The 144,179-nt window shown below is 39.3% G+C and overlaps 4 protein-coding genes and 2 long non-coding RNA genes across 18 annotated transcripts; 4 read left to right on the top strand and 2 right to left on the bottom strand.

Moving 5' to 3' along the window:
• The first annotated feature begins 24,984 nt into the window (after nucleotides 1-24,984).
• Nucleotides 24,985-28,353, top strand: LOC148715103 (uncharacterized). Its single transcript, XR_015984430.2, has 2 exons — nucleotides 24,985-27,980; nucleotides 28,085-28,353. It is a non-coding gene; the product is annotated as an uncharacterized LOC148715103 (long non-coding RNA).
• Nucleotides 28,354-38,971: 10,618 nt separating this feature from the next.
• LOC148715102 (uncharacterized) lies at nucleotides 38,972-53,610 on the bottom strand. Its single transcript, XR_015984441.2, has 2 exons — nucleotides 51,995-53,610; nucleotides 38,972-51,324 (listed from the first exon to the last, which is right to left on the bottom strand). It is a non-coding gene; the product is annotated as an uncharacterized LOC148715102 (long non-coding RNA).
• Nucleotides 53,611-53,691: 81 nt separating this feature from the next.
• On the top strand, nucleotides 53,692-58,327 carry LOC149768538 (uncharacterized). 3 transcript variants are annotated; one of them, XR_016407638.1, is made up of 4 exons: nucleotides 53,692-54,260; nucleotides 54,333-55,060; nucleotides 55,302-55,775; nucleotides 55,878-58,327. XR_016407638.1 is itself a non-coding variant. In XM_089930488.1 (3 exons), the coding sequence occupies exons 1-3, from the start codon at nucleotides 54,824-54,826 to the stop codon at nucleotides 56,043-56,045; spliced, it is 879 nt and encodes a 292-aa protein (XP_089786614.1). In that variant the 5' UTR covers nucleotides 53,704-54,823; the 3' UTR covers nucleotides 56,046-58,327. The 3 variants fall into 3 exon arrangements, 1 of the variants encoding a protein (XP_089786614.1); XR_016407632.1 differs by having other exon boundaries at nucleotides 54,333-55,775; XM_089930488.1 differs by having other exon boundaries at nucleotides 53,704-55,060.
• An 813-nt stretch (nucleotides 58,328-59,140) lies between these two features.
• LOC103697451 (thylakoid lumenal P17.1 protein) lies at nucleotides 59,141-79,739 on the top strand. 11 transcript variants are annotated; one of them, XR_015984374.2, is made up of 6 exons: nucleotides 59,141-60,366; nucleotides 60,437-60,473; nucleotides 64,166-64,238; nucleotides 64,483-64,566; nucleotides 66,687-68,076; nucleotides 79,393-79,739. XR_015984374.2 is itself a non-coding variant. In XM_039126028.3 (5 exons), exons 1-4 carry the CDS (start codon nucleotides 60,064-60,066, stop codon nucleotides 64,514-64,516), a joined length of 447 nt encoding a protein of 148 aa, XP_038981956.1. In that variant the 5' UTR covers nucleotides 59,141-60,063; the 3' UTR covers nucleotides 64,517-64,560; nucleotides 79,393-79,739. The 11 variants fall into 11 exon arrangements, 4 of the variants coding, with proteins under 4 accessions (XP_038981956.1, XP_089786613.1, XP_038981955.1 ...); XR_016407594.1 differs by having other exon boundaries at nucleotides 59,142-60,366; nucleotides 64,166-64,182; XR_015984368.2 differs by having other exon boundaries at nucleotides 64,483-68,076.
• On the bottom strand, nucleotides 73,883-74,312 carry LOC120110592 (uncharacterized). Its single transcript, XM_088721077.2, is given in 3 exon segments — nucleotides 73,883-73,992; nucleotides 73,995-74,108; nucleotides 74,111-74,312. Coding segments are annotated over 3 exon segments (426 nt in total).
• On the top strand, nucleotides 74,645-79,370 carry LOC148715101 (Cytochrome C assembly protein). Its single transcript, XM_088721078.2, is given in 4 exon segments — nucleotides 74,645-74,705; nucleotides 74,811-74,845; nucleotides 74,847-75,030; nucleotides 75,033-79,370. Coding segments are annotated over 4 exon segments (510 nt in total). The 5' UTR covers nucleotides 74,645-74,647; the 3' UTR covers nucleotides 75,266-79,370.
• Nucleotides 79,740-144,179: the final 64,440 nt, after the last annotated feature.

The raw sequence follows: 144,179 nt of genomic DNA, 5'->3' as shown, positions 1-144,179 counted from the left end.
CAGAGTTGATAGAACTCTGAAGTCATCCTGGCATTTAGGAGTCATATGGATAAATTATACGGTAACCATAGTCCAAGGGTTCTTGAATGTTGCTTTGTAATCATTCAGCCTATCCGGACGTGGGTACCATTGCTAGATGGCCATTTCGATTAGTACAAGAAGTTGTTCTTGTGCTACTGGCTTAGGTTCGAACCTATGGGGTCACATGCATAGAAGTTTCTAGGTTGATCAAATGATTGATTGATGATTAAGAATCATTCAGGGATAATTTGGTCAATTCGATTGACAAAGTATCCTAAGCAAAAGTTGCATTAAAATAATTATTGAATTATTGGAGGGTTAATTAGTAATTGGATTAATTTGATTGAATTATTGAACTTTAATTAAGCCAAATTGAATTAGATTCAATTTGGGCTAAATTAGGGTTTGACCTAATTCGATCGGATTCGACCCGAGCCGATTGGGCATAACCTAATTGATCGGACTTGATCCAATTAGATTGGGATTGACTCAAGTCAATTAAGAGTCCTTATTTGATGAGGATTAAGAGTCCAAATAATCAGAATTTATTATGTAGAATAATTTCTAAAATTTAGGACCCTAGCTTTGTTTCTTGGAGAAGAAAGATACCTCATCCTTATCCCTAAAAGCAGTGGTGGCTATCCTCTTTATTTTTGGCCAGTTTTTGGCGTGAGGAAAGAGAAGGTGTGGGGCTATTTTTCAGAAAAAAAATGTTACCTCATATCTTCCTAAAAAGATAGGAATCAAATCCCTAATTTGTAGGGACTGCATGACGCATCAAGCAGGGTGGCGTGCAGCTGAAGTTTGGGGTGCAATAACCTCCTAATTTTTAGGGATTCTTGGCACAAGATTAAAAGAGAATTTGTTCATCTCTTAGTTGCCGATTCATGAGAATTTTTTGGGAATTTTATCAGCCAAATTCGTTGGCCAAAAGAGGTGTGAGGCGTGGGGGGTCTTTTGGCTATAAAAGGACCCCCACACCTAGGGTTTGTAGAGATGGTCTTTAAAAAGGGTTCTAAATTCTGAAAAATTCTGAGAGCCAGCCACCTTCTCTCCTCCTTCTTCTTCTTCATCTCCATCCTTCATCCTCTCGAAGAAGAATCAAAAGTTGAGTGCTTCGAGGGAGAAAAGTTCAGCCACTACAGCACCTCTGCACGAGCTAGCACTCCTGCAGTTATGGATCTTTCTAGAGCTTTGCGTGGACTATCCGTAGAGGCCGGACACATGTGCGGCTATACAAGGTGATCAAGGCATCATCAAAGTTCTCAAAGCAAAAAGGTATGAGATCTAATCTCATTAAAAATTAAAATTAGAAATCAACTGGGTTGCTGAAATTCTGCATGACTACATGTTAGACATAGAATCATGCCTACTTGTTTAGAATAAATGTTTAAAGTTCTAGATCTATTTTTGTTATAGAGATATGATCTCTAGCATGCATAGGAATTAAATAGTTTAATTCATGCTTCCGCTGTAAATTTTTTAAAAATATATGCATGCGACCACCAGGGTTTCCAACAGACCCACACAGCTAAGTCGTCGCCGAAGAGGATATGGATCTGATCAGCATCCCATCTGCTCTCTTTCGGAGCAAAAAGATCGCCCATCCGGCTCCAAAAGAAATCTGACCACATGCCTCGATGCCAAAGCCTCTCACCTAGTAAGGAGAGAGTGAATGCCCAAACCCCGGATGCTCATCGGCTGACAAAGAACCTCCCACGCAAGCAGATGGATACCGCCTCTGTTGCCCAGTAGATACAACCCAAGAGGGGGGGTGAATTGGGTCTTTTAAAACTTTTATGCTACTTCTAAAACTTTTTGATTAACTATGCTAAGTTGTATAGATACACAGTGAAAGTTAAACTTAGCAAGGTTTTGATGTATAGACTTCGACTTGATTAAATATGCTTGCAACTAAAAGATGTGCGGATAAGAATTAAGCAAGCAATTTATCTAAGTAAGTAAGTGTGTTAGTTAGACAATAATTAGAGGCATTACAAACACAAAGGACATATAGTGGTTCGGTGCACCCCAGCACCTACATCCACTCCCCAAGACCTCTTGAGAATTTCACTATAATCCTACCGATTACAGCCGGTTGTTTTACAAGCTCACAACCCAACTTGTTGTTTTACGAGCGCACAACGAACTCGGTCGGTTTTCCCAGGCTCACCGACTAGAACCACTCCGATTGTTTTCCCGGGCTCACAATCAAACCCTTACACGTTGGTTTTACCCTCGGCTCACCAACAAACCTAAACCCCGTTGGTTTTTCCTTTGGCTCACCAACAAACCTTAATCCCGTTGGTTTTCCCTTTGGCTCACCAACAAACCTTACACCGTTGGTTTTCCCTTTGGCTCACCAACAAACCTTTAACCCCTTGATTCAATCCCTTGATTGAATCAAGTTACAAGATATTAAAACGAAAAATAAAAACAAATCAAAGCTTCTTAAACAAGCAGATATGACAATATAAACAAATAGAGTAAAGAGAAGCCCTCAAACGAGTTTTGAAGATGGAGGAGCTCGGCTTCTTCTTTACTTGATCCTCCTCTGATTTGGCATGAAGTAGAGGATCCCCGAGGCAGCACACGGATGGAGAGGAAGCTTTCGGATTCACTTGGATGCTCTTCTTCTCTCTATTTCGTTTTGGATGGCCCTTTTGTGCTTATGGGAGATTTCCTTTGTAATCTCTTTGAGATCTCTTTCCTAGATGATCTCTCCCACTTCCATGCATTCTCCCCTAGCTCTCTTCTTGTTTTTATAGTTTTAGATGGAGTGGAAACAAGAATATAGCCGTTAGAGACAAAAATAGAGCCGTTGGAACCAGTCTGCAGCTCCTGACAATATGACCGTTAGGTTTGGAGTCGACTCACGCGATCAGGAGTCGGCTCGGCTGTAGCAGGAGTCGACTCGAGCTTTTCCGGAGTCGACTCGGCAACTGTTCCAAGTTTGAATTAAAGTTGCCGTCTTGACTGGGAGTCGACTCGACTTAACCCGGAGTCGACTCGCCAACTTCTGGCGCTGACCTGGCAATTTTGGAGTCGGCTCATCCTCTGTAGTCCGTGGATCCAAATTTGAATTTTGTCCACTCGAGTCGACTCGACTGTCCTGGGAGTCGACTCGAATCTCAGAGCCCGAACTCCCGATTCTCTGTCTTTTGGCTCATCCAGTCTTGGAGTCGACTCGGCTCTCAGTTTCCGAAAGTTGGTCTTCTGCCATCTTAGTGTAGCGCTGCCTTGGAGTCGACTCGAGCTGTCTGGGAGTCGACTCGAATCTCAGAGTCGGAAAACTGATCCTCTGTATTTTGGAGCCGCGCTGCCTTGGAGTCGACTCGACTTGTCTTGGAGTCGACTCGACTCTCAGAGACGAAAATACCGTCTTCTGTCTTGGGGTTGTTCTGTCTTTGGAGTCGACTCGGACTTTGTGGGAGTCGACTCGAATCTCAGTGTCCAAAAACTGCTTCTCTGAGTTTTCCCTTGTGTACCACTGAGAGTCGACTCTCGCTTTCTTTGGAGTCGACTCGGCAACCATTGGAGTCGACTCGAATTCCTCAGGAGTCGACTCGAAGACTATTCTTTTGAATTTTCCTTTGAGTTTGCTCCTCCAATTTGAATCTTTTGAACTTTAAAGTTGGGCCAATGAATTGTAGCTTTCTTCTAACTTTTTTTGAGTGCTTTTGGAGGCCTTCTTGTGTTCTTCCAACTTGCTATGTTCCTTGCAAAATAAATATCTTTCTCCTTGCAACATAAACATTAGTATCTATACTTCAAGGTGTTGTGATCATCAAAATCAATCTATGAATCAATCTTTGGGTCATCAATCTCCCCCTTTTTGATGATGACAAAACTTGGAGTATATGCAATATAAAAGATATTGTTTTCTAGAAGTAATACATAGCAAAGTTGCATGAAGTAGACAACATGTATATTTAAAACAAAACATACTTCATGATAATGCTTTAGATTTAATCAGCTTAACACAATCAATATATTTCAGTTCAAGCTGATTATCACAAAGCATTATAAGCATATACTTAGATATTTCTCCCCCTTTTTGACAACATCAAAAAGATAGTGAAACATTAAGTACAAAGATCAGAGCAGAACACATCGAGTGTGAATTCAAGAGATTTTCTAATTTGATACCACAGATAGTTTTCTAATCAAGTGTAGGTGGAATCTTCCTTAGGTTATGAGTGGAAATCTAACCTCTCTTTAATAATAAGTGTGAAAGCTTGTTCATTTAAGATCTTGTGCCCAATCTATTAAGTATTTTATCAACATGAGAGCAATTTAATTAATTTTCAGAGTAAAAGATCAAAACTTATATATTTGGAAAAACATATCATCATGTTGGATCATTAATTCTTAATGACTTCAAAGTTCTTTTATGATAATAAGAGCATTGGGGCACAAATACCAAAATATGAGTTTATGCAATTTTTGATACATCTTTGAGCTCTTTTAAAGACTTTCTTTTATTCCTTTAGAAAATAAGCACAATTTGATACATAAAATTAAAACTCATTAGTGAGGTTCAAAATAGATTTTCTAAGAGATACTCAAGAAAATTTAATACATTGTTCTCCCCCTGTTTTATTAAATTAGAGGCTCTTAAGATTTGTAATTTGGTTCATGAGTGATGCATAAGATATACTAACCAAATAACACGCCTCAAGGTGTATCATAAAGATTTTCAGATTTAAATTTCAGATGATACATATTGGAGAGTATTAGGATCATTTTTCATTTTGTATTCTTCCTCTCTCCTTTAGTTATAGATATACGCGATTAAGTTCCGTGAGACCTCTCCTTCTGAAATTTTCTTTCTCCCCCTCTATTGATAATTCCATTTAAGAGTTTAGAATTTGAAGATAATGTTCAATAAAATTGTCAATCTCAAAAATATATTTTCTATAAGTTTCAGCTCATTCAAGGTTTGAGATAAGACAGCCTTTATAGAACTCATCTCAAGGTATAAACTCATTATATAATTAAAGCAAGTCGTGCAATATAAGGAGGTTCATTAAAAACAATCCATAAAAAAGATACTGAATATCTGAAGCTCCCCCTCAAAAGATGCATTCTTCTTTAATCATTCTTTTCTATTGTTGAATTTCAGATTTTAATGATAAACGTGAATAAGACTGAAATTCTATGATATCGAGAATGTAGAGTAATCTAGTATTATTCAAAATTTGTGGCAATTACTCTTTCTAATCCTTCAAGAACAAGTTATGCTTTCTCTTAATCTTAGAGAAAATGTATAGAAATATTAAACAGAAAATGATTCATTTTAAGCTCAGTTTCTTTCAAAAGCATTTACATTTTCTTTCTCTTAGAATCATTTGAGTGAGCTGAAATATTTCTAGCTTTAAGATCATTCACTCTATATATATTCTGATGGAAGTCTTGAAGAATGTAGGAGAGAAAAATATATAGATGATCATTGAGGTATATAGATTTATAGAACTCAATTACTTAATCACAGTTTTTTAGCAATGTATACATGAAACACAATAAATTCCTTTTTAATATCAAAATAAAATTATATATTTAGAAATTTTTGTTTGCAATCAAGATCATCGAAAGACACATCATTTGGACCAATATTGGTACACTGTAAGGATAAGAAATGATATGTTTCAGATGCGTATCGGGTCAAACAATCAAGGCATCAGAATTAATTCTGTTTTTCTTAAATTAAGATTTTATTTAGAAATCATATTGAGTTTAAGCTTTTATACAAAATCAGATTCTGAATTTCATAAAGATTTTCAATAGAGGCTTTTAAAGTCATAATTTGAGATATGGATCTTCCACATTGTAGCTCATCTTAAATCATTATGATTGAAGACACATATTTCACACATATAAGAGGATATTCAGAATATTTGTATTTATGTTTAGCACATTATATACCAAAGTTAAGAAAGTTGAAGGATAGAACAAACTCAGTTCATTTTGCCTAAATAGAAATATCCTTCTCTTCTCCTTTTTACAAATTTATTCACCTTTCAGATTTTAACGATGATTGTGAATGACAAATCTGAAATTTCTTTTTAATAATAAAAAAAATTTATATAGTATTCTAAATATTCAATCAAATTATCCAAGCATGAAGCATTGTAAAACATTGAGAACCCATAATTTAAAACATCATGTCACATGCAAAATATATATTATGTGTTAAGTCATGCATTAAAATATTAAGAACAAGCATGTCAAGGATCAAAATCAATTCTTTTCAAATAAACTCCCCTTATTTAAACATTATCTTGCACTGATTTCATCCTTATGGTGTGTTTCCAAGTGACTAATAATTAGACTTGATTCTTCTTATATATTTTCATTTACTTTGTCTTTTATTTTTATTTTCTTATGCTCTATACTCTATTTGCTCCCTATCCGGTGGAGTTGGGAAGGGGCACGAGGTACTACCACTAGCCTCCCTCTTGTGCCGTCCCTAATATGCCCTACACCGAATAGTTGGGTCAAATAGTGCCGGGTACTACCACTAGCCTCCCCATTGGCACCATCCCTATGATGAGCAATATAGAAAGGTTAAAATGTTCACTTCTAACTTTCCCTGTTTGAGTGTAATTAGTTACAGATTTTATCTCTTCCAAACGTCTCACAAATGTTCCGAGTATACTATGTTTGTTTTGCTTTTCCTTAAGATTGGAGTATTTGCCTTTACTCAGATTTTTCATCTCTTGAACAATGTCCATTTTCTTTTCTTTATCTCTCTCCCTTTTTGTCATTCTCAAGTAATTTACATGAAAGAGTAGAATAAAGAGATAATCTTATGTATCATATAGATGTATATTATGCAAACAACATTTTCATTGTGCTCAAGGATTCATAACTTCTCACAAGTTATTTTACATCAAAATTTTAAGCATATACTTGTGTATTTCATGGTTATGACATAGGCAAAGATATATTTTAGTTTGGGCAAACCATGAAATAATTTCTAAAAGTATAAGTCAGTCAATACACATATAGACATGATATCAAAAATTAATAATTAAAGACCTTAATCATGCCATAATAAGATTTAAGTTATTGACTTTGCTCAATTAATTTGTGAGAAAGGTATCTAAAATTACCTATTCATTATATGTTCTTCAAGCCAAACTAGATTTCTTATGTGTGAACTTTTGGCTGAAGAAGATCCTCTTGTTTGCATGTGAATGTTTAGTGTATCTTACATGAAGATATCCTTCAAGTTGAAATTTCTCATTTTTCTTTCTTGAAGGAAGGTCATTAGTTTCTTTAAGATACAAAGCATTCATCCAACATATATATATTTTTTTTAACTAGATGACTCAATATAAGATATGACAATAGTTGCATGTTGAGTCACTTTTCTCAAGAGTTTGCTAAATATAAGCAAGCACATATCATTTGAACTAAAGAGATAGATTCATTAACCAAGATAGTTTAAGTCAATTTAGTTTAGATTCTATTTGCTTAAGATAATTATCAATAAGATATGTTAACTATGTTTTAATCAATTTATCTTTAACATTTGTTTCTATCAAAATTCAGATTATGATTTATTTGTTATCAATAAAATATGATTAATTAAGGTTAGATTGAAGTCTTGCACAAGGTCACATAATGAGCATACAATCTGGTCTACTAGCTGTATGATAAAATAATTATTCTATCATGCTTCAATACAGCTTTAACACAATAGATCTACTTTGCTCATCCTTTTCAAATTCTACAAGATGGGGTCATAGATATACCTTCTTCATGCCAATCTTCTATAAGAGTTTTCTTGTGGACTAACGTTGGTCAATGAAGATCCCCTTTCCTGTTTGTCTTAATTTGGAGTTTGAGAGAAGATGTTAATTCATTCATCATATTTCAAACTCACTTTGCAATATAACTCTTCATTAGTAGAACCAAAAATGATGTCATCAATGCATACTTTGAGCAAATAAGATATCACAAATTCATCTTTTTGATGCATAGATTTATCACTATTACTTTCTATCAAAAAGGTTGCTTAAGCTTTTATATATCATGCTTTTGATGCTTGTTCTAAATCACATATTGCTTTATCATATATGTAATGTGTATTTTTAAATATGGTGGTTATTTTTCATAGATCTCCTTTTTAATGAAGTAACCACATAGGAGTGACTTCTACACATTCATTTGACAGAATATAAAGCTCATGAAGCAAGCACATGATAATGATGATCTTTACTTCTAATCATGCAAGAATCTTTATCAAGATCTATTTCCTCTTTTCTTGATTTAGTCTTTTAGTAGTCATCAATTTTCTTCATTAAGTGCATATGTAAAAGATTAACCATATAATTTGATTTTAGTATTTTGATAATAAATCATTAGTCTCATAAAGAATAAAATGAATTGATACTTCTACAACTAGAATTTTTCATTGAATACTCTATATGCATTGCTTGATGAATGATATCCAAGGATAGACATATCTCTATCAGATTTGGCATTATTTTCATAAGAGCATATCAAGCATAATATGTACGACTGAAAAATATGAAAGATATGCAATGGTTCATTTTTCATTTTTTCAGAAGATCAAAATTTTCATCAGAAATAGATCTAATAGAAATCATATGTATGACAAGCAGTGATGATAGTCTTTTAAAAATTATTTAAGTAGATGACTATCATACATAATTGTCTTTTTCATTTCTTCAAGAATTCTATTAACCCCTTTTTACTTATGATGTCCATGGAGCTGAAATAATTGAATTTAATACTATTTTCTGTATAACCTTAATCTGGATTTTGGTTTTCAACACTGTGCCATGATCTTTACAGTTTGGAAACCTTTTTCATTGGAAACGCTTCTACAAGATTTAGTAAATACAGAAAAATACTTCAGTTTTATTCTCCAAGAACAAGTCCAATGTAAGCTTTTGAAGACTTAGAGATGGAAACAACATCTTTAGATTTAGAAATGATTTTTGTTTGTTTCCTTAGTTAGCATGCATAGCAAAACTTTGACCTTTAAGAAAATAATTTAAGTAAGCCAATGGCAAGGTCTTTTGAGATTAAGTATATACTAGCATGAGTTGATTTTGTATGCTAAGGATGGTTTCTTGGTATTCATAGTGCATATATTCAAAAGCATACCAAGTACACATTATCATATCTATGATCAATAAACAATAATGCCATGGATAATAACTCTCAATCAAGCATATAGAGAATTCATAGAGTTATTCTTAATAAATTGATTAATCATTTAGCAACTTATCCAATAGTGAGTAAAGTATACTAACAAATGAAGAGATTTGATTATATTTCCAAAAGTATTTTCTATATCACAAAATTGATCACTACTAGCAAATCATATCAAATACTAAAGCACAAATAATGAGGAGATGCAAGAATTACTGATTTCATTATTATTTTTTTTTTGTTAATAACTTTTTAAGTTTCTTTATGTTCCATAGGTACCTTGGTACACCTATGTGTACATCCTCATTTTCTCATTTTGGGTACCCAAGCTTGCTTGAGTCCTTGAGAGTTAGGACATATGGTTCCTTTTGGAACCCATATCTGTTTAATAGTAATAACTTTACCATTTGATTTAATTATACTAGAACGATAGGTAAAGTTGTTATTCCCATCCTTTTTATTTTTGAAATAAGTTATCTTATTTAATGGTTTGCTTGGTAAATTGATAACCTTTTTCTCTAGAGATTTATGGCTAAGTGAAGGAGTCAAGCTAAATTTTGATTTATCAAAATCAGCATGTTGGCTTTCAAACATCATTTTTAATCTTTCTGAACTCACAGTGAATTTGTTAATAAAACATCTTAATTGGTTAATTTCTTTACTTAAGTTTTGATTTTCTTTAATTAAGCTATGATTTTTCTGAATCAATTCTTCTGAAAATGACCTTAAGCTTTCATTTTCAGAATTTAGTTTCTTAAGATTTTTATTCTTTACAGATAATTTTCTACAATCACTATACAACTCATGAAAAGCATTTAATAATTCATCATAAGAGAATTCTTCTTGAAAATCATTTGAGGTAAGAGTAGATTCAGATTTTACCTTGTCTTCTTGTGCCATAAAGCACAAGTCAGTTACCTCTTGTAGTTTCTTGGAGCTAATATCATCATTGTTGCTCCTAACCTTTATTTTTTGGCTTGACTCTTTCTTGGTCAAGGCTTTCTTCCTTTTTATCTCTTTCTTCCTTTCTTCTTGCTTCCTCTTTTTCTTTGTCTTTAGGAAGCTGATTTGCCTCGGAGTCGACTTGGACCTTATTGGAGTCGACTCGGTTATCTTGAGGGTCGACTCTGAAATACTTGGAGTCGACTCGACTGAGGTGGGAGATTCAACACCTTTTTCTGCAGTCTCATTGTTAGAATGTAATTGAAACACATGAGAGCTAATCTGAGATTTATCATAAATATTTTCTAAAGTATCCCAGATCTCCTTAGCAGATAAGCATGCAGAAATTTCATTAAACTTTGTTTCTTGAATAGCACAATATAATATGTTCATAGCATTAGCATTTAATTGTGCTAAGTCCTTCTCATTAATGTGAGAGAGTGTGTGAAGGTCATTTATTATGATTTTCCATAGATAATAGTTTTGTGATTGAATGAAGATGCGCATGCGTATTTTCCAATGTGGGTAGTTTATACCATTAAACAGTGGAGGTGTATCAATTGATTGTCCTTCTCCTAGAAAACTATCTATTTGAGTTGTCATGATCTTTGGCTCTAGTCGGTTAAGACTACAAATAATATTTGAGCACCTGCTCTGATACCACTTGTTGCCCAGTAGATACAACCCAAGAGGGGGGGTGAATTGGGTCTTTTAAAACTTTTATGCTACTTCTAAAACTTTTTAATTAACTATGCTAAGTTGTATAGATACACAGTGAAAGTTAAACTTAGCAAGGTTTTGATGTATAGACTTCGACTTGATTAAATATGCTTGCAACTAAAAGATGTGCGGATAAGAATTAAGCAAGCAATTTATCTAAGTAAGTAAGTGTGTTAGTTAGACAATAACTAGAGGCATTACAAACACAAAGGACATATAGTGGTTCGGTGCACCCCAGCACCTACATCCACTCCCCAAGACCTCTTGGGAATTTCACTATAATCCTACCGATTACAGCCGGTTGTTTTACAAGCTCACAACCCAACTTGTTGTTTTACGAGCGCACAACGAACTCGGTCGGTTTTCCCAGGCTCACCGACTAGAACCACTCCGATTGTTTTCCCGGGCTCACAATCAAACCCTTACACGTTGGTTTTACCCTCGGCTCACCAACAAACCTAAACCCCGTTGGTTTTTCCTTTGGCTCACCAACAAACCTTAATCCCGTTGGTTTTCCCTTTGGCTCACCAACAAACCTTACACCGTTGGTTTTCCCTTTGGCTCACCAACAAACCTTTAACCCCTTGATTCAATCCCTTGATTGAATCAAGTTACAAGATATTAAAACGAAAAATAAAAACAAATCAAAGCTTCTTAAACAAGCAGATATGACAATATAAACAAATAGAGTAAAGAGAAGCCCTCAAACGAGTTTGAAGATGGAGGAGCTCGGCTTCTTCTTTACTTGATCCTCCTCTAATTTGGCATGAAGTAGAGGATCCCCGAGGCAGCACACGGATGGAGAGGAAGCTTTCGGATTCACTTGGATGCTCTTCTTCTCTCTATTTCGTTTTGGATGGCCCTTTTGTGCTTATGGGAGATTTTCTTTGTAATCTCTTTGAGATCTCTTTTCTAGATGATCTCTCCCACTTCCATGCATTCTCCCCTAGCTCTCTTCTTGTTTTTATAGCTTTAGATGGAGTGGAAACAAGAATATAGCCGTTAGAGACAAAAATAGAGCCGTTGGAACCAGTCTGCAGCTCCTGACAATATGACCGTTGGGTTTGGAGTCGACTCGCGCGATCAGGAGTCGGCTCGGCTGTAGCAGGAGTCGACTTGAGCTTTTCCGGAGTCGACTCGGCAACTGTTCCAAGTTTGAATTAAAGTTGCCGTCTTGACTGGGAGTCGACTCGACTTAATCCGGAGTCGACTCGCCAACTTCTGGCGCTGACCTGGCAATTTTGGAGTCGGCTCATCCTCTGTAGTCCGTGGATCCAAATTTGAATTTTGTCCACTCGAGTCGACTCGACTGTCCTGGGAGTCGACTCGAATCTCAGAGCCCGAACTCCCGATTCTCTGTCTTTTGGCTCATCCAGTCTTGGAGTCGACTCGGCTCTCAGTTTCCGAAAGTTGGTCTTCTGCCATCTTAGTGTAGCGCTGCCTTGGAGTCGACTCGAGCTGTCTGGGAGTCGACTCGAATCTCAGAGTCGGAAAACTGATCCTCTGTATTTTGGAGCCGCTGCCTTGGAGTCGACTCGACTTGTCTTGGAGTCGACTCGACTCTCAGAGACGAAAATACCGTCTTCTGTCTTGGGGTTGTTCTGTCTTTGGAGTCGACTCGGACTTTGTGGGAGTCGACTCGAATCTCAGTGTCCAAAAACTGCTTCTCTGAGTTTTCCCTTGTGTACCACTGAGAGTCGACTCTCGCTTTCTTTGGAGTCGACTCGGCAACCATTGGAGTCGACTCGAATTCCTCAGGAGTCGACTCGAAGACTATTCTTTTGAATTTTTCTTTGAGTTTGCTCCTCCAATTTGAATCTTTTGAACTTTAAAGTTGGGCCAATGAATTGTAGCTTTCTTCTAACTTTTCTTGAGTGCTTTTGGAGGCCTTCTTGTGTTCTTCCAACTTGCTATGTTCCTTGCAAAATAAATATCTTTCTCCTTGCAATATAAACATTAGTATCTATACTTCAAGGTGTTGTGATCATCAAAATCAATCTATGAATCAATCTTTGGGTCATCAGCCTCCATGCGCTCGCCCCCTCCCCCCTAGACAAAGCTTCGAAGCAATTGCTCCAATTGCCTTAGAAAAGCAATTGAGACAATGGTGTTTGAAAGCATGTACAAGGGGATAGAGCTCAGCACTGACCTGACCAAAATAATCCTACCCATCATGAAAAGAGAGCTCGCCTGCCACCCCTCCAAGCGCTGTCGAAAAGTCAGTTCCAACTCGGAGTAGTCTGCCCTGCGCAATCACCGACCGATAATGGAAACCCCCAAGTGTCGCATGGTACCGTACTGCTCATCAATACCTAAAATCTTCGAGATGGCACCTTTCACCTGAGCTTCAATCTTCGGACTGTAAGATATGGTCAATTTGGCCAAGTTGACCTGCTGCTCGGATGCACTACAATACTCCATAAGTATCCTCCAGAGTGTCCGTGCCGACCTCCTACTCGTGCGAGGTATCAAGAAGCAGTCGTCAGCAAACAATAAATGAGAAATCTGGAATGTACCTATCCTTGGTGTGTAAGGCTCTAGCTCATGGGTCTTGGCGGTGCTATGAAGGGCTCGTGATAGAGCATCCGAGCACAGGATGAATAGCAATGGTGACAACAGGTAGCCCTTCCACAGACCCACTGAGGACTCGAAGAAACTCATAGGCGTGCCATTCACTAGAATGGCAAAGGAGGGTGCCCAGATATAGCTCAAAACCCATCTAATCCACTGATGATGAAAACCAAAAATCTCCAGGAAGTATGTTACAAAGTGTCAGTCCATTCTGTCATATGCTCTCTCTATGTCCAACTTGATACCCATCAATCCCCTCTTACGTGAGGCCTGCCTGAGATCACACATAAAATCCTGGGCGATCAATACATTATCAGAGATACACTGGGGCTCAAGGCTAACCAACTCAACTAGTACCCCCCTAACTCTCCTTACTAGAATTTTGGCTATAATCTTGTAGAGGGTGGTACATAGGCTAATGGGGCGATAGTGGCTGGGCTCTGTGGCATCCCTGATAATGAGACCTTTTAAGTTAGTATAAATCTAACCTATTTTGGTAAGCTGAGTGGAATTGCATATAACCTGACCCAAATTGTAGGCCTATAGAAAATATGTTGTTCCCAAGCTAGCAACCCTGGAAGGGGATGAATAGGGTTTCTTTAAAAAAATTAACTTAAACTTAGATTATCTTGGGTACCATGAGCGTAGTATAGTGAAGGTAATAAGCAATAAACTATTAAACAATCAACAAACCAATAGAACAATAGAAGGAAGAGAAAAGAAAAGGACACACATAAAGAATATATGTTTTTATAGTGGTTTGAAGCAATCCACTCCGACATCCATTTCCTAATCCTCTCCCTGAGAAGTTCACTATATAATATCCATGATTACACAGCTAGCCAACTTTTGGATATGGCTAATCTTTTTGCAGTAGAGTTTCCTCCCTGAAACTCTTCATTACACGAGCTAACTTATGGATATTAGCCTAGCCTATCCCTCGAGTTCGTTCCCGGATCTTACAAAATATAATCCAGTAACAATACTTTTTGCGACATAGAAAAACCTCTCTAGAGGTTAGTTGCACTATTGTAGTTTTCAATGAATACTTTTTCTATCAAAGAGGAGTTGAGATCTACAACAAATACTTATCCTTTTTCTTGGCTTTTAGTGCTCTTGCAAGTATTTTTGTGCTCTTAGACTTTTTTTATTGTTCTCACTTATTTATGACATTCTTTCATGTTGTCATTAAGTTGAGCAAGCTTGACATTTAAATTGGAGAGCTTGGAATTGCCGCTTGTAGTCGTTCGAAGCTTCTAACCACTCATTAATGTAGCTAATATGGAGTGCAGGTGGTTGTATCTAGCCGTTACACCATTCAGTTTGCTGGTGAAGAGATGACTCCTTCATAGAGGGGTCGACTCATGGTTGTCGGAAGGTATTTAAAGTTAAATATTGAATGGCTAGAAATGACTTTTGAGAGCAGTGATATCGACCCTTCACGTTAGTCACTTTGCTCAATTCCAAGAGACGATTTCTAGTGACCTAGAGGTGATACTTGATCCTTTAGTTGAACGGCTCCACTGTGTAACAACCTAGGACCTCACCCAAAATGGCTAGCCGGAAGGTATTGTTTGGGTTCTTTGATCCTGTATAAGTACCCAAGATCTACCCAGCAAATAACCGATGTGAGACTAAACACACGCCTGCACGGGCCCTCACATACTTTCCCCATTCAAGCCCTGACGTCCTCGTCAGGCTAAGGGTTTAAATCCATTCAAATCTAATCACAAGTACCACGATCAGTCCGTGGTCAGCCCCAATAGATCCGTGCTGCAGTACTCCCTAGTCCACATAGGTTATAGGCCGGGTCCGCTCTGATACCATTTGTAACAACCTAGGACCTCACCCAAAATGGCTAGCCGGAAGGTATTGTTTGGGTTCTTTGATCCTGTATAAGTACCCAAGATCTACCCAGCAAATAACCGATGTGGGACTAAACACACGCCTGCACGGGCCCTCACACACTGTGCTCCTGATCTTTTGGAGATGACTCAACCTTTGTTCAATTTGCTCAATTTTGGGGATCATCTCCTTACTTTTTGAGGATGACTCCTCAAATAAAGTTGGACGGCTACTAAGATTGGAGATGATTTTTGATCTTTTGGAGGTGACTCCTTCCTTTGTTAGCCAACTCTTCAAGAGAAACTTTTAAAATGACTAAAGAAAAAGAATTCATCATTCCTCAAAAAGTGAAAGAAGAACAAATAAAGATTGCAAAGTCTTTGAGGGAAAAAATATGATTAAAGTTATTCCCACCCTCAAATCTTGGATTTTGGAAGAAGAAAATCCTATGGAAAGTTTGCTAATTAAGGTACACATCATTTCACAAGTCATTTAAGAGATCATTCTTCTAAAAAGTCTAAAGAATGGGGGGTTTAAAAATTAGACTAGTGCCCTATTATAGGCAATGTTAAAAATTAAACCTTTGTGTTGCTTGACCTAGATTTTGAATTTTTCTATGAATTTATGCAAGTATTAGATCAAACGGTGAATTTTTTAAATCTGGAATTTTATCAAGATTTAGTTCTATGTTATCTTTTATTTATTGGAATAGCTATTAAATAAGGTAGCATGCATAAAGGCTAAGTTAGAAACTTTTAGCCAAGCTAGACAAAGAATTTTGAATCCAAATTTTTATCGCTAAAGTCATATAATTAGTTCTAGCAAAAAAAATTCTACTTCTAAATTTTTGAAGCAAATTTTTTTCTTCACAGCAATAGCACAGTAGTAGAAATGATAGATTTAATCATTTTTAATTTATGCATTGAATGAGGGGAAGCATAAAGATTGTATGGGTTCTAATAAAATTACTATTGGACCATGGAAAGCCTTCATTAAAGGTTGTCATGAAGAGGAACTTTGCTATAAAATGGTAAAGCTAGTTAGTTTAAGTTAGATACAGTAGAAAATTTTGGATGCTATTTATTAAATATTGTTTTGAAGGGTTCTCTTTCAGGATTTAATTGAGAGCTATTTGAGCTTATTTGGTGGCTATTAGTGGCTCCTCTACTAGTGGAGTAAGAGAATCATCCAAACATCTCAAATTATTCAAAAGAGCTTTTCGTCCTCCAACTACAATACCAAATGGAGCCTTAAGCTTTTTAATTGATTAGTTAATATAGTATATATTAGAGCTTTGTTTTGCTGGAGGTCATTAGTTCATATATCCTCTAGTTAAGTGGAGTTGATGATCAATTATCTTTAGTTCGATTGGTTAGCACTCTCTTCGATTGAGAATAGTTTTTGATTTGAATAAGGTGGTAGTGTCCTTGCAATACTTCTTAACAATAAAGATATAGAAAATAAGTTATCTTCATATAATACATACTAATAGTATTTAATATTTTTTATGTAAAAACTAGAAAATTGGGGAATAAAATGAAAGTTCTAAGACTCACCTTGTGTTTTTTTTAAAAAAAAGAAAAATCATAGCAATGTTGTACTATTCAATAGTAGACAAAGGCAGATGCAATAAACATGAATGTAGGAATCTTGTCTGGGTCTTTTTGTTGTCGAGGAATCTCATGTGTTGCTGGTAAAATTTATCCATCATTGATCTTTTCAAACTCTCAATTTTTTTTTCAATTTTAAAACTTGGTTATTCACATTAAGTCTCACTTGAGAGTTTGTTTAACATCTAAAGATCTTATAATGTTCTGCTTAGTATGGTTGCATGTTATCCAACTTTATATGTTGTGATTTGGCATGATCGGTATCTTTTCTCCTTGAGTGCATGTTGCACCCAGTGGGTTATTATCTTCTTTAAACAGAAGTTCTAAAAATGCTTTAAGGTAGTAGTGCTAAGACGTTGAATCCGGATACTTTTCATGTCGAATTTAAGCCATCATTAGAGAGCTTGGGTCTAAACTTTGACAAAACTTACACATTCAAGAATCAAACAGTAGGAAGGATTTATAAAGTCCACCGGACCTAGGATCAATATGAATATGGTATGCCCATTATCCTGTTCTATAAATTAGGATTGAATTGCGTAAGGATCCAATTGAAATCCATGTTCAAGTCCTAAGTGGGCACCAATATTTGGTTAGTTTGGTTTCTTTTTTAAAAAACACACAATCACCACCAAACCTCCACACCTGCCCACCCTAGAAAAAAGAGTAAATTAGAAAAACTATCCTGATATTAGGGATAATTACACTTACACCCAACAGTATGAAAAACCTACATTTATCCTTCTAAGGTTTACTTTTATCCAATACTTCAATCCATAACTAAATAGAATGTTAGTCAAACCGCTAACTTTTAATAAGACACAAATGCTACATCAATTTTTTTTTGTTGAAAATGACCAAAATAACCTTACAAAAATCTTTCTAAGGTATATGTTTATTACACTTACATCCAATATTTTATAAAAATCTACACTTCGCCCATTTAAATCGACCGTGTTAGTAAAACCGTTAATTTGTTGTAAAAAATTAAAATTACCTCTACAAGAAAATAAGGCTCCTCTTTCACTTTTTTGACTCTCGAAACTCTTCGAAGTATTATATCTTCAAGTGTCTTCTTCTTTTGAGATTAAGTGGCTAGAGGTTCTTTTTTGCTTTGCCACCCTACCACGAGCATCCCTTTCCGACGAGCGACCAACAACAAGCTTCTTTCCAACCAACATCTGTTGACAAGCATCCTTTTTGATTAGCCTCCATCTTTCTGATCAGATTTTATTTTCGCTACCCCATCCACCACATCATAGAGATTGAAAATGTTAGTATATTATTTGCTAATTTTGAGTTCTACTTATTCAATATTGTAGACATGATTTCTTAATATTGTCGTTGTGAATGAGAATTCATATATCTGCATATGGAGCTATAATAGCTCTAGCAGCCTATCATCAAAAAGATCCAAATTAATACATGCGTGAAAACTCTTATTTTTAGAGGGTGCATCAATTATGGTTCCATAGCTTGGCTTGGACCATGGATAGGTTGGTTCAAGCGACAAAATTATTGACGTTAATTTTCGGCAGCAGAAAATTTTAGAGGCATCCATTTGTTTGAGAGATCTAGATTGTTTTTTTCTTAGCACATGGCTCGTCTGATAATTCATCAAGATCAAGCTCAGACCCATGGTGCTTCGCGGCTGTTCTTCTCCTTAGATGAATGTTATATCATTTAAAGCTAGTTTGGTCATTTTTTTATTTTTTTCTAATATAACATTTAGTCCCATTTAAGTTAACAATTTAGCTAACTCTCTATTAAGTTATGGGTTTAAGTGTTGGATAAAAACCTCAGAAGGATAAGCGTATTTAAGTTATTGGATATAAGTATTGTTAGGAACCTGCCCATGCCGCAGAAAAATTTAAAAATTTCAGATGCAGCGGAAGAGGCATGCGCGGGATCAACCGTTCATCGCATGAACGTTGTTTAAAATCGTTCGTAGATAGATAAGGATTAAAAACTTTTAAAAACATTAGAAGATCAGATCTTCACCTTGTGCGGATAGATGATCACCGCAAACTGATTATCGTGGTTTTGGATGAAGGTTCGCTTGAAGCTGTTCAAGTGCCCGGCCTCTACACCATCCACACGAAGTAGGAACCGATCCAAGCTCTCTATCTCCTTGGGGTACTAGCTCCCTTGCAGAGATAACTTTTGATAGCTGATGTCCTCCCTCTTAATCAACCCTTGATTGTGCTTGGGTGGAGGAAGAAGAAGGATGAAGAATAGTAAAGGAACAAAACCCCTGCAGCCTTCTTTCTTTTCCTTGCGTTGGAAGGAGGAAGGGAGGATGAAGAGGCCACCTTTCTTTTTCTTCCTTTGTTTGCGGCTGAACCAAGGAAAGGGGAGGAGAGGGGGCCACGAATTGGAGAGGGAGAGGGCTTCAATGATGCCCTAGGTCAGCCCCCACGCCTCCTCTTAAATAGCATGTGGAGCTCCTACTTTGTAGGAGCTCCTTGATAAACTTCCAAGAGGGGCGCCGACCCCTCTTCTTTGCCGCACCAAGCAAGGAAAAGGAGGAGGGGCGTGTGCCCCTCCTTCATGGTTAACCTAATCCTCCTTTAAGGAGGATTAGGAAGGTCACTCATGGTTAGATCCTAATCTAATTAGGCTTGGACCAAGGGTGAACCAATTTGGGTTTAATCTGGGTAAGTCCTAATCCAATTAGAACTTAATGAACCATGACTCAATTGAACCCTTCAATCCTAATCCAATTAGGAGTCTTATTGATTCATTAGATTAATAATTAATTAGGACTTAAGAAATCCTAATCTAATTAGGACTTATTTAATTTTGGTCCTAATCTAATTAGGACTCTGATAGGATTTCCAGTCCTAATCCAATTAGGACTCTAGGAATCCTACTCTAAGTAGGAATCCTAGTCCTACTCCAAATAGGATTTTCAGTCCTAATCCAATTAGAACTCTAGGAATCCTATTCCAAGTAAGAATCCTATTCCAAGTAAGAATCCCAGTCCTACTCCAAATAGGATTTCTAGTCCTAATCCAATTAGGACTCTAGGAATCCTATTCCAAGTAGGAATCGTATTTAAGTCTAATTAATTAATTTCCTTTGTTCCTTCTTCAACTGTTTATCAATCGAGTTGATTACTTGTGATTCCTAATCACGATTCAATCATCGGATCGGTCAGTGCTTTTAATGTGTGTGACTCCATAGGTTGTATTCTGACTGGTAGTGAGATATAATATGATCTCTATCACAATACCATTGAAAACTCCTTTCAATGGGTTGGAACGATTCCAACTCTACTCATCAGGGTTTATCGATCATCGAGATAATCCCTATGAGTCTCACCATCCGCCAGTGACACCTAGCAGCATGTAGTGGCTACCCAGCAGAATAGAATGATGAACCTCTAGGTACAGTTATCATGTGATATAGTCCTTCAATTGTGGATCCGAACAAGACGGAGGTCATGGATAACTCATCAAACTCCTTCGTCTGTCATATGTCAAGATTTATTCAACTTAAGTTCGAGAGTGGAGAACTCTTTCTCCACTGTGCAATCTGCCCCGGCCGAGGTCTTACGAACTCAGTCTTATAAATCACATAAGATCTCTCCTTATCTATCAAGGTCGATAGGTTCCTTGTAGATGCATACCCTACTCCTACAGTGAACTTACTGCAGCTAATCTACACTGCATGGACCCATATGGCTAGAGACCATATATTTGTGCAGTCAAACTACAATAACCTCACTGTGAGTAGCCGAAGCATCGCAGGTCAAAGGACAAGTCACACTACTGCAACATCAAGCAAGTCACTGACGAGTGGATAGACATTCAAGTGACTTCTTGTCTTGGTCACGCTCAGTACCCTTGTTCTCTAACAAGCACCTGCACTATTACCTCAGTGTCTCCACACCGTGGACTCGAGTCTCGTCCATCCATAGAGAAAGTAATGTGTGCACTGATTTCATCGGATCGATCACCGTCCTCGTGATGATCCATCGATCAGGAGCATTTAGAAATTAATCACTAATAATACATGGCTCAAATTCTCAACTCTTGAGAATATGCATCATCATTTTATTAATTCCTTGGACGATTCATAGACACAATAACAATATGAATGAAAAAGATGCCTTTCATTTATTCAATAATAAATAGTCAAGTACAAAATTATGTCCCTAGAATTTACAATGTGTCAGCCAGATTGGCTTCTAGGGCATACATCTAACAATCTCCCACTTGCACTAAAGCCAATTGGTCATATATCTTAGGCCCATCTTCTCAAGGTGGGCTTCAGTCTTTTGCTGACTCAGCTGCTTAGTGAATGGGTCTGCTACGTTGTCCGCGGAGTCTACTCTCTGCACCTCGACATACTTCTTCTCAACATAGTCGCGTATGAGGTGGAAGCGCCGCTCTATGTGCTTGGACTTCTGATGAGACCTTGGCTCCTTAGCAAGAGCTATGGCGCCATTATTATCGCAGTAGAGTGTTATGGCATCTGATGTCATCACGTCCAACTCTGCAATGAATTTCTTGAACCAGAAGCCTTCTTTAGCAGCTTCAGAGACGGCGATGTATTCAGCTTCCATAGTAGAATCAGCAATGATCGGTTGTTTATAACTTTTCCAATTCACCGTACCACCATTGCACAAGAACACATATCCAGATGTTGACTTCCTATCATCGACATCAGTCATGAAGTCTGAATCTGTGTACCCTTCTACCTTTAACTCTGATGATCCTCCAAAGACCAAGAATAAATTTTTAGTTCTTTTCAAGTACTTAAGAATATTCTTCACAGCTGTCCAGTATTCTTCACCTGGATTCGACTGATATCTGCTTGTGACACTCACAGCAAGGGCTATATCAGGTCGTGTACATAGCATGGCATACATGAGGCTCCCTATTGCTGATGCATAGGGGATCTTGCTCATGCGTTGAATCTCTTCAGATGTGTTGGGGCACATCTTCTTGGAGAGATGAATTCCATGCCTTAGGGGTAAGAGACCCCTTTTAGAGTTTTACATGCTGAACCTTTTCAGCACTTCCTCTATGTACATCTTCTGTGATAGGCCAAGCATCCTTTTAGATCTATCTCTATAGACCTTTATTCCCAAAATATAGGATGCTTCCCCAAGGTCTTTCATGGAGAACTCTTTTGACAACCAGACCTTGACCGAGGTTAGCATGGAAATATCATTCCCTATCAGGAGGATGTCGTTCACATACAGTACGAGAAATACGACAGCACTCCCACTAACCTTTTTGTAAACACACGATTTCTCTTCGTTTTTGATGAAATCAAACGTTTTGATTGCGTCATCGAAACGAGTGTTCCAACTCCGAGATGCTTGCTTTAGTCCATAGATGGATCTTTGCAGCTTGCAGACCTTGTGATCTCCATTACTGGAAGTAAAACCCAAAGGCTGTTCCATATAGATATCTTCATCAAGATATCCATTCAGGAAAACAGTTTTCACATCCATCTGCCAGATTTCATAATCATGAAATGCTGCAATAGCAAGCAATGTTCGGATGGATTTTAGCACGACTACAGGTGAAAAGTTCTCCTGATAGTCAATGCCTTCGCATTGACTATATCCTTTCGCCACTAGTCTTGCTTTATAGGTCTCTACCTTTCCATCCGTACCTATCTTCCTTTTGTAGATCCATTTGTATCCAATAGGTACAATACCTTCTGGTGGATCTACTAAGGTCCAGACTTAGTTGGAATGCATGGAGTCTAACTCTGATTTCATAGCTTCCAACCATTTTTCGGAATCGATATCATATATCGCCTCGTTGTAGGTTTTGGGATCCTGTATGTGATCCCTATCTCCCACTAGGAACATTTCCTCGGTATCCTCTTCTAGTATACCTAAGTATCTATCGGAAGGATGGGAGATCCTACTAGATCTGCGAGGTGGTTGAGGGACATCGTGTACTGGCTCTGTATGAATGGGTTCGATAGGATCCATGACTCGTTGCTTTTTAGAGACTTTCTCTTCAAGCTCAATTTTGCTCCCACTGCCTCTATCAAGGATAAACTGGTTTTTTCAAGAAGATGGCGTGTCGGCTCACAAACACATTGTGATCCTCTGAGACGTAAAAATTGTATCCTAATGACTCTTTAGGATATCCTATAAAATGAGCACTTATGGTCCTAGCCTCTAGCTTGTCCGCCTGTAGTCTTTTGACGTGGGCCGGACATCCCCAAATCTTGAGATGACCAAGACTTGGTTTCTTACCATGCCATATCTCATACGGTGTGGTAGGAACAGATTTAGAGGAAACTCTATTCAGTAGATATACTGCGGTAAGTAAGGCATCTTCCCAAAGAAACATAGGTAAATCAGTGAAGCTCATCATGGACCGGTGTTAGATGTATGCCCTAGAAGCCAATCTGGCAGACACATTATTTATTCTGGGACATAAATTTGTACTTGACTTTATTATTATTGAATAATAAATGGGCATCTTTTCATTCATATTGTTTATGTGTCTATGAATCGTCCAAGAAATTAATAAGATGATGATACATATTCTTAAGAGTTGAGAATTTGAGCCATGTATCATTGGTGATTAATTTCTAAATGCTCCTGATCAATGGATCATCACGAGGACGGTGATCGATCCAATCAGTGCACAGATCGCTTTCCTTATGGATGGACGAGACTTGAGTCCACAGTGTAGGGACACTGAAGTGAGAGTGCAGGTGCTTGTTAGAGAATAAGGATACTGAGCGTGACCAAGACAAGAAGTCACTTGGATGTCTATCCACTCGTCAGTGACTTACTTGATGTTGCAGTAGTGTGACTGGTCCTTTGACCTGCGGTGCTTCGGCTACTCACAGTGAGGTTATTGTAGTTTGACTGCACATATACATGGTCTCTAGTCATATGGGTCCTTGTTGTGTAGATTGGCTGCAGTAGGTTCACTGTAAGAGTAGGGTATGCACTTACATGGAATCTATCGACCTTGATAGAAGAGGAGTGATCCTATGTGATTTATTAGACAGAGTTTTAAGACCTTGGCCAGGGCAATAATATATAGTGGAGAAAGAGTTTTCCACTATCGAACTCAAGTCGAATAAATCTAGATATATGACAGACGACGGGGTTTGACGGGTTATCCATGACCTCCGGTCTGTAGGGATCCACGATAGAAGGACTGTATCATACGATAACTGCACCTAGAGGTTCATCATTCTATTCTGCTGGGTAGCTACTACATACTGCTAGGTGTCACTAGTGGATGGTGAGACTCACAGGGATCATCTTATGGTCGATGAACCCTGATGAGTTGAGTTGGAATTGTTTCAACCCATTGAAAGGAGTTTTCAATGATATTGTGATAGAGATCGCAATATGTCTCACTACCAGTCAGAATAGAACCTATGGGGTCACACACATTAAAGGTATTGACCGATCCGATGGTTGAATGTGATTAGAAATCACAAATAATCAATTAGATTGATAAATGGATAACCCGCTAAGAGTTAGTGGTTAGAAGAAGAAATAATTGCAGTCGAATTGCAATTTAATTTAATTAATTAGATTTAATTAATCGGACTTGATCATGAGTCCTACTTGGAGTGGAATTCATGAAGTCCTAATTGGATTAGGATTTCAAATTAAATTAGAGTCCTACTTGGAATAGGATTTCTAAAGTCCTAATTGTCTTAGGGCTGAAATTTGAACAAGTCCTGATTAGATTAGGATTTTCTTAAGTCCTAATTAATTTTAAATTTAATCTAATTAATTTCATGACTCCTAATTGGATTAGAATTGAAGAGTTCAATAGAGTCATGGTTCAATTAAATCCTAATTGGATTAGGATTTGGAATAAAAGGAAATGCATGCACCTAATTCTATTTGGAATAGAATTGAACCCAAGTATTGAACCCAATCCTCCCCACTTAATTTGATTAAGTGGGGGCTGATTTAAATGGACTAGAGGGAGGGGCCCACGCCCCTCCCTTTGGGAAGAGCGTGGAAGAAAAAGGAGGGGCGTAAGCCCCTCCTTGCTGCCGTATTTAGATGATAAGGATGAGCTCCTTAAAAATAGGAGCTCATCCTTATCTCATGTAAAGCTAAAAGGAGGAGGGGTTCGGCCCCTCCTCTTATCCTTTCTTCTTGTGCATCACGGCAGCAACATCCCCCTCTCATTTCCTCCATCAGCCGCAAGAGAGAAGGATAGAAAAGAAGCTTGGCGTGGCCCTCTTCCTCCTCCTCTTGGTTCTAGTGCAAGGAAAAAGAAAAGGTTGTGAAAGGCCTTGTTTTCTTCTTCCTAGATTCTTCCTTCTTCTTCTTCCTCTCAAGCCAATCAAAGGTTGATTCAAAGGAGAGGATATCAGCCATCTAAAGCCATCTCTGCAAGAGAGCTAGCACCCCGGAGAGATCCAAAGGCTTCGATCGAATCATTACCTCGCGTGGATACCCGTAGAGGCCGGATGCGTGTGCGGCTTCCACTGAGCCTTGATCAAATACCACGTAAATCAGATTTGCGGAGATCATCTACCCACACAAGGTGAAGATCTGATCTTCTTAATAATTTTAAAATGGTTTAAAATAATTTAATTCTAATCTATCTACAAACGAAAGATTTTAAAATACGTTCATGCGATTAACGGATCCCGCATATGTTTTTCCGCTGCAATCTGAAAATTATTTCGAAATTTTCATGGTATATGAGGGATTCTAACAGTGGTATCAGAGCCATGTTTATGTAGATTAAGATTAGAATTAAATTTTTAAAGGCATTTTAGATCTGAAAATTAAATGATTATGCTTGCTGAAAATTTCTGCATGCAGAATTTTCAGCTTGCTGATTTTTCTGCATGCTGATTTTTGGATGCTTAATTTAATGATTCTAATGCTTTGATAATGTGATTACAATTATTTAGAATCATATCTTGCATAATCAGCAAGTCATGAGATGAAATAATCAGTTAAATATCAGATCTGAAAATAATTTTTATGCATGTGATGCGTATAGTGATGATCATGGATGAACCCTTTTGAATGTGCTGAAATGTTCTGCGATGTTCTGTGATGCATGTAATTTTAATTTTTAGATGCCTGCATGCATATTAAATTCATATATTAGAGACCTGCGTGTCTCATAAAAAAGGGTTGTAATTTATTCTTTTATTTTATTTTAATTTTTAAAGCAATCTGGGATGTAATCTGTGATGTGTGTTGCACGTCGATGGTTGATCGATATGTACATCAACAAGCTCAACATGCACGGATCGAGATCAAGGGTTGATTGAAGATGGATCAAGGAGTTGATCACAATTGGACCTAGAGGATCAAGATCGAGTCAAGAGTTGAAGACGATCAAACCAATTGACGTGCATGTGCTTGTAAAATGACCCCATCCTGGATCCATGATCATCACCATTTAATTTTATTTTTGATAAATGCCTGGATGTTTAATGCTTATGTTTATGCGGGTAGATTTATATTTGCATGAGATGTGAATACGCGATCGAGTGAGACCTAAATCGAAACCTCCCTAATCAGTCGAGGGTGAACCAACATGAGTTAGTCATATTTGATTAATTGATCTAATTGGTGTCTAGGCAAGCCTATAAGGTGGTTACTTAATTAGGACCTTACTCTCTGAGTAAGGGGAGCCTCCCACCTGCTTACCTGGCCAATTGTTCGATTACCTCTTATGAAGAACTCAAGTTGCAAACACTAAGACTTGATTATGCAATATTAAATCCATAGGTCTTCCACCGTAGTAGAGCTGCTAAGGTCTTTTCAGTGTTGATTTGTCTCGGCTGGACACAGTGGGCAAGTTGCATCGGGGGACTGAACCTCTCTATTAGACATGAGATTTGTGGGGTAAAGGTGGGGTTGGGCACCGATAACTGTTAGGTGAGGACCCAATGACGACTTTATTTCTGCGGTTATACGGTGGGTCCGACTTAACTAAGTAATGGGGCCAATAACTGTTAGGTGAGGTCTTCATCACTTAGAGACCAAGTGCCACTGCAATATGCTTGAGAAGCATTGTACAAGAGTTGTACACACATCCATTTATATGTCACCAATAACTGTTAGGTGAGGCGGCATGTAAATCGGTGAGACCACAGTACCCACTAGAAATTCTAGTCGCGTAGGATTTTCGTTTCTCCATCAGGAGAGTATGAGGGATTCGAAAAAATAGTGAGAGCACATTTATTCTAAAAGTCCCTAGAATAAATTAAGTTCAAGTATAAAGTCTAACTAGAATCTTTACTCTCTACAGATCACAATGTCAGCTTCAAACCCTTTGACCCGAATCCTTGAGACCAACAGACTGACCGGAACCAACTATAAAGACTGGCTTAGAAACCTGAAAATTATTTTGAGTTGTGAGAAAATAGGGTATGTGCTCGAGAATGATATTCCTAGGCTACCAGCACGTCCTACTGATGATCAGCGTGAGATGCATCAGAAGTGGACTGATGACGACATTACGGTCAAGTGCTATATCATGGCATCCATGACTAACGAACTTCAATGCCAGCATGAGAACATAAAGACTGCTAGGAAAATACTGGCTCACCTGTAAGAGTTGTATGGTGAGCAGAGCCGCACTGCACGCTTTGAAGTGTCCAAGAGGCTCTTCAAGGCAAAGATGCGCGAGGGGCAGTCTGTCCACGATCACTGTTTTACTATGATCAAGGACCTCGAGGAGCTTGAGAAGCTCGGTATGTCCATGCATAAGGAACTGCAGATAGATCTAATTCTGCAATCCCTTCCTGATTCATTTGGTCAGTTTATAGTAAACTACCATATGAATAAAATTGAATGCACTAAGACCGAATTGTTGAATATGTTGGTAACTACTGAAGGGGCCTTGAAAGGTTCAAGGGGCTCTGTTCTGGCTGCTGAGCTGACTTCTGGTTCCAAGAGAAAGTCTACTTGGAAGAAAAAGAAGCCTGCAAAGAAGCACAAGAAAGACAAAAAGCCTAAGAAGGAAGTTCATAAGAAAAAGGCTGATGAAAAAGGAAAATGTTTCCACTGCAACGTCAACGGCCACTAAAAAAGGAACTGCCCTTCATACCTCGAGAGCCTGAAGAACAAAAAGGACACACCTTCTGAAGGTATGTTAGACTTGCTCGTAATTGAAACTAACCTTACGATTTCTTCTACTTCTAGTTGGATTATAGATTCTGGTTCTAGTGCTCATTTGTGCGCTACTATGCAGGGTCTAAAGGAAAGTAGGAGGCTGGCGGAAGGTGCAGTGACCCTTCGGATTGGCAACGGGGCAAGAGTTGCTGCTGTAGCTGTGGGCACCTATCCTTTGCGATTACCGTCTGGATTTAGTTTATTACTTAGAGACTATTATTATGTCCCTGCTGCTAGCAGAAATTTGATTTTTGTTTCATGTTTAGCACAGGATGGTCATGTTATGACATTTGATAAAGACTGCTGTTCTATTTATTTCAAAAATAAATTAGTTGCACGTGGTTTCATGATTGACAGTCTCTATCACTTGCATATTGATGTGTCTGTAAATATGTCTGAGCAAGTGGTGAATGCCATAGGATCTAAAAGATCCAGAGATGAGATAAATCAGAAGTATTTGTGGCACCTCAGGCTTGGCCATATTGGAGAGGACAGAATGAACAAAATGGAGAAAGATGGGCTTCTCGGCCCATTGACTTCTGAGTCATATCCATTTTGTGAATCCTGTCTTCAAGGAAAAATGGCTAGATTATCTTTTGTAGGACATGGGGAGAGGACCACTAAAATACTTACCCTATTACACACTGATGTGTGTGGCCCATTTGATGTGTCAGCCAGGGGTCATTATTCATACTTCATTACCTTTATCGATGACTATTCACGATATGGGTATGCGTATCTTATGAGATACAAATCTGAGTCTTTTGAAAAGTTCAAAGAGTTCAGAAATGAAGTAGAAAAACAGACTGGAAAAACCCTTAAGGTTCTTCAATCAGATCGAGGAGGAGAATACCTTAGTGGAGAATTCCGGGATTATCTCAAGAAAAATAGCATAGTCTCACAATGGACGCCTCCAGGTACACCTCAACTCAACGGGGTGTCAGAAAGGAGGAATCGGACTCTATTGGATATGGTCCGATCCATGATGAGCTTCACTGATCTACCTATGTTTCTTTGGGGAGATGCCTTATTATCCGCAATTTATTTATTGAATAGAGTTTCCTCTAAATCCGTTCCTACCACACCGTATGAGATATGGCATGGTAACAAGCCGAGTCTTGGTCATCTCAAGATTTGGGGATGTCCGGCCTACGTCAAGCGACTACAGGCGGACAAGTTAGAGTCTAGGACCATAAGTACTCGTTTTATTGGATATCCTAAAGAGTCATTAGGATACAATTTTTACGTCTCAGATGATCACAATGTATTTGTGAGCCGACATACCGTCTTCTTGGAAAAACAGTTTATCCTTGATAGAGGTAGTGGGAGAAAAATTGAGCTTGAAGAGAGAGTCTCTGAAAAGCAACGAGTCATGGATCCTATAGAACCTATTCATACCGAGCCAGTACACGTAGTACCTCCTCCACCTCGTAGATCTAGTAGGGTCTCCCATCCTCCCGATAGATACTTAGGTATACTAGTAGAGGACACCGAGGAAATGTTCCTCATGGGAGATAGGGAACATGTAAAGGATCCCAATACCTACAATGAGGCGATATCAGATATCGATTCCGAGAAATGGCTGGAAGCCATGAAGTCAGAGATAGACTCCATATATTCCAACCAAGTCTGGACCTTAGTAGATCCACCAAAAGGTATAGTACCTATTGGATGCAAATGGATCTATAAAAGGAAGATAGGTTCGGATGGAAAGGTAGAGACCTATAAGGCAAGGCTAGTGGCGAAAGGGTATAGTCAGCGCGAAGGCATTGACTATCAGGAGACTTTTTCATCTGTAGCCATGCTAAAATCCATTCGAACATTGCTTGCCATTGCAGCGTTTCATGATTATGAAATATGGCAGATGGATATGAAAACTGCTTTTCTGAATGGATATCTTGATGAAGATATCTATATGGAGCAGCCTTTGGGTTTCACTTTCAGTGATGGAGATCACAAGGTCTACAAGTTGCAAAGGTCCATCTATGGACTAAAGCAAGCATCTTGGAGCTGGAATACTCGTTTCAATGATGCAATCAAATCGTTTGATTTCATCAAGAACGAAGAGGAACCGTGTGTTTACAAGAAGGTTAGTGGGAGTGCTGTCGTGTTCTTCGTACTGTACATGGATGACATCCTCTTGATTGGGAATGATGTTCCCATGCTAACCTTGGTCAAGGTCTGGTTGTTAAAAGAGTTCTCCATGAAAAACCTTGGAGAAGCATCCTACATTTTGGGGATTAAGATCTATAGAGATAGATCTAAGAGGTTGCTTGGCCTATCACAGAAGATGTACATAGAGGAGGTACTGAAGAGGTTCAGTATGGAAAACTCCAAGAGGGGTCTATTACCCCTAAGGCATGGGATTCATCTCTCCAAGAAGATGTGCCCCAACACATCTGAAGAGATTCAACGTATGAGCAGGATCCCTTATGCTTCTGCAATAGGGAGCCTCATGTATGCCATGCTGTATACACGACCTGATATAGCCCTTGCTGTGAGTGTCACTAGCAGATATCAGTCGAATCCAAGCGAAGAGCACTGGACAGCTGTGAAGAACATTCTTAAGTACTTAAGAAGAACTAAAGATTTGTTCTTGGTTTTTGGAGGAGCATCGGAGTTAAAGGTAGAAGGATACACAGATTCAGACTTTATGACTGATATTGATGATAGAAAGTCTACATCTGGATATGTGTTCTTGTGCAATGGTGGTACGGTAAATTGGAAGAGTTTCAAACAACCGATCATTGCTGATTCTACCATGGAAGCTGAGTATATCGCCGCCTCTGAAGCTGCAAAGGAAGCCTTCTGGTTCAAGAAATTCATTGCAGAGCTAGATGTAATGCCATCAGATGCCATCACACTCTACTGCGATAATAATGGCGCCATAGCTCTCGCTAAGGAGCCAAGGTCTCATCAGAAGTCCAAGCACATAGAGCGGCGTTTCCACCTTATACGCGACTATCTCGAGAAGAAATATGTCGAGGTCCAGAGAGTAGACTCCGCGGACAACATGGCAGACCCGCTCACTAAACAGCTAAGTCAGCAGAAGACTGAAGCCCACCTTAAGAAGATGGGACTTAGATATATGGCTGATTGGCTTTAGTGCAAGTGGGAGATTGTTAGATGTATGCCGTAGAAGCCAATCTGGCAGACACATTATTTATTCTGGGACATAAATTTGTACTTGACTTTATTATTATTGAATAATAAATGGGCATCTTTTCATTCATATTGTTTATGTGTCTATGAATCGTCCAAGAAATTAATAAGATGATGATACATATTCTCAAGAGTTGAGAATTTGAGCCATGTATCATTGGTGATTAATTTCTAAATGCTCCTGATCAATGGATCATTACGAGGACGGTGATCGATCCGATCAGTGCACAGATCGCTTTTCTTATGGATGGACGAGACTCAAGTCCACAGTGTAGGGACACTGAAGTGAGAGTGCAGGTGCTTGTTAGAGAACAAGGGTACTGAGCAGGACCAAGACAAGAAGTCACTTGGATGTCTATCCACTCGTCAGTGACTTACTTGATGTTGCAGTAGTGTGACTGGTCCTTTGACCTGCGGTGCTTCGGCTACTCACAGTGAGGTTATTGTAGTTTGACTGCACATATACATGGTCTCTAGTCATATGGGTCCTTGTTGTGTAGATTGGCTGCAGTAGGTTCACTGTAGGAGTAGGGTATGCACTTACATGGAATCTATCGACCTTGATAGAAGAGGAGAGATCCTATGTGATTTATTAGACAGAGTTCTAAGACCTTGGCCAGGGCAATAATATATAGTGGAGAAAGAGTTTTCCACTATCGAACTCAAGTCGAATAAATCTAGACATATGACAGACGACGGGGTTTGACGAGTTATCCATGACCTCCGGTCTATAGGGATCCGCGATAGAAGGACTGTATCATACGATAACTGCACCTAGAGGTTCATCATTCTATTCTGCTGGGTAGCCACTACATACTGCTAGGTGTCACTGGTGGATGGTGAGACTCACAAGGATCATCTTGATGGTCGATGAACCCTGATGAGTTGAGTTGGAATTGTTTCAACCCATTGAAAGGAGTTTTCAATGATATTGTGATAAAGATCGCAATATGTCTCACTACCAGTCAGAATAGAACCTATGGGGTCACACACATTAGAGGTATTGACCGATCCGATGGTTGAATGTGATTAGAAATCACAAATAATCAATTAGATTGATAAATGGATAACCCGCTAAGAGTTAGTAGTTAGAAGAAGGAATAATTGCAGCCGGATTGCAATTTAATTTAATTAATTGGATTTAATTAATCGGACTTGATCATGAGTCATACTTGGAGTGGGATTCATAAAGTCCTAATTGGATTAGGATTTCAAATTAAATTAGAGTCCTACTTGGAATAGGATTTCTAAAGTCCTAATTGTCTTAGGGTTGAAATTTGAATAAGTCCTGATTAGATTAGAATTTTCTTAAGTCCTAATTAATTTTAAATTTAATCTAATTAATTTCATGACTCCTAATTGGATTAGAATTGAAGAGTTCAATAGAGTCATGGTTCAATTAAATCCTAATTGGATTAGGATTTGGAATAAAAGGAAATGCATGCACCTAATTCTATTTGGAATAGAATTGAACCCAAGTATTGAACCCAATCCTCCCCACTTAATTTGATTAAGTGGGGGCTGATTTAAATGGACTAGAGGGAGGGGCGTGAGGATTTGGAATAAAAGGAAATGCATGCACCTAATTCTATTTGGAATAGAATTGAACCCAAGTATTGAACCCAATCCTCCCCACTTAATTTGATTAAGTGGGGGCTGATTTAAATGGACTAGAGGGAGGGGCCCACGCCCCTCCCTTTGGGAAGAGCGTGGAGGAAAAAGGAGGGGCGTAAGCCCCTCCTTGCTGCCGTATTTAGATGATAAGGATGAGTTAAGGAGCTCATCCTTATCTCATGTAAAGCTAAAAGGAGGAGGGGTTCGGCCCCTCCTCTTATCCTTTCTTCTTATGCATCACGGCAGCAACATCCCCCTCTCATTTCCACCTATCAGCCACAAGAGAGAAGGAAAGAAAAGAAGCTTGGCATGGCCCTCTTCCTCCTCCTCTTGGTTCTAGTGCAAGGAAAAAGAAAAGGTTGTGAAAGGCCTTGTTTTCTTCTTCCTAGATTTTTCCTTCTTCTTCCTCTCAAGCCAATCAAAGGTTGATTCAAAGGAGAGGATATCAGCCATCTAAAGCCATCTCTGCAAGGGAGCTAGCACCCCGGGGAGATCCAAAGGCTTCGATCGAATCATTACCTCGCGTGGATACCCGTAGAGGCCGGACGCGTGTGCGGCTTCCACTGAGCCTTGATCAAATACCACGTAAATCAGATTTGCGGAGACCATCTACCCGCACAAGGTGAAGATCTGATCTTCTTAATAATTTTAAAATGGTTTAAAATAATTTAATTCTAATCTATCTACAAACGAAAGGTTTTAAAATATGTTCATGCGATGAACGGATCCCGCATATATTTTTCTGCTGCAATCTGAAAATTATTTCGAAATTTTCATGGCATATGAGGGATTCTAACAACCGGACCATATCCAATAGAGTCCGATTTCTTCTCTCTGACACTCCGTTGAGTTGAGGTGTACCCGGAGGAGTCCATTGTGAGACTATGCCATTGTCCTTGAGATAGTCCCGGAATTCTCCACTAAGGTATTCTCCTCCTTGATCTGATCGAAGAGCCTTAAGAGGTTTTCCAGTTTGTTTTTCTACTTCATTTCTGAACTCTTTGAACTTTTCAAAAGATTCAGATTTGTGTCTCATAAGATACACATACCCATACCGTGAATAATCATCGGTAAAGATAATGAAGTACGAATAACATCCCCTGGCTTGCACATCGAATGGGCCACACACATCTGTGTGTATCAGGGTAAGTATTTCAGCGGTCCTCTCCCCATGTCCTATAAAGGGTAATCTAGCCCTTTTTTCTTGAAGACAGGACTCGCAAACTGGATATGACTCGGAAGTCAATGAGCCGAGAAGCTCATCTTTATCCATTTTGTTCATTCTGTCCTCTCCAATATGGCCAAGCCTGAGGTGCTATAAATATTTTTGGTTTATCTCATCCCTGGATCTCTTGGATCCTTTGGCACTCACTTCTTGCTCAGACACTTTTACAGATACATCCATATGCAAATGATAGAGACTGTCAATCATAAAACCACGTGCGACTATTTTATTTCTGAAATAAATAGAACAGTAGTCTTTGTCAAATGTAAAAACATGACCTTTCTATGCTAGACATGAAACAGAAATCAAATTTCTGTTAGCAGCAGGTACATAATAGCAGTCTCTAAGTAATAAACTAAAACCAGATGGTAGTTGCAGATGGTAGGTGCCCACAGCCACAGCAGCAACTTTTGCCCCGTTGCCAACCCGAAGGGTTACCGCACCTTCCGCCAGCCTTCTACTTTTCTTTAGATCCTGCATGGTAGTGCACAAATGAGCACTAGAACCAGAATCTATAACCCAACTAGAAGTAGAAGAAACCGTTAGATTAGTTTCAATTATGAGCAAGTCTATACCTTCTGAAGGTGTGTCACCTTTCTTGTTCTTCAGGCTCTCGAGGTATGAAGGACAGTTTCTCTTCCAGTGGCCGTTGACATTGCAGTGGAAACAATTGGTCTTCAACTCTTGAATTGGTTCTAAGCCTCCTTGATTCGATCCTTGATAAACTCTTGATCCCATCGCCATCAACCGCTTTGATCGCCGTTCATCTCATGCCTTGTCTTCAATTTGATCGTTGACGTACATCACATCACAGAAATACAACCAGATGTAAAATAAAAATAATAATAAATTACATCCTCTTTTAGGACGCACGCAGGCCTCTCAAAACATCAAATAAGATGCATGCACGCATCTGAAAAATTACATAACATTACAGATCACATCGCAGGTCATTACATTTGATACCAAAAGGGTTTGAATCCTATGATCATCACCACATGCAGCAATTACAATTTTCAGATCTGAAATCTAATTGATTATCTCATGACATAGGTTGCTGATCATGCTAATCATGATTCTAAACTTTGAAATCCCATTAACAATGCAATTAGAATCATCCTTTTATCACATAAAAATCAGCATGCAAAAATCAGCACCCTAGAAAAAATCCGCATGCAGAAAATTTTCAGCATGCATAATTATTTAAATTTCAGATCTAATAAGCCTATTAATAATTAATCCTTACCTTAATCTACGATGCCTAGGCTCTGATACCACTGTTAGGAACCCGCCCATGCCGCAGAAAAATTTAAAAATTTCAGATGCAGCAGAAGGGGCATGCGCGGGATCAACCGTTCATCGCATGAACGTTGTTTAAAACCGTTCGTAGATAGATAAGGATTAAAAACTTTTAAAAATATTAGAAGATCAGATCTTCACCTTGTGCGGGTAGATTATCACCGCAAACTGATGATCGTGGTTTTGGATGAAGGTTCGCTTGGGAGGAGGAAGAAGAAGGATGAAGAATAGTAAAGGAACAAAACCTCTGCAGCCTTCTTTCTTTTTCTTGCGTTGGAAGGAGGAAGGGAGGATGAAGAGGCCACCTTTCTTTTTCTTCCTTTGCTTGCGGCTGAACCAAGGAAAGGGGAGGAGAGGGGGCCACGAATTGGAGAGGGAGAGGGCTTCAATGATGCCCTAGGTCAGCCCCCACGCCTCCTCTTAAATAGCATGTAGAGCTCCTACTTTGTAGGAGCTCCTTGATAAACTTCCAAGAGGGGCGCCGGCCCCTCTTCTTTGCCGCACCAAGCAAGGAAAAGGAGGAGGGGCGTGTGCCCCTCCTTCATGGTTAACCTAATCCTCCTTTAAGGAGGATTAGGAAGGTCACTCATGGTTAGGTCCTAATCTAATTAGGCTTGGACCAAGGGTGAACCAATTTGGGTTTAATCTGGATAAGTCCTAATCCAATTAGAACTTAATGAACCATGACTCAATTGAACCCTTCAATCCTAATCCAATTAGGAGTCTTGTTGATTCATTAGATTAATAATTAATTAGGACTTAAGAAATCCTAATCCAATTAGGACTTATTTAGTTTTGGTCCTAAGCCAATTAGGACTCTGATAGGATTCCCAGTCCTAATCCAATTAGGACTCTAGGAATCCTACTCTAAGTAGAAATCCTAGTCCTACTCCAAATAGGATTTCCAGTCCTAATCCAATTAGAACTCTAGGAATCCTATTCTAAGTAAGAATCCCAGTCCTACTCCAAATAGGATTCCCAGTCTTAATCCAATTAGGACTCTAGGAATCCTATTCCAAGTAGGAATCGTATTTAAGTCCAATTAATTAATTTTCTTTGTTCCTTCTTCAACTATTTATCAATCGAATTGATTACTTGTGATTCCTAATCATAATTCAACCATCGGATCGGTCAGTGCTTCTAATGTGTGTGACCCCATAGGTTCTATTTTGACTGGTAGTAAGATATAATGTGATCTCTATCACAATACCATTGAAAACTCCTTTCAATGGGTTGGAACGATTCCAACTCTACTCATTAGGGTTTATCGACCATCAAGATAATCCCTATGAGTCCCACCATCCACCAGTGACACCTAGCAGCATGTAGTGGCTACCCAGCAGAATAGAATGATGAACCTCTAGGTGCAGTTATCATGTGATACAGTCCTTCTATCGTGGATCCCTACAAGACGGAGGTCATGGATAACTCGTCAAACCCCTTCGTCTGTCATATGTCAAGATTTATTCGACTTAAGTTCGAGAGTGGAGAACTCTTTCTCCACTGTGCAATTTGCCCCGGCCGAGGTCTTATGAACTCAGTCTTATAAATCACATAGGATCTCTCCTTATCTATCAAGGTCGATAGGTTCCTTGTAGATGCATACCCTACTCCTACAGTGAACCTACTATAGCCAATCTACACTGCATGGACCCATATGGCTAGAGACCATGTATTTGTGCAGTCAAACTACAATAACCTCTCTGTGAGTAGCCGAAGCATCGCAGGTCAAAGGACCAGTCACACTACTGCAATATCAAGCAAGTCACTGACGAGTGGATAGACATCCAAGTGACTTCTTGTCTTGGTCACGCTCAGTACCCTTGTTCTCTAACAAGCACCTGCACTATTACTTTAGTGTCTCCACACCGTGGACTCGAGTCTCGTCCATCCATAGGAAAAGTAATGTATGCACTGATCTCATCGGATCGATCACCGTCCTCGTGATGATTCATCGATCAGGAGCGTTTAGAAATTAATCACTAATAATACATGGCTCAAATTCTCAACTCTTGAGAATATGCATCATCATCTTATTAATTTCTTGGACGATTCATAGACACAATAACAATATGAATGAAAAAGATGCCTTTCATTTATTCAATAATAAATAGTCAAGTACAAAATTATGTCCCTAGAATTAACAATGTGTCAGCCAGATTGACTTCTAGGGCATACATCTAACAAGTATAATATACCCCTAATCTTAGGAGCTTTTTGTAATTTATCATGCTGGGGCAATTTTGACTTCTTATATTAAGTAAATGGATTCACTAATGCCGTTAATTTAACTCGGCGTAAGTGTAAGTTTTACAAACTAGTGGATATAAGTATATCTCAAGGGAGTTTTTATAATTTACTAAAAAATCCAATAATAAAATAATATAAGAAAATCATTAACCACATATCTTCAAAGTATGACAACAAAATTGAAAGATGTGAAAGATATAAGAGTGAGCCCATATATCATACACCAGGCAGGTATCAAAAAATTGGATTTAGATTTTTATTTTGTGATCAAGAGAACATCAGATTGAACTATGACTCTGATTCAACCTTCCAATCTAGTGCATTGGTTGGTTGCTCCTTGGTTTCGTCTCATCACTAGCCTCTAGAATTTGGACAATGGATCTACATTATCCTCCAACTACTGATATTGATAATTCTCATCAAACCAACAGATTGGCATCAATGGAGTTCTACTATGTGGACCGACCTACCCACACTCCTCACAGAAAAAGAATGCCAGAATTTGCGGCTTGAGTGTATAGTAAATTATTTCTATGCGCTCATGGCTATAGCATGCTATGGTGGTTATCGTGAAGCAGTACGTACTCTGTCCCTCGCTTTCAACCCAATCAGTAAAACCACTGATGACCACATCACAACCATCCATCTAAATGTAGGTGACATGCCAAATACTAGATAAGGAATTTTGAGGTGACACATGTTTATCGGAAAGCCGACAAAGCATCAAACTGGGTTGTGCATATATGGCCAATTGTATCGAGACCACTTTATGCATTTCTACTTATTTGATTCCTATTCCATTTTTGAATATTTTACATGTTGATTCTCATAGATATATTTACTCAACGATAACATAATATACCCATCTTTACCAAAAAAAAGAAAACCAGCGGTACAACTTAGGTATTTTCATTATTGTATTGGAACATGTACATAGTTACTAGCTAGAAGCTACAATTTTTTATGGATATGTCTTTAGATCCATGCTTGATCTAAAGATCTATATATCTAGCATTGATCTGCACAACAAGTACCAGTGAAATCCTATTATCATATATTGTTTTCGGGGCAAATAAAGGCTATTATACACGGAATCGATTGTTTTGATGTTTGGACCAAAAAGTAAAAATCAGCTCTAATTAGGAGGCAGAAGATATAGAGAAGAATAACACTAGTTTTTACTTCCATAAAACTATAACCTCATACATTCAATACTAGAAAACATGGATTAATAGAAATGAGAACATGAAAACCACCTTCTCTACTAAACTAGTTGAGGCTAGAATTCCATAAAACTATGGAGTTAAAAAGAATAACTATGTAAAAATCGACACATGCATAGGCCTACTATACTAGCTAGTCTATTTTTCTCCTGCTTCTTTCTCCCTCTTTTCTTCTCTTCTCGTATCTCTATCACTTTTGCAAAGCATAGCTTCTCTTCACGCTCCTACATATAGTGGAAGGCGAAAAGCGGGAGCATGTTGTTCACCTCCAACTTGTTCAACTCTATGAAATCCTTCCAACCCCGACCATTGAAGACATACATCTTCATGGACTTACATACTTAAAGGTCACGATATACTCTTGGCCCAACTTGTCGAAGACCTTCACCTCCATCCCCTCATTCTTAATCACCTTCTCTTCTTCTTTCAAGATTGGTAGTAGGTTTTCCTCCACTACTTTATGAAAAAGGAGGCGGTTATGTATCCCATTAAGATCAGCGATGGTGAGCATCTTCTCTATCACAAGAAGGTGTTTTCTTATACCCTTGTTGCAACTGCAGTTGTTGGATAGATTGTAATATATTTTTTTTTTTAAAAAAAGAGAAGGAGCCATCTGAAATGAATATATATATGATTTTCTTTCAAACATTACAAAAACAAGGAGGGAGAGGAAGAGGCCAATAGATGTTTACGGTTATTTTTTTCAAAGAGACTTCTTTGTTTACGGCTATTTTTCTAAAGAGACTTCTTTTCATGGTATCTCTAGTGTATAGACTTCAATTTAAAATTGGTCTCGTGACTTTGGAAAAGTGATTTTGCCCAGTTCACCATTATGGACAACTGTTGGTATTAGACTTCAAATTTAAACTGAGTAGTCATATATCTACGAATTGAAAAGTCATGCATCTATGGAAGGGGCCTTTGCACCTATCCAGGCTCTGTAAATATAAATCCTTGCGATCAAAAATAGTAGCTTCTTCCTTCCTTCTCAAAACCTTTATTCGTCTTTCTAGCTTCTAGACAGTTTTTTAGAGAGTTTTCGAGAATTTGTTCAAAATTGTTATTTGCAGAATTCTATAAGGCTCTATTGTATCATGTGGATGATTTTCTATAAACCCGTTAGCAAACTTATTTGAGTGGGGGTAATTATCACCTTAAAAAAAGCAATTTATGTGCCTCAAATCCTTGATTTTTTCTATTATTTTTCTCCATTCATACCACTCTTTCCTTAACACTTTTAAAGTGATTTTTGCAATGGCTACCAAATTAAGTACTACTTTCAAAATCATGAATCAAGACTTTGTCAAATTAGATCAATTTAATGAACCAACTTCACTTGCTAAAAGGACAAAATGATTTTTTTTCTCGCAACCCTAAAGATTGCTTATGTGTTAGATCCAAACATGCAGCCTTTTCTTGTTGAAACACCACAAGATATTAAAGAAATTTAGCATGAACGAAAGAGGCGATAAAAGGATGAATTTGTTTGTCGAGGCCACATTTTGAATGCATTGTCTGACCGTCTCTATGACCTCTATGTCTTTCTGCAGTCTCCTCGAGAAATGTGGAAAGCATTGGAAGAGAAATATAATACCAAAAAATAAGGTACGGATAAATTTTTGATTATGAAATATTTTGAATTTACATTGAGTGACAACATACCCATCATGGATCAAGTGCATCAATTGCAACTTCTGGTTAATAGACTCCATGATCTTAAAATTATCGTTCCTAAGTCCTGTCAAGTGAAGGCAATTATTGCAAAATTTCCTCCTACTTGGAATGATTACAAGAATAAACTTCTATATATAGCAAAAGATTTCATTGTAAAATAGATACTAAAGCATCTTAGAATTTTGGAAGAAACTAGAAAATATGATGCTATGTATTTGAGTTCTAAAGTGAATATTGTTAGTGAAAATGGATCTAATAAAAAATAGAACTCTAAATATCAAAAGAGTCAAAGTGCAAAAGACAAATACTGGTTTCAAGAAGAAGAATAATCCCAACAAAAAGAATGAATGAAAAGAAAGTAAGCAAAAATACTATTGTCACTAATACAAATATGGTGGAAGAAGAAGCCTCAGATCTTGTTGCCATGATTTATGCATTGCAAATTGGTATGGTTATAAGATGACACATGGCAACTATGAACCAATTCTTTGATTGGTGGCTGAAACAATACATATTTGCAAAGATAAAGAGAAGTTCAAGAATTATAAGGTTACTGCTACTAGAGAAGAAGTGTTGATGGAAAATCATAGTCTTGCGAAATTGCTTAGAAAGAAAATTGTTGAATTCTGCTTCACTTCTAGAAAGAAACTAACTCTGTTAAATATTGTTCATATTCCAAAATTAAGAAAAATCTTGTATCTACTAGCCTTAAATGTAAGAATGGCTTGAAGACCATTCCAGAGTCTGGTACATTAATTCTGACAATGGAGTATCTATTGGAAAAAAGTAATTTTTGTAAGGGTATGTTCAAACTCAGTCTTAATAAGAATAAATTATCTCCAAATTCTGCTCATATTATAGATTATTCTTTATGGTATGTTAGATTAGCATATGTAAATTTAAGGTTTTGCATTATATATGTAAGCAAGGATATGTTTCTTATAAGCATGAAAATAATAAGTGCAAAATTTGCAATCAAGCAAAAGTCATCAAGAAGCCTTTTTCCAAGGTAGAAAGGAACACATAGATATTAGAATTAGTATATTTTGATACATGAATTGAATGGAATTCTAACAAGAGGTGGTAAATGGAACTTTATTACCCTTCTAGATAATTGTTCTAGATACACATGTATGTACCTAATGAGAATCAAAGATGAAGCATCTGAATTTTTTAAATGTTATACAGCAAAAGTAGAAAATTAGAAGGAAAAGAAAATTAAGATTCTTTGCAGTTATAGGGGTTGAGAATATTTTTCTAATAAATTTTCTGCTTATTGTGAAGAATATGGTATTGTACACCAAAAATCAGCACTATATACACCTGAACTAAATGGTTTGGCTAAATGGAAAAAGAAAACTTTGGGGACATGGTTAATGCAATGATTTTAAATACTAAACTACCTCTAAATTAGTGGGGTGAAGCATTGCTTGTTGTGTTCCTTGTTCATAATAGAATTTCATCTAGGAAATGCAGATTTCAACTTATGAATTATGGAAGAAAATCAAATCTAGACTATCTTAAAGTGTAGGAGGGTTTGGCCTTTTATAGAGTTTCTAATCTAAAAGAACTAAACTAGGGACAAGAGCAATAACAAGTGTATTTGTGGAATATACTAAAAATTCATAGGCTTATAGATTATTAGACTAAGAGTCTAATTTTATAATACAAACAAGAGATATAGAATTTATTGAAGATAATTTCTATTCTAATTTTGTTCCCAAGCCTACTCCCACAATTGATACTCCACAAATCCCACAAACTAATTTAATTTAACTCCTAGCATATCTAACAATGAGAGCAATAAAAGAAAGAAAAATAGTACTTTCTTTGAACCTAGGAGAAGTCAAAAAGAGAAGAAAGAAAAGAATTGAAGTTTTGATTTCATTTCTTCCCAATCTATAGTTTTCCTTGTTGAAGGTAATAGAACCATTGCACTCAAAATACCTATTTTATTAATTATGAAAGATCATTCTAAGATCTATAGTGAGGCAATGGATTCAAGAGATGTAGCCTTCTGGAAAGAAGCCATAAATGATGAAATGGACTCAATATTGTCTAACAATACTTAGGTTCTTGTGGATGTGCCTCTAGGATGAAAACCTATAAGATGTAAGTGGTTATTTAGAAGAAAATACAATATAAATGGATAGGCTAGATTACTAGCCAAGGAATATATATAGTAGGAACACAGATTATTTGGATACATATGCACCGATGGAAAGAATAACATCTATTAGAGTTCTTATTGTATTAGCTTCAATTTAGAATTTACATATTAATCAAATGGATGTCAGGACATCTTTTTTAAATTGTGAACTCGATTGAGAGGTCTATATGCAATAACCAGAAGGTTTTGTTTTTCTAGGAAATGAAAAGAAAGGTTGTAAATTGGTCAAATCATTTTATGGTTTAAAGCGAGCACCAAAGTAACAGCACAAAAAAGTTTGATTCAATAATTTTGTCAAATAGATTCACACATAATAGTGCTGATAAATGCATTTACTCTCAATTCACTAATAGTTATAGTGCAATCATGTTAGGATCCCATACATGCCACAGAAAGTTTTTAGAAAAATTCAATGCGCAGCGGAAAGGCATGCGCGAGATCCCGTTCATCGCATGAACGTATTTTAAAAACGTCGTTAGTAGATAGATTATGATTAAATTTAAAATCATTTTAAATTTTTAGGAAGATCATATCTTCATCTTGTGCGGGTAGATGATCACTGCAAATCTGATATTCGTGGATTTGATAGAGGTTCGATGGAAGCCACACATGCGTTCGGCCTCTACAGGTATCCACACGAGGCAGAGCACCGATCGAAGCTTTCGTATCTCTCCGGGGTGCTAGCTCCCTTGCAGAGATGGCTATTGATGGCGGAAATTCTCTCCTTTGAATCAACTCTTGATTGCCTTGAGAGGAGGAAGAAGAAGGAAGAGCCAAGGAAGAAGATCTAAAGGCCCTTTTGCAGCCTTTTCTTTTTCCTTGCTTTGGAACCAAATGGAGGAAGGAGGAGGCCATGCCAAAGCTTCATTTTTCCCTTATTGCTTGCGGCTCAAAGGAGGAAGAAGGGAGGAGGGGTTCACGACTGAAAGAGGAGGAAAAACACCACCAATCGGCAGCCCCTTTGAACCCCCTTTTTGATGGCGTGTGGATAGAGATGAGCTCCTAAATTTTAGGAGCTTATCTATTTTAGGAGCTCATCTTTATCCCATTTGAAATCAAAAGAGGAGGGGCATACGCCCCTCCTTTTCTCCTCACGCATTCAGCCAAGGGAGGGGCGTACGCCCCTCCCTCTTATCCCATTTGATCAGCCCCCACTTAATCAAATTAAGTGGGGAGGGTTGGGTCCAATGCATGGGTCAATCCTATTCAAAATAGGATTGGTGCACCCATTTCAATTTCCTCCAAATCCTAATCCAATTAGGATTCTATTGAACCATGACACAATTGAACTCTTCAATCCTAATCCAATTAGGAGTCATTGGTTTAATTAGATTAAAATTAATTAGGACTTAAGAACTCCTAATCTAATTAGAACTACTGAAATTTTAGTCCTAATCCAATTAGGATTTTAGAAATCCTACTCTAAGTAGGACTCTAATTTAATTTGAAATTCTAATCCAATTAAGTCTCTAAAAAATTCTACTCCAAGTAGGACTCGTGATCAAGTCCAATTAATTAAATTAAATTGCAATCCGATTGCAATTATTCCTTCTTCAACTTACTAACCTTTAGCGAGTTAACTAATTATCAATCAAATTGATTATTTGTGATTTCTAATCACATACAACCATCGAATCGGCCAATACCTCTATTGTGTGTAACCCCATAGGTTCTATTCTATCTGGTAGTGAGATATATTGCGATCTCTATCACAATAATATTGAAAACTCCTTTCAATGGATTGGAACAATTCCAACTCAACTCACTAGGGATCATCGACCATCAAGATGATCCCCGTGAGTCTCACCATCCACCAGTAACACCTAGCAGGATGTAGTGGCTACCCAGCAGAATGAAATCATGAACCTCTAGGTACAGTTATCGTATGATACAATCATTCTATCGTGGATCCCTACAGACCGGAGGTTATGGATAACTCGTCAAACTCCGTTGTTTGTCATATGTCTAGATTTATTCGACTTAAGTTCGAGAGTGGAAAACTCTTTCTCCACTGTATGTATTGTTCGGAACAAGGTCTTACGAACTTAGTTTTATAAATCACATAGAATTACTCCTTATCTATCAAGATCGATAGATTTCATGTAGGTGCATATCCTACTCCTACAGTGAACCTACTGCAGCCAATCTACACTACAAGAATCCATATGACTAGAAACCATGTATATGTGTAGTCAAACTACAATAACCTCACTGTGAGTAGCCGAAGCACCGTAGGTCAAAGGACTAGTCACACTACTGCAACATCAAGCAAATCACTGACGAGTGGACAGACATCCAAGTGACTTTTTATCTTGGTCACGCTCAGTACTCTTGTTCTTTAACAAGCATCTGCACTATCACTTCAGTGTCCCTACACTGTGGACTTGAGATTCGTCCATCCATTAGGAAAACGATCTGTGCACTGATCTCATCGGATCAATCACCGTCCTCGTGATGATCCATTGATCAGGAGCATTTAAAATTAATCACCAATGATACATAGCTCAAATTCTCAAGTCTTGAGAATATGTATCATCATCTTATTAATTCCTTGGACGATTCATAGACACATAAACAATATGAATGAAAAAAATATCTATTTATTATTCAATAATAATAAAGTCAAGTACAAAATTATGTCCCGAAATTAATAATGTGTCAGCCAGATTGGCTTCTAGGGTATACATCTAACAAATCATTCGTCTTTATGTGGATGACTTGCTGATTTTGGACTAGTTTGGAAGGTGTATCTGAGACTAAAATGTATCTAACTTCATGATTTAAGATGAAGGATCTTAATGAAATAGATACTTAGGCATAAAGGTTAAGAAACATGGTGGGGGCTCATGCTTTTAATTAGTCTCATTATATTAAGAAATTATTGAAAAAGTTTAAACATTTAGGAATAAAGGAAGCAAGTACCCTATATGATCCTAATGTTGCTTTGATTGAAAATCCTGGTAGGGTAATGACACAGCTTGAATATGCTAGTGCTATTGGAAGCTTAATTTATGCAATGCATTGCACCAAACCAGACATAGTATTTGCTGTATGCAAGCTCTCAAGATACACCAATGAGCCTAGTATAGATCATTGAAAAACTATTGGCAGAGACTTTAGATATCTCTAGAAAACTATTAATTTAGGACTACTCTATTTTGATTTTCCAGTTGTACTAAAAGGATTCACCGATGTAAGTTGGATCACAAGTACAATTGATAACAAATCGACATCTGGATAGATTTTGATATTTGAAGGTGGAGCGATTAGTTGGGCCTCTAAGAAACAAACGTGCATATCACACTCAACCATGGAATCTAAATTTATAGCATTGGCAACTACTAGTAAGGAAGTGGAATGGTTGAGAATACTAGATATTAAGTTATGGCCACAATCTATGGGACCAATGTCCTTACACATGATAGTGAAGAAACTATGTCTAGAGCATATAGCAAGGTGTGTAATAGGAAATCTAGACAAATAAGTTTAAGACACGAATATATCAGATAGTTAATAATTGATGGAGTTGCTACCATCAATTATGCAAGGTCTAGCAATAATCTAGCAAATGCTTTAACCAAAGGATTGTCAAGAGAATTAATAAAGACTACTTCCACTGTAATAGGACTTAAACCCTTTCTAATTAGTCACCAGAAAAGCAAACCCAACCTTATTCTAGCAAAAAAATATTTCTAAGGTTTAAATGGTAACGATAAGTTACCGTTATGCGACTGAGATGACATTAAAACCTATATTGAGTCCCAAGTAAGAATCTAAATTATTTCCAAGTGTCTATAGTAATAGGGACACAAATAGGGTAAGGATTCAACCTATTCGAATATGGAAATAGTGTTGCTTCAAGCAAGAGTTTGAGGGTTTAATTTGTAAAAAATAATGAAACCAGGATTAGCACATGGTTATAATAGTGCTAAAACGTGCTCATGAAACTTCTCACTGAAACTGACTATAATCGTGTGTATGATGTTTTTGGTTCTAAGACAAAGAAGTGTTGACTTAAGCTTTGGCCACCAATAATTTCATTAGAGCTTTAAAACATTTTTCCTTATTGAAGCTTTAAATCGAAAGATACCTTCATGTATGCATGTTAGTATTAGAAGCTAAAGAAAATTTAATAATACAATCTAGTATAGGAATGTTGGATAGATTGTGATTTTTTTTTTAAAAAAAATAAGAATGTTTATGTTTTCCTTTCACAAATAAAGAGAAATAAGAAGGGAAAGGAAAGGGCCAATAGATGTCTACGATTATTTTTTCCAAAGAGACTTCTTTGCATGGTATCTCTACCGAATAGACTTCAATTTAAAATTGAAATCTCGTGATTTTGAAATGGTGTTTTTGCATTAGTTCACTATTGTGGGACAATCATTGGTATTAGACTTCAAAATTAAATTGAACAATCACATATCTATAGATTGAAAAGTCACATATTTATAGAAAGGTGCCTTTGCAACTATTCAAACTCTACAAATATAGAGCCTTGCAACTAGAAGTAGTAGTTTCTCTTTTGCTTTTCAAAACCTTTATTCTTTATTCTAGATTCTAAACAATTTCTTAGAAAGTTCTCAGGAATTTCTCTAGAATTGCTTTCTACAGAATTTCATGAGGCTTTGTCGTATCCCAGGGGATTTTCCACAAGCTCATTAACAAACTTATTTGAGTACGGGCAAATATCACCCTAAAGATAGCAATTTATGTGCCTCAAAGTCTTGATTTTTTCTATTATTTTTCTCCATTCAAACCACTCTTTTCGTAACAGTAGCTCACAATCCAACCCTGATAAGCCATAGGGTTAGAGAGGATCTTCTTATAAGGGTGGTGGTATTGATTGCTGGCTGCTATTATCATAATCTCTCGGCTAAGATATTTTTCCTCTTCTTGTGTTCTACATGAAAAGGCTTTGCATTATTTAGGAAGAAAATGATATGATCTAACTTGAGTTGATTCAGGAGAGGCTAGTTTAGTATCTTTCCTATGGGGGAGTGGGTTGGATGTATCTGATACAAACATGAGAGGAACCTTCCTATCTTGGTACAATTCCCGCTTCCATTAGGTTTCCTCCTTAGTACTTTAACTCATCCCAATTAGTCAACTTTTCGAACCCAACACATTCGAACTATGAAGCCGAAGCTTATTTGCTGACCACACTAGACCCCACATATCACACGGCTTTTTTTGGATTCTCGTTCGAAAGCCTTCGGATGAACCCCTGCCCCCCACAACTCCATACATATCTCCATCCAACCCACTCCCTCATGTTGATGCTAATGGGTCACCATGGCGATCTAAGATCACTGGTGATCCTAATCCTAGGGTGATCAAAGATTTTTGCATTTGGTAGGCCATGGTCCAATGATTAAAGATCTTCGAGTATCCATGAGTAACCTATTTGGTATACTATAGGAATCCAAGATCACTGGCCATATAATACCAAAAATATCTCTGACATATCTCAGATGGATTTTTTATATATTCTCAATTCTCATGCATCAAGAATGTAAGCAAATATGCTGCTTTTCATAATGGCTCTATCATTTTATCATAGACTCTTTTAGTGGCCCCTACCTTCAAAAAATTAGACTTTGTTCTGGTTCTATCAACAATATTCTTCATGATGTCAAGTTTGAACAAATTGAATTATAGTTAAATCCTTGTTGCATCAACTATTTGTAACATGTTCTTATTATTCTATTAAGACCATCATTACCCAACCCAATTGCCAAGGAATTTAGTTTCCTAGTTTGGGTCTCTTTCAAAAAATTTGTAGGAGTTAAGTACTGTTCACGGTGAAGAATTCAAGGTCCTTTCAAGACAGAACAGAAGTTAAATGCTCCTCCAGCTGGTTCAAGTTTCATTTTTGGCTTTACATCCATCCTAGGTAGGTCACTGATAGTTTACAATTATGTGAGTTTTAAATGCGGCTCTTTTGTCTTATGAACCATTGTGCATTAGAGCGGTCCTCGAGGTGGATTTCGTATTGCAATATTAGTAATTTTCTATAGTTGTCTATGATCTGTGCAAATCTAAGGGTGGGTCATCAGTTGGGAATGTTGAGAACATCTAGAGAGCTAGGTTAGACTGGTTTAAAATTTCCAGATATGGAACCAACTCTATTGGATCTAAACTTAGATTTAAATATGCATCCTAAACAAAAATTTCATGACATGTGTAGTAAGGAAGGGTACCAAGAATGGATTTTTTTACACGTCCCCACCAAGTTGGAAGCATTAGCATCCTGCTCCATGAGTGCATAGACCTGCCCTTGGGTCCTAGGCCTATATTGTCCTCCCTCTTGCTGTTGTCCTTCTTGAGGTGCTCGATTTGCAAGGGCTCTTTGAGAAGATTGAGGTGCATGATGCCTTTGTGGTTCTTTCCCACTAGAACAAATAATAGCCTTATACCCATCCTAATTGTATGAAAAACAAGTCTCTCTCAGCCATATTCAATCTCGCTTAAGATGAGGTCCTCCACATCTATTGCACTTAGTGGCATCCTGAGATTGTGCTCTACCTCTAGTGGCAACTTGATTTGGTCTCTAGTTCTTCAACCTGGAGGGTCTACTATTTTGACTATGGGAATCATTCGGCCAAGCCCTTTTCTTTGAACTCTTCTCTCTGGCAACTTGAGCATCATCGAGCCCTTTTTCTATCACAAGGCTTTATTAACAACTTTTTAAGTAGGTAGCTTGAATGTTGTAACTTGTTGCTATATCCAACCCCTAAGTCCATTCTCAAATTTTCTAGCTTGGTCATTTTCCACTGATATTAAGGTTAGCGCATATCAAGACATTTCTTCGAACTTTGTTGCATACTTGGCAACTGTCATATTGTCCTGCTCCAGACGATCAAACTCACAAAATTTTTGGAATCAGATACTTGGCAACCCCTGGAGGCCCTAAAAGACCTTTTTAAATTTTTTTCGAGTAAGGGGGCATCATTGGGATTGAGCTTCTCTTTCTCCATTTTCCACTAATCAGTTGTCTCCCCTTGTAACATGAATGTGCCAAAAATGACTTTCTTCTTATTAGGGCATCTTAAGGCTTGAAAGACCTTCTCTATATCCTATAGCCAACTGTCAGTCTCCATAGGATCAGCAATGCCCTTGAAGGCTGATGGTGCATGCTTTTTGAAATCTACCAAACTAACTCGATGCCCCAGCTAGACCCTAGTGCCCTAAGGCTGTTTTTGTTGCTTCTGCAATTATTGTTGATACAACACCTACTGCTACTGCAACTGCTACTGCAAGAACTATTGTTGCTACTGTATATACTGTTGCTACTGCTGTTGCATGAATTACTGTTGTTGCTACTGCTGTACGTCCACCATCCTCATCATGTTTGCCTTGGCAGCAATCTGCTGTTGCATCCCATGTCCACTCCCTCGTGCCATATCAACCTACATATGCTTTCAGCATCATGAATATTTAATTCAGATTATTTAAGTATCGATAGTACATCTAACATGTCATGAGATCATTTTATTGTACACCCAGTTTAGTGGGTTTCTCCACTTATGCTTACTTTGAACCTAAACCCTAGAATACCTAAACCTTAAGCTCTAATACTACTTTTGTCATGCCCCGAGCCCATCACTCAGGTCGACCACATGATACGACCACATAATCCCTAAAGTGAAATCCTAGAAATCATGTAAGGCCTAAAATGAACAATATCCACATCATACCAGTAATTTAAAACAACAATTACAATCACCTCAATCCAATAAAACTACCATCATTAAATAATCAACTAGCTAAATTGCAAAAATTCAGATGTTTATTAATATCAAAAAATTAGAGATAATTACTAACTAACTAATAGCTCTGCAACTTGAACTCCACGTCCTACCTGTCCGAAACTATGTACCCTGTGACTCTAAAATATAAAGAGGAATATGAGCTTTTTTAGGGAGTAAGAATTTCCAACCACTACACCATAGATGATAAAATAAGAAAATAACCAAATAAACAATTTTAGATAAAATGAATTCTATGGCAATACTCAAAAACTCATTCAAAATGAAATGCATATAAGCCATCATTATCCATCTTATCAAAGAAACACATACACACACACACATATATATATATTTCAAATTTAACCAATTATTCAATAACAGATTCATATGTTATGCCATCTATTTCTCATTTTTTTGATTGCCAAGTTTCGTAGAAATATTTTTTTAGCTTTGAACTAACTAAGTTTATGACCCAATATAAGACTGCTAAACAAAATTCCACACATAAGTTTGTGGAGGTTATCACATGTATTATCTCATGGAGGCCATCCCATGATAAGGTTAGTCCAAACCACATCTTATATATCTGATTTACATATTATCCTTATCAAATCGATTTCAATTGCACAATATATTTCTCACAAATTCGAGGTGTCATTGTTCATATAATAATGTTTTCAATATCTTATACAAATAATAATCATATGAGTATGTTCATTCTGAAAATTATATTTAACATATCAACTCATGCATGCAAAACCTAAACCATCGCTACAAATCTCACGAGGCAAAACTAGCGGTACAAATTAATGAATATGTATAAAATGGTGAGCTGGTGCAGAAATTCTTACTTTTACCGAAGATAGACTAAACATAATAATCACTGACCTCTATGGGCTAGGGTGCAGGTACCCTGGTCAAAACTTTCTTATATAGATGACTCTCCCCCTACAGAATCAAACTCAAGTTATCAAAAAAAAAAGTCATACCGTGGACTAGTAACCTAGATCGCCTACTGTTGTCCACTAAGGGTCCAACACTAAGTCCCTTGAATTCCTTCTACCAATTACCCAGGTCAACAAGAGGGAGAGGAAGAAACAATGATAAAAAAAAGAGGAAGGGAAGAGAGAGGTAGAGAGAGGAGAGGGAAAGAGAGAAGGAAAGGAAGAGAGGGAAGAAGAAAGAAACCTCTTCTCTCTTCATGAACGGGGAAGTTCATCTCCCCCTTCACCTTTAGTCAGAACTAAGGGCTGCCATGGTGGCCCAGCCCCAATGGCGGTGGCCATGGCTGACCTCAGCCACTGTCATTGCCAACGATGGTGGCCAGCCAATGCAAGGAAGAAGAGAGAAAGAAATAAGACAAAGAATAGAAAAAATCCACACCAATCTCAACCAAGATCACGGCCGACCAACCAGGCCAACAGCTACACAGTCTTAAGGGTCCCAAACGAGTCGAAGCCAGCCTAATCCCACGACCGGCGGTGAAGAACGCGGGAGAAAGAGACCAAAATAGGGCATCCTTGTTTCAGATGAAATTCTGACGATTCTTCGGCCCAAACCCAAGCTTCGAAGGCTACATAACTAGGAAAAGAAGGAGAGAGGGCAGGACAATGCTTACCTCGGTCCAATGAGGCGATTCGGCAGCTCTTTCCGGTGAAGAATAAAAGAAGAACTTGAAGGAGGAGCTTGGGATCGGCAGCTTCCCTCTAAAGATTTGTGATGGGGTTTAATGGAGGAGAAAGAGGGTTTTAAATAGATGAAATTTTGTAAGATTTGGCCATTATTTGGATCACCTGAGGACTCTCAGAGTCCAGGTGACTCTCAGAGTCCGGCAGTATCGAGAAAGAAGGAAGAAGACTCCTAAACCCCATCGCGTGCAATAAGGGGGAGTCTTCTTAATTGAGGAGGGGGAGTTCTAAATACACCCCCCCGATTGCTCAGGACACCCCCCAAAAACCAAAAAAAAAATACCCAAACTAACCTTTAGTGTAATTACCATATTGCCCTTGAAATTTTCTCAGTACACCCCCCTTCCTCCTCCTCCGTCTCCTCCTCCGTTTCGTTTTGAAAAGGAAAAAAAAAACCACCCCTCAAACCCCCCTTAAACCCCTCGATCCATTTACATCGTTTAGGCGATCTTTGAAGGAGATTTAAGCCCCATTCGAAGCATGGACAAGCAACTAGTGATTTGGGACGAAGAATCGGCCGCAAAGGTACGTGTTCCACCTTGTTTCGAAAGTTTTTTTTTTTCACGGTTCGTGCTCCGTTCGGCACTGGATCGCCGAACAAAAGGCTTCTGTTCGGCTGCATAGTGCCGAACAGAAGCCTTCTGTTCGGCAACGCTCTACCGAACAGAAGGCTTCTGTTCGGCTGCACAGTGCCGAACATAAGGCTTCTGTCCGGCACACTGAAGCCGAACAGAAGGCTTCTGTTCGGCACTCTGCAGCCGAACAGAAGCCTTCTCGTGCCAAATCGCGTGCCGTGCTGAATTTTGTGCCGAACAGATCCTCTGATTCATTAATTCTTGGTGATAAATTATTTTATATGTAGGGCTATGCTACAACCGAATCGAGTATAATTGGATCAGAATTTGTACTGGATTACACAAGCGAATTTACAACTTACGAGTATTATAATATATTGTGCAATTTTGTATTAGTTTAGCGAGCTATTTTTACAACTGTGTACTTACATAAATTGTTTAATGTATAGATCTTCAAGAGTAGAGAGGACTTGTGTAATTGGTGTCGTGAAGCTGGGAGGCGAAATGGTTTTGTTGTTGTAATCAAATCATCCGATGCAGGTACCATTTCTAAGAAACCCAGAATTACGTTAGGTTGTGAGAGGGGTGGGACGTACCGAACCACAAAAGAAAAGCGAATAAAGACTGCCTGTGGGACAAAGAAGTGTGGATGCCCTTTTGCATTAAGAGGAAAGAAATTGGATACTGCGGATGATTGGATATTACTGGTCGTATGTGGAGTGCACAATCATCCCGCTGCAGAGAATCTGGAGGGGCACTCATATGCAGGGAGATTATCTGAGCAGGAGACGGAATTGTTAGTGGATATGTCGAAGAGTTTGGTTCGTCCAAAGGACATATTATCCACATTGAAGGAAAGAGATGCCCTCAATGTTACGACTATCAAGACTATCTACAATGTACGTCAACGGTTTAAGGTTGCAGAGAAAGCCGGGAGGTCTGAAATGCAACATCTATTAGGTAAATTATCAGAGGCTAAATATATTGAGTGGCATAGAAATTGTACTAATACGGATGTTGTGCATGACTTATTTTGGGCACACCCTGGCAGCATTGATTTGTTCCGTGCATTTCCCCGTGTGTTGATAATGGATTGCACGTACAAGACGAATAGGTATCGTCTTCCGCTCTTAGAGATTGTGGGGGTGACATCTACTGACATGACATTTTCAGTTGCTTTTGTATACTTAAATTCTGAGGGGGAAGAAAGCTATACTTGGGCATTAGAGAGATTGCGCAGTGTCATAGCTGATGATGTTTTGCCTGAGTTGATTGTTACAGATAGAGACTTGGCTTTGATGAATGCAATTCATAGAGTATTTCCTACTGCTAGACATTTATTATGTAGATGGCATATTAGTAGGAATGTTTTGGCCAAGTGCAAAAAATTTTTCGAATTGAAGAAGAAATGGGATAAATTTATTATGAGTTGGAATGTACTAGTGCTGTCCTCCACGGAAGACGAGTATAATGATCGCTGGAGTGCACTGCAGAGAGAGTTCGGTACCTATCCAGATGCACTACAGTATGTGTCAGATACTTGGCTGAGCAAATACAAGGAAAGATTTGTTGCGGCGTGGACTGATACATGCAGGCACTACGGAAATGTGACGACAAATAGGTATCACAAATAAAGACTCATTTAATTTTAATTTGCCTCAATTCTTATATCTAACTTTCATTTGTTTACTAGGGTCGAGAGTGCACATGCAAAGCTCAAAAAGCAGCTTGGATCAAGCCAAGGAAGTTTCGAGTCATCTTGGACTAGAATACATGGATTGATTGAGTTGCAGCACAGCTCCGTTAAAGCCTCATTGGAGAAGAGTTTATTGGTAGTGCAGCACAACTTCAAGCCAGCTGAATTCAAAGAGTTGCGAGGTTTTATATCTATAAGTGCGTTAAATCATGTCCTCGCCCAATCGAAACGAGCCAATTCAGTTGGATTTGATGATTCAAATTGTGGGTGCGCTATTCGACGCACACATGGTATACCATGTGCTCACCAGATTGCGCGGTACAGGGTGGAAGGTCGGCCCATTCCTCTCGACTGCATAGATCCTCATTGGAGGAAACTTGATATTCTGCCTACCCCCCCCCGTGCAGCCAATTCAGTTGAGTTGTGATGCAGAGTTAGATTTGATTGCGCTACGATTCAAGAAGTTAGATGGGGCTTCTCAATTGCAGATGATCAAGAAGTTACGAGAGATTGCAAGTCCAGATAGTACACCTCTTTTAGAGCCTGCAAAACGGAAGACCGGTTCACGTGGGCGCGCTTCACTGAAGGTTGATACGTCTACTCGACGTGACCCGTCTGCGTTTGAGTTGGTTCTATCTGGACAGGATAGTTATTCACCTGGTGTTGAGAAAGTTACCATCCGCAATCCATCTACTCAGATTCAAAAGAGACGGCCCAAGCAAAAGGTAAGTACCAAATATTTATTTCCTTACAATAGGTATCACAACGTCTACGGGACGGTCCGTGCCGTGCCGGTATGTCATGTGCCGATACGGGACATGTCGGGACGTGCCGTGCCGAGATGTGCCGATACGGGATGTGCCGTGCCGAGATGTGCCGATACGGGATGTGCCGTGCCGAGATGTGCCGATACGGGACATGTTCTGCCATTGTTACATATTTTCTATCATTTGATATTATTTGCAGGTTTTTCGTACTAGAGCCCAGTCACATACGCCCATTATCTATATTGATGCTATTCCTTCTGCCTTGAGACCATACATCCAGCATATCAAGGATGTAAAAGCTGATGGGAATTGCGGATTTAGGGCAATAGCTGACTTACTGGGATTTGGAGAAGATGACTGGGTGCGTGTTAGGAAGGATTTATTGCAAGAGTTGCAATGTCATTCGGACCACTATCGCACATTATATGGTGTGGAAGGGACGATTGCTGAGATCACTCATGCATTATCATATTATGATGATTGTCCACCATATGACAGATGGATGACTATGCCGGACATGGGTCATCTTATAGCATCCTGCTATAATGTTGTCCTATACCATCTCTCGTTGCAACAATGTCTGACCTTCCTACCTCTCCGTTCTGTGCCAGTACCTCTTCTATCCCGCAAAGATATCGCTATCGGATTCGTAAATGGAAATCATTTTGTTGAGGTACTACGTTCACAACACTTGCGAATATTTAATTTTGCTTATTTAATTTTGCTTATTTATAATTTTGTAGCTATTAATATTTTCTTATTTCTAATTTTGAAGGTGTTCTTGTTGCCGGGACATCCCGTTCCGCCAGTAGCGACCAACTGGCGAAAATATCATCTTCCTTGTGCTACCGGATGGGAAAATTCATATGAAGCACGGATTCAACAGTTCAAAGAGAGCATCTCACCTAATGTTATAATTAGCGAGACAGTAGAGTTAGATTGATTATTTATATATGTACAATTTTTGAAAGTTGTAAATTTTTTTGGCCTCTTAGAGTCATGTACTGTGAAACTCCATCATCAATATAAATCAAAAAATATCTGTCTTCGCATTGTTAGATTGATTGTTATATGCACTGTTATATTTGTGTAAAATAGAACGGGCCAGGCTTTACAAAGATTACACGTAAATGTACCAAAAATATATATTTTTCATTAATATCAAAGGCTTTACAAAGATTACAAAGGCTCCATCATCAATCCCTATGACGCCATCGTCGACGCGTGTACTGCTGTACGTCCGAATGAGAGGGTCCTGGATCCGAATGAGAGGGTGCTGTACTCGGGCCAGGCTCATCACCCAGAAGTACCTGATGCATCTGAGAAATAGCATCATATAGGTGCCCGGCACCTAGTGACGTAGCCTCTGAGGGACCCATCCGTACAATGTCGGTACTGATACCGAGTGCAGCTGCATTACGCCGCCGGTGCATGTCAGCATCATCATGACCTCCCCTAGCTCCAGAATGAGTACTCGAGCGCAGATGAGGAGGCTGAACTGCAACGTGCGTGATACGGAGATACCACTCCATGTATCCCGGTACGCTGTCTGATGGCCGGGTAACTGGGTGGCTCCTGCTCGCCTGGCTCAGCACGTGGTCCTCCCACCGCTCCCAAAGCTGATCCATATAGGAGTAATGTATCCGGTACGAGCCTGCTGTGGAACCTCTGTTGGCTCGCGTAGGGGCTAGTGGCGCTCGAGGGATGGTCTGAATACGACCAAACTGTCTAAGAACCCTTTCTGGATGATAGGGTTCTACGATATCAAGGCACTTGATGGAGCCACTAAAAAATGCGACGGGTATATATGGGCGATCTCCCCGAAGCCGATGATGGGGATCCCAAATAACCTGTAAAACAAAAGGTCCATTTCAGTTTAATACTATATCGCATATTAAAAGTACTGACAAACACAAGCAAATGGTAATATGATACGTACCTCATCGATGCTCAAAAGGTCCAATGACTCACGTAGAACCACTAAATGGTCCATCGTGGTACGGGATGGAGTACCGGGCATCCAGCGGTGCACGCGGGGACTGGCATCAGTATACTCGAGCGACGGGTGAGGACTGAGTGCTGGAAAATGCTCATAAATCCATGCCTGCAGAAGCGTCATATAACCACTGATCTGTCTCACTGATGACCTCGACGCAATCCCCAACTGCCGATACAAATATGCTAAGGCAGCTGTACCCCAGGCATATGTGCTCACCCTATCCAGATCCCGCAGTAAACACAGATACGCTATAGGCACCCTGGTCCCACTCTTATCAGCAAAGAGTGTGCAGCCTAACAAAAATAACAAATAGGCTCGTGCTGCACACTCTATCCTCTGCTGCCTGTCTCTATCAGATACAGAGTGAAACTGAGTCCTCAGCCACTCCATCCTCACAGACTGACCGCGCGATGACAGTACCTCCTGACGCGCGTCTCCAGCTGACACCCCCAACAACTCCACAAGTAGCTCCTCAGCATCCCGATCACTCATCCTCTCAGGAGAAACTGATACTGAGGAACCTGCGACAGGAATCCCTAAAATGGCGGATACATCATCCAACGTGATAGTGATCTCGCCAAATGGTATATGGAAGGTGTTCGTCTCGGGCTGCCATCTCTCTACGAAGCCCGAAATCAGAATCTTATCGATGAATCGATAAGAGCACTGTACTAACTCTACGAGGCCCGACTGCCTCAATAGTGCTCTGAACCTGGTATTTGGTTGGTTTGAAGACCACCACTTCCATTCACCAACCTTGGCAGTATGGTTCATGCACTTTAGTGGAGCTCGTTCCTGTAATATAAATGTATAATTACTACTACTTTATAAAACATCAATAAACAAAATATAATGCTATAACAAATAAACAATACCTGTTGCCTCCAGATGGAAGCTGCTATATGCGTCCTGAAACTGATCAGGACGGACTCATCCTCTGGACCTCCTGGACATGGTCCAACGGACTCATCGTCTTCGCCCCTAGCGGGCATATCATCATGCTCTGACTCAGGAGAGTCCGATGGCATATGAGCAGGCTCGGGAGAAGCAATCCTAGCACGACGTCTCCTAGCTGACGCCGTAGGTCTAACTCTGGCGGGACGGGGATCCATGTCTGAAAATATAGAAATTCAATGTTAGGCTATATCAAAGAAAATAATTCAATTGCATACATAAATGTTCGGCACAAAATTCAGCACGGCACGCGATTTGGCACCAGAAGCCTTCTGTTCGGCTGCACGGTGCCGAACAGAAGGCTTCTGTTCGGCTGCACAGAGCCGAACAGAAGGCTTCTGTTCGGCTGCTCAGAGCCGGACAGAACCATGCCTTCTGTTCGGCTGCTCAGAGCCGGACAGAACCATTCTGTTCGGCACTGTGCAGCCGAACAGAAGGCTTCTGTTCGGCACCGTGCAGCCGAACAGAAGGCTTCTGTTCGGTTGAGTGTTACCGAACAGAGGGCTTCTGTTCGGCACTGTTCAGCCGAACAGAAGGGTTCTGTTCGGCGATCCAGTGCCGAACGGAGCACTGGAGGCGGGGGGGCGGGGAGCTACCTCGACGTGGTCGTGGAGGCGCCGGCGAGGTGCTCGTTGCTCGGGAGATGGCCGGGGAGGTGGTTCCGGGAGAATGCCGGCGACGAGAGGGAGAAGGGGAGAATGCCGGCGACGAGAGGGAGAAGGGGGAACGGGGGGGTTTTGGGCGAGGGAGAAGGGGGAGACGGAGGGTGTTTGGCCGCCGGCGAGGTGCTTGAGGTGCTTGAGGCGAAGTTTTTTGGGCGGAAGGGAGAAGCCGGCTGGAGTGGAGTTTTGGAGGGGAAGAGCGGGGTTTTGGGGGGGGGGGTTTGGGGGGTGTAGAGAGCAATTTAGGTGAGGGGGTGGGGAGGGTGAAGGGTAATTTAGGATTTTTTAATTTTTTAGGGGTGTCCTTAGCAAATGGGGGGGTGTAGAGAGTATTTAATTTTTTTTTAATTTTTGGGGGGTGTCCTGAGCAATCGGGGGGGTGTATTTAGAACTACCCATTGAGGAGTCTTCTTCTACACCCCATCGCATGCAGCAACGAGTCTTCTTCTCCACCCCCATCGCGTGCAACGAGGCCCACTTGAATGCCAATGGACCTGGGCCTCTTCAGGCCGGCCCACTAACCCAAGGGCATAGAGATTTTGAAGTGTCAATCTATGCAATAATAATATCCACCTTGAACCACCTGCTTTGTGCAATTATCAACGAAGACGGGTGCCCTCGGCTGCTGCTATTTTCAGAACCATCTTCCGATCCTATTGCTCCAGTTGAAGATTGGCGAGACGCAACCAGACTGCAGCATGCTTAATGGAATCTAAATTGGATCAGACTGCAGCATGCTTAATGGAATCTAAATTGGATCGAAAGTCAGGTCTCCGCCGCTCGAGCGCCAAGACCTGGCCTACTACTACCTAAGGACCGTGCGACCCCACCTAACCCTGATCCTAGCAAATTGGAGCAACAGATGACCATCAGAGAGAGAGAGCAATGATCTTAAATTCCTTACTGATCTTCCATCGACTAAACTCCAACGACAAACCGGTATCCAAGAACTTCCCGATGAGAGACGTCACCCACCGTTCACAAATACCTTCGCAGTCTTCACCGGCGAGTACCACCACCTTTGAGAACCGTTGCCGCAAGTGAGCAATCTCGTCCTCTGGAACGGTTTGGCTCTCCCACCTGTACTGTCGCCTCCCTTGGGTTACCTGCGACTACTACTCTCTTTGGATGCCGCATTTTTGAGGACTTCGATTCCTTCGCCTTCGAAGAATAATGGTCAATCACCGACCGTTTTCCTGTGGGACTCTTTACAGCTGTTTATCGCTGCAGTCCAGTTCAGTGGTGGACGTGCGGTTTGGGGAACCGGGTGGTGACAGGACCGAGCTCAACCGAAAAAACGAGCGCTCATCAGAGCTCCGCGCTTATATCTTCTCACTGCCCTATCCATGGCGACTTTCGCTTCTCCGCCGCGCCGCTTCTCCTATTTATCCTCCGCTTCTCCTTCTCCTCCTCCTCCTCCTCTTCCTTCCACCTTCCTCTCCTCTTCTTTGCTTCTCCCGGGGCACCTCGCCAAACCGGACGGCTTACGGTTCTTCTCCTCCTCCAAACCGGTGACCGCACCCCCGAGACCCCTCTCCCACCCCGCCGCATTCTTCTACGGAGAAGAGAGGCCTTTAGACACCCAGACGCTTCTCGTCACCGCCACTGTCCTCGCCGCCGTCTCCCTGTCCCTCGTTCTTGGTCTCAAGGTGACCTCTCTCTATACCCCTTGTTTTCTTCTTTAAGATTGTTTAATTGGACAAACTTAAATTGTTTCAGGGGGATCCGGTGCCCTGCGAGAGGTGTGCTGGCAACGGTGAGATCTTTCTATCCTATTAATTCTTCCATATCGATTTTTTGCTTATGAGTTTTTAATACCAACTTTTTAATGGAAGCCGAGAAACATAGTGTTTTCCGGTGTCAAATATGTGATTCATTTAGGTGAAATTTTGGCTAAGATAAAGTGAAATGATAGGGTATTCTTGCTGAATTCCTCTCTTATTTTTCTTGAAATCGAGATGGAATCTAGGCATGATGTTAGTAATCTATTATATTTGCAAATTGTATGTTAGTGTTATACAGATAAAATTTGAACCGCAAATTAAGAATACTTTTCCCTCTTTCTTTTCTTTGTTTATTTTGTTGATTGGGTGTTGCTATGAGAGCTGTAGTGGCATTGAAGCATGGATATGTTATTGCTCTATAAATCCTTAAGATTATTACTGTATTTGGTTCATTTGGCTAACATTGCGATTCCTTTGTGAAGTATCATGAATCAACATGCTGACATTGGTCCCTCTTCCTCTTCCATATTGTCCACCTCCCCCCCCCCCCCCACCTCCAACTCCAAAAATAAGGGTAAAGGAAAAGTGATAAATAATGTATTCGAAATTCATTAATGAAATTTAATAATGGTGGGTTGAGATTGTCTTATCTGACATTTTATTAGAAGTAAGAAAATACTTGATTATAAAACTTTTAGACGAGAAGAGCCATAAGAGAGTGGTTCTAATTCATGTGATGGTGCAGAGAACATGCAATCACAAACATAGCAGGACCTGCATGAATAAGATTGTCTTTGCTATATAGGTGTTCCTTTTAGAACAGTTAAAATTGTTTAACTCCTTAACACTATTGTTTATTGTGTTGATGTCCTGTTTCTGATAAACAATCACCATGCTGAGAAAAAGAACTGGCAGTGGAAATACTTGCTATGTTAGTGCATGAGTTGGCTCTGGATAACAGTGAATTAATTGGCTCCAGATAACAGGCATACCAGCCTTGAAGTGCTCATATCCCTTTTGTAGATTAAGCATCTTTATTTTAATGCTACCATATTCCATCATGGCCAATATCACCTACTTTGAACCTAACTATTAATCTTACATCCGTATGTCATGTGCTACATAATATGCAAGTGGGTGTTTAAGATACTCCCTATCCCTGACATTAGAATCCACTTTTGCATTGGCTCCAGAATTTAATTCTCAACAATCAGATAATTATGTGGATCCAATTTTGCATTGGCTTTACATTTCTTGCATTTACAAAGTACTAGAATGCCCTCCCATTCGGTAATTCATGAGATCAAAGGAGGATGGAGGCTCAAATAGAAGGCTCGTTATCAATCAAATCTTTTGTAGTTCATCATATTCATCATACTGTATTTTCAAGTATAAGTTATATTTTGGATGTTTAATTTACATCAAAGTTATCATCTGACTAGTACACTTGTTTATAATCAATTTGCTTACCTTAAAAACTCGTGCCATTTGCATTATTACTAAATAAATCCTTTGAGATGTAAAATTATATCCATGATATTTTCATTTAAAAATATTCTTATGAACAAGGTTTGTTGTATCGATCAGTTTCGGAGCGTACCGCCCATACCATATTGGTATTAAACTGGTACATGGTGCGGGGAGTATACCGACACTCGATATGCTAAACAGGGTATTGTACCAAGCATATTGACACCTTAATAAGATGGTACCGATACGGGTTCCGGTCCGAGATAGCGAACTTTGTTTATAAATGTTACTATATGTCTATATTTAAAATATAGACAAACTTTACAGTATGTACACATCTAATACATGGACAAATTTGCTAAATCAGTTATAAAAATGTTTGACAACCCAATTCAAGCAAAGCAACCCAAGTCTTGTCAAGTTAGCATGCCCGTTGATGCAGTAATTTATGAGACCATAAAAATATTAAGGGAGGAATATTATATGAGTGTATCAACACCTAATGATGTACATTATCTTAAAGTCATTAGTCATATTTTTCTACCAGATTCTTTGAAGCTTAAAAAAATTATATAAGAAGTATTAATATGTAATGAAATTAAGTGTGTATTTACATCATATGCTAAGCATTTCATAAATCCTTAATTAATTTATTCATTTTTAGTTACAACACATGAGCCCCAGCCAAACCAGAGACTGATTTGACTGCATATAAGCCTTCTTTTATCCATCTTTCTCTGATAACTTTAAGTAATATATAACATCTTGAGCATATCTATATTGTAATATTGAAGATTGATAAAGGTTATTGAAGCTGGTTATTTATATTTAACCCCATTACCTTGTCAGTCATGATTCTAATATTAATTTCATTCTCTTTTAAATACATGTTTTCCTTGCATGACAATTATTATTTGATAGTATCTTTTCTGACTTACCCATAATTCTTTCATTAATTCTTCCTGCTGGGACTGGAACTTGGTTAGTCTCATCCTATCCTCCATTATAACTTATGTTTTCTTCATATCAACTTTCTCTGTTTCTTTCAGATTGAATTGTGTCCAACTTGATGACATCTTTTTCATAGTACCCAAAGGCATGAAAGGGTCAAGGTACCATGTGTTGGTGTCATATAAATTTGGCACTGGCATTTACATGCCTTGCTGTGTTGTATAGTCCAAGTGCTTGACATGCACTGACACCAAGTGCACCTTACTAACACATGCACTAGCATGCAGCTCTGCTCGATGCCAGTGAGGTGCCAGTATGGTATCTGCCAACCATTTTGACTGAAACTCTATTCCTTGAGCAGTTGGCCCAAATCCAAATTAGCAAAGAATAGTTGTAACTAAGTTAAACAATTACACTTGGCTATATCTGATAATGGAAGGTCATATGATGTGAGATGGGAGAGTTTAAGCGTGCTATGAATCATCACATCCTGTTGTTATATCAGAACTTTGTATTTGTTTCATCTTGTAAAACATATAGTCTCGCTTCTATAGCATAATGGTACTAAGAAATAAATGTTTTCCATAGGCCTTTGTTTTTCTCTATATGCTCTTTGCATAGCTCTAATAATGAATTTTTTTTTATAGGGATTGCTTGCAAAAGAAAACTACATGAACTAAGGTAGGAAATGACAGAGCTAAGTGAAACAAAGAACCATACCACTGAGTCACTGACCATTTTGTCTATGACAAGACTTTTAAGTTTTAAGTATAAGATGCCCTAACATTTATGAATTGACAATAGAGGCCGAGACAAGGCTAGTTTTTGGACATGTGAATGGGGTGGATGATTTCATGGAAAATCAGGAACGCAAACAGCAAGGGAGATTTTTCTTTTTTGTTTCTTCCATTTTCCTGAAATGATTCAGAAGATTTCTTTTCTTTCTTTCTTTCTTGCTTGCTTGAACTTTTTTTATAATTTTAAGAAGGAAGGAGCCAGACAGAGAGGTGCCTGGGCCTTTGGATTTCTGAATGGGGCAGATATTCACTTGGAAACTCCGGATTGTAGATGGAAAGGGAGAACTTTTTGTTTCTTCTATTTCCCTAAAAAGATTGAGAAGATTTCCCATTCTGTCATTTTTCCTCTTTTTCCCCCTTTTCCATTTTGCTTATGTGTAGATATCATGACATGACAATCAGAGTTTTTTATGTGGGGTAGATTATGTTGTTATCTTTTTTTCTTTATCTTGTGAAAAATGCATTAGCCTCATCCAAGATAATATGTTCCAATGATGATGCTGCAGATCCCTGCATCAATGTGGTACGTATGATCTTTTTCAACTTCGATCACCATTTATCAGCAGATAACACAATGAGGTAGTTCATGCTTAGTGTTGAATATAGTTCATCTTGCATCAGTCACTTTTAAGTGTTGTTCGAGTGAAAAGTTGATTTTTACCTCTTGGTCTGTCCTAATGGGTTGGCTCAAGTAAATGAAATAAATGGTCTTGCACTATTTTGCACCATACTGGACATTATAATTCACATCACCTACATTGAGAGCCAGTTCAAGCTTTTCATATGAATAAGGAACTAAATGATGTTTTTATTTTCTGCATAGGTGGCACAAAGTGTGTCTTTTGCAACAATGGTAAAATGAGACAAGAAACTGGGTTAGTTGATTGTCGGGTTTGCAAAGGTGCAGGTATTCTTTTCTCGCTTAATTTTTTTGCTGCTCCATGTATAAGCAACATAGTTATGACTTACAAATGAGTCGCTACTACTCTCCAAACTCATTTATCTTCAACTAACATGACCTGCTTTTAGTTTTTTTTCAATATGTTTTGTGTTCAGGAACAAAATGTAGATGGATAATTAAATATCAAGAACCAGAAACACCAATAGTCCAGAAATTAAATATCAAGAACTCAAGCACCAAAATAATTAATATTCCAAAATATTTAAGTATCTAACTTTATATTTCAATGTCAAACTATCAAATTTCTCAACACTATATAAATGGAAAAACAATTAAAGCTACTAAGTCCTCAATTTATAAGCTATCGCTGAAATCATTGCTACATCAGGAATCTCAGTTCCAAAATTCAATTTAAACACTTCATAGAAAGATAGCTTGTCTCTCCAAAACTACAAAGGATAAAACAAGGAAATAATCATTTTCTGCAATTGTTGACAAAACTAAAATATGAAGCCAATCTCCTTCCAAGCAGCCTTTTATCAATCTAATCAGCTATTCATCTACAGCAGTTGCTAGAAGCCTTATCTCTAATATCTGTCTATGATAATAGGGAATAGTAGGCAAATATTTATAATGCACCAAATAGAGTCAAGCTAAAAGACTGAAACCTCGACATCAAAATATATTTTATTTTTATTTTTCCAAGTAATTATCAATGTGCTGGAGTTTACTTCAATATTTGAAAGAGGACTCAATTTCAAATAATTCACCCAATTATTACTATTTATATATTAATAAATATAGAGTTAGGCCAGAATATCCACATACTAGGTATAAAACAGACTCGTATTGGTTGGCCCCATGTGCATAGCATCCCTTGATTTAGGGCACACATTTAAACAGGCTCCCCACCAAATAAGGCACATAACTCTCCATAATTTGGGGCAAAATGGAGCATCAAAGCTAGGGTAGGCCGAACCGGACCGAACCACTTGGTTCGGCCCCTACCGAATCGACATGGTGGGAAATCGGATTGGTTTGCCTATTGGAATCGGTTCCAGCCCTGAACCAGTCGGTACGGTTTCGAACCGACCGAAAATGCTCGAACAGGACTGAGCCGGCAAGAACCATTCGAACTTGGTGCGAACCATCTAGTTCGAAATCGGGCCCCCTCCCCCTCTGCTTCTTTTGTTAAAAACAAGTCTTGGAAAGGCCGAAGACCTTCCCAATAGTTTGTTTTGGAAGTTCCACCGACTTTTCCTTTTTCTTAATTTGTAAAATCACACTGATTCAGCATAATTGAAGGAAGATCCAAACCTAAATAAGGCGTGCCTCATCTTTCCTATCTTATTCCTTCTATTTTTTTCGCTTGAAAAAATAACTTAAAATTTACAAAATAAGGAGAGATCATGCTAAATTTTTTGATTTGGCCATGATTTTATTATATGTTGTGTATGTATGGGTGATCTACACGATACATAAAAAATTTTAATTTTTGGATTATATATAATTTTTAAAAATTAAAAATATATTTTTGTATTAAAAATATATTTGTATTAAAAATAAAAATATAAAAAAATAAAATTAGAAGTGTATTTAAGGGCATGCAAGCTACTCTCCAGCAAAATTTGGTATCCATTTATTCAAGATTTGATGCGATAATGCACATAGTGGCCTGGATCTAAATTTGAAAAAAATTGAGAAATAAGTAGCTTTTGATGCATACCCACGAGCCTCAAAAAGTATATAGATGAAGAACTTCTGGCCGCTCTTTATAATGTGATTTACAAGATGGATCTTGATCCAGAAGTCGCGGCTCTATGTTTAGAAGAGGTAAGTAAACTTAAGTGGCATATATAAGTTAATTGGTATCTTCAATTATTAATATATTACAATATTGTTCTTTTTTATAGACCAAGATATTTAAAAAGAAACTTGACAGCTTTGGAGTCTCGGAATCTATCGTAAGTAAGAAAAGTATGAAATCATGTATATTACACATCAAGAGGATATTTACTTGTGGTTGGATGGTTACTAATATGATATTATCTTATATATAATTTTTCAATATTTTTATAGCTGAATGGTAGATTGATTTTGGTTTTTCCGTAAAAAATTTTAAGCAGCTAGCTATCCATTCCAAATGGTCTCCTCGAGTGGCTGTGAGCGCAACTAGTCCACCTTCGCCCTCATCCACAGCAAGCAGAGAAACTGTTGACATAGAAGCACATCAATGACCTTGTATATGTTCACTACAATTTAAGGTTAAGGTTGAAGTGCATTCAAAAGAAAGTAGAGCTAAAGTACGCAGATCTAATCCATAGTGCTTTCGTTGATGATAAGGATGATCCTATGATCGAATGGCTTGTAGGCCAGCAGCGGAAGTCGGAGCTTGATGAGCGAGGATCGCCTCCATGACCAGCTAGTTTCATAGCCAACGAGGCTAGGGTCAATACTAAGCAATAGACAGAGAGCAATATTTCACGCATCTTTGTAGCTGATTAGCCACAGCAACAGAGAAGCCGGTTACCACATGACTCCTTATCCGAGACATCCTCTCAGAGATATGATTGAGAGATGCTTAGACGAGACCACTACGCTATCCGGTCGACTTAGTCAGAAGGAAGACATACATCCTTCCAACATAGCCGGATAGTGAGGGGCACGAAAGGTAAGTGGGCATAGAGTGGCACGAAGGATAAGCAGGCAGCAAGTGGTACAAAGAGTAAACAGGCAGCGAGTGGTACAAAGGTAAGAAGACAGTTGCCCAGCACACCAAAAAAAATAAAAAGCACCTGCACCCTTAATGGAGAGTGTGGAGGAAGAGCCAGTTCACTCAGATTCAGAGACCAAAAGCAGCAGTTCTAGTAGTCATGGATCTGTTGGCCAGAGAGAGTGGAGGATATGAGACTACCATTTATGAGACAAAGCCACAATGTGGTTTTCGATTCACTAGTAACTCTCAATTTATGCATGCTATACAGGATAGGACCACAATGCATGATCTGGTAGCTCGTGAGGATCCGATTGCATATAGAAGACAGGCTCCTCTAAGTCATTCAGGAGGACACGATGCAGCTGTAGATGATCTCGTACGTGGAGTAGGATTTATAGACATATCAGATTTTAAGTCGTATACTGGATCCTATTATCCGCAGCCACAAGTAGCCTATAACTCATATGGATACAGATACGAATATGGTGCGTCTGAGGCATCTTCCGGTGGCTACTATCTTACGCAGTCCGAAGCATCTTGTGGGTTGGATTTTGCTACGAGCTTATTCGAATAGGCTCCTTCACAGCTATTTTATCAACTAGTTTATCAGCCAGAGCATACCTCTCAGAGCCAGAGCTTCAATGAGAGATCTGAGAGTGCTTACAAGTCAGAGTGTATTCCTTATGGGATAAACATATAATATTACAATGTTAGAGGGGTGAGCTGATGTGCTTCTTGACTATGCTAATAATCTGGATATCTACGAGAGGCATCGTCACTTGACGAAATTTTAGATATTGGTATGTATGTTGTACTTTAAATATGTGTAATTGATTATATTATTTTATATTTTTTGCCTCACTACTTGATTTGAGGATATTTCATGTTGTTTCTTGTAGCATGCAGCATCTCACTAATCATTTTTTATTTTGTACCATTTTAAAAAAATAAGATGCATCATTTAGGTTAAACTGGGATCATAGAAACATCAAAAAATATAAAAAAATTAAAATAGTAATAAAAAATTAAATTAGACTTAAAATTATTGAAAAAATTTAAAAAGACTGATTACCAATTAAATCAACTTAAAAAACTTCAAAAAAAAATGGGTGTGTCGGTATAAAACCAGCACACCCAAGCATACCGTGTGTCCAGGACCAAGCATAGAGATCAATTGGAGACAACTATCGTCGGGAAGGACGGTCTGTCCCAGAACCAATAAGAGCAGAAGGCAAAGTAGTGTCATTCCACTGGGCTAGAAATATTGAAGAGTAAAAGAATAATGAGCTCTTTCATCCACTAAGGCATCATAAGAAAGATAGGCGGAAAGATATGTTGAAAGATGCCGCCTTGAAGTTGGTGAAAATTGGGCCGTAGATTATGACCATAGCTTTTCTCGCAGCACCGAACTCTAAGTGAGTGGTTCTTCACGAAGAATTGTTGGCATTCCTCCAGCAGGACTATAGGATAACAAAAGTCGAAGTTTATGAATGAGGTTCGACTTTCCACACCAAAAGTCTCTTCTTATCTTGTCCCAAGGCAGATCCAAAGCCAGTGGCTTACCTAAGAGCAAGCCCGCTAAGCATTGTTGCTTTCTATTCTCGCGCAGATCTTGAATCTAAAACACTCGTTAATACTGTTTGGAAAGTAGCGTTGTATTGATCTTCTTTTTTCCTGGACAGGCTAAAGGTAGAATGGGCCTCTGTGCTTACTTCTCTCATCGGGCTTCGTACTATTGACGAGTTTGGACTTGCACCTATTGCTGAATCGAAAGAAGCTTTCTTCTATAGCTTGACTTCACTTGTCACATTTCTCGTTTTGTTGCACTCCCCCATTAGGAAAAAAATCTATTTAAATGATGGCGGGATGTAAGGCTCTGGTTCTGTATAGACTATTTAAAAAATGTATTAACTACTCTAAAAAAGTTGTATTGAACTAGGGTGTCATCATTCTTTGAAAGAGTAATCTTCTTCCTTTCCTTCTCTGACCGATCAAGATAGCATGTAATTCATTGATCTGAGGGACGAGATATAGTATCTAACTCAAAACAACTCTAAGATTTCGTATAATTGTGATGTTCCTACAAACGTGCGGCCTTCCTTTGAGATTGACTCCATCTTCCCACCATGCTGTAGTAGGGCAAAATCTCTAATAGGTGCTGGTTCTCTTCGTCCCAATTTGAGGATCGCTGTGAAGCTCCATTTTTAAAACGTAGAATAAGCCGTTCTTTCTAATCCCAAGTACTCGGCCCTAAGGGGTCGGAAGGCCCCATTTCCCTACCAAGATCTGGCCATATAATGAAAGTTGTCATGCTCTTTCGAAAAGAAGAGATTTTGGTCTTAACTTCATACCCATCAAATTTTTGATATTTGTAGACAAGGAATAATGGACTTTTATTTGTCTTGCCATTCTGTCTAGTGATAGAACAAAAACTAACAAACTGGTTCATTCTTTTTCCATTACATCAAACAAAAATGAGCAATTCTAATTCTATAAGGTTGAATGACCATTTGGTAGTTTGATTGGTCATTGGCTCTACCACCCCTTCATATTCTGTATCTTGCTACTTCTTTGCTTGCTTTTCTTGGTCAAGCTTTTCTGTACTTAGCAAAGAGGTAGTAGCATTTGGCGTGGAAAGAATTTCGTTTTTCGGATAAGCCAGCACAGCTCTTGCTTGCTGTCTACATGTGGTAGGGCCTGGTCAACTGCCCGGCCACCTTTTTAGCTCATCTCTTGTTAACGCTAGCACTTTTTAATAAATGATGCCATTCCCGACTTGCGAAGTGAAGCTTAATCTCTATTCATTAGTTCAGCGCTAAGATGTAGAACTGGATCGTATATAGGTCAAGAAATCTTCAATTTGGAATTCTTTTTTTTATATTGCAATCCTTCTTAGTGAGGAATCACTCTAAAGACTATGTAGGGGAATGCACTATGGTGACTCAATAAAAGAATTTATTTGACACTTTGTAAATGAAACTTTCATTCAACTATAGTCGAGAGGAAACAAGTCTCAGCAGGCACTAAAGGGGAAGCTTAGAGATGGAATGAAAATATAAGAATAGAGGAGTACGTGGGGGGTGAAGTAAACAGAACTCTAGCAATATGGACCAGGACAGCTTCCTATTCATTCGTTTATAAGGATGCTCTTCGGCTGGTCAATAGGGCACATCGCTTTCCCTTCTGTAATAGAGTTGTTGTAATAGGCGTGCTTGGCTAATGAATAAAAACCTTGGTCCACTTTCATTGGTCTAGTCCGGCCATTGCTTATCTCTTTCTTCTCTATCGGTGAATTGGGGGCAAGAGTGCACCAATAAGAGGAGGTGAAAAAGCAAGAAATAGGGAAGTAGAGTAGTTGGCACATGCGGGTCAATCCAGTATGTACGTCGCTTTCGTTCTTTCCATTCAATATATCCTCTCCTCCAGTAATATGTCCTCCAACCCTGCTTGCTCATCTAGAAACTCTCACAAATTCTCCTCCAGCTTGGATAGCGAAGTAAGCAATCAAAGGGCTGACATTAGCAAGCGCTCATACCATCCTTGCTTTCTCGATATCAATAATTAAGGATCTATCCTCCTTTTACTAGGTGCAAGCAAAAAAAAGGAATATCATTTCAATAATATCCTGCCAATCAGTAAAGGAATAGTTCTATCATTAATGATATATCGAAATATCTATTTTTTCATTCAAGGTTATGGAACTTTAGTAAAGTCTTCCGTCAAGGTAGCATTTGCCTTCCCGGGAATCAATCCCTTTTGGAATTGGATAAGGCTCCAGTATCAACTGATAAGGAGCTAGGTCCAATAGCACTTCCCGTCTTTTCAAAAATCTCCCCTATAGCAGCAGCAGCACTCGAGTTCTTACTGCCAGGTGCAATAAGTATGCCATTTCCAAGCTTCCTTGTGAAGCGTGCGTCATCTCTTGTCTGAATTGAAGGCATCTCAATTACTACCTAAGGCCTCTCCATCCTTGGTTTATGTCTGATTCCATTCTCCCTTGCTTGAACTTTCTTCCATCCTCCGCTTTTGTCTACTTCCTTTTTTCTATCATGTGTAATTAATGCCCATCTTCCATCTCTTCCTGGTCCAAAAAAAAACTTATGGAATAAGTTTCGTTGATTTTCTTTCTATAAAGCTTGTTCAGTCCCTCTAATAGAGTGATTACTAGTGATAAATGAAAAATGGAATAATTTGTTTTCTTTTGGGCCTGATCTGCCCATTCCTGCTTTTCTTGAATCTTGTCATTGGGAGTGGCAACTCTCTCAATCAACTTAGAGCTCTCCCTTGCTTCCTTCTTTGTTCTGGTAATCTATTTAAGTAGTTATTAAAGTACTTGTAGCCTCTAGCCTTGAGTTCTCGTCTATCTATCTGTATAGGTCATCCATCCCTTGCAATTCAATTGGGAGAACGGTCTTAGACTCTTCTTTCTTCTGATCTGTCAGCAAGTCTTTATCTTCTTTCTTTGGTCATCTATCCACGAATTTGTTGGAAAGGCTCTTTCTCTTTGCTGTTTCAATCGGTCCACGAGTACCCTCTCTTGCTTACTTGTTTACAAAGAAAATCAAGGTTTTCTAAACGTTTTGACCCCATTCATTGGTATGCATGAATCACATCCTTGGTCAATCTACTCCTGCCATACCAAGTGCTCAATCAGTAATATGACAGGTTTCTTGACATGAAATACTACATCCTTTGCCTCTAAGCTCTCTCCTTTCTTTTCGGCATGAGGGACTGAGTCTTTATGCTTTCCTTTGTTTAGTTAGTAAGAATATGCCAGTTCTCTCATTCAGATTGGCTTCTACACTTTCAACAACTACACCAAAGTGGAAGGGCCACTATCTCGAGCCAAGCTCTGTGGGCTTTTTTGTTCACTCTTGAAATACTAAAGGTCGCCCTAGAAGTAAAACCAAGTAGTTGCCCATCAAGGCAAGCCCTACTGAATTACCGAACCCTTAAGCGAGAGGGCCAAGGTTCTTTGTTGGTGTCTTGCGTAACAAAAGCAAGATGAAAGGTGGCGGGGATTTATTTGCTTGCGACTGAAGGAAGTAGGGCTCCTATTGAACCGAACAGCCCCCTATTAACATAACAAGTGAATAGTGCAAAGCCTATAGATTGATAGCTTATCTTATAGGCATTGCAGATGGAGAGCTTAGCATTCGTGGATCTTATATTCTAGTCACAAGCAGAGAGAGCATACCACCTTGGATAGTTGTTGTGATGTAGTCGGTCCTAAAGGGTAAAAAAACCTTAAGAATGTAATCTAGCAAAAGAATGAAGATGTATTCATTTCTTCAACTTGACATGCGTAGAATGGGAAGGAAGGACTGACTCTCCATCTGGATTGGTCTCACTCTTGTCCAATTTTCTTATCCTTTAGGGGCAAGGTCAGAGTAGTAGGCAAATCAAATTTTATTTGTTGCATGTGGACCCACTTGGGAGACTGAAGAAATTGAAACTAAATGACAATCTGAACCTACTTGCTTACAGGATCCTTAAGGAACTGTGGACTTTTGCACCTTTTTATCTGGCATGAGTTATCTGATAGTTCTCTCTCCTCGGCAAAGTGGATAGGAAAGAGTCTTGCTTCCATTCCACTAGCAAAGAATAAAGAGAGTGACTTTTTCTTTTGAGCCGAGCTCTCTCTTAAGCTGACTTGAAAACTACTATAGTGGTACACCCCTCAGAGATATAGGGACCATCATGCTCATCCACTTTCTTGATAAAGGACTCGATGCATTTTTTTTGTCCTTGTCGTGGAGACTGAGACATATCAAAAAGATCTATTACTGAAAGGAGATTGGGATCATCCTGTGGTTACCGGATGATGGGAATAACAAAGCAGAAATTTGGAAATAAGCATGGAATGTCTATAAATGAATTCTCTCATTATTCGTTATTTTTGGATCTTTCATTGCATTCACTTACAACCATGGTTTATTGTGCCGGTACCGGGCACCGTATTGTCGGGCCGGGCCTGTACCGACACAGTAGAGGAGGTAGGGGAGAGGGCGAACGGGAGAGGAAAAGAGAGAGAGAAGGAGAAGAGAGGTCGGCAGAGGATGGTGGAGGCCGGTGCCAGGGTAGAAGGCGAAGGCCGCGGTCGGACCCCTGTTTCGAATGAAATAGGAGACCTGACCGTGGCTTCCGTCTCCTGCCTGGGCGCTACCCTCCGCCGGCCTTCCTCCCCACTCGCTCTTTTTTCCTCTCTTTCCTTCTCCTTCTCCTCCTCCGGCGACGACGTCTCGATTCATTGCCGGAACCATCCCAGTCCGCTGCTGGTACGGCTCGAGACATCCCAAACTAGGTGGTTTGGGACGGTTCCATCGACCTTGCTTACAACAAGAAAGAACAACCAGCGTTTGGTGCAATACCTGCATTTTGGTGCATTCTTATTCCTTTCCTTCAACTTTTGTTCATTCATTTTCTAAACAACTTATCCAATTACAACGTATTAACCGCTAATGCACCTTTCTTTTATAAAATTTCAGGGACACGGTCTAATCATGAGGGTAGTATTTAATTATGGTGTTGGATCCCATTTTTTTATGGATTCCTTCTTTGTTACTGGGGTCGACCCCAAAGCCATAATGTCTCAAAACAAAGAGGCTATAGAGAAACTTTTCTTTTTTCCTTTGTCTCGAACTTCGTGAAGAACTCCATTCTATCTCTCCAACAAAAAAGTGGGGTTGCGCCCCAGTTGTACACTCCCTTTGTTTACGAATCCTTGTTGATTCTGAACTTTGTTCGCAAAAGAACTGGACTTTTGATGGGCCAGTCCTTTTGTATGTGCCGCTTTACCCTGGAAGAAAAATGAGCTTTGCTCTTTTGGGTGTTGCGCACGAGATGAAAAAGAGAGAGCTTCGTCTATCAAAGAACTGCGGATTGATGGAGATCTTGGCATTGCTTTGTTTTTCTCTCCTTTCATGTCAGCGAGTTCCGATCCTTTTGTTCGAAATTTCTTCGTTCGGACCAAACTGCTTGCAGAATCAAATCCTGTTCCACAAGATCCTCTATCAGCTATACATCCTCCTCGCATTTATGTCGGAGACGTCGCCAGTGCTATGGGCTTTGGATTATGTAGATTAAAAATGATGAATGGAATTGTGGCACTCCACTCGCCACCAATGTAGAAGGATGCCGCCGAAAAGAATGGAAGGTTGCTTTGCTCTGCTGGATGCGTCAGATCCCATATAAGAAGCTTGCTCTTTACCTGATCATTCAAACATTTTGTGGGTTGTGCACCTGCTCTATTGTTGCATAGCAATAGAAGCCTGCTCATGCTGCTTCGACAACGCTTTTTCGTCTTCTCTTCACTCTAGACAGGAGCGTTAATGGACATGGGGAGGGAGCAGGTGAGGCGTGTCGTTTGTAATGGAAAGAAAGAGACCACGACTTCGCCTCTTTGTTGGACCACTGATGCGAACACAGTGGATTTGACCAAGACCAGAAACCAATTCAAATTTAGATCTTGACATGTCTGTTGTTTTTAACCGTAGGCATCTCACCAGCAAGTTGGTGGGCTCATCATGAATTAGGTCGGGGTGGCTGGTGGTTTCGGAATCCCATAGAAAATGCCTCTTTTATGTCTCGGGTATTAGCCACATCTCGTATTCATTCAGTAATTCTACCCCTTCTTCATTCTTGGATCTCGCTTCTTAATATTTTAACTCTTCCATGCTGTGTCTCGGGAACCTTTTCGATACGGTCTGGATTGCTAGCTCCTGTTCATAGTTCTGCTACAGACGATACACGAGGAAGATGTTCTTCCTTCTAATTACATGCATATCTATGAATCTTTACTACTTGATGAAGCAACAGGCATCGGTCTATGGAACCCATAAAAAAGAGATGGTTGTGGCATGAAGTACTCTTGTGCACCTACATCACTCGGCTCAACCTCACCCCGTTATGTTATGGAAGAATTTAGCTTGTTGTTGGGCTGGTTATTCAGAACTAGCAATTAGCTGCCGGATTTCATCCTGCCCGTAGCACTTCGGAAGTCACTGTGGTGTCCCTGAATGTAGAGCAGTCTATGACGGAACTTTGATCAGTATATTATTTAGAACTTCGAAAGATGGTCGAGGTAGCTTGCTTCCAAGCCACTGTACTGTATACGCATGTAGTCGTAGCAACAGTCCTGCAAGTAGCAAAGTAGCATAGCCAAGAAAGCTGGTTTCAGCCACCAGCAAGTAGTCCAGTAGCCAGAAAGCTAGTAGCGGCAAGGGAAGTGAGGAAGCAAGCGGTAGCCAAGGATAGGGCTTTCAAGCGGTAAGTTGCGGGGTAGCTAGGCCTAGTAGGCAGAGCGGTTCAATCAGGCCAGACAGGGAAAAGTCCCAGTCTTTGGATTGACTCACACCCTTTTCATTCTATTTGGTGAATCAACCTTGGCATTACCTAAATTAAATGTCCAATTCATAGAGAAAAATTGTTTTGCAGATTGGCTCCCTTTCTTAACCTCACAATGAACAAAATGAGACATTTGCTTGCTTCACCGCCAACAAAGAGGCCCACTAGGATGCTCTCTTGGCTTGGTATGGGAAAGGAGGCCTATACATTCACTTTCATAGCATAGCTAGTGTGTTACTGGAATAACTACTTTATTACTTTGTATTGTCTCTTAGCAACACCTTATCAAGTAGTTGTTCTTTTAAGCTTTCCATTGTGTTGTGACTTCTTTCTTCTCTAAAAATGGTAGAGCCACAGGTCAGTAGAGAACAGATGTATCGTTTTCATAGCAGGTTCATTGCAGGCATAACAGCTGTATGGGCTTTCCAGTTGCTTTCTATATAATTAAGTATAGGAGGAGAATGCTTTCTAGCTATACAGCAGTTATATGACTTTCATAATGTTTAGTAGTCATGATACGTAGCTAGGGAGATGTTAGACCATCGCATATGGCTCAAAGCCCTAGCGTGGTCTTCAATTCACCGCATAGTCCCAGTTCACTCATGTCATGTAGGACAAGGACTATGGTGCATGACTGAGAGACTACGAGAATAGCATTGCGTGCAAAAGATGGAGTCCTCGATGATGTGGTGGATACGAAGCTGCTACAGATGACATAGTACGTGGGATAAGATCCCTCGACGTATCAAGTTTAGAATCCTATATGGGATCCAATTACCCACAAGTCAGATACTTCCTTGATGGATATGTTGCTTTGAACACGACATCTTTCAGTGGCTACTATCCTATGGAGCCTGAAGCACCTTACAGGTCAGAATTTGTTGTTGGCATATTCGGATGGATTGCTTCACAACTATAGTATCGGGCAGATGACTCCTCCTAAAGTGACACCATAACCCACAGTACGTACAAGAAATATCTAGGCTACGTACCTTATAGTGGCCCGACAGGCTTGCAGAACCCGAAGGGCATGTGGATAGAGAATTGGGTTAAGTCCCCTGCATACGAAGATGACCTTGACATCAACAAGAGATATTGCTACTCCATAAGATTTTAGATACCGGTATGTATTTAAGTTAACTTTGCATTCTCTATTTTATTGAGTTTCTTTATGAATATAATAATTTACGTACTTTAATTACATTTTAATTACATTTATCATTGAAATTATAGTCATTTTATAGACAGAAGACATTAAAAAAAGGAATAATATATTAAAGAACATCAAAGCACCTCAAAAAACATCAAATTAATGTTTAAATCACTCAAAATCTTCGCAAAACATCATTGAATATCAAAAGTCTTTGAAAAAACAAAAGAATTGCATGCCTGTTTGAAACTGGCACGACTAGCCATAACAAGTGTCTACGGTACGATACCGATAGCTGACTAGTACATGCCCTGGTTTCGATTCAGCCCACCTTGGTCATGTATATAACTTTGACCTCAAAATATTTGCGACATAGACAAAACACCAAAGCATATTGAAATCACTTTAACTTGTATAAAAAAGTTCTAAAATTTAAGTAACAACATATTATGAGCATTAGTTTTGATTGTCTCATTAACAAGTGTATAAATAAGATGTCAGATCTAAAATTCTCAAACTAAATAAAAATAAGTTGACAATTAAAAAATTTTATAGATTTATAGAATTTCATATACAAATCTGATTTTTTAATATAAACACATGATGTAAATTGTTAATAGCATAGCAGAGCAAAGCACATTGAGAAAACAAGAAAGAATAGATGGTCATGAATATCCAATTATACCTCTTACTTCTCTTGTACGCTAGCTACTGATAACCTCCAAATAAGCTCAAATGGCTCTCAATTAAGTCCTAGAAAGAGAATCATTTAAAACTATATTCATTAAATAGCATTAAAATTGCCTACTCAAACTAACTAGCTTTACTACTTTAAGTATTATGAGTGGTATGTTGTACCGGTCGGTACCAGTCGGTACCGGACGTACCGTACCCGTACCGATGGGTACCGGTATCGGTACATCATTGTCGGTACGTCTGGCGTACCGCATACCGTACCGTACCGACACTCGGTATGCCTATCCTAGTGTGGCACCGATACGGGGTTCGGTACCGGTACGGCGAACCTACTATTATCCCTCATCATGGCATCCCTTAAGTAAGTCTTTCTATGTCCAATGGTGATTCATCACAATCTTAAACAGTCCCTAGGCCTCTAGGCAATCAATGCCTACACATGAAAATGATTAAGTCCATTATTATTACAAGTTGCACTGTTGGTACCAAAGAAGTTTGCTTGAAAAGTTGGCCTAGAAATAAATTTTTTTTATTTAATTAAATCTGGGAGTAATTGGCATAGAGGCCTTCACTCCATAAAAATTTTGGTTTATATTCTGTGTAGCTGAGGTACAAAAAGGAAATCCTTATTCAGCCTTCAGGTATACTACCCTGCAGAAAACTACTCCAAATAAATATAAGATAATATCTTAGAAAGAGAATTAATTCTTGGTACTTTCCAGATTTAAAGTTCTATATGTTAACCGAATAGATAAAAAAAAATAATTACAAAATCAAACTTTTGGTTAACCAGCACAAGGGTCCAACCAAATACATTTAGCATTGCCTACAATAGGTACCAATCTAATTTCTACTTGGAGAATCCTAATAGCTGAAGCCCCTTTTTTCTTAAAAAAAAAAAGATCAGAAGAATAATCCTCTCAATAAATTATGAAACAATGCATATGTTACCTCTACAAGATTTTCTTCTTTCAGAGGCCAAGATTTTGTTCTTCCCCTTGAATCCTTTGTAACCTTTATTCCTTCTTTTTTCTTCTCCCAGTGGCCAAGTGTTCCTCCCCTTCTTTTCCAATGAAACACAGAGAAAAATAGCCTTTCCTGGGATTTCTCTTAAATTTACAATTTGTGCAAAATAATAAAATATCAGGTTGGGTTCAATGATAACCCGTTAACCCATTATAATCCGCTATAACAGGTCTGCACAGTAGGCCCAACTTCAAAAATTCATAACTTGGTTATTTTAAGTCCAAATATGCCAAAATTTGTCTTGTCCTCAAGATCCTGAAGTCTACTTTCATATAATATTGGTGTTATTTAAAAATTCTACACAGTTTTTGAGTTATGGTCAATCAAAACTTGTTTTATTGAACTCTCAGTATGTACCACTAAATTTTAAGTTCTAGTCTAATGCAACTAGTTCTTTGTAACCTTGATAAACACAAAATTAACTACATTTACATAAGAATAAATACAAATAAAATAAAATCAATAAAATAGATAATGTATAATATTATGTGTAGAAACATACAGGATGTCGCAAGTTTAGTTGGATTTCCAAGCAAACTGTTTCAGTTTGAAAGTGTTCAAGCTTTCTGCTTAGATTAATTTATAGCTTGCCCCTCCTCTAATATCCTGAGATGTTAATTAATTTCTGTAAGTTAGTGGGCAACTTATTCTGCTCAGACTGTTTAAGATACTTGGCTTCTTCCATTGTTGCTTTGCTACATAATTTGGATCACAATGCTTCCTTGGTGATCCTCTCTATTCGTGATACTCTTTGCGAACTTGTGTCTTGTGTTACCATGAGCTATGTTTGCTACTTGTCTTGCTCAACTGACTGAAATATTTATGAGCTATAGCTAATAGATTTACTCGAATTTGTATGGTTGCTCAAGGTCTCTGATTGCTTGGTGACTTCATGTAGGTCTGATACTATGTAAAAAGTGCGGTGGTTCTGGATATTCCAGGCGTTTGTAAGCTGTTGATGGATCATTAATCTTAACTTGCAATTTGTAGCATCTATTGCCTGCAGCCAAAAAGATCTGCTGAGAAACAGGTCTCAACTTGATTATGCATCAGTTACTCTCTCCTCAGAGGCTCAAACATTCTTCAAGTTGTTTCATACATGCAGCCAAAAGAGGACCAAAGAGAGGCAAATGGAAGAAATGTAACCAAATTTGCACATGTTATGGTTGTAATTGATGTTCCTACTTGTAGGTGCATGTTGATTATACTGGTAAATTTATCAAATAATTCTTTACATGGAATTAACCCGCTTCTTTGTTAGATATTGGGAGGATCCTGCTTATTTTGCTTTACTAGAATTCTCCACAGAATATTTCGTACTTTCAGTATAACTTCTTCTGAAATTCATGTTAAGTGTACAGCGGGATGACAACAGAAGTGAAAACATTACTTCAAATAGCTTATGCTTCTATTAATTCGGTAAACGTCAAATATATCAACTCAACTATAACTGTTCTCAACTTTTAGAACTGACATCAGGATTCAGCTACATTCCTAGATATGATGCTTGCTTTTCTTTTGAAGAATGATATTTGATTTCTGATTGAAGTGGTATGGTTAAAGACACAATATACAACTAACTGCTATTTGGGCAAACAGAGGAAGCCATTCTGTTCTTTGGATTTAGAATGACACTGAAATGACCAGCGAACTTTAGTGTCAGATGGTACTGTCCCCCTGCCACTTTAGGCAGGGCATGAGACTGGGAGTCTAAACCGGGCCCACTGTTTGAAAACCAATTATCCTATCCATTGGACTACAAATACTGTGATGAAATCCCTATATGACCATATTAGTTATCCCTTCCTAGTGCGCACACTCAAATAAAGTCTCCCACGCTCCATCTATAAAATAAGTTTTTAATCAGCACGGCAGAATTTTTATAGGTCTAGAATAGGAACTTAAATTTTTTAGTGTATCCTATGTTAGTCTACCGTGTATCAAAAAGATGCTGAATATTGAAATTCGTTTAACTTTGGAGTCTATAGTTGGGGTTGTTGGGAGTAGAGAATCTAGAAGAGCCCTGAACTATAGGATTTTACATTGATGTACAAGTCGAAAAACAATACAAAGCAAAAAATTATGGAAGACAATATACAAGACACACCAGAATTACCGAGGTTCGGCAAATATTTGCCTGCGTCCTCACAAAACCATCCGAATCTATTACAGTAGAACAATTACAACAGAGAACACAATTCCGAGTCAATCACAAACCGATTGCTCGAACAAAGGAGAAACAACCTTTTTCCTTTTACAAGAGAACATTCTTCCTATCTATCTCTCACATCTTTTGTCTTTCTCTCTCTCTTGTTATTTCAAGCCCAGAGTCCTTGGCCACGAATTTATAGCCTTAAGATCCCAAAATAGAGTCCTATTGGAACACCATCACCTTTGCACGTCATCGACTTAATCTAGCACTCCTTTTGCATATCAAACCGGGAAGAGTTCTTCTGAAACATCTTGAACTTATCCTCTAGCTAGGAGAAGTCCCAATCAAAGACAAACTTTGACTTTTTCTCCCATTTCGTGAGTTCCCGAACTTCTTGCCCGAACTGGAGTTGACTCTTGTAGTGCTTGAGTCGACTTCCCGATATCGAGTCGGCTCCATTGCAGTAGGAGTCGGCTCTCTCAGACGAAAACAGAAATATCTGAAATCTGGATAGATTTTGAGTCGACTCCATCATAGCGCGAGTCGACTCTGGCACAGCGCGAGTCGACTCCGGAACTGCTAGAGTCGACTCCACTACTGCTGAAACCTATAGAAGCTTTCTTTCATGCAAAATTTCGATCTAGAATGCATCCACGTGCAATCTAAAACACCTTAGGTTTCCACACACTCCAACAGGAGTGAGGATCCATTGCCTTTCTTCCCTAATGAAGAGCAAACAAAGCAAGCATCTCTCCCTCTTCCCCTTCTCTTCCTTCCATCAGTACCTCTATACCATAGGGCTCCTCTTCACCTCGTTTTCTTGCCTCTCCTCCTCTACTCCAAATCTTTCCTTCGTAGAATCCACGAGACCTACAATATCTTCAGAGCCCCTCACTTCTCCCTAGCATTACCATCTGATGGTAAGGAGCGGCTATTCTCCTAATTATGCTCCCATCGTCCTCCTTGCCATTATAGACTCAAATCGATAGTGCCCTCACTCTTGATATCTTGCCAACCTGTTCCCTCGACAACCCTGATCTTGATCACTAGTTAGCACTCTTCACTTTCTTGATTAATTTATTTTATTAATTTTATTTATAGATTGAGATCTACCTCAAAAATATCAAAAAATCAATTTGGTTTATGCCAAAAGGTCGATTATAGAAGCTATGTATTAGTTGAACAAAATTTATTTACATGAGATGTAAATAAAATCCTTAAACAATAGGACATTTACATAAGATGTAAACTGAAACAATTATGTCATTTACATAAGATGTAATCACATAATATATGAAAGGGTTTCATAATTACATAGGATGTAAACCTGAACCAATGTGATATTTAATAACATAAGATGTAATCACATAATATATGAAAGGATTTCATAATTACATAGGATGTAAACCTGAACCAATGTGACATTTACATAAGATATAAATCGAATGACATATAGTATGGGGTAGATGGTTACATTAGATGTAAATCCCAAGAGACCTAAAACCTTTCTAAATCAATCGAGAGTGAACGATACATTGAGCTAGCCATATTTGATTAATTGATCTAATTGGTGTCTAGGAAAGCTCAAAGGTGGTTACTTAATTAGGACCTTACTCTCTGAGTAAGGGGAGCCTCCTACCTGCTTACCTGGCCAATTGATCGATTACCACCTATGGAAAGCTCAAAGTTGGAATCACTAAGATCTGATTACCCAATATTAAGTCGATTGGTCTTCCACCGTAGTAGAGTTGCTAAGATTTTTTCGACATTGGTTAGTCTCGGCTGGATACAGTAGGCTAGTTGCATCAGGGGATTGGACCTCCCTATTAACATTAGATGTTGTGGGGTAAGGATAGGGTTGGGCTCTAATAACTGTTAGGTGAGGATCCAATTACAGCTTTATTTTTGCGGGATATACGGTTAGTCTGACTTAACCAAGAAACGGGTCCAATAACTGTTAGGTGAGGTCCTTATGACTTGGAGACCAGGTTAACTCAATACGCTTACGAAGCATTGTACAAGAGTTGTACACTCATCGTCTATGTGTCTCCAATAACTGTTAGATGAGGTGATATGTAGATTGGTGGGACCGCAGCACCCCACTCGAAACTCTAAGTCGCAGGTTTCCGTATCTTTAACAGGGGAGTGTAAGAGATCCGAGAAATAATGGAAGGATTTGATCCAATTTTGTTTTAAAAGTTCCTAAAACAAATTAATGTTAAATACAAATTTCTAATTAGAATCTTTACTCTCTGCAGATGTCAATGGCTTCCAATCCGATAGTTCGAATCCTAGATAACAATAGGTTGATCGGACCAAACTATAAAGATTGGCTCCGCAACTTGAAGATCGTCTCGAGTTGCAAAAATATAGCTTATCTCCTTGACCATGAACTGAAAGAATAGATGCTCTACAAACCAATCGCAATATGTATTGTCAAGGATTTTTCTTTTGATTTCTCCAAATCATGTACATGACATTTAATTATGAATAAAGGCATTGTGTTTCATCATATGCTGTTTATTATATTTGTGATGAACTCCTTAAATTAGGGCAATGATTTTAGGGCTATGATGAGATCATACTAATGAGACCTAAAATCTTAAAACCCTAATCTTAAATATTTTCAGTCGTTGGTACATTGAGTCGGAGATCAATGTTTACCGGCAAGACTGGTACATCTTATGTATGCTCGATGCAGAGGGTGATTGATCTCACAATCACTTGTGTGGAGATACTAATATAAAGATGTAGGAGCTCATTAGAGGAATGAGTTCACTAAATTGACCTATAAAGAGAAATCTTATGAAGTCTTACTTACATGTCAAAAGATGATTCTCTTAGTGGGGGTTGTGAAACTAATCCTTTGACCTGAGATCACCATGGTATCTTGTGCACATGAACCCATGTTTTGGTTCACACTCATTTATAACTTTAAGTTGTGTACGGGGTCTTCTGGATATGGTGAATTATGTATGAAGATTATGAGTAGGTCAACAAGAAATCAATTACTTCTAGTAAGAGAAGATCGCATCCTATTTATTCTAATCATATGATAATTCAGGGAGCCTTTGATCAAAGCAGAATGAAAATTGGAAAGAGTTTATAATGTTTCATGATTCGAATTATCATTATAAGATTAAGAGAAATATGAATATAAAATTTAGTTTGACATACATTCATACTCATATACATATTCGGGATGCAGTTTGATTGAAGGATTGTATTACACGGTAACTTGCCACTGAAGGGTATTTTTGGTATTTTCACCAAATTTTATATTTTTCGGGTAGACATGATACGTTGCTAGACGTCAATCTTGTCTTATAGGTTTGATTGAATTAAAGAGTTTAATTCGATCGCCAATTAAAAAGAATTCTAATTGTTAAGTTCGGGTTCGTGCAGTTTGGACCTAAATCGATTAGAAGAGTTCTAATCAAGTTGGGTCAACTCGCACTCACACCTATTGCTGGTTAAGTATGGAACCCAATGGGTCACACACAAGAAAACTTATCAAGGGTCTAATTGGATTAGATCATGTTTGCAAGATATACATCCTAGCAGGTGTTGCAAACCCTTAGCCCCTGATTCGAATTGAATTCGAATCTGATTTTTAATTGATCTAATTTGATTAGATCATGTTTTAATATGAGTTAGCCAAGAGTTGGCATCTAATTGGATTGGTTTGAGTCTAATTGGATTAGATTTGATAAATCATTTACTTTTGACTGTTAGATCTTCATCTACCATTGGATGAAAACATAATGATGTGTTGGTTTGAACCCAATTGGATTGGGTTAGATGTGGATTTTAATCATGACCATTTGATCTTCATTAGCCATTGGATGAAGACATAATGAGATCATAATGAGGTGCCTTGAATTAGAGCTTTTGGATCATCATCAAGCCGTTGGATGATGACATAACTCCTTTTTTGATAGCACTTTCAATCATAGCCCTTGATTTTTATGTCCACCGTTGGATGGGGACATAATGGGCTGGTGGCATGATGGGGCTTCATAGGAGGACGTGATAAGAGGGATAAAAAAGAGGGGATGGCGTGAGGATGAAGAGGAGATAAGTGTATAAGGATGAGGTGCCCCTTCTCATCCTTATCATAACGTTTCATATGATATGTTCTCTCTCTTGAATACGCCTCTTCCTTTTTTATGGCGCCTCTTATCCTCTTTTCATGCCCCATCTGGTGGATGTGTCGATGGGATGCATCCTTTGGTGATGCATCCCCATGCCATCTATAAATAGGATGCCTCCCGGTGTTTTCTAATCATCGAAACTCTAGAATTCCAACTCTCTCTCTTATCCCTTCTTTCTTACATTAGTTTATTTCTTTCTAGCATTGCTTCTAGTGTGTCCTAAGCCAAGACAAAGTGGTCTTCTTTAGGACAAAAAGATTAGAAGTGATTTTAGAAGGTGAAAGAAAAATAGAAAGGAAGGAAAGCAAGCTATTAGAGTTCTTTAGAAGAATTCTGCATTAAGGATCAAAATCTTTGGAGCTAAAGTCTTGAATCAAGTTTCCGTGTGGATCACCATTAGAGGACGGACACTTGGACACCTCGTAGAGATCATTCATATGGGATTAGCATTAAAGGTATTCTTTTATTCCTACATTTATATTTATATATTATTTGATTGTTACCATTAAGGTGATCTAGGCTTATAAGGGTTCTATGTTAAGGGATTTTATTAAGAAATTTTTAAAATTCCTAGCTTCTGCAGCCCATTATGACATGTGACAACCCTACATGAACTCCTGGTATTACCAGCTTGTGCAACCAATGAGCAGCGTGAGACGGATGCAAAATGGTTGGATGACGACAATAAGGTTAGGTGCTACATTTTGGTATCTATGTCCAACGAATTGCAATGCCAGCATGAGAGCATGAAGACTGCTAAGGACATACTTGATCACCTACAAGAGTCGTATGGTAAACAGAGTCGTGCAGCGATATTTGAAGTGTCCAAACGGCTCTTCAAAGCCAAGATGCGCGATGGGCAATCCGTCCATGAACATGGTTTGACCATGATCAAGGATCTTGAGGAGCTTGAGAAGCTTGGCATGACCATGCACAAGAATTTGCAAACGGATTTGATCCTACAATCGTTGCCATCTTCATATGGGTAGTTTATTGTAAACTACCATATGAATAAAATTGAATGCACCAAATTTGAATTGTTGAATATGTTGGTGACAACTGAGGGAGCCTCGAAAGATTAAAGGGGCACAGTTCTCGCTGCTGAGCTAGCTTCTATTTTCAAGAGAAAGTCTACTGAAAAGAAGAAGAAGCCTGCGAAGAAGTAGAAGACCGAGAAAAAGCCGAAGAAGGAAGTTTCTAAGAAGAAGGCTGAACCCAAAGGAAAATGTTTCCATTGCAATGAAGATGGCCATTGGAAGAGGAACTGTCCTATCTATATGGCAAACATAAAGAGTAAGAAGGGTGACACGCCTTCTAAAGGTATGTCTAATATGCTCATTATTGAAACTAATCTAACGGTTTCTTCTATTTCCAGTTGGGTTATAGACTCTGGTTCTAGTATTCACTTGTGCACTACCATGCAGGGTCTAAAGAAAAATAGAAGGCTTATGGAAGGTGCGGTAACCCTATGGGTTGGCAATGGAGCAAGAGTTGCTGCTGTTGCTGTGGGCACATTTTCTTTGCATTTACCGTCAGGATTTAGTTTGAGACTTAGAGATTGTTATTTTGTACCTAGTGCTAGCAGAAATCTGATTTCTGTATCTTGTCTAACACAGGAACATTATAAATTCAATTTCAATAAAGACTACATTTTTATTTATTTGCGAAATAAACTATTTGGACGTGGTTTTATGATTGACGGTCTCTATCACTTACATATGGATGTATCTGTGAACGAATCTGAGTATACAGTGAATACCATAGGATCTAAAAGATCTAGAGATGAGATAAATCAAAAGTATTTATGGCACCTCAGACTTAGTTATATAGGAGAAGACATAATTAACAAATTGGAGAAATATGGGCTTTTGAGTTTATTGACTTCTGAGTCATATCCGATTTGTGAATCCTGCTTTCAAAAAAAAATGGCCAAATTACCCTTTGTAGGACATAGAAAGAGGTCCACTGAAATACTTGCCCTAGTACACACTGATGTGTGTGGCCCATTCGATGTGCATGCTAGGGGTCAATTTTTCTATTTTATTACTTTTACCGATGATTTCTTACGATATGGTTATGTCTATCTTATGAGACATAAATCTGAAGCATTTGAAAGGTTCAAAGAATTCAGATTTGAAGTAGAAAAATAAATAGGATAACTCATTAAGGTTCTTCGATCAGATCGAGAAGGAGAATACCTTAGTGGAGAGTTTCGCGATTATCTCAAACAAAATGGTATAGTTTCACAGGACACCTTCTAGAACACCTCAACTCAACGGAGTGTCAGAAAGGAGGAATCAGACCCTATTGGATATAGTCAGGTCCATAATGAGCTTTACTGACTTACCTTTATTCTTGTGGGGAGATGCCCTACTTACAGCTATCTACATATTGAATAGAGTTTCCTCTAAGTCCGTTCCTACCACACCGTATGTGATATGGCATGGTATGAAACCAAGTCTTGGTTATCTCAAGATTTGGGATGTACGGCCCAAGTCAAGCGACAACAGGCAGACAAGTTAGAGGCTAGGACAATTGGTGCTCGTTTCATTGGATATCCTAAAGAGTCGTTAGGATATAATTTTTACATCCCAGAGGATCACAAAGTATTTGTGAGCCGACATGCCATCTTCTTAAAAAAACAGTTTATCCTTGATAGAGACAGTGGGAGAAAAAATGAGCTTGAAGAGAAAGTCTCTAAAGAGCAACGAGCAATTAAGCCTAGTAAACCTATTCACATTGAGCCAATACATGAAGAACCTCGTCTACTTCATAGATCCAGTAGGATCTTCCATCCTCCTGAAAGATACTTAGGTATGCTTATAGAGAAAATAGAGGAAGAGTTCCTTATGGGAGAAAGAGATCATAGTGATGATCCCAAGACCTACAACGATGAAGTCAGAAATAGACTCCATGCATTCCAATCTACTAAGTTACGGCCCGTTCGATGCGACGTTCGCAGCGAAATTCGAACGGAACATCGTTCATCGCATGAACGCGCCTCGGATCATAGAATTCAAAAATTTTTCTGGATCCAAATCCAGAAGATCTTTGAATTCATTAGGAAGGGAAGATTAGGATCTGAGGAAGGTTGATTAAGATTCATAAAACTAAAACTAAAATCAGAAGAAATTAATTTGAAGATCTCATCTTCAAAAATTCTGCAGGTGAAGAACACCGCAGCCTGATGATCTATCTAGGTTACTGTTTGAGCCACATAATTGTCCGGCCTCTACAGGTATCCACACGAAGATCTAATCATCTGAGATAGGGTCTTACCGGAGTGCTAGCTCCTTGCAAAGACCTCTCATGACTATCATATAGATTAGAAGATAAAAATCTGCAACATACTTCCTTAAAGAAGAACCCTTTCTTCTTCAACCTTGCTCGCGATGGAGGAAGAGGAAGGAGGAACCCTGCACGTGGATCTTCCTTGCCTTACTACCGTGGAAGAAGAGGAGGATGAAGACCCCTTGCTGCCGTGGAGAAGGAGGAAGAAAGAAGAGGAGGCGTGGAGAGGAAAAGAAGAGAATTTTTTTATAACTTCTTCCTTGCTACCCTTTTATAGATTGGGTTTAGGGCTCCTCCTAATCTTATTAGGAGTATGGGACTATAACCCACCCTTGGATTAATGCCAAGTGTCCAATCCTTGTGCTCATAGATGCATGACATGTGTCTATTTAATCAATTGATTAATTTTCTAATCACATTAGGATTCCTAATCTCATTAGAAGAATTAATTGATTTGGAAGCATGCATCCTACGACGCCATGTGGACTTTAAAGTCCGCATAGTGTGAACATGACTTAAGTCATATTCATCCTACGACGACATGTGGTCTTTAAGATCCGCACAAACCTTGGTTTAATCAAATTGACCCAATCATGAACCCAAATCAATTTGGGTCGAATCCAATTTGATTTGGCTCATTAAATCAGCCCAATTACAATCCAATTGCAATCAATTCCACTTAATTCTTCTTCCATTAACTCACTAACACTTAGTGGGTTAATTCAATCATCAATCATATTGATGATTGATTTCGATTGTGATTCCAAATCACAATTATGATAGTCTGACTTATTAAATCCTCTATGTGCGCGACCCCGTAGGTTCTATTCTGACTGGTAGTGAGACATATTGAGATCTCCATCTCAATATCATTGAAACTTCTTTTAGTGGACTGAAATGATTTCAGTTCTACTCTCAGGGTTCACTGATCACCAAGTGAATGCCTTCGAGTCTCACAATCCACTAGTGACACCTAGCAGTATGTGGTGGCAACCCAGCAGAATGGAATGTCTGAACCTCTAGGTGTAGTTAGCGTATGATACAGTCCCACTATCATGGATCCTGACGTGACGGAGGTTATGGATATTTCGTCAAACCCCATCGTCCGTCGTATGTCAAATTTATAGGACTTCCAGTTTGAGATATGGAAAACTTTTTTTCCAAAATACCTGGCCAGAAATTTATCGAACTTAGTCTCATAAATCACATAGGATCACTTCTAATCTATCAAAGTCGATAGATTCCATCTAGATGCAACCCTATTCCAAAATGAACCTACTGCAGCCAATTCGCACTACAAGGATCCGAATGACTAGGGCCCAAATTCACATGCTCGTCAAACTACAGCAACCTCACAGTGAATAGCTGAGGCATCGCAGGTCAAAGGACCAGTTATATAACTGCAGCATAAGTAGTCACTGACGAGTGAATAGACATCCATGTGACTACTATCTTTGGTCACGCTCAGTACCTTGTTCTCTAACAAGTACTTGCATAATCACTCCAGTGTCTCTACACCGTGGACTCGAGACTCGTCCATTTGACTAAGTGATCTATGCACTAATCTCAGCGGATCGATCACCGTCCCTCGTGATGGATCCATCGATCAGGAGCATTTAGAAATTAATCCCTAATGACACATGCCTCAAATTCTCAACGCCTTGAAATTATGTGTAATCATCTATTAATTTTTTGGACGATTCATGGACACATACAAACATGAATGAAAAATAAATTGCCCAATCTTATTTATTAATAAGTGTCAAATTACAAATTTATGCCCCAGATTACAAATATGCATCAGCCATGTTGGCTTCTAGGGCATACTTCTAGCAATCTTCCACTTGCACTAAAGCCAAATCAGACATATATTTAAAGGAATCTGGGGCTTAGTGGAAGATTGTTAGAAGTATGCCCTAGAAGCCAACGTGGCTGACGTATATTTGTAATCTGGGGCATAAATTTGTAATTTGACACTTATTAATAAATAAGATTGGGCATTTTGGTTTTCATTCATGTTTGTATGTGTCCATGAATTGTCCAAGAAATTAATAGATGATGACACATATTCTCAAGGAGTTAAAAATTTGAGGCATGTATCATTAGAGATTAATTTCTAAATGCTCCTGATCGATGGATCCATCACGAGGGATGGTGATCGATCTGCTGAGATTAGTACACAGATCACTTAATCAGATGGATGAGTATCGAGTCCACGGTATAGAGACACTGGAGTGATTATGCGCGTACTTGTTAGAGAACAAGGTACTGAGCGTGACCAAAGAAAGTAGTCACATGGATGTTTATCTACTCGTCAGTGATTACTTATGCTGCAGTTGTATGACTGGTCCTTTGATTTGTGATGCCTTAGTTATTCACTGTGAGGTTGCTGTAGTTTGACGAGCATGTGAACTTGGGCCCTAGCCATTCGGGTCCTTGTAGTACGGATTGGCTACAGTAGGTTCGTTTTGGAATAGGGTTGCATCTAGATGGGATCTATCGACCTTGATAGTTAGGAGTGATCTTATGTAATTTATGAGACTGTGTTTGATAAATTTCTGGTCAGGTATTTTGGAAAAAGAGTTTTCCATATCTCGAACTGGAAGTCGTATAAATTTGACATATGACGGACGATGGAATTTGACGAGATATCCATAACCTCCGTCACGTCGGGATCTATGATAGAGGAACTGTATCATACGCTAACTGCACCTAGAGGTTCAGACATTTCATTCTGCTGGGTTGCCACCACATACTGCTAGGTGTCACTAGTGGATTATGAGACTCGAAGGCATTCACTTGGTGATCAGTGAATCCTAAGAGTAGAACTGAAATTATTTCAGTCCACTGAAAGGAGTTTCAGTGATATTGAGATGGAGATCTCAATATGTCTCACTACCAGTCAGAATAGAACCTACGGGGTCACACACATAGAGGATTTAATTAGTCAGACTATCATAATTATGATTTGAAATCACAATAGAAATCAATCATCAATATGATTGGTGATTGAATTAACCCACTAAGTGTTAGTAAGTTAATGGAAAAAGAATTAAGTGGAATTGATTGCAATTGGATTGCAATTGGGCTGATTTAATGAGCCAAATCAAATTAGGTTCGATCTAAATTGATTTGGGTTCATGATTGAGTCAATTTGATTAAACCATGATTTGTGCGGATTTTAAAGACCACATGTCGTCGTAGGATGAATATGACTTAAGTCGTGTTCACACTATGCGGACTTTAAAGTCCATATGGCGTCGTAGGATGAATGCTCCCAAATCAATTAATTCTCCTAATAAGATTAGGAATCCTAATATGTTTCGGAATTAATCAATTTATTAAGTGGATACATGTCATGCATCTATGAGCACAAGGATTGGACACTTGGTCTTAATCCAAGGGTGGATTATAGTCCCATACTCCTAATAAGATTAGGAGAAGCCCTAAACCCAATCTATAAAAGGATAGCAAGGGAGACGTTATGGATTAATCCTCTCCTCTTCCTCTCCATGCCTTCCTTTCTCTTCTTTTCTTGCTTCCCACGGCAGCAAGAGGAGTCCATCCTCTTCCTCTCCACAACAGCAAGGGAGTCCATCTTCTTCCTCCTCCAAGGTGTTGGTGGCGTTAGAAGAAAAGGAGGCAAGAGACACCACACGGCGCCAAGGAAGAAGGAGTTCTTCCATCATGCCTCAGGCCCTCTTCTTCCTCCTTCTCCACGGTAGGAAGAGGACCTCTTCTTCCTCTTCTTCCATGGGAGCAAGGCTAGGAAGATCCACGTGCAAAGCTACCTCCTTCTCTTCCTCCATTGCGAGCAAGGTTGAAGAAGAAAGGGTTCTTCTTCAAAGAGGTATGTTGCAGATTTTTCTTCCAATATCATGATAGTCATGAGAGGTCTTTGTAAGGAGCTAGCACTCCGGTAAGACCTTATCTCAGATGATTAGATCCTCGTGTGGATACCTGTAGAGGCCGGACACGTATGCGGCTTAACTAGGAACCTAGAAAGATCATCAGGCTGCGGTGTTCTCCACCTGCAGAATTTTTGAAGATGAGATCTTCAAATTAATAACTTTTAATTTTTGTTTCAGTTTTATGAATCTTAATCAACCCTCCTCAGATCCTAATCTCCCTCCCTCTTGAGTTCAAGGATCTTCTGGATTTGGATCCAGAAAAAATTTTGAACTTTACGATTCGAGGTGCGTTCATACGATGAACGACGTCCGTTCGAATTCCGCTGCGTACATCGCATCGAACGGGGCGTATCTCAACAGAAAATTAGCATGCCAATGTCTGCATAGGGATGTCGAGGTCTTTAAGAAAGTTGACTATTCAAAATTCAATCTGTGAAGAGGATGAGGATGAAAAGTATCTAGTGGAGTCCTTAGGATTCTTGGATCGAGGCAAGAAAGTTATATCTATTGAGGAATCATACCAAACCGAACTAGAAGTCTATACTTTGCTAAAAGTTGGATTGGTGTTTGAGCTTAAAACTTGCTATTTCAATTTGCAAAACTCTGTCATTAATAGTAGTAAGACGATGTCGACACAATCCCGTAATGGCAGAATTGGTCATTTAATGGATGGGGGACATGTTATAACCTTACAGTGCTAGTCGTCCCAATTACAAGGGTTGGGGGCAACCCTCTCGAATGGTGTCACAAGATTTTTTTTGGCTAGTACAAGTCCAAAATTGTTGTGCCAGGGGGCAAATAAGGTGATGGGTTATATCTCCACTTGCTCTTTCATGATTTCTACCTATTGCTCAAGTTTGGGTCTCACCTCTACCAGATCCTCAAGGTTTGCACCAGTTGCTCAAGTTCACCTTTCCTAAGAGGTTGATGGATGTGGTGTTAGATGCATATCATCACCCTCCTGACCATCGATTGATGGGATATGGAGGGTATCATTTACATCACATCCAAACATATGAATATGATTGGAAAGCCGATGCATCAAGGGAGGCGCAAGCCGATACAATAAAGATGCAAAATGAGTAACTATGGTGTAGATCCAAAAAAGCAAAGTCATCAGCCTAGGATGAGGCCTTAGTAGAGTGGAGTCCATGAATGGTGGTTGGCCAGCAGTTTTCACTTTCCATGCATGGGAGGAGGAGTCGAACTATCGACCATGTATGGCAATAGTAACCTATATGGCACATAATAGCAAGAACAAGTATTCAAAGTGAGTAATCATTTCCATCTTTCTCATGACGTGAGAGGAGGGTTAGCGGTACCTATTATGTATAGTAATAGTGGGCCATGTGGCAGATAATAGCAAGAATAAATATCCAAAATGAGTAGTAGCACCCATCTTATCAATTCTTACTAGTTAAGAGAAGTCACTTATAAATATCAAATTGTAAGCATGGAGAAGAGCTCTTATTCTACAAATCAAACAACTAGACTTTATCTTTATCCTTAATTTATCATTATTTTTATCCTTTAAATTTTTTACTTTTAATTCTTACTAGCTACAACCTACCTCTTCTTTTTTCAAGAGGCGGTGCTGTGGTAGTTAAAGTTCTTGAAGGTCAAAGTACTTGGACCCATACTACTACTGCCTGCCACTTTAGGTAGGATTTGATTCTCAAGGGCACTAATCATTGTTCATATATTTGTTTCTCAATACCCCAGTTCCATGAGCATCAAGCTCATTTTCTTGGCTCAAGTAGAAGGGGTGGGGGGGAAGGGTGCAGGTATAAGGTAGGGTGTGGGTTAGGAACCTTCATGTTCTCAAAAAGGGATAGGAAAGGAGAAAAAAGAATGACACTAAAATATAGAGGAAAAATGAAGTAAAAAAAAATCTTATGTTTGACCTACTATTTTTGGGTATTGTATTTAAGTGGGAAGCTCCAAAGTTTGTTTGAGATTGAAGCTGAGGTAGGTTTATTCTGTATAGGACAAAGAGTAGTAAGAATTGTATTATCGTTCCTTTTGATTTGCTATGAATTAGAATTTTAAAAAGATATTTTTTTTTAAAGTAAGAATCATTTAATATTAGTTTTGGCTTCTTTTATTGGTTTATGGACTTCACTTCTCCAAAATGTTATAGAAAAAACTCTTTGGTATAGAAAAATAGGAGTAAAAATATATAGTTTGATTATTAATGGAAAAATAAACTTATAAGTAGGTTTCTCAATACTCAGTTGCATGACAGATGGGCTTGCTCTTCCTAGGGACCTGGTATCCACTTAGGTGAAGAGGGTGGCAGGTGTGGGTATAAGGGTTAAAACCCTTCACCATTCTTAAAAGAAACGAAAAGGAAAATAAAAGAAAAGAAAAAGAATGACAGTGAAATGTGAAGGAAATTGAGCCAAACAAGTTTCTTATATCTGACTTACTATGTTTCTTCTATTTAAGTAGCAAGCTCAAAAGAAAATGGAAGATTGTTAGAAATAAATATTTGAAATTTTAATGTGAACAAATAAACTCTTTGTAATAGCTAAATAGGAGTAAATATATAAACATACATACATATACACATACATACATATATATGTATGTATAATATATTTCAATTATTAATGTAAAAAACAAACTCATACACCTATTTCTCAATACTCGTTTCCATGAATGTTAAGGCTCGTTCCTCCAGGGACCTAGGGCTCAGCTCAACTGAAGCAAGGTAAGGGGGATGTGGGTATAAGGGTTAGAACCCTTCATCATTCTAAAAAGAAATCAAAACAAAAGAAAAACGTAAAAACGGTTGAGGTAAGTAAGTGTTTTATATTTGACTTACTTTATTTGGGTATTCTATTTATGTGGCAACCTCAAAAGAAAATGAAAGGTTGTTAGAAATATATACACACACACACACAAAATTTTAATGTGACAAAAACAAACTTGATTGCATTTGAACTACAAATTGGTGCGGACACTAGTGCCAGGTCAGCCGGTTGCCATAGGAACTAGCCAGCTCAGCGGATCCCAGCCGATTCAGCCTGTCTGATTTTATTTTAGTTGGATTTATTTTATATTGATTGGGTTTGTTTGCATATTATCATTTGGGTTTATTTGCATATTGTCATTTTAGGGCCTTTTTGGAATTGTTTTACTTGTAGAGGTTTATTTGTTATTTTGTGACCCTATATATATGGGTCCATCCTCATGTTTAGGGTTTTGATGAATGATGAATGAAAATTAGCCTCCTTGTCTTCTTCTTCCCCCTCTTCTCCTCCTCCTCTTCTTATTCCCCCTCCTCTTCTTTCCCCTTCCCTTTTCTTCCTGTAGTTGTCCTGCATTAGCTTTGGTATCAGAGCAGGCCAGCTTTGCCTCTGCTGCTAAAGCCTCGATCCAGTTTCTGATCTTCTCTCTCTCTCTCTCTCGATTTCGCCAACCCCTCTCTCGCTCGGTCTCAGTTCTCATCAGAGGCAAAAAGGGAAAACCCCCTTTTGTTGGGCCCGTCCCACCGGCCGCCAAGCCCGCGGCCACCACGTTCCCCCCCCCCAATCGCCTCCGGTTACACTGCACGCCACCGCCGCCTCCACCTCATAACGCCGTCCCGCCGTTGGCCCACCAACAAAAGACGCCACGACCCCACGAGAGCCATTGGCCACGCCTCTGTGACCACCGCCCGTGGCCGGACCCAAAGGGGCAACGCCGCCGTTCCTTCCCATCACCGCAGCCCGTCGCCGCAGGTGCTCCGTCGCTGCGCCCACCACCGCCATCAGCCACATGCGTTGGATCTGCAGAGGGACTGCTGCCGGAAGCCGCTGCCGGAGCCGTGACCTCCTTGCCGTCGGCTCGCCACCGGACGCCGCCGTCTGCTAGAGTCTCCCGTCGCCAGTACAGTCGCCGCGACCTCCGCCCCGCAGCCACCGCCGCGGAGATCGGCCTGCCCACCCGAACCCATCGGGATGTTGAAGAAAAGATTAACGGGTAAGTCACAAAATCCGTTAACCCAAATCCGGTAGCCCGGAACAAAAAAAAGCGCACGTGATTTCACGTGAAAAACCCATAACGGGTCAAACCCGATAACCCGGATCCTAACAGATTCGAGTTAAAAAAGAGAAGAGAAAAAAAAAGAAAAAAAATTACAAAAAAAGAGAAAAGAAAAAAAAAGAAAAGGAAAGAAAAAATAAAGGGTACGCACGTGACCGCTCGTGCCAAAAAAAAAAAAACCCTTATCTCTGTTCATCTTCTACCTTTGTTTGCCCGCCGTCGCCGCCGCCCGTGAAGCGCCACTCCAGCCTAGCCGCTGCAACCGTCGCCCCTCCGGCCTCGCCGCCCCTGCTGCCGTCGAGATCCGTCGCCACTCCACCTCCCATGCTGCACCGCCCTCGCCGCTTTGCCGTTTCGCCTTTGCTCGCGCACAACGCCGCCCCACCTCAACACGCCGCCGTCGCCGCAACGCCACTATCGCCGCCTCCGCCTCGCCGCCATGTCATACCGCCTCCGCGCCGCTTTACCTTCGCCGACGCCCACCACCTTTTTTCGATCGCATCTCACCCGAGGCACGCCCGCCGTCCTCGCCCCGCCTAAGCACCGCCACTCGCCTTCTTCCGTCGCCGCTCGCCGGTTGTTGTCCGATTCCTGTTTACCCAAAAATACGCTAAACAGATCGTTGTTAGAACTGACAAACAAAGTTTAATTTAATTTTACTCTTACCTTTTCTACTCGAAGAATAGTGGTCGTAAGAGGTCGATCCACAGGGAGGTGATTGGAGTTGCATAAAAATTAAAACGTTCACTCGGATTCAAAATCGATTTTTGAATGATAGAAGAAAAACATTACTTTGAGGATGTTGAATGATTCTCTGATCTACCAGAGAATGTTTTCTAATTGAAATTAACTACAAGACAGGTAGTCAGATTCAAAGAGCATTTATATATTTAACTAATCAAAGAAGAGCATTGGCATAAATTAAAATGGATGAAAACAGTGCTAAGAAGATCAAAGCCTGGAACATAAATTGCATAAAAGAAATTTAATGCATTGCATAAAAAGTAGAAATTAAACTGAACCTAGAATATGGATTGCAGGAAAGAAAATCAATTGATTTCATAAAAAGAAATGATTACAAAAAGTAAAAAGATTGAAGATGAAGCCTAATGCTTCTTTCTTCTACAAATAAAAATAAGAAATTTCATTTTCTCTCCCTTTCTCTCCCACGGTGGACTTTCAACATAACATACTTTTTTTTTTCTTTCTTCTTCCCAAGAAAACAGAGCTCCCCTGTTTTTGGTTTTTTTTTTTCTCCCTCAGCCGAACACCTCCACCCTCCTCTTATAGGTCGCCCATCCTTGTTTGGCCAGCGATGGATCCCTGATGGAGGGGTAACAGTCGCGGGTGTTGGGGGTTTGTCGGGAGAAGAAGATCTTGACGCGTGATCGATGGGAATGTCGATCACGGAAGAGGAGGATGATGCGGCTGAAACACGGAGGAGGCTGGGATTACCGGCTGCTGGGCGCGATGCTGGGAGGAGCGGACGTGAGACGCTGGGAGGAGCCGATCACGGCCGCGGTGGAGGCTGGGATCACGGGAAGGATGAAGCCGGAGGGAGCTGATCTGGATGCGCTGGATGCGGGATCACTTGGAGGCCGTCGCGAGATCGTGGGAGGAGCCGATCATGGCCACGGTTGAGGCTGGAGTTTCGGGATGGAAGGCGCTCGGGGACGTGGCATGGATGCGGTAGGGACGCGGTTGAAACGCGCTGGCAGTGATGCGGATGAATGTGTTTCGGTTGGGACCTTGCTGAGAAGAACCCAGGAAGTTGATAAAAAACTGTATGGAAATGGCTGAAGAAGATGGCTTGCTTTGAAGACGTTGAGGATAGAAAATCCGTGGAGAACATCCGCTGTTCCAGAAAGATGGCAGGGATGAAGACATGCTTAGTCGGAGGACGTCGGGGAGGTGCTGGCTACGAGTTCGGGCGTTGGCTTGGCCGGGATTGGGCTGCGGGAGGACGCATGCGAAGAAGATGACGTGCTGCCGAGGTTGGGACGCTGCGGGAGGAAGAAGAACAGTGTCATCAAAACATTTCCGTAACACTATTCATATGAACAGTTCATATAAACAGTGTCATCTTGGAACACTGTTCATATGAACAGTGATTTCAGCATGAATAGTATTTCCAGCTATTCTTCATGGGATTGGAGGTTAAAAAGTTCTTTTTTTTTGTGATGAAGTGAGAGTGGGAATCTCTATTCCGGAAGAGTGCGGGTGCTAATCCGGAAAGGAGGGAATGCGAGGATCACTGAGAGATCGCACGCGGGCTCGGATGTTTGGGTGCTAATGTGCTCGATCAGATCATGGCAGCATTGGGCCTGCGCGGTTTGGGGCCATGATGCATCCCTCTAAACCCTACCAAATGCGTATTTAAACTTTAATTTATACTAACCTGTGCCAAACAAAAATATAATATTAACTTAGTAATTTTATCGTTATATGTTAGCAGTAATACTAATTTAAGCAGCATGTTGATCGCACTTTTGTGCTCTCATTACACCCCCCAACTAGCTTATTGCTAGTCTCTAGCAATTAACGAGTAAACGATAAAATGAGGGTACAAAAGATATAGTCTCACCCATGACTTTTTATTGAAGCTAAGTACATAAAACTGAGATACGTACCCACTTTCATAGAGCATCATGATTGCACTTAGCACGTGCAACAAGCCTTTAAACCCCTAGGTACCCTAGTGGACGAGTGTTGTCTCGTGAGGGTTTACAGTGAAGTTACCCACAAACTTCATCAGTCAGGAATTTTCAATTTTTAACTCGAAATTTGAACAAGTATTACTGTATGAACTTAGAATTGCAAGGACAATAAAGACTTATTGCTATCATATTTAAGCAGACTCTAACTCAAGTTCCATTACTCACCATCTATCTGCTAACAAGTCAAGAATGTAGTGAGGTGCAAGATAGTATCATATAAACGAGTGGATTTCACTTACTTCCAACATGATCACTCCAATTTTCAAGAATTTCTAGAGTTAAATGGTAATGAACACCCCAAATTTATTTATTTATTTATTTATTTATTTTATTTTTTATTTTTATTTTATTTTATTTTATTTTGAATGCTAAGAAGAATGACTTGTGCAATATCTAGCCTTATTATGCTTTCTAGCTAACCCATGTAGCGAGTGTTAGGCCAATGACTCCCGATCCAGATGGCTCAGGGCACTAGGTGTAAAAATACTCTAACAGGCTTAATAACTCAAGTTAACTAGGCTCTAAGGCCAAATTAGTCACTCAGAGTTTAATCTCAACCATCCTCATCTTTTTACAAGAACACTCGCTGCTTGCCAGGCAAGAGGCCCTGTTACTCAGTGAGAAGACTTAAAATAAACTCATTATTTTATTTTATTTTATTTTTTTTTATTAGGATGTTCATCACATATATAACTTTAAATTATCCCGAAGATTAAAAGTATTCATATTAGTTGCAAGTATACATACCCCACTATTCATGTGTTTACGTGTAGGTGCTAAATCATCTTGTATCATGTTAGCAGAAGATAGGTGGGACGAAAACTCAAGCTAGAACTGCTATCATATTTCTTAACTCAAAGCTATTGTCAAAGCAATTCCTAGTTTGTACAGCCAAAAAGATTAGAGTTTGAGTTAAAAATTTGAAATCTTTTTTTTTATTTTTTTTTAATTGTATAAAAAATCAAAAATATTCTCACCCCCATACCTAAATCTAACATTGTCCTCAATGTTAAAAAAAATTTAAAGCAGTAATAGGACAGAGGAGAAGTTACCTGATATGGGTGGGTAAAGTGACAATTGGGGCAAAAACTCCCAAACCTGCATGTTAGTAATTTATTGAATTTTTTTTTAAAATTATTATTATTATTATTATTATTATTATTTAATAATATTTACATGTTGGGTTGCCTCCCAAGAGCGATAAGTTTTATGTCTTCAGCCAGACAAAATGTGGATTCATTTTTTTCAACCATTATCTAAGAATGGGTTTGGAAGAGTCCGAGGAAGAACAGTCGGCTGATGACGATCTATGCTCATGAGGAGAACAGAATTAGGGAGCGCATGCTCGACCCCTTCATCGGAATGGGCAAGGTAAGCTTCGAAAGGGTCCTTACTATAAGTTTGAAAGAAAGTCTCCTGAACCAAACTTTCAATCATGTCAACTTCATTGATTTCTTCATTGTCTGGTGGTTGTTTACTTATGTTAAAGACATTAAGCTTGACTTTCATGTTGCTAAAAGATAACTTCAGCATCCCATTTCGACAATTGATCACAGCATTTGCTGCGGCTAAGAAAGGTCTCCCTAAAATTACAGGTGTGTGAATGTCTGGATGTATTACAGGTTCGGTCTCAAGGATAACTCCACTGGATAGTAAAATTCGTTTACCTTCACTATTACATCCTCTACAATCCCCTTGGGGTACGTCACCATCCTATCTGCTAAGGAAAGGGTAAGATTTGTGGGTTTTAATTCTCCCAAACCTAACTTTTGGTGCACATAGTAGGGAAGTAAGTTCACACGGGCTCCTAAATCTAATAGGGCTCTCTGGATGATCGTCTCTCCTATTTTTATTTCAATAGTGGGGCAACCAGGATCTTTGAATTTCGGGGCAATCTGTTGTTGAATAAGAGATGAGGCTTGTGCAACCATAACAGCTTGCCTAGGAATGCTGGTTTTTCTTTTGACCGTGGTGAGGTCTTTCAAAAATTTTGTATAGGAGGAAATTTGTTGTATGGCATCGATAAAAGGTATATTTATTTTAACAGTTTTAAAGACTTCCATAATTTTATCAAAGTTAGATTGTTTCTTGGAGTCCTGAAGTCTACTGGAAAAGGGAACCTTAGGTTTGTATATTTCTATGGGTTCTTCCTTTTTGTCCTGTTCTTGACCCCTCTTCTGAATAGGGTTCTTATCGGATTCATTTTTATTTTCTTTTTCATGTTCAGAAAGTTGGACTTTACTGTCCACTTGCTTGCCAGACCTTAAAGTGGTAATTGCCTGGACTTCATAGGTCGGATTTTCATTAGAATCAATTTGATACTGACCTCTCTGACCTTGATTTTGTTGTCTACTAGGGTTAGGCACTGGTTGACTAGGTAGTTCACCTTTCTTCCTTTTCCCTAGAGAGTTTGCTATTTGGCTTAGACTAACCTCAAGTTTTGCAATCGCTTGCATATGAAATTGGTTAGTCTGGGCTTGGGCTGTATTGGTCTGTTGTTATTGCTTGATAAAATCTTGTTGTTGTTTCATCATATTAGCCATCATGGTTTCTAATTGTGAAGGATGCTGTGGGATAGGGGTAATTATAAGGAGGTACAGATGGAACCAATGGTTGGTTCATTTGTGATGGACCTATCCTGGGGAAGTTGTTTTGAAAACCTGGTGGACCACCTTGATGCTGAATAGGTTCAGTCTGCTTGTATGAGAAATTTGGGTGGAACCTATTATCAGGGTGGTAAACTGGGCTGAACGAGTTGGGAGTGAGCTTCTTAAAGGCACTATATGAATTTAGAGCATTTGCTTGCTCGACCTTTATGGTGGGCAGATTAGGGCAGCACTCCACTAGATGCTCCGGACTGTTACACAAGACACACAAACTATATGACTCGTGATCCACTTTCATGACGGAATTTGACTCTTTGTATGAACTCGAACTAGTGGAAACAGTGAAAGCATCAAACTTTTTACTTAAGTTGTTCATCCCAGTCACCAGATTGGACATGACATTTTTGAGTTCTAGATCTATTTTTATTTCATAATTACCTGGTTTTCTAGATCCGAACTCATCTCTATTTACTTCCTCACCATAGCTACTCCAATTTTGGGCATTTTCAGCAAAGTCAACAAGAAATTCATAGGCTTGATCTGGGGTTTGGTTCATGAACCTACCTTTGTGCATGGATTCAATCATGTTCCTATGTGCTGGAGGTAATCCTTTGTAAAAGAAATGTACTAGATCAGCCTTGTCAAGCCCATGGTGCGGGCACTTGACCAAAAGATCATGGAATTTTTTCCAAAGTTGAAAAAATTCCTCCTCAGATTTTTCTCTAAAAGTTCTAATGGCATTCTTAATTTTTTCAGTCTTTACCATGGGATAGAACTTAGCCATGAACTTCCTAGATAGTTGTTCCCATGATGTGATGGAATTAGAAGCAAGAAAATACAACCATGCAGCGGCACGATCCTTTAAAGTCATGGGAAACAACCTTAATTTAATACCCTCTTCATCTAAGTTTTGATTTCTAAACATTTGACAGATTGTCAAAAATTTGTTTAGATGAATATACGGTTGTTCACTCTCAAACCAATGAAATTTGGGTAACATGTTTATTGTTGCAGCCCGAATCTCGAATTGGGCTGCATTATTAATTGGTAATACTATGCAAGTAGGGGAACTAGCGGATGCGGGTGCGAACAACTCATTCAAAGTTCTAATATGTTTACCCATTGTAGAGATTGACGGTTGGTTTACAATTCGCAAGTTGTGATGAAAAGTTCTGTCAATCTCAGAATCAAATGGGGTTAACTTATCCCTTAATGACCTTCTACCATGCATACATTATCAACAATTCATTAGGTTTGACTCCTAAAATGAACGAAATCCTAAGAGAAGAGAAAGGCTAGACACAGATGACCACAACCAACACCACACAACAATTTGACCCTATTAGTCTTAGAATTAAGTGAGGTTTAGTAGCTTCTTAAATCTAGTTACACAGAGATTTATCAGATTAAAAAGTTTCTGAAATTCTCTCTAGATTAGACAGCTCCTAATCTCCCTTTCAGATTAAGCTTGAGCTTACCAGTTAAGCGATCCAGTAACCAGTGACCAGAAAAGTTCCAGGGTGTGTGGTGGTGCCAGAAGGGATACACCGATACCACAATACCCGTAACAGTTCTCACTGTTGTAAAACTTTCCTAGACATCACCAATTACTAAATCCTCACTGGAGTGGCTTTCAGCCGTTTCTTTCCAAGAGCCTAATTGAGCTCGAAAACTCTAAGGCTAACATCTAATTGATTTTAATTTAATTTGGCTTAGGATATGTATGCAAGATGGTGATTTTTGGGCTAAGAACAGGTAATAACTTTCCGACTTTATCTTTTTAATGGATTTTGCCCTTAAATTATTTTATGCAAATGCTTAATACTAAATGCAGCAAATAATCAATAATTTTTTTAAAGTTTGCAATGTCATTAGGTTGTACTGATTAAATGAGCAAGCAATTTTTTTTTAATTTACTTTTTTTTAATTTTTTTTAATTTTTTTTAAATTTTTATATAGCAATAACTTGAATGTAAAATAAACACAATCCTTATGCGTCAGTCAATCTGCGAATGCCCGTTGAATAAGCTTTGGAGATTACTCCGTGAGGAGTCCCAATAGAGGTATGATAACCTCGGGGGATTGCACCTTATCAATTACTAACAAAAATAATATTTTTTTATTTTTTAATTTAATTATTTTTTTTCAAAATTTTAAATTTCGAATTTCAAAATTCAAAATTCAAATTTTCAATTTAATTTTTTTTGAATTTTTGAATTTTGGATTTTTTTTCAATTTTTTTTTTGAATTTTAAATTTCGAATTTCAAATTTTAGAATTTAATAACTACGAAATTATTAACTAGAAATTATCAAAATAAGAAAAATTAATAAAAATAAAAATAAAAACTTACTACCGGAGTGCGTTTACTCCGGACATCCAAAATTCAATTTGATTTTCATGATCGTTCTTGCTTCTCGATTTGCCTCCCCGGCAACGGCGCTAAAATTTTGTTGTCCGATTTCTGTTTACCCAAAAATACGCTAAACAGATCATTGTTGGAACCAACAAAGAAGTTTAATTTAATTTTACTCTTACCTTTTGTTGCCCAAGGTGACAACCCAAGATGGGGGTGAATTGGGTTTTTTCAAATTTTTAGTGCTTTAAAAAACTTCCTTAGTTGAGTGCAGTGGATGCTTTCTTAAATTACTTCAATGAATTAAACTATAGCAAAGATGAAAGATAATGCAAGAATAATCACAAGTAAAGCCACAACACAAACACCACGATGTATAGTGGTTCGGTGCACCCCAAGGCACCCACGTCCACTCTCTAAGCGTCCACTTGAAAATTTTACTATAATCCCTCGGATTACAGTAGGATTGTTTTTCGGGCTCATAATCCAAAACCTTTACAGTTTGGTTTTTCGGAATCACCAATAACCTACGTTGGTTTTTCGGGATCACCAATAACCTACGTTGGTTTTGTGGGCTCACCAACAACCTAATGTTGGTTTTACGGGCTCACCAACAACCTACGTTGGTTTTACGGGCTTACCAACAACCTATACCGTTGGTTTTACGGGCTCACCAACAAACCTTACAATGAATAAGAAATCAAAGGTATAAAGCTCCTAAATGAGCAAATATAACAAATATGCACTAACGAGAAGAAAAGAAAAATGTTATCTCTTTGAAGGCTCTTTTCTTTTCTTCGTTGAGATTGCTTCACTCTTCAATGAATTGGTTGAGCTCTTGAAGACACTTAAATTCTGCTCAACTTATTTCTTTTGGGTTTGAACTTGAAGCAATAAATCGAACTCTCTTGGATTTTCCTTTTCTCTTGAATGCACACTTAGATCCTCACCAAGATGCTTTTCTTTGATGAATAGTGGCTCTTAAATACTTCTCCAACCTCCAAAGATGACTTCCTAGCTGTTGGAATGGAGAAACTAGCCGTTTATAGCCGTTGGGAGCTCAAAAAGTACTTCTGCAGAACTAGCCGTTATGCTGTCAGCCGTGCTGGGGTCGACCCAAACTTTTTTGGGGTCAACTCAAACCACTGTTCATCAGACTTGGGTCGGCTCAAGCTTTTCTGGGGTCGGCTCAAGTTACTGTTCATCAGGATGGGGTCGGCTCAAGCTTTTCTGGGGTCGGCCCTCTCAGGAAATCCAGAGACTTCCTTTCTTTGACGTTTCAATCTGGGGTCGACTCAACTTTTTCTGGGGTCGGCTCAAACTTTTCTGGGGTCGGCTCAACTTGGGGTCGGCTCCAACTTTCTTAGGGTCGACCCTCTCAGTGAATTCCAGAAGGCTGTTTTTCTGATGTCTGAAGCTGGGTCGGCCCGAGCTTTTTCTGGGGTCGACCCGAGCTGGGGTCGGCCCGAGCTTTTCTGGGGTCGACCCGAGATATGTGCCATTTGTGCCAGAATGTGCCAAAGTGTGCCAAATTGTGCCAGGATCGACTCCATCTCTTATGGGGTCGACTCTAATCCTGTTTTTCTGCATCTTTATGTTAGATTTGCACATTAAACAAATAAAAGAAGTAACAACATTGCAAATCATTTCTTTCTCCTTAGGATACTTGGCACATTAAAGTTTAAGCTTATTAAGAATGTAAATGACAGAGTTAAGCTTCAATCAAAAGAACTTGACTCTAAGGTATATTAAACTCTAAATTAGTTCTTTCCTCAAGTTCTTCCAATATAATTTGTTTTAGATGTGTTCTCGAAAGTTCTTTTAAATATATCAAACAAAGCGTATCAAGGATGTATCAAATCTTTCTTCCTTACTTACTTATGTATTAGATCAATTGAATTGAAAGCATTAGTACTTCCATTTGACCTCTATGGCTTTGTAAACATCAAAATCACACTAAGATCCTCAATCTCCTCCTTTTTGATGATTACAAAACGTTGAGTGTAAGCAAATTGATATTCATGTGAGAAGTAAGGTTTAATATATAGGAAATGCTTTTGGTATAAAAGTATCTAGATGGTCCAATTTAGAGAATGTATCAATGAACCAAAAGCTCCCCCTATCTTATCCAAATAAATGCCAAATGAATTTTAGCTTTGCTCCCCCTTACTCTTGTATTTCATTCAAACAAAATTTTCAAAAATTTTGTATCAAAGCAAGAGTTTCAAGTCATGTATTGAGGCAAGAAAAATCTCTATTATTATGTACCAGAATTTAGATTTTCTCGTCTTCTTTTTTTTTTATCACATGTCTCCCCCTTAAGTATATAATACATGTCTCCCCCTTAAGTATGCAACATATACCTTTTATATTTTCTCCCCTATTATATTTTCTCTCCTATATAGTTTTTCTTATAGAATTTGCTTTTAGTTTCTCTCTTATATTTTCTCCCCATTTTTGTCATCATCAAAAAGAATGAATAATAATGAAATGGATAGCATTATAATGACAATCACAAAGATCATAGCTCAAGAGAAGCATTGTATTTCATCTATGCCAAAAGCACAAACTATCACAAAGAGCAAATACAAGTCAAAACAAATACATAATCTGGGAGACACTTTAAGAACACACTTCATGATAATGCTTTAGAGTTAATCAGCTTTAACATATTCAACATATTTCAATCTAAACTAATTTATATTCAATTCAAGGCATAAAGCATTATGAGCATATACTCAGATATTTCTCTTCCTTTTTGACAACATTAAAAAGGTTGCAAAATAATGAAACATTAAACACAAGACAATATTTTATTCAATACATGTCAGATTATTGTAAGAATATGAATCATGTGACTCAAGGCAATAATGTCAGGGCAAGAAAATAAGTATAGAACGGAGCCAATTAAGGTAGTTTCAAAATTATGATAAGATCACATCAAATTTGATACCATTCTTTTAAAGTTCTTTTACTTCACATCAATATCATTAAAATCAAGCATGAAACATTTGGCTTTAAAAATGAGACATACGAGCCAGAAGAGATATCTAAATATAGATTCCAAAGATAATTTTCAAATCAAGTGTAGATGAAATCTTTTTATTTAACGTTTTTTTTAATATATTAAGTATACAGCAACATGAGAGCAATCTTTTTCCGGTATAAGATAAAGATCGAAACTTATATACTCAAAAAACATAAGATCATGTTGAATCATTAATTCTTAATGACTTCAAAGTTCTTTTATGATATAAAAATATTTGGGCACATATACCAAAATATGAATTTATGCAATATATGATACATAAAATCCAAAACTTTGAGAGTTCTTTTAGAGCTCTTTTAAAGACTTTTTTTTACTCCTTTAAAGATTATAGCATCAAAATCAATTAGAATGAATTGGCTCAGGATTGAAACACTAAGGTATATGCTAATAAGACTCATTAGTAGATTCCAAAATAAATTTTTGATAATAAGACAAATGGAATCCTTTTCAATTAGTTTTCAAAACAAATGATTTACCAATTAAGTGCAAATAAAAATTCAACTTTCAAAAGATATTCAATAAATCGCAAAGTCTAATACCAAAATATGCTTAAATTGATATCAGTTTTAGATCAGTTAGACATTAAAAACATACTAAAAGTTCTTTGCCAAATTTACATAGAGTAACCTTTAATGATTTAGCTTTAAGAAAATTCATTTCTCTTTCATTTATGTAAGGCTCTTGATATTAATTCATGCTTTGTAAGTAAAGCGGTTAAATTTAGAAATTGACAAGAATGATTATGAATCAAACATAAAACATTCAAAGTATGTATCAAATGTAAGTGACTTTTGAAAAAGATGCAGAATGCAAGGAGATTGAATATTTAAGGCTTTTCCTCAAAAGATACATTCTTCTTTAAATATTCTTTTCTTTTATTAAATTTCAAATTTTAATGATAAGCATGAATGAACTAAAATTTTGTGATATAGAGTGATCTAGAGTTTTTCAAAATTTATAGCAATCACTCTTTTAAGTCTTTCAAGAACAAGTTATGCTTCCTCTTAACTTTTGAGAATATGCACTGAAATATTAATCTGAAAATAATTCTTTTGAAGCTCAAATTTCTTTCAAAAGCAATTACATTTTCTTTTCTTTATGAATCATTTGAGTGAGCTAAAATATTACTAGCCTTAAGATCATTCACTCTCCTCTAAAAATAGCTTTTTCTCTTAATGATAGAAGCATTTAATTATGTAGGAGAAAAGCATATAGAAAATCATTCAAGTGTATATTTATAAAATTCAATTTCTTAGTCATGTTTTCTTAGCAATGTATACATGTAGCACAATAAATCTTTTTAATATCAAAGCAAAATCATATGCTTAGAACTATTTGTTCGCAATCAAGATTATTGAAAAACACATCATTTAGACTAATTTCAGTATACTTATAAGATAGAAAAAGATATGTTTCATATGCGTATCGGAGCAAACAACCAAGGCATCAAAATTAATTCTATTTTTCTTAAACTATAGTTTTCATCTAGGAATCATATTGAGTTATTTTCCAAAATGATACAATCATTGAAGAATATAATGAAAGTTACAAAAATGCAATGATAGAAGAATTTTAAATTAAGTTTAAGCTTTTATACAAAATCAGATTCTAAATTTCATAAAAAATTTCAAGAAAACTTTCAAGATTATAATTTGAGATATGCATTTTCTACATTGTAGCTCATCTTAAGTTATTAAGATTGAAAATACATATTTCAAAAGTATTAGAACACATTCAGAATCTTTGTAATTAACATTTAATTTTGGCACAAATTGGAGCAATTTAACAAGTATCAGGATATTATGTACCAATGTTAGGCAAGATAAAAGATAAATCAGAATCAATTTATTTTGCCTAATTTGCAAATTCAAATTATTCTTTTCTTTTATTTTTCAGAATATATTCACTAAAACAAAATGATGTTGTTGTTGGTAATAACATGTTTCAATCAAATTATATAGGCATGAAGCATTACAAATTATATTTAGGAAAGATCTTTGTTATTTGAATATTGAAAACACATAATTCAAAACATCATGTCACATGCAAAACATAATATGCATTAAGTCATAACATCATGCATTAAAACATTAAGAGCAAGCATGTCAAGGATCAAAATCAATTCTTTTCAAATAAACTCTTCCTATTTATATATAATTCTACACTGATTTTATCCTTAAGGTGTGTTTTCAAGTGATCGAAACTTCATTTGGCTTTTCACAAGCTTCTTATATACTTTCGTTTATCTTGTCATTCATTTCCTCATTTTTGAATTTCTTCCTTTAAGCACTTAGTGAACATTCTGATCTTCATTTTCTTTTTGTTTTACTTTACTATGCTCTATACTCTATTTGCTCCCTATCCGGTGGAGTTGGAAGGGGCACAAGGTACAACTACTAGCCTCCCTCTTGTGCCGTCCCTAATATGCCCTACACCAAAAAGTTGGGTCAAATAGTGCCGCGTACTACCACTAGCCTCTCCATTGGCATCATCCCTATGATGAGCAATATAGAAAGGTTAAACCGTTTCCTTTAAAAATGTTCACTCCAAAGTCTTCCTGTTTAAATGTAATTAATTACGGATTTTATTCCTTCCAAAAGAATACTCACACAAGTCTCACAAATGTGCCGAATATATTATGCTTATTTTGCTTTTCTTTAAGATTGGAGTATTTGCTTTTATTTAGCTTTTAATTTTCTTGAATAATGTTCATTTTTTTTCTTTATCTCTCTCTCTTTTTGTTAGTCTCAAGTAATTTACATGAAAGAGTAGAATGAAGAAATAATCTAATGTATCATATAGATGTATATCATGCAAACAATATTTTCATTATGCTCAAGAATTCATAGTTTATCAGAAGTTATTTTAAATCAAAATTTGAAGCATAAACTTGTGTATTTCATGGTTATGCATTACGTAGGCAAAGGTATATTTCAATTTAGGCAAACCATAAAATAGTTTCCAAAAACATAAGTTAGTCAATACATTTATAGGCATGATATCAAGAAATAAGTAATTAAAGACTTTAATCATGCCACAATCAGATTTAAGTATTAACTTTGCTCAGTTAATTTACAAGAAAGGTATCTGATGTTACCGATTCATTCTGCATTCTTCAAGTCAAATACCTACTAGATTTCTTATGTGAAAATTTTTTTGGCTGAAGAAAATTCTCTCTCTTGTTTGTATGTGAATGTTTATTATACCTTACGTGGAGGTGTCCCTCAAGTTGAAATATCTCATTTCTTGCTCATAGATCCTGCATTATTAGCAAAATCTTTTTCTTTCTTGAAGGAAAGTCATTAGTTTCTTCAAGATACAAAATATTCATACAACATATTTTTTTTTAACTAGATGACTCAAAATAAGACATGACAATAATTGAATATTGAGTCATTCTACTCAAAAGATTGCCTATCACGGCTGGGAAGAGGCTGGGAGGAGCCGATCATGGCCGCGGTGGTGGCTGGGATCACGGGAAGGATGAAGCCGAAGGGAGCTGATCTGGATGCGCTGGATGCGGGATCACTTGGAGGCCGTCGCAGGATCGTGGGAAGAGTCGATCATGGCCACGGTTGAGGCTGGAGTTCCGGGATGGAAGGCGCTCGGGGACATGGCATGGATGCGGTGGGGATGTGGTTGAAACGCGCTGGCAGTGACACGGATGAATGTGCTTCGGTTGGGACCTTGCTGAGAAGAACTCGGGGAGTTGATAAAAAACTGTATGGAAATGGCTAAAGAAGATGGCTTGCTTTGAAGACATTGAGGATAGAAAATCCGTGGAGAACATCCGCTGTTCCAGAAAGATGGCAGGGATGAAGACATGCTTAGTCGGAGGACGTCGGGGAGGAGCTGGCTACGAGTTCGGGCGTTGGCTTGGCCAGGATTGGGCAGCGGGTGTTCGCCCGATTCCTGTCCACCTAAAAATATGCTAGACAGATCGTTGTTAGAACCGACGAACAAAAGTTAAATTTAAATTTTTACTCTTACCTTTCTTACTCGAAGAATAGTGGTTGTAAGAGGTCGATCCACAGGGAGGCGATTGGAGTTGCATAAAAATTAGAACGTTCACTCGGATTCAAAATCGATTTTTGAATAATAGAAGAAAAACATTATATCGGGGATGATGATGAATTCTCTAGTCTACTGGAGAATTATTTTTTTATTTAAAAATAATAAAAAGACATGTACTTAGATTTAAAGAGCATTTATATTTTTAACTAATCAAAAAAAAGCTCTGGCATAAATAAAAATGGATGAAAACAAGAAGAAACTGCATAAAGGAAAATTTAATGTATTGCATAAAAAGAAAAATTAAACCATTGCATGAAGAAAACAGAAATTAAACTAAACCTAGAACAAGGATTGCATGAAAAAGAAATGATAGATTCGATAAAAATAACATCGATTACAAATAACAATGGAGATTAGACCTAACACTCCTTCTCTTTTGTAAATAAAATAAAGAAAAAGAAAGTAGAACAAGTCACTTTTCTTCTCCCTCTCTCTCCCACGGTGGAACTCCCAAAATAAAACACTTTTTTTATTCCTTTCTTCTTCCCAAGAACAGAGCCTTGCTCTGTTTCTTCTTCTCAACACCCAGCCGACTCCTTCTTTGGTTCCCACCCCAACCGAGCACACCCCCTGCCAATGGCCTCTCTCCCCTTTTTATAGCCCTTGGAGACGTGGAAGAGGCGGGATCCATGGGATCGGCTGGGCGGATTGCGGAAGGTGGGCTGCTGGCTGTGTGATGCTGGGGATCCGACGGGAGCTGGCACGGTGGCTGGCACGGAAGATATCTTGGAAGCTTCACGGCTGGCCACGGGATCAACGGGAGGACGTGGATCCATGGGTGCAGAGGCGGAGGCTGCCGTGGGACCACTGCTAGCATCACGAGAGGGTGATCGACGGAGGAGGTGCTGGAATTTTGATCGCGTAAGGAAGGAGACGCGGAAGAGACGCTGGGATGGAGCGGAAGATGGGAACGGCTTGCATCAAGGGATTCCGGGAGGTGGGGATGCGGTGAATTCTTTCTTCTCCCCTTCTTTTGCACGGGATCTCGGGAGGAAGGAGAGGGCGGTGATGCACTGCGGACGGCTGGAGTGGAATGCGGAAGAGAAGATCACGGAAGAGCTTGAGATGCGGACGGGCTAGAGATGCGGGCTTCCTTCTTTGGTGTTGCTGGCACGGTCACTTGGCTTGCATCCTGGCTGGAGCTGGGAGGAATCGCGGAGATGATGGCGTTGAAGATGCGGACGCGGGCGGCTTGGATCACGGGAGAGGCATTCATGGCTTGGATGCGCCGTGGAAGATGGATACGGACGGGAGATGGGATGCTAAAAATGGACGCCAGGGGACTCTTGGGCTGCTGGGATTTGGATCACGGGTCACCTGTTCTGACTGGAGGTCAATTGCAAGTTTCAAGTCATGGGTCACCCGACCTCATAGTTATGATATGACCAAATTAGATTTGCCCAAAAATTCTTTTCCAAAAGCACAAATAAAATGGACCCGATTCGGACCCGAACCTGACTCGGACCCGACTCGATCTTCAACCGGGTCGAATCTAGGAAGGGATCCTTCTTTAGTCAAATTTGAACTCAATGTGCATTTTATTTCTAATTTATGAAAATATGTGCCAAACCCAAATATAATATTAATCCAGTGAATTTATCATTATCGGTTAGCAATAATACTAATTTAGGTGACATGTGGGTCGCACTTTTGTGCTCTCATCACACCCCCCAACTAGCTTATTGCTAGTCTCTAGCAATTTAGTGCGAAAATGATAAAATAAGAGTGCAAAAGTGTAATTTATTATATAAATATACTAAGATAAATACTCACTTTCGTAGAGCATTACGATTGCACTTAGCACGTGCAACAAGCCTTTAAACCCCTAGGTTACCCTAGTGGACGAGTGTTGTCTCGTGAGGGTTTGCAGTGAAGTTACCCACAAACTTCAATCCCAAAATAAAATTTGGTTTGTGAAATGAAAGTCTTATTTCAAGTACATAACTGATAAGAATTTCAAAAGCACACAAGGTTTTAATTACTAAGTAGCCCAATTTCTAGGTTAGTATGCAATTTAAGTTGAAGTCATTAAGTTTTCCGTTAGGGAGTTGTAAGACTTATTTATACTTGAGTGCTCAGTGAAGTTTGGACCATGCACAAGCTAAGGTTTTGGATCTCCAAAATATCGCTAATATTAGTAGTTTCCAAGAATTGGTCGGACAAGACCTATTTGCTGATTCAAAATCATCTTTTCTGCAGGATTTCGAGAGCTGTGGATGTTTACTTTAATACCTCATGGGCTTTATCTGTAATATTCCAGTTTATTCGAATTTTTTCAACGACGGCTTTCACACTATTGTCTTTCAAGATCAATATACATTTTTTTTTTCTTTCTTTCTTTTTTTTTTGCATTAAAGAGAAATGATAATGTATATATTGTGCACTTTTACTCCTGTGATGATTCCTCCATGTAGCGAGCAATTAGTCGACAATTCTCACACCAGTTGGCATGAGGTGTCGGGCATCAAGACTCCCCTACGGATCTATGCTCGGGTTCCTTATCACAAGCCCACTGACCATTGACAATAGGTAGCCCTTTTCGATGCACCTGACTAAATCCACCAAGTAGTTTTTTTTTTTTTGATCAGAAAAAGATGATTCATCAGGGTTCGAGGTTGTTACCATATTCTCAACACAATGTCGAACCTATACCTTAGAAAATGCAGGCCAGATGTGTTGTGAAATTCAAAGCACTAATTAGCTTACAACTCACTAAAAGGAACTTAATAAAAAGAACTCACTTTGCACTACTTCCAACTAGTCATTGGGCTCTTAGATTTTATATACCTTATGTGTTGTGTATATATATATATATATATATATATATTTTCAAAAATTTTAACTAAAAACTTTTTTTTTATAAAATTTCAAATGCGTAAAAATACTCCCAAACCTAAATCTAACATTGTCCTCAATGTTAAAGAAAATTTAAAGCAGTAAGAGGACAGAGGAGAAGTACCTGATATGGGTGGGTTAATTGAAAGTTGGGGCAAAATTTCCCAAATCTGCATGTTAGTAATTTATGGATGTTTTTTTTTTTTAAAAGAAACTTACATGTTGGGTTGCCTCCCAAGAGCGCTAAGTTTTATGTCTTCAGCCAGACAATTCTAATTCATTCATGATAAACGGGGTCGGTCAGAAGTGTCTCCTCAACTTTTGGACTCAGATACTCAAGGTATGGTTTTAAACGATGTCCATTGACTTGAAAGGACCTACCATCCTTGGTATTGCATATTACTACTGCACCATGCGGGTGCACTTTCTCTACTGTGTATGGGCCAGTCCAGCGAGATTTAAGTTTTCCAGGGAATAGATGTAATCGAGAATCATATAGAAGGACTTTTTGTCCTTGGTGAAATTCCTTACGAATGATCATTTTATCATGCATGATCTTCATGCGATCTTTGTTCTTTTTGGCACACTCGTAAGCATCGTTTCTAATTTCTTCAAGCTCATCGAGTTGAAGCTTCCTATGTTCTCCTACTTTGTCAAGATCGAAATTTAAATGTTTAATAGCCCAATAGGCCTTGTGCTCTAACTCAACAGGTAAATGGCAGGCCTTGCCATAGACAGTTCTATATGGAGACATTCCAATTGGTGTTTTGTAAGCCGTCCGATATGCCCATAGTGCATCTGTTAGCCTAAGAGACCAATCCTTCCGAGATGTATGAACAGTTTTTTCAAGGATGGTCTTGATCTCCCGATTGGAAATTTCGACTTGTCCACTTGTTTGTGGATGATATGGTATACTGATCTTGTGATTAATGTTGTACTTTCTCATAAGGGCTTTAAAGATTTTATTACAAAAATGTTTCCCCCCATCACTAATGATAGCACGAGGGGTGCCAAAACGAGCAAAGATAGATTTTTTAAGGAACTTGATCACCACTTTGTGATCATTGGTCTTACACGCGATAGCCTCAATCCATTTTGATACATAGTCAACTGCCACAAGAATGTACTGATGCCCAAACGACATAGGAAAAGGACCCATAAAATCAATACCCCAAACATCGAAAATTTCTATAATTAAGATAGGGTTCAGGGGCATCTCATTCTTTCTCGAAAGTTTTCCTAATCGTTGACATCGATCGCAAGATTTACAATAGTCATGCGCATCCCGAAAAAGTGTGGGCCAATAAAATCCGCACTGCAAAACTTTTGCAGCAGTTTTCTTCCCACTAAAATGACCACCACAAGCATGGTCATGACAAAAGAAAAGGACATTCCTTTGATCGTGTTCAGGGATGCATCGTCTGATGATTTGATCAGGACAGTATTTGAACAAGTATGGTTCATCCCAAAAATACCATTTTACATGAGCTAGGAAGCGGAATTTCTCTTGTTTGGTCCATGAACGGGGCATTCGTTCAGTAACTAGATAGTTGACTACATCAGCATACCATGGAACATTGGTATGGAAAATCATCATTAATTGTTCATCAGGGAAGGTCTCGGACACAGGTAATGATTCTGCAGATGACTCAACAATTAGTCTGGACAAGTGGTCAGCTACTATATTTTCAGATCCCTTTTTGTCTCGAATTTCGAGATCAAATTTCTGGAGCAATAGGATCCAACGAATGAGCCTTGCCTTAGCATCCTTCTTTGTGAGAAGGTACTTAAGGGCGGCATGATCAGAATAAATAAGAACCTTAGATCCTATCAGGTAGAGGCGGAATTTATCTAGAGCAAAAACAACTGCCAACAATTCTTTTTCAGTGGTGGAATAGTTGAGTTGGGCATCATTTAGAGTTTTGCTTGCATAATGAATAACATGGGGAAGCTTCTCTACTCGCTGACCTAAGACAGCACCTATGGCATAATCGGATGCATCACACATGATTTCAAAAGGACGACTCCAATCAGGACTCCTTATGATGGGTGCTGAAGTTAGTTCAGACTTTAGTCTTTCGAAAGCAGTTATACAAATTGGCGAAAAATTAAAAGTAGCATCTTTCGCCAACAAATCGCATAAGGATTTCGACAATTTACTGAAATCCTTGATAAAGCGGCGGTAAAAACCCGCATGCCTTAAAAAGGATCTGACTTTCCTAACAGTTTTGGGAGGTGGCAATTTAGCAATTAATTCTACTTTGGCCTTATCCACCTCAATTCCCCTTTGTGACACAATGTGTCCTAAAACAATACCTGATTCTGCCATGAAATGACACTTCTCCCAGTTAAGAACTAAGTTTTTCTGTTTACAGCGTTCTACAACAAGTGTCAAGTGGTGTAGACATTCCTCAAAATTGGATCCAAATACAGAAAAATTATCCATGAAAACTTCTAAAAATTTCTCCACCATGTCGGAGAAAATACTCATCATACATCGTTGGAATGTAGCTGGTGCATTGCATAGCCCAAAAGGCATGCGACGATAGGCAAAAGTGCCATAAGGACAGGTGAATGTGGTTTTATCTTGATCCTCACGTGCGATAGGGACTTGGTTATATCCAGAATAACCATCGAGGAAACAGTAATGGGAGTGGCCAGCTAGCCGTTCTAGCATTTGATCGATGAAGGGTAGAGGAAAGTGGTCTTTCCTAGTCATGGCATTAAGCTTCCTATAGTCGATGCATACTCGCCATCCCGTTTGGACTCGAGTAGGGACTAACTCATTGTGATCATTTTTCACCACAGTGATGCCAGACTTTTTAGGTACGACTTGAACTGGGCTTACCCATTGACTATCAGAAATAGGATATATAATCCATGCATCTAAAAGCTTGATGACCTCGGCTCGAACTACGTCCTTCATGATTGGATTAAGTCGCCTTTGTGGTTCTCTAGAAATTTTTGCATCTTCTTCTAGATGGATTTTATGTTGGACCACAGAAGGACTAATCCCCTTAATATCAGCTATAGACCAACCGATAGCTTCCTGATTCTTCCGAAGGATACTTAACAGCTTCTCTTCCTGTTCTTTAGTTAGATTCGATGCAATTATAACAGGTAAGGTCTTGTTTTCTCCAAGAAATGCATACTTCAAGTTTTCGGGAAGGTCTTTAAGTTCTAGTTGTGGAGGTTTGACATTGGATGACACTAGCTGAGATTTCGAAATAGGCAATGATTCAAACTTGGTAGCCCATCTGCTAGTATCCATCACTAGAATGGAATCTAACAATGCATTAACCTCTTGACTTGACTCACAATCTTGACCAAAATTAGCCAAACATCTTTCTAATGGGTCAGAATAACTCGATTCTTCAAAAGAACTGCTAATTATATTCTCAATCATGTGAATTTCTTCCAAATCGTCCATCTCAGTTGACTGACTACTACTATGAAAAACATTGAGCTGGACAGTCATGTTCCCAAAGGCTAGAGTCATTATTTCATTTCGGCAACTAATCACAGCATTTGAAGTGGCCAAAAATGGTCTACCTAGGATCACCGGGATGTGACTTTCTGGATTTTTTACTGGTTCAGTTTCAAGGACTACAAAATCCACAGGGTAGTAGAATTCATTAACTTTTACAATCACATCCTCCACAATTCCTTTGGGATACTTCACAGTCCTATCTGCTAATGACAAGGTAATGTTTGTGGGTTTTAATTTTCCCAAACCTAGTTCGGTGTAGACAGAATAGGGTAATAGGTTTACACTTGCTCCTAAGTCTAATAGGGCTCTCCGAATGATGGTGTCTCCTATTTTAATTTCAACAGTGGGGCAACCAGGGTCCTTGTATTTTGGGGAAATCTGTTGTTGAATAAGAGATGAGGCTTGTGCCGCCATCACAGATTGCCTAGGAATACTAGTTTTCCTTTTCACCGTGGTTAGGTCTTTTAAGAATTTTGTATAGGAGGGGATCTGTCTGATGGCATTTAGGAAGGGTAAATTTATTTGAACATTTTTAAAGACATCCATGATTTCATCGTACTGAGATTTTTTCTTTAAGTCTTGTAGTCTACTAGGAAAGGGAGCCTTAGGTGTGTAAGTCTCTATTGGTTTCTCCTCTATTCCTTGTGTTTCCTGTTCTTGTGCCTTTTTCTGGGTGGGGTTTGGTTCATGTTTTTCTTCTTTTTCTTGCATAGAAAGTTGGACTTTGTTGTCCACTTGCTTGCCAGATCGTAAAGTGGTAATTGCCTGGACTTCATGGGTAGGGTTTCCATTAGAATCAATCTGAAACTGGCCTCTCGGCCCTTGATTCTGTTGCCTACTAGGGTTAGGCACTGGCTGACTAGGTACTTCACCTTTCTTTCTATCCCCTAGAGAGTTTGCTATTTGACTTAGACTAACCTCAAGTTTTGCAATCGCTTGCGCATGGAATTGGTTAGTCTGGGTTTGAGCCATGTTGGTCTGTTGTTGCTGTTGGATGAAGTCTTGTTGCTGCTTCATCATGTCATGGCTTCCAATGATGTAGTTTGCTGAGGGATAGGGGCACTATATGTAGGAATAGGTGGAGCCAATGATTGGTTTATTTGTGATGGACTTATCCTGGAAAAATTTTTCTGAAAACCTGGTAGACCACCTTGATGCTGAATAGGTTCATTTTGCTTGTATGAGAAATTTGGGTGGAACCTATTATCAGGGTGGTAGACTGGGCTGAATGAATTGGGAGTGGGCTTCTTGAAGGCACTATATGAGTTTAGAGCATTTGCCTGCTCAGCCTTAATGTTGGGTAAACTAGGACAACACTCCACTAGATGCTCAGAACTGTTACACATAATACATAAACTATGTGACTCGTGATCCACTTTCATGATGGGATTTAACTCTTTATATGAACTCGAGCTAGTGAAAATAGTGAAAGCATCAAACTTTTTGCTTAAGTTGTTCATTCCAGTCACCAGATTGGACATGACATTTTTGAGTTCTGGGTCTGCTTTCATTTCATAATTACCTGATTTTCTAGACCCGAACTCATCTCTATTTACTTCCTCACCATAGCTACTCCAATTTTGGGCGTTCTCGGCTAAGTCAACAAGAAATTCATAGGCTTGATCCGGGGTTTGGTTCATGAACCTACCCTTGTGCATAGACTCAATCATGTTTCTATGTGCCGGAGGTAGTCCTTTGTAAAAGAAATGTACTAGATCAGCCTTGTCAAGCCCATGGTGGGGGCACTTGACCAAAAGATCATGGAATCTTTCCCAAAGTTGGGAAAATTCCTCCTCAGATTTTTCTCTAAAAGTTCTGATTGCATCCTTAAGTTTTTCAGTTTTTACCATGGGATAGAACTTAGCCATGAACTTCCTAGATAGTTGTTCCCATGATGTGATGGAATTTGAAGCTAGGGAATACAGCCATGCAGCAGCACGATCCTCTAAATTCATGGAAAATAACCTTAATTTAATACCCTCTTCATCTAAATTTTGATTTCTAAACGTTTGACAGATTGTCAAAAATTTGTTTAGATGAATGTAGGGTTGTTCACTCTCGAACCCATGGAACTTGGATAACATGTTTATTGTTGCAGCCCGAATCTCGAATTAGGCTGCGTTATTAATTGGTAATACTATGCACGTAGGGGGACTAGCGGATGCGGGTGCAAACAATTCATTCAGGGTTCTAATATGTTCACCCATTGTAGAGATCGACGATTGGTTTATAGTTCGCAGGTTGTGATGAAAAGTTCTATCAATCTCAGGATCAAATGGGGTTAACTTATCCCTTAATGACCTTCTACCATGCATACATTATCACAACTTAATTAGATTTGACTCCTACAATGAACGAAATCCTAAAAGAAGAGAAGGGCTAGACACAGATGACCACAACCAACACCACACAACAATTTGACCCTATTAGTCTTAGAACTAAGTGAGGTTTAGTAGCTTCTTAAATCTAGTTGCATAGAGATGTATCAGGTTAAAAAGTTCCTGAAATTCTCTCCTAGATTAGACAGCTCCTAATCTCCCTTTCAGATTAAGCTTGAGCTTACCAGTTAAGCAATCCAGTAATCAGTGACCAGAAAAGTCCCGGGGTGTGTGGTGGTGCCAGAAGGGATACACCGATACCACAATACCCGTAACAGTTCTCACTGTTGTAAAACTTTCCTAGACATCACCAATTACTAAATTCTCACTGGAATGGCTTTCAGCCGCTTCTTTCCAAGAGCCTAATTGAGCTCGAAAACCCTAAGGCCAACGTCTAATTTGATTTTAATTTAATTTGGCTTAGGATAAGTATGCAAGGTGGTGCTTTTTGGGCTAAGGACAGGTAATGACTTCCCGACCTTATCTTTTTAGTGGGTTTTGCCCTTAATTACTTTATGCAAATGCTTAATACTAAATGCAGTAAATAATCAATATATTTTTTAAAGTTTATGCAATGTCATTAGGTTGTATTGATTAAATGAGCAAGCAAATTTTTTTTTTATTTTTTATTTTTTTATATATTTACTATTTTCTTAATTTTTTTTTATATTTAAATTTTTATATAGCAATAACTTGAATGTAAACTAAAACTAATCCTTATACGTCAGTCAATCTCCGAATGCCCGTTGAATAAGCTCTGGAGATTACTCAGTAAGGAGTCCCAATAGAGGTATGATAACCTCGGGGGATTGCACCCTATCAATTACTAGCAAAAATAATAATTTTTTTTATATTTTTTTTGATTTAATTAAAAATTTTTTCTTTTTAAACTTCAAATTTCGAATCTCAGAATTCAAATTTTGAATTTAGAAAATTTTTGAATTTTTGAAATTTTTTTTTATTTTAATTTTTTTTTTGAATTTTAAATTTCGAATTTCAAATTTCAGAATTTAATAACTACGAAATTATTAACTAGAAATTATCAAAATAAGGAAAATTAATAAAAATAAAAATAAAAACTTACTACCGGAGTACGTTCACTCCGGGCATCCAAAATTTGATTTGAACTTCGTGATCGTTCTTGCTTCTCGATTTGCCTCCCCGGCAACGGCGCCAAAATTTTGTTCGTCCGATTCCTGTCCACCTAAAAATATGCTAGACAGATCGTTGTTAGAACCGACGAACAAAAGTTAAATTTAAATTTTTACTCTTACCTTTCTTACTCGAAGAATAGTGGTTGTAAGAGGTCGATCCACAGGGAGGCGATTGGAGTTGCATAAAAATTAGAACGTTCACTCGGATTCAAAATCGATTTTTGAATAATAGAAGAAAAACATTATATCGGGGATGATGATGAATTCTCTAGTCTACTGAAGAATTATTTTTTTATTTAAAAATAATAAAAAGACATGTACTTAGATTTAAAGAGCATTTATATTTTTAACTAATCAAAGAAAAGCTCTGGCATAAATAAAAATGGATGAAAACAAGAAGAAACTGCATAAAGAAAAATTTAATGTATTACATAAAAAGAAAAATTAAACCATTGCATGAAGAAAACAGAAATTAAACTAAACCTAGAACAAGGATTGCATGAAAAAGAAATGATAGATTCGATAAAAATAACATCGATTACAAATAACAATGGAGATTAGACCTAATACTCCTTCTCTTTTTGTAAATAAAATAAAGAAAAAGAAAGTAGAACAAGTCACTTTTCTTCTCCCTCTCTCTCCCACGGTGGAACTCCCAAAATAAAACTTTTTTTATTCCTTTCTTCTTCCCAAGAACAGAGCCTTGCTCTGTTTCTTCTTCTCAACACCCAGCCGACTCCTTCTTTGGTTCCCACCCCAACCGAGCACACCCCCTGCCAATGGCCTCTCTCCCCTTTTTATAGCCCTTGGAGACGTGGAAGAGGCGGGATCCGTGGGATCGGCTGGGCGGATTGCGGAAGGTGGGCTGCTGGCTGCATGATGCTGGGGATCCGACGGGAGCTGGCACGGTGGCTGGCACGGAAGATATCTTGGAAGCTTCATGGCTGGCCACGGGATCAATGGGAGGACGTGGATCCGTGGGTGCAGAGGCGGAGGCTGCCGTGGGACCACTGCTAGCATCACGGGAGGGTGATCGATGGAGGAGGTGCTGGGATTTTGATCGCATAAGGAAGGAGATGCGGAAGAGACGCTGGGATGGAGCGGAAGATGGGAACGGCTTGCATCAAGGGATTCCGGGAGGTGGGGACGCGGTGAATTCTTTCTTCTCCCCTTCTTTTGCACGGGATCTAGGGAGGAAGGAGAGGGCGGTGATGCACTGCGGACGGCTAGAGTGGAATGCGGAAGAGAAGATCACGGAAGAGCTTGAGATGCGGACGGGCTAGAGACGCGGGCTTCCTTCTTTGGTGTTGCTGGCACGGTCACTTGGCTTGCATCCTGGCTGGAGCTGGGAGGAATCGCGGAGATGATGGCGTTGAAGATGCGGACGCGGGCGGCTTGGATCACGGGAGAGGCATTCATGGCTTGGATGCGCCATGGAAGATAGATACGGACGGGAGATGGGATGCTAAAAATGGACGCCAGGGGACTCTTGGGCTGCTGGGATTTGGATCACGGGTCACCTGTTCTGACTGGAGGTCAATTGCAAGTTTCAAGTCATGGGTCACCCGACCTCATAGTTATGATATGACCAAATTAGATTTGCCCAAAAATTCTTTTCCAAAAGCACAAATAAAATGGACCCGATTCGGACCCAAACCTGACTCGGACCCGACTCGATCTTCAACCGGGTCGAATCTGGAAAGGGATCCTTCTTTAGTCAAATTTGAACTCAATGTGCATTTTATTTCTAATTTATGAAAATATGTGCCAAATCCAAATATAATATTAATCCAGTGAATTTATCATTATCGGTTAGCAATAATACTAATTTAGGTGACATGTGGGTCGCACTTTTGTGCTCTCATCAGCGGGCACCACAGGAAAACCAACCTATCCTGATGCATTTTACGACCTTTCGCGATGCTTATAAGCGTCGGCTAAAGTCCCGCTGATGCTTCTCAAAGCGTCACCAAAGCGTCAGCGATACCTGAGTGGGAAAAGTTTTTTCCGACGCTTCTTAAAAGCGTTGCAAAAGGTAGGTTTTTAGCGACGCTTAAAAGCGTCGCTAAAAGCGTCAAGGCCGACGCTTATAAGCGTCGGCGTTAGCCAACATTTTTTTTAAAAAAAAAAAATTCTTCACTGGTTGGACCTGGAGACCGCCCAGTGAAGACGGACATCTAATTTGATCCAGAAACCCTAATTCTATCCAAAAAAATTAAGTAGCAAAAGATATGAAAGCATACTTTAAGAACATCCGATTTAGAGTACAGGAAATAAAGATCTAGATCTAAAAGAAAAGAACTAAAATTGAGAAGTATGAAGACGGGATCGAATTGGAAGAAAAGGCGACCTTGACCAAACAACAAGAGATAAGGCGGCTATGGTCGTACCTTAAGAAATCAAGGGAAAGTTAGGCGGAATCGGCCCTTCTCCTTCTTCATAGCGAGTAGAAACCACCAAGAAACGATTGTTAAAAAGAAATTGGGGAACGAATTAGCATATCCCGAGGCCACCATCTCACTGGATTCTTGAGGCGGAGGTTCTTGTCAGAGATTGGGAGGCCGAGCGAGTTCTCACTGGATTCACGGATGTACTCGTCGATCTCTGGATCCATGGTCTCTTGGCCAAGAAAATGTATAAACCCTAGAAATCCTAAATATTTGGCTACAGTCAAGAAGTAGGGGACCTCGGAAGCCCGAGGAAGAGGGAGTAAGGTGGATCAAGAGAGAACCCTAACCTGGAGATCTGAATGCCTGGAGTCATCTTTCCTCCTCCTCGCTTGCTTGGAGTCATCTGAACGCGGTGGATTGTCGGCGCTGTAGGGAGGAGGAGAGGAGAGGATCGAGAGGGTTATAAGAGCTAAAAAAGAAGGGAGAGGTGATGCCGAACCTGGTGCTGGAGAACTCGTAGAGCTTCATCTCCGTCTTCCCCCTCATCATCTTCCCTCCTCCTTTTCCTCCTCCTCTTCAGCGGGATGGAGGTGAGAGAGGGGGGGAGGCGGTGGATTGTCGGCGCCGTAGGGAGGAGGAGAGGGTTATAACAGCTAGGGCATCGATCGATGGGAGGATGATATTTGAGTGAATTTGGCCTCCGACGACGCTTATAAGCGTCGTCGTAGGTCCAGCCATTAACGATGCTTTTTAAGCATCGCTGATTTCCAAGCTATACCGACGTTTTTTAGAAGTGTTGGTAAAGTTCAGCGGTGAAGGGGGATTTTCCGACGCTTTTCCCTAGTGTCGGGATAAAAGCGTCGGGAAATCTCCGTTTTCCTGTAGTGGGGAGGACGCACGCGAAGAAGATGACGTGCTGCTGAGGTTGGGACGCTGCGGGAGGAAGAAGAACAGTGACATCAAAACATTTCCGTAACACTGTTCATATGAACAGTGTTTTTCACGTAACACTGTTCATATGAACAGTGCTTTCACGTAACACTGTTCAGATGAACAGTGTGTTCACGTAACACTGTTCATATGAACAGTGTCATCTTGGAACACTATTCATATGAACAGTGATTTCAGCATGAATAGTATTTCCAGCTATTCTTCATGGGATTGGAGATTAAAAAGTTCTTTTTCTTTGTGATGAAGTGAGAGTGGGAATCTCTATTCCGGAAGAGTGCGGGTGCTAATCCGGAAAGGAGGGCATGCGAGGATCACTGAGAGATCGCACGCGGGCTTGGATGTTTGGGTGCTAATGTGCTCGATCAGATCATGGCAGGATTGGGCCCGCGCAGTTTGGGGCCATGATGCATCCCTCTAAACCCTACCAAATGCGTATTTAAACTTTAATTTATACTAACCTGTGCCAAACAAAAATATAATATTAACTTAGTGATTTTATCGTTATATGTTAGCAGTAATACTAATTTAAGCAGCGTGTAGATCGCACTTTTGTGCTCTCATCACTGGTCGCCGCATATCCCACCGTTCATCTCTCTCACCGTCGGCCGCCTCTCCCAAACCCCTCTCCCACTTCACACCATCACCTTCTTTTCCCCGCCCCTTCCATTTTCTGTCACAAGGCCTACTGTCTCAGGCCTGATCCCTCCACGGGCCCAAGCCCAATCAACCAGCCCATCATCCACCAAGTTATTGAAGCTGCATTCAAGCCCGCTAAGTTGACTGGATCCGACCCTCACGTCGACAACTGGAGAGTCCATCAGCTGCAACTGCGCATCGATCGTCGCCCCAGCCCAAGTCAGGCTTCTTTCCTTACTGCAAATTTTATTTGTTTATCTAAATTTAGAATTAATTAACTCTTATGTGCTTTATTGATATTGCTTCCTGAAAATTCAACACATCCACTCCAAACAACACCAAAACCCTAGTAGTGGCCTATCTTTGTTATTAATTATAGGGCTACCTAATCTTTGAAAGTTCTTAGAGGCTCTGTGTAATCCTGCAACACACTGAAAACTAGTACTATTTGACTGCAACTACTTACCTGAATTTATTAGGTAATTCTAAGCTGATTTCAATTGCTAGAGTTAGCTACCGATTTTATTGAGCATATACTTTGAAATTTCGACTTACTTTCATGCATTAGGTCTACTTAGGAACCTCTATAATTGGTAGGATCATACATATCTTCATTCATTTTATGCATCTACGTAGTGGTCGTGTCGCATCTCTTTCTGAGTACCAATTAGACATGGATTCCAAAATCGAAACTCTATTAAAAGCTATCAAAGACACTAATGCTCAAGTCCAAAACATAGTCCAAGCCAACAATGCCCAATTCATGACCTAACCACAATGTCCACCCAGGTTAATGCCCGACTTGATTCAATTGAGGCTTCACTTCAGAGAGTTATTGAATCCAAGAAAGCTAGTACCTCCCATTTACCGGGTCTTGAAGGGGACGAAACCCTAGAACAAATTCTAAAACAACAAGGCTCTGTTCAACTGGGTAATTTTGGTAATAGGTATGTTCCAGGTCATCATCATGCCTACCCTCGCTCTAGAGGACCTGGTCCCTTCTCTAATATTGATAGAGGTTACCGACATAACGTAGAGCCCAGAAAACCTCGTGACCATGTTGAAAGTGTGACGAAAGGCATCCGAGTTGAAGCCCCTACCTTTGATGGTCGCAATGACCCAAAGATCTTTTCAGACTGATTGTATGAAATTGATCACTTCTTTGAGTGGTATAATTTGTCTGAAGAAAAGAAGGTTCGGTTCGCCAGAATCAAGCTCATCGATCGAGCTAAACTTTTCTGGCAAAGCACCGAACATCTGTTAGCTAGGAGACATCAACATGAAATAACTAATTGGGCAGAGATGAAAGAGAGGCTTAAAGAAAAATACCTACCCCTTAACTATCAAGACGATCTACTTAACCGATGGAACACTAAGTCAACATTTGTAAGGCGCCCTGACACATGGAGCACTTCCACGGGCCTTAATTTCTTAGGATCCAAACCTTCTATAGGGTCCACTATTCCTAGGCCCCCTTCTACTGCCCATGTCTCAGGCCGAGACACTAATGGCAAGGGAATCCTTGGTGAGCCTTTCAAACCATATTCCAAAATTCGGTGTTACAAATGCCAAGATTTTGGTCACGTTACCTTCCAATGTGCTAACAAATTTTTCGTTATTGCTCAGCAAGAGCAGGAAGGTGACATAAATGACTTAGAGGAGCAAATCATGAACCAAACCTCGATGACATTCAGGACATTGAGAAAAAGTGTGATGACAAACCTGAAACCCTAGGATGCACCCACACTACACCTAGCTTGCTTGCACAATCAGATAGCGAGTCTGACCAGTCCACCATGAGTATAGTTGGATATGCCCTCGAACAACCCATCGAAACTGATGTTAGGATTTCTGAGCCTGCATATGCATTTGCACAACACATTCATAAGTTGCATCAGGAAATCTATAAGGCATTCATGCATGTACTGCTCAATATAAGTGCGAGCTGATTTTCATGCTAAAGAATTTCAAACTTGGGGTTACGTAATGATCCATCTTAAGGAATTACAGTCTCTTAGTATTGGACCATTCAGGGTGTTGCACAAGGATGGAATCCCATTTGATTTTGGTCATAGCCTTACTCTTAATATTACAAATTTGGTTGCAATCCCTGTTGACTCTTTTGCTGCACACTCTCTTGCGCCCGATGTTTATCCTATTATTGATTCCATGCCATCTTCATTTTCTTTTCTCCTCCATCGAGCACAAAAAGAGTATATTGATTCTATTTTAGCCGAGCAAATAGTTTTTGACAGTGATGAAGGCATCCAGCGTTTTCTGGTTCGTTGGCGTGGACGGCCAAAGTCCGGTTACACTTGGATCCAGCACAAGGAGAGACTGCCGATTGACCCGGACTGTTGGAGTATTACCGAGGCTTTACCGAGCCGCTTTCGTCGAGGTCGACTTCTTTCCATCCGGAGAGAGTTGGTGCGGACACCAGTGCCAGGTCAGCCGGTCGCCATAGGATCTAGCCAGGTCAGCGGGTCCCAGCCGATTCAGCCAGCCTGATTTTATTTTAGATTGATTTATTTTAGTTGAATTTATTTTATATTGATTGGGTTTGTTTGCATATTGTCATTTGGGTTTATTTGCATATTGTCATTTTAGGGCCTTTTTGGAATTGTTTTACTTGTAGGGGTTTATTTGTTATTTTGTGACCCTATATATATGGGTCCATCCTTATGTTTAGGGTTTTGATGAATGATGAATGAAAATTAGCCTCCTTGTCTTCTTCTTCCCCCTCCTCTCCTCCTCCTCTTCTTCTTCCTCCTCCTCTTCTTCCCCCTTCCCTTTTCTTCCTGCAGTTGTCCTGCATCACAAATGCTATCATGATAATTTATCATGACCTTTCATTACTTATTTAAACTAATTGCTGCCATCTTTCTCTTCGCCCTTCCTAGTGAATGCACACGGATAAAGTCTCCCATGATCCATTTATAAAATAATTTTTTAAGTAGAATGGCAGCATTTTTGTGGGTCCAAAATAGAGTCTTAAATTTTTATGTGTATCCTATGAAAATTTACCATATAGCCAAATGATGTTGAAGATTGAAATTCGTACAACTTGGATTCAGGAGTTGGAGTGAGGATCCATTGCCTCCCTTTCCCAACGAAGAGCAAACAAAGTAAGCATCTCTCTCTCTTTCTCTCTCTCTCTCTCTCTATCCCCCCTCTTTCCACTAGTACCAATGTACCATAGGGCTCCTCTCCACCTCCTTCTCTTGCCTCTCTTTCTCTACTCTTATAATCCTAACTTTGTATAACCCACCAGATCTCCCACGTCTTCAAAACCCCTTGCATCTCCCAGTGCCACCATTCGATGGCAAGGAGCGAGTACTCTCATGGACATGCTTCGTCGTCCCCATCGCCATTGCAGACTCAACCGGCAAAGCCCTTGCTCTTGATATTTGGCCAACCCATTCTCTCAACAACCATGTCCTTGAACACTGGTCAGAACTCTTCCTCTTTCTTGATTGATTCTTTCACTAATTTCATTTATAGATTGGGATGTGACACAAAAATATTAAAAATTAATTTGGTTTATGCCAAAAGGTTGACTACGGAGGCTATTTTTTTCTTTTGAAAGTCAATGAACATGTTCATAGAAAGAAGATAAGATTTTAATATGGTTTTGATTAATAAGACACTTTAAAAGCATATTTTTGCAGATCCATTTTTAGTTTATGTACTCTCATCCTTTGGAAGGGATTTTATAGGCACTGCAAGTATTCTTCCACACTCTACGACTTCAGCACATCATCATCAATATAGATTTTCCTAAATTGGCCTATCATGTCATGGAAGATAGTATTTATCTAAATTAAGGCTATTTTGGGCAAATTTAACATATTCAGCCTCTCTTAATGAAGAATAGTATCTAATTCTTTCCACTTTGAACCTCATCACATTTTTTTCAATAGATTCATCAGATTGCTAGGTCAATCTAGCTAGATTGGCTACAGACACTTCAAAATTTAGTTTTATAGACCTGCGCATAAAATTGAGACTCTAAATCTTGCTAAGTATGAATAGAATTAGGTAGCATATTGACATACCAAGCAAAGGTAGAACCAGTTAGCAAGTTTGTAAAAAGTTTTAATTTGAGGAAATCATTACTTTTGGATTCCCCAGACAGGACAAAAAACCTTCCTATATGCTCCATGGTTGTGTTAGATGTATGCCCTAGAAGCCAATCTGGCTGACACATTGTTAATTCTAGGGACATAATTTTATACTTGACTATTTATTATTGAATAAATAAAATGCATCTTTTTCATTCATATTGTTTATGTGTCTATGAATCATCCAAGAATTAATAAGATGATGATGCATATTCTTAAGAGTTAAGAATTTGAGCTATGCATCATTGGTGATTAAATTTCTGAATGCTCCTGATCAATGGATCATCACGAGGACGGTGATCGATCCGATCAGTGCACACATTGCTTTCCTTATGGATGGACGAGACTCGAGTCTACGGTGTGGAGACACTGAAGTAATAGTGCAGGTGCTTGTTAGAGAACAAGGGTACTGAGCGTGACCAATACAAGAAGTCACTTGGATGTCTATCCACTCGTCAGTGACTTGCTTGATGTTGCAGTAGTGTGACTGGACCTTTGACCTGTGGTGCTTCGGCTACTCACAGTGAGGTTATTGTAGTTTGACTGCACATACACATGGCCTCTAGACATATGGGACCATGCAGTGTAGATTGGCTACAGTAGGTTCACTGTAGAAGTAGGGTATGCACCTATATGGAATCTATCGACCTTGGTAGATAAGGAGAGATCCTATGTGATTTATAAGACTGAGTTCGTAAGACCTCGGTCGGGACAGTATGCACGATGGAGAAAGAGTTTTCCACTCTCGAATTTAAGTCGAATAAATCTTCATATACGACATACGATGGGGTTTGACGAGTTGTCCATGACCTCCGTCCTGTAGGGATCCATGATAGTAGGACTGTATCACACGTTAACTGCACCTAGAGATTCATCATTCTATTCTACTGGGTAGCCACTATATGCTGCTAGGTGTCACTGGTGGATGGTGAGACTCACAAGGAATATCTCGATGATCGATAAACCCTAATGAGTTGAGTTGGAATCGTTCCAACCCATTGAAAGGAGTTTCCAATGATATTGAGATAAAGATCGCAATATATCTCACTACCAGTCAGAATAGAACCTATAGGGTCACACACACTAGAAGTATTGACCGATCCGATGGTTGAAAAGTGATTAGGAATCACAAGTAATCAATTCGATTGATAATCAGTTGAAGAAGGAACAATGGGATTAATTGGACTTAAATACAAATCCTACTTAGAGTAGGATTTCTAGAGTCCTAATTGGATTAGGACTGGGAGTCCTACTTGAAGTAGGACTGGGATTCCTACTTGAAGTAGGAATCCCACAATCCTAATTAGATTAGGATTTTGAATTTATTTTGGATTCCTACTTAGAATAGGATTCCTAGAAATCCTAATTGGATTAGGACTTTGGATTCAAATTATAAGAGGGAATTCCCAGATAGGTAGTTTACTTGCTCGTAGAGGTGCGTAGCTTCTTACGACGACCTGTCCTTAATGGAACCGATCTGATTCTACTTATTAACTTAACAAATCTTGGCTTAATTTGCGTTGGCTTATATGTATTCGACTTATCCCTCGTGGCTAGGAAGGGGCGCATCATAAAATTATTAATTTGGCTGAAAACTACTTGTATTTCTAACTTGGGATCCGTCTGTTGGTTGTGTCCTCCTACTTTAAGAAAAACTTCCTTGACTATTCCTCTTGTTCTTGTAAATGCCCGATTCTGGTGATTCAATGGGAGAAAGCGCCTTGCCTTGATGCTCATTTGGGAGCTTATCTGAAAAACTCTATTAGATAAGATTAATTAATTGGATTAGGATTAAAATTAAATAAGTTCTAATTAGATTAGGATTTATTAAGTCCCAATTAATTATTAATATAATGAATCAAAATGACTCCTAATTAGATTAGGATTGAAGGGTTCAATTGAGTCATGATTCATTAAGTTCTAATTGGATTAGGACATTGCATGGATCAAACCTAAAATTGGTTTACCCTTGGACTAAGCCTAATTAGATTAGGGCTTAGCCACATTAGGGCATCCCAATCCTCCTTAGAGGAGGATTAGGGCTAACCAAGAGGGAGGGGTGCAAGAGGGGCCGGCGCCCCTCTTGGAAAGTGATCAAGGGCTCCTAATTTGTAGGAGCCCTTCATGCTTTAAAAGGAGGTGTGGGCGGCACCCTAGGGCATTTTGATAGAAGCCCTCTCCCCTCCAAACCGTGGCCTCCCTCTCCTCTTCCTTGGTTCAGCCGCAAGCAAGGAAGAAAGCTCCAAGGTGTTGGCGGCCATCTTCTTCCCTCCCCCTTGGTTCCAACGCAGGGAAAAAGGAAGAAGGCTGCAGGGGCTTTGATCCTTCTCTACTCTTCATCCTTCTTCTTCCTCCTCTCAAGCACAATCAAGGGTTGATCAAAAGGGAGGAGATCAGCCATTGAAAGAAGTCTCTGCAAGGGAGCTAGCACCCCGGGGAGACAAGGAAGCTTTGATCGGTCCTCTGCTTCGTGTGGATACCCGTAGAGGCCGGATACTTGAACAGCTTCAAACGAACCTTCATCCTAAAACCACGAACTCCAGTTTGCGGTGATCATCTACCCGCACAAGGTGAAGATCTGATCTTCCAATTGTTTTAAAAGTTTTAATTCTAATCTATCTACGAACGGTCTTGAAACAACGTTCATGCGATGAACGGTTGATCCCGCGCATGCCTCTTCCGCTACATCTGAATTTTTAAATTTTTTCTGCAGCATGGGCGGGTTTCCAACAGTGGTATCAGAGCCTAGGCTTCGAAGTTTAAGATTAGAATTAATTTTAAACAGGCATATAAGATCTGAAAATTGAAAGATTATGCATGCTGAAATCTTTCTGCATGCAGATTTTTTCAAGGGTGCTGATTTTTACATGCTGATTTTTATGTGATAATTTGATGATTCTAATTACATTGTTAATATGATTAAAAAGTTTAGAATCATGTTTAGCATGATCAGCAACCCATGTCATAAAATAATCAATCAGATTTCAGATCTGAAAATTATAATTGTTGCATACGGTGATGATCATAGGATTCAAACCCTTTTGATATCAAATTTAATGACCTGCGATGTGATCTGTAATGTCATGTAATTTTTCAGATACTTGCATGCATCTTATTTGATGTTTTGAGAGGCCTGCGTGCCTCCTAAAAGAGGATGTAATATATAGTTTTATTTTATATATCTGGTTGTATTTCTGTGATGTGATGTACGTCAACGATCAAGTCAAAGACAGTACATGGGATGAATGGCGATCTGAGCGGTTGATGGCAATTGGATCAAGAGTTGATCAGGGATCGAATCAAGGAGGCTTGGAACCAATTCAAGAGTTGAAGACCAGTTGATCGATTGATGTGCATGTGCTTGTAATATGACCTAATTAGAATCCATGATCATCACCTATTTAAAGTTTAGCTTTATTTATTGCTGCGATTATAACTGCCTGCGATGTGCCGTTTGCATGTGATGTGAATGAAAGCGGGGTAGATAGGTTTACATGTGATGTAGCAAACCCAATTGAGACCTAAATTAAAATCTCCTCAATCAAGTTGAGAGTGAACCAACATGAGCGAGTCATGTTAGATTAATTGATCTAATTGGTGTCTAGGAAAGCATGAAAGGTGGTTACTTAATTAGGACCTTACTCTCTGAGTAAGGAGAGCCTCCCACCTGCTTATCTGGCCAATTGCTCGATTACCTCTTATGAAGAGCTCAAGTTGCAAACACTAAGACCTGATTAACTGATATTAAGTCCATAGATCTTTCACCGTAGTAGAGCTGCTAAGGTCTTTCTGATGTTGATTTGTCTCGGCTGGACACAGTGGGCAAGTTGCATCGGGGGACTGGACCTCTCTATAGACATGAGATGTTGTAGGGTAAAGCTGGGGTTGGCACCAATAACTGTTAGGTGAGGACCCAATGACGACTTTATTTCTACGGTTATATGGTGGGTATGACTTAACTAAGAAATGGGACCAATAACTGTTAGGTGAGGTCTTTATGGCTTAGAGACCAAGTAGCACTGCAACATGCTTGAGAAGCATTGTACAAGAGTTGTACACTCATCTATTTATGTGTCACCAATAACTATTAAGTGAGGTGGCATGTAAATCGGTGGGATCGCAGTACCCACTAGAAATCCTAGTCGTGTAGGTTTTCCGTTTTCCTACCAGGGGAGTGTGAGGAATTCGTAAAAATAGTGGGAGGTATATTTGTTCTAAAAGATCCTAGAACAGATTAGGATCAAGTACAAAAGTCTAACTAGAATCTTTACTCTCTACAGATCATAATGTCAGCCTCAAACCCTTTGACTCATATTCTTGAGACCAACCGATTGACCGGTACAAATTACAGAGACTGGCTTAGAAATCTCAAAATTGTTCTGAGTTGCGAGAAAATAGGCTATGTGCTCGACAATGACATCCCCACATTACCAGCACGTCCGACTACTGATCAGCGTGCAACGCATGAAAAGTGGATAGACGATGATATTAGGGTCAAGTGCTATATCATGACATCCATGTCCAATGAACTCCAATGCCAGCATGAGAATATGAAGACTGCTAGGGACATACTGGCACACCTGCAAGAGTTGTATGGTGAGCAGAGTCGCACAGCTCATTTTGAAGTGTCCAAGAGGCTCTTCAAAGCAAAGATGCGCGAGGGGCAGTTTGTCTATGATCACGGTCTGACTATGATCAAGGACCTGGAGGAGCTTGAGAAGCTCGGTATGAACATGCACAAGGAATTGCAAGTAGATCTGATCCTTCAATCCCTACCTGATTCATTTGGACAGTTTATAGTAAACTACCATATGAATAAGATTGAATGCACTAAGACTGAACTGTTAAACATGTTGGTAACTGCTGATGGAGCCTTGAAAGGTTCAAGGGGCAATGTCCTTACTGCTGAGCTAACTTCTGGTTCCAAGAGAAAGTCTACTTGGAAGAAAAAGAAGCCTGCAAAGAAGCAGAAGAAAGACAAGAAGCCAAAGAAGGAAGTTCAAAAGAAAAAGGCTAATGACAAAGGAAAATGTTTCCACTGCAATGTTGACGGCCACTGGAAAAGAAACTGTCCTTCATACCTCGAGAGCCTGAAGAACAAGAAGGCTGACACACCTTCAGAAGGTATAGACTTGCTCATAATTAAAACTAATCTAACAATTTCTTCTACTTCTAGTTGGGTTATAGATTCTGGTTCTAGTGCTCATTTATGCACTACCATGCAGGGTCTAAAGGAAAGTAGAAGGTTGGCGGAAGGTGCGGTAACCCTTCGGATTGGCAACGGGGCACAAGTTGCTGCTGTGGCTGTGGGCACCTACCATCTGCGACTACCGTCTAGATTTAGTTTATTACTTAGAGACTGCTATTATGTACCTGCTGCTAGCAGAAATTTGATTTCTGTTTCATGTCTAGCATAGGAAGGTCATATTTTTACATTTGACAAAGACTGATGTTCTGTTTATTTCAGAAATAAAATAGTCGCACGTAGTTTTGTGATTGACAGTCTCTATCATTTGCATATGGATGTATCTGTAAATGTGTCTGAGCAAGAAGTGAGTGCCAAAGGATCCAAGAGATCCAGGGATGAGATAAACCAAAAATATTTGTGGCACCTCAGACTTGGCCATATTGGAGAAGACAGAATGAATAAAATGGATAAAGATGGGCTTCTCGGCTCATTGACTTCCGAGTCATATCCAGTTTGCGAGTCCTATCTTCAAGAAAAAATGGCTAGATTGCCCTTTGTAGGACATGGGGAGAGGACCACTGAAATACTTACCCTATACACACAGATGTGTGTGGCCCATTCGATGTGCAAGCGAGGGAACGTTATTCGTACTTCATTACTTTTACCGATGATTATTCACGGTATGGGTATGTGTATCTTATGAGACACAAATCTGAATCTTTTGAAAAGTTCAAAGAGTTCAGAAATGAAGTAGAAAAACAAACTGGAAAATCCCTTAAGGCTCTTCGATCAGATCGAGGAGGAGAATACCTTAGTAGGGAATTCCGGGACTATCTCAAAGAGAATGGCATAGTCTCACAATAGACTCCTTCGGGTACACCTCAACTCAACAGGGTGTCAGAGAGGAGAAATCGGACTCTATTGGATATGGTCTGGTCCATGATGAGCTTCACTGATTTACCTATGTTTCTTTGGGGAGATGCCTTACTCACCGCAGTATATCTACTGAATAGAGTTCCCTCTAAATCCGTTCCTACCACACCGTATGAGATATGGCATGGTAAGAAACCAAGTCTTGGTCATCTCAAGATTTGGAGATGTCCGGCCTACGTCAAAAGACTACAAGCAGACAAACTAGAGGCTAGGACCATAAGTGCTCGTTTTATAGGATATCCTAAAGAGTCATTAGGATACAATTTTTACGTCTCAGAGGATCACAATGTGTTTGTGAGCCGTCATGCCATCTTCTTGAAAAATCAGTTTATCCTTGATAGAGGCAGTGGGAGGAAAATTGAGCTTGAAGAGAAAGTCTCTGAAAAGCAACGAGTCATGGATCCTATCGAACCCATTCATACAGAGCCAGTACACGATGTCCCTCAACCACCTCGCAGATCTAGTAGGGTCTCCCATCCTCACGATAGATACTTAGGTATACTAGAAGAGGATATCGAGGAAATGTTCCTAGTGGGAGATAGGGATCACATACAGGATCCCAAAACCTACGACGAGACGATATCTGATATCGATTCCGAGAAATGGTTGGAAGCTATGAAGTCAGAGTTAGACTCCATGCATTCTAACCAAGTCTGGACCTTAGTAGATCCACCAGAAGGTATTGTACCAATTGGATGCAAATGGATCTACAAAAGAAAAATAGGTTCGGATGGAAAGGTAGAGACCTATAAAGCAAGGCTAGTGGCAAAAGAGTATAGTCAACGTGAAGGCATTGACTATCAGAAGACCTTTTTACCTGTAGCCATGCTAAAATCCATCCGAACATTGCTTGCCATTGCGGCATTTCATGATTATGAAATCTGGCAGATGGATGTGAAAACTGCTTTTCTGAATGAATATCTTAATGAAGATATCTATATGGAACAGCCTTTAGGTTTCACTTCCAGTGATGGAGATCACAAGGTCTGCAAGCTGCAAAGGTCCATTTATGGACTAAAGCAAGCATCTCGAAGTTGGAACACTCGCTTCGATGACGCAATCAAAACGTTTGATTTCATCAAAAACGAAGAGAAACCGTGTGTCTATAAGAAGGATAGTGGGAGTGCTGTCGTGTTTCTCGTACTGTACGTGGACGACATCCTCCTAATAGGGAATGATATTTCCATGCTAACCTCGGTCAAGGTCTGGTTGTCAAAAGAGTTCTCCATGAAAGACTTTGGGGAAGCATCCTATATTTTGGGAATAATGGTCTATAGAGATAGATCTAAAAGGATGCTTGGCCTATCACACAAGATGTACATAGAGGAAGTGCTGAAAAGGTTCAACATAGAAAACTCTAAAAGGGGTCTCTTACCCCTAAGGCATGGAATTCATCTCTCCAAGAAGATGTGCCCCAACACATCTGAAGAGATTCAACGCATGAGCAAGATCCCTTATGCATCGGCAATAGGGAGCCTCATGTATGCCATGCTATGTACACGACCTGATATAGCCCTAGCTGTGAGTGTCACAAGCAGATATCAGTCAAATCTAGATGAAGAACACTGGACAGCTGTGAAGAATATTCTTAAGTACTTGAGAAGAACTAAAGATTTATTCTTGGTCTTTGGAGAATCATCAGAGTTAAAGGTAGAAGGGTACACAGATTCAGACTTCATGACTGATGTCGATGATAGGAAATCAACATCTGGATATGTGTTCTTGTGCAATGGTGGTACGGTGAATTGGAAAAGTTCTAAACAACCGATCATTGCTGATTCTACTATGGAAGCTGAATACGTCACCGTCTCTGAAGCTGCTAAAGAAGGCTTCTGGTTCAAGAAATTCATTGCAGAGTTGGACGTGATGACATCAGATGCCATAACACTCTACTGCGATAATAATGGCGCCATAGCTCTTGCTAAGGAGCCAAGGTCTCATCAGAAGTCCAAGCACATAGAGCGGCGCTTCCACCTCATACGCGACTATGTTGAGAAGAAGTATGTCGAGGTGTAAAGAGTAGACTCCGCGGACAACATGGCAGACCCATTCACTAAGCAGCTGAGTCAACAAAAGACTGAAGCCCACCTTGAGAAGATGGGACTAAGATATATGACCAATTGGCTTTAGTGCAAGTGGGAGATTGTTAGATGTATGCCCTAGAAGCCAATCTGACTGACACATTGTTAATTCTAGGGACATAATTTTACACTTGACTATTTATTATTGAATAAATAAAAGGCATCTTTTTCATTCATATTGTTTATGTGTCTATGAATCGTCCAAGAATTAATAAGATGATGATGCATATTCTTAAGAGTTAAGAATTTGAGCCATGCATCATTGGTGATTAAATTTCTGAATGCTCCTAATCAATGGATCATCACGAGGACGGTGATCGATCCGATCAGTGCACACATTGCTTTCCTTATGGATGGACGAGACTCGAGTCCATGATGTGGAGACACTGAAGTAATAGTGCAGGTGCTTGTTAGAGAACAAGGGTACTGAGCGTGACCAATACAAGAAGTCACTTGGATGTCTATCCACTCGTCAGTGACTTGCTTGATGTTGCATTAGTGTGACTGGTCCTTTGAACTGCGGTGCTTCGGCTACTCACAGTGAGGTTATTGTAGTTTGACTGCACATACACATGGCCTCTAGACATATAGGACCATGCAGTGTAGATTGGCTACAGTAGGTTCACTGTAGGAGTAGGGTATGCACCTATATGGAATCTATCGACCTTGGTAGATAAGGAGAGATCCTATGTGATTTATAAGACTGTGTTCGTAAGATCTCGGCCGGGGCAGTATGCACAGTGGAGAAGGAGTTTTCCACTCTCGAACTTAAGTCGAATAAATCTTCATATACGACAGACGATGGGGTTTGACGAGTTGTCCATGACCTCCGTCCTATAGGGATCCACGATAGTAGGACTGTATCACACGTTAACTGCACCTAGAGGTTCATCATTCTATTCTACTGGGTAGCCACTATATGCTGCTAGGTGTCACTGGTGGATGGTGAGACTCACAAGGAATATCTCGATGATCGATAAATCCTAATGAGTTGAGTTGGAATCGTTCCAACCCATTGAAAGGAGTTTTCAATGATATTGAGATAAAGATCGCAATATATCTCACTACCAGTCAAAATAGAATCTATGGGGTCACACACACTAGAAGTATTGACCGATCCGATGGTTGAAAAGTGATTAGGAATCACAAGTAATCAATTCGATTGATAATCAGTTGAAGAAGGAACAATGGGATTAATTGAACTTAAATACAAATCTTACTTAGAGTAGGATTCCTAGAGTCCTAATTGGATTAGGACTGGAAGTCCTACTTGGAGTAGGACTGGGATTCCTACTTGAAGTAGGATTCCCACAATCCTAATTAGATTAGAATTTTGAATTTATTTTGGATTTCTACTTAGAATAGGATTCCTAGAAATCCTAATTGGATTAGGACTTCGGATTCAAATTAGAGTCCTAATTGGATTAGGATTAAAATTAAATAAGTCCTAATTGGATTAGGATTTATTAAGTCCCAATTAATTATTAATATAATGAATCAAAATGACTCCTAATTAGATTAGGATTGAATGGTTCAATTGAGTCATGATTCATTAAGTTCTAATTGGATTAGGACATTGCATGGATCAAACCCAAAATTGGTTTACCCTTGGACTAAGCCTAATTAGAATAGAGCTTAGTCACATTAGGGCATCCCAATCCTCCTTAGAGGAGGATTAGGGCTAACCAAGAGGGAGGGTTCCCTCCTTGGTGCGGCAACACAAGAGGGGCCGGCGCCCCTCTTGGAAAGTGATCAAGGGCTCCTAATTTGTAGGAGCCCTTCATGCTTTAAAAGGAGGTGTGGGCGGCACCCTAGGGCGTTTTGATAGAAGCCCTCTCCCCTCCAAGCCGTGGCCTCCCTCTCCTCTTCCTTGGTTCAGCAGCAAGGAAGAAAGTTCCAAGGTGTTGGCGTCCATCTTCTTCCCTCCTCCTTGGTTCCAACATAGGGAAAAAGGAAGAAGGCTGCAGGGGCTTTGATCCTTCTCTACTCTTCATCCTTCTTCTTCCTCCTCTCAAGCACAATCAAGGGTTGATCAAAAGGGAGGAGATCAGCCATTGAAAGAAGTCTCTGCAAGAGAGCTAGCACCTCGGGGAGACAAGGAAGCTTTGATCGGTCCTCTGCTTCGTGTGGATACCCGTAGAGGCCGGACACTTGAACGGCTTCAAACGAACCTTCATCCTAAAACCACGAACTCCAGTTTGCGGTGATTATCTACCCGCACAAGGTGAAGATCTGATCTTCCAATTGTTTTAAAAGTTTTAATTCTAATCTATCTACGAACAGTCTTGAAACAACGTTCATGCGATGAACGGTTGATCCTGCGCATGCCTCTTCCGCTACATCTGAATTTTTAAAATTTTTCTGCGGCATGGGCGGGTTCCCAACAGGTTGATACCCTATTATCTCCTAAAAATCTAGAAAATTCGGGCACATTATAGCCCCTAGGAAATTCATAAGCTTGGTCATACCATTTAGGGCTGTCGCTTGAGCAGACTTTGTTAAACCTATCCACGATAGGAAGGATTTGATTTGGGATGGTTTTGGACAAGACAACGTGGAATTGGCTAGTATAATGGATTCCAAAATATATTATAACCACCTATAGCAGCTTGGTATGGCTCCCTCGTCCCATGTTTCCATGCATATCCTAGAATTTGGAAAGGATATACCCACTAGGGTATTTTTCTCCCAAGTAGAAAATTGTAAGGGTGGCTTTCGGGCAATGTAGTGAAAAATTGCCTTCTTTCGGGTGCTTTATGAAGATTATACTATAGAATTTTCGTGGGGCCGGGAAACCCTCCTTTGCCCCCGCATTCCGTAGGTTGGTGCAGTTGCACAACCCTGATATCTATGTTTTGTTTGAGACTCGGCTTTCCGAAAGAAGTCTACAGAGGGCTAGAAGGGCGTTGCCGAGGTCGTGGGGATTCTATGCTGTGGAATCTCAAGGATTGTCGAGAGGCATCATAGTAACTTGCGGATTGGGGCGTTGTAGGTTGCATAGTTTCAATGTCTGTAGTCAGGAGGTAATTATAGTGATTTCGGAGGGTAATAGGAGTCCCTGGGTTCTCTCTGCGGTGTATGCTAGTACTGAGTATAGGAAAAGGAGGATACTGTGGGATGAAGGTTCTCAGGTGATCAGTGAGGGCCACCCAGTACTGATGGTGGGGGATTTCAATTGTATTATTGACTCACAGGAGAAGATGGGAGGAAAGACCTTTTCTCACAATAGAAAGGTTAAGGAGTTCCAAGATTTTCTTACTTCTAATGGATTGATTGATCTGAGCTATTCGGGCCCTAGGTTCACATGGTGCAATAACCAGCAGGGGCGGGCCCGAGTTTGGGAGAGGTTAGACAGAGCCTGTGCCACAGCGGGGTGGGTTCAGGTTTTTCCAGATCATCATGTTAGACACCTGCCGAGGATTGCTTCTGATCATAGCCCTTTGTTGGTGAGTACTGAGGTACATACTCCTGTTCTTCCCCCCTTTAGATTTGAGAAGTTTTGGCTTTACTACCCCCGGTCCTGGGATATGGTGAGGGAGGCATGGGGAGCCCCGATTAGGAAAGATGCTATGTATCGGGTGTCCCGTAAATTGGAATTGACTGGAGGCGGTTGTGGAGGTGGAACCATGAGGAGGTGGGAAACATCTTTAGGAGGACGGAGGAGGAAGAGGAGGTCATTGCCAGGCTACAGTCTAAGGAGGCATAGAGGGGAGGATTATCAGAGGAGGAGGTGGGGGAGCTTAGACTGCACTTGGCTACTCATGATTCTCTCCTCAGACAGCAGGAGACATTGTGGAGACAGAAATCCAAAGTTCAGTGGATCTTGGAGGGAGACCGGAATACCAGGTATTTTCATCAGGCGACGGTGATCAGAAGGCACCAGAACAGGATCAGAGTCATCACATGTGAGGAGGGGCAGATGTCAGAGGATTCAGACATGATTCGGAGGGTGGTAGATGTTGGGAATTATGTCCTAAATCCAATCAATTGTTGATTGTAAATGTATTTGAATCAATTATAAATAACATGGTATTTATTCATCACCAGAACATCTTCACAAACTCCGATGTGATGAAGTCCTTAGGACTGCTTTGTGTAATGAAATATGATTTTGTCACACAGGTCCTCAAAAGTTCATGATCGTATGATATACTATTAATAGGACGATAGTATTATCGGGCGTAGGTCATTGTGTATCATATTTGTTGGTTGTCTTCCAAACCAAAGAGTATAGAGATACTAGTATGGTATACAGGTGAATGGTAGTGTACATTCACTGAACGTGACCAATTAACGGACTCTCTCTTGTCAAGAGTTGTTCCGAGTGGATATGGGTATATGTATCCTTTAGACCTAAGATTGCAACCGGTGGCTTGCAAGCAACTCACTGTACTTTGGTGCCGGACTATCTGGATTTCTAATCCAGCGACGGAAGGTTTCTGGGTCCAGTCAAGTACTTGTGGTAGTCAGTTGCAAATCAAGATAGGATTGACCTCCCTTAGGAATAAGGGTGAATGCCTTGTGTTTTCAATTAAGTAGTACCCTGGTCAGGAAAAGTCAAATCTCTATCACTTGACTTATTGAATTGAAACATATTTCCGGATGGATCGTTTCAGGGTAGACAGACTCTGAACCCACCCTGGGCATTTTCTGGTCAAGAGGATGAATTATGCGGTAACCATGGTCCATAGGTTCTAGAATGTTGCTTTGCATCTATTCGGCCTATTCGGTCGTCGGGTCCCATTGCTAGATGGTTACTTCGATTAGTGCAGGAAGTGTTCTTGTACTACCGGCTTAGGCTCGAACCTGTGAGGTCACACGCTTAGAAGTTTCTGGATTGATCAAATAGCTGATTGACGATTGAGAATCGTCTAGAGGTAAAATAGTCAATGTGATTGATTGATTGCCCTAAGCAATTGTTGCTTGGAAAAGTTAATTGGTAATTGGATCACTGATTAGACTCAATTTGCCCCCAACCAAATTAGATTTGGCTTGAGTCAAATTGGACTTGAACTTCTTGCCCATGTGGGACCCACGTCCTGCCTATGTGGGACCCACATACTGTATGTGGGACCCACGTCCTGCCTATGTGGGACCCACATACTGTATGTGGGACCCACGTTCTGCATATGTGGGACCCACATACTGTATGTGGGACCCACGTCCTGCATATGTGGGACCCACATACTGTATGTGGGACCCACATCCCGATCGTCCTCCAGGCCACGTCATCCTTTTGCATGAGTGACACGTGGCGGAGCAGGACACCTCTTTTGCTTGCATGCGTGACATGTGGCGGGCCTGGACATCTCACACTCCTCCTGATGTCATCCATGACCTCATCTGCCTCATGAGGTCATGCATGACATCGCCCTCCAGGCCACCTCACCCCTTTGCATGCGTGACACGTGGCGGAGCAGGACACATCTTTTTCTTGCATGTGTGACATGTGTCCTGGCAGGACACCTCACAGGACACCTCATAGGGACACCTCACCTTCTTCTTGGCCTATAAATAGGCCACCCCTCTTCCTTCTTCTCTACACAAAAAAAAGAGCACCAGAGAAAGAGAGTGAGAGTAGAGAGTAGCTCTGAAGGTGAAAGCCCAAGAAGGAGTTCTTGAGCTGTGAAGGTCCATCTTCTTCCTTCTCCTTTTCAGCCAACCTTCTGCCTCCCTGCGAGCTAGCACTCCCCGGGAGCTGATCATTCCGGAGCTTCGCGTGGACGAGTCATCGAGGCCGGACGCTTGTGCGGCTGTGAAGCATCCTTGAAGGAACCCCCTTCTAAAGGTAAGAGACCTGATCTCTTTTACGGTTGAGATATGATCTCAATCTTCAAATCACAAGAAGTTGTGATTTATGCATATTTATTCGAATCACACAATCCTCGGGATCTGAGGGCTTTGTGATTTTTGGTGTCAAAGCAAAGGATTAGTGGAGACTATCCGATTCTCGGGAACTCTCACGCGTGATCGTGTGACGAAGCGTGGCTCTCCACCCGGGGGCTCATATGATGAGTGCTTTGATAGGCACGTGCGGGTGTCACCCTATGTATTGGGACTGAGCCCGTGCCACATGTGATGTGCAGTTGAAGATTGTCTTCGACTGGTACCAGAGTTAAAATATCTAAAATATCAAGCATGTTATGGGTTAAAATGTTTAACCCGTTCTTTCCGCATAAAAATTTTCTGAAATTCATGCTTAGCCCTCTGCACGCATACTATCAGTGGTATCAGAGCTCGTCCAGGTTCTTTGTGATATCAAATATCTATGCAAAATGTGATCTTTTACATATGATGTAAACTGATTATATTATTTTATGATGTTATTCATATGATGAATAGACATGTTTGTATGCATGTGGAAACCATTTAACTTGAACATTAAAAGGGGTTTTAATGATTCAAAGTTGTAATGCATGCAAAACCAAGATAAGACATGAATAATGCAATACACTTAATTATGAATTAAGTATTGATGTAGATCTTAGATTTTAAATGTGATTTAAACATTTAAGACATTGCATAAATCATGGGGATAATGGGTTATCTAATCAAATCTGGTTGGGTTAGACCCAATGGTCAAAATCAAAATATGGAACAATAACTGGTCAAATCTAATTTAAAATGTTCACTTTGGATTCGATCAAGGTAACTCTTGATCTTTGCAATAGTTGTAGTTGATCAAGTCCATGTCTCTTGATAAGACCAAATGGATGTTGATTTGGGCTCCGCGGTTGAGCACTGAGTTTTGATATTGATCGAATTGAAATTGATGAACTAGTTGGTGTCTAAGGCAACTGTTATCAGTAAGTTTTTAATTGGGAGCTACTTGCTGGGTTTCGGTCCAGTCAAGTTAATGGCATACCCTTCCGCTGATCTCACTTACCTGGCCATCTTGGTGAATCTCTTTTGATTAGATCTCTGATTGACTCTAATTGACCCATGCCTGTAAGGAAATCGGTCGGACCGATTTAGGTGCACTGACTCAAACCTGTTCTTATTAACCTCTGATTTGAAGAAGTCAGTGGGAGGATCAAGGTTAGTCAGCTTTTCGTGTTTCATACAAATCCTCTAAATTATCAAGTTCTTAAAAATGGTGCGGTTAATGAAAGATGACCATGTCATAGCCTCCCATTGCGTTGAAATGATAATGAGTCCAATATGTTTATGATCATTGGAGGCGATACACG

The sequence above is a fragment of the Phoenix dactylifera genome, chromosome 1 (genome assembly GCF_051530095.1).
Source record: "Phoenix dactylifera cultivar Ajwa chromosome 1, Ajwa_hap1_PhDact_Kaust_v1.1, whole genome shotgun sequence".
In the NCBI taxonomy this organism is placed as follows: Eukaryota; Viridiplantae; Streptophyta; class Magnoliopsida; order Arecales; family Arecaceae; genus Phoenix; species Phoenix dactylifera.
The sequence above is the reverse complement of the archived record's forward strand: the minus strand, read 5'-3'. Positions and strand labels throughout refer to the sequence as shown.

Coding starts and splice junctions, on each gene's coding strand:
- LOC103697451 (XM_039126026.3), top strand. CDS start 60,064: ATGGCGACTTTCGCTTCTCCGCCGCGCCGCTTCTCCTATTTATCCTCC. Junction 60,367..60,436: donor CCCTCGTTCTTGGTCTCAAG/GTGACCTCTCTC, acceptor AAATTGTTTCAG/GGGGATCCGGTGCCCTGCGA. Junction 60,474..64,482: donor CGAGAGGTGTGCTGGCAACG/GTGAGATCTTTC, acceptor TTTTCTGCATAG/GTGGCACAAAGTGTGTCTTT.
- LOC149768538 (XM_089930488.1), top strand. CDS start 54,824: ATGATCAAGAAGTTACGAGAGATTGCAAGTCCAGATAGTACACCTCTT. Junction 55,061..55,301: donor AGAGACGGCCCAAGCAAAAG/GTAAGTACCAAA, acceptor TATTATTTGCAG/GTTTTTCGTACTAGAGCCCA. Junction 55,776..55,877: donor ATGGAAATCATTTTGTTGAG/GTACTACGTTCA, acceptor CTAATTTTGAAG/GTGTTCTTGTTGCCGGGACA.